Source organism: Ovis canadensis, chromosome 6 (assembly GCF_042477335.2).
Source record: "Ovis canadensis isolate MfBH-ARS-UI-01 breed Bighorn chromosome 6, ARS-UI_OviCan_v2, whole genome shotgun sequence".
Classification (NCBI taxonomy): domain Eukaryota; kingdom Metazoa; phylum Chordata; class Mammalia; order Artiodactyla; family Bovidae; genus Ovis; species Ovis canadensis.
In genome coordinates this window covers 40415569-40559747 of record NC_091250.1, presented here as the reverse complement: position 1 = coordinate 40559747, position 144179 = coordinate 40415569, and the positions used below count along the sequence as shown (strand labels likewise).

The 144179-nt window shown below is 39.7% G+C and overlaps 1 protein-coding gene, 1 long non-coding RNA gene and 1 other non-coding gene across 4 annotated transcripts; 1 reads left to right on the top strand and 2 right to left on the bottom strand.

The window, feature by feature from the left end:
* Positions 1 to 10619: 10619 nt before the first annotated feature.
* On the bottom strand, positions 10620 to 10691 carry TRNAC-GCA (transfer RNA cysteine (anticodon GCA)). The gene has a single exon. It is a non-coding gene; the product is annotated as a tRNA-Cys (tRNA).
* A 17990-nt stretch (positions 10692 to 28681) lies between these two features.
* On the bottom strand, positions 28682 to 33928 carry DDIT4L (DNA damage inducible transcript 4 like). Its single transcript, XM_069593627.1, has 3 exons — positions 33619 to 33928; positions 33181 to 33320; positions 28682 to 31293 (listed from the first exon to the last, which is right to left on the bottom strand). The coding sequence occupies exons 2-3, from the start codon at positions 33269 to 33271 to the stop codon at positions 30803 to 30805; spliced, it is 582 nt and encodes a 193-aa protein (XP_069449728.1). The 5' UTR covers positions 33272 to 33320; positions 33619 to 33928; the 3' UTR covers positions 28682 to 30802.
* A 19-nt stretch (positions 33929 to 33947) lies between these two features.
* Positions 33948 to 109168, top strand: LOC138442371 (uncharacterized). 2 transcript variants are annotated; one of them, XR_011257670.1, is made up of 4 exons: positions 33954 to 34139; positions 82742 to 82783; positions 83677 to 83808; positions 107527 to 109168. It is a non-coding gene; the product is annotated as an uncharacterized lncRNA (long non-coding RNA). The 2 variants fall into 2 exon arrangements; XR_011257669.1 differs by lacking the exon at positions 107527 to 109168 and having other exon boundaries at positions 33948 to 34139; positions 83677 to 85227.
* Positions 109169 to 144179: the final 35011 nt, after the last annotated feature.

Genomic DNA, 144179 nt, shown 5'->3' with positions numbered 1-144179 from the left:
TTAACAGCCTGGCTTTCAGGTCCACTTTCTCCCTTAAACAGTTCAAAGACCCCCCTCCGAGAATCAAAGGTGAGCAATACTGTCTTTGTTCCAGGCTTCTTCCTTCCCCATAGCAATAAATCCTTGGCTCAAATTCATTGAGAAAAGCTGAAAGGACCTAGAGGGGGAAGTTAAGAACATTGTTTTAATAATCGCAATGTAAGGCTACGGTTTTTCCAGTGGTCATGTATGGATGTGAGAGTTGGACTGTGAAGAAGGCTGAACGCCGAATAATTGATCTTTTTGAATTGTGGTGTTGGAGAATACTCTCGTGAGTCCCTTGGGCTGCAAGGAGATCCAACCAGTCCATTCTAAAGGAGATCAGCCCTGGGATTTCTTTGGAAGGAATGATGCTAAAGCTGAAACTCCAGTACTTTGGCCACCTGATGCAAAGAGTTGACTCACTGGAAAAGTCCCTGATGCTGGGAGGGATTGGGGGCAGGAGGAAAAGGGGATGACAGAGGATGAGATGGCTGGATGGCATCACCAACTCGATGGATGTGAGTATGAGTGAACTCTGGGAGATGGTGATGGACAGGGAGGCCTGGCGTGCTGCAATTCATGGGGTGGCAAAGAGTCAGACACGACTGAGCGACTGAACTGAACTGAAGATCCTCTGTTACATTAGTTTACCAATGTTTGTCTAAATACAAAACCCATGCTTTTTCTAATGTGCAGTATCTGGCACTGGGTAAGCCCATGGTCTTTCAGGGCAAGAAGAAAATCAGAAATCAGACAACATAAACAGACTTGAAGTAGTTGGCATTTGGAAAGAAGCAGTGAGGAAGGAGAGAGACAGACATTAAAGATTCTCTGAGAGTGCTCATGCCAAATATTATTGCCAGAGGAATGGATGTACTCCTGATCATTTCATCATATTGCCTTCAAAACTTTTACATATCCCTATATTAAAGGGTTATTAGTGAAATGATTGTTTGGAGTAAAACACAGACTGGTCTCATCCAATTGTATATCCAAAATATTTAGGTTGTAATCTAAAATATTATTTTTTGGTGGCATTTCTTTAGCACTTGAGATCACTTAAAGTGAATTAAGACACTGGAGTCAGTTTATCTGGATTTGAGTCCTGGACCACACTCACAGGGCATGTGAGAATTTCAGTTTTCTCATCTATAAAATGAGGATTATTATAGACAACATTTATTGTTGTCTGTACACCAGGCACTTTTCTAAGCACTTGTGTATTAACTTATGGAATCAATAAATAACCTCAGGATGTATTACTGTAATGGGCTTGGAGATAACACAATTATGTCTCTGAGAAATTAAATTATTTGTTCATAATTAAATAGTTAAAGGCAAAAGTAGGGTTAGAACCCCAGCAGTATGTCTCTAGTTCTGAATGATATTTATAACAGCTAACACTTTTTTCATTGGAGTATAATTGCTTTACCTGTTGTTAGTTTCTACTGTACAACAAAGCGAATCAGCGATATGTATACATATATCCTTCCCTCTACAACTTACCATCCCACCCCTCTAGGTCGTCACAGAGCACTGAGCTGAGCTCTCTGTGCTATACAGCAGGTTCCCGCTAGCTATCTATTTCACACATGGTGGGGAGCCTGGTGGGCTGCCGTCTGCGAGGTCACATAGTCAGACATGACTGAAGTGACTTAGCAGCAGCAGCAGCAATGTATATATGTCAATCCTACTCTCCCAATTTTTCCCACCTTCCCCTCCCCACCCTGTGGCCACGTGTCCATTCTCTGGGTCTCTATTTCCGCCCTGAAAATAAGTTCATCTGTACCGTTTTTCTAGTTCCATAAATACTGCATTACTATGTGATATTTGTTCTTCTCTTTCTGACTTATTTCACTCTGTGTGATAGACTCTAGCACTCTTTATCCTATGAGATAGAAACAATTTTTATTTCATTTCATAGGTCAGAAAACTGAGCATGGTGAGGTTGAGTATCTCGCTCAAGCTGACACTACTGATGTATGGAACCAGGTCCGTGTAGCCTGGTTTCAGAGTTTGTACTGTCAGCCTGCATGCTGAACTGTCTCAGAGTAATTTCGTGAGCACTACTTGAGAAAATCCATGTGAAATACTTAGCACAGAGAAAATGGTAGATAAATACTAAGTAATTATTAGTAACCAGGAAACCCTATAAATTGGCAAACATGATGGAGATCTGTTAAGCATGGAGTGTTCTGTATAGATAAACCTTTTGTTGTATGTATCATCCTTGTACCTGTCCCCATTATTTGGTTTTATATAATGTTATGCATTCATCCATTCAATCAGTCAAACTTGCCTCACGTTACTTTTAATGTGCTGCTGCTGCTGCTGCTAAGTCACTTCAGTCGGGTCCGACTCTGTGTGACCCCATAGACGGCAGCCCATCGGGCTCCTCCATCCCTGGGATTCTCCAGGCAAGAACACTGGAGTGGGTTGCCATTGCCTTCTCCAATGTATGAAAGGAAAAGTGAAAGTGAAGTCACACAGTCGTGTCTGACTCTGTGCGACCCCGTGGACTGCAGCCCACCAGGCTCCCCCGTCCGTGGAATTTTCCAGGCAAGAGTTCTGGAGTGGGGTGCCATTGCCTTACCACCGTGCAAAGTTCTGGTATGTGATGGGCAGATACCTCTGATAAACGGCTCATGCACTTGTTGCACTCAAGTTAAAGATGCCTTAAACAGCTTCTGTAAAAACTCCATTACCAGCAGTAGAGCTTCTCTGTTGCTGCTGCTGCTGCTGCTAAGTCTCTTCAGTCGTGTCCAACTCTGCGCGACCCCAGAGATGGCAGCCCGCCAGGCTCCCCTGTCCCTGGGATTCTCCAGGCAAGAACACTGGAGTGGGTGGCCATTTCCTTCTCCAACGCATAAAAGTAAAAAGTGAAAGTGAAGTCGCTCAGTCATATCCGACTCTTAGCAACCCCATGGATTGCAGCCTACCAGGCTCCTCCATCCATGGGATTTTCCAGGTGAGAGTACTGGAGTGGGGTGCCATTGCCTCCTCCAAGAGCTTCTCTAGCTAATTTCAATTGTTTGGAGGAAATGTGTTCTGGATTTACCAACACTATGCCATTTAAGTGTTTTGTGCCAAGCTAAGTTTTTGCACCTGTCTTGTAACATCTTCACATGCATAGCTTTGTTGTGCTTTATCTCTTAATCTGGAAGCTGTGGGCCAAAACTTTAAAGCTTTTCACTTAATTTCTTGCTTGTAATTTTTACCTTTTATAGGAAAGTCCTTCAAATATTCAAAGAAAGTGCTTCCTTCAAATCAAACAACCTCTTCTCTTAATTGTTCTCTACTGATTGCCAATGTTTTCCCCAGAATATAGAGCATAGAATAGATGTGATTCTTTTGTATGATATTTTCATACAAATTCTTGTTAAGCCAGATCTATTGCCTACTGCTGCGTGGATTATTTTTTTCAACTGAAAGAAGATTTTACTAATACCTGAATCAGGATTTAAACTGAGATGCAAATGGTTTCAAAGGCATGCTTTTACTAGCACCATATTATTCTACTGTAACCTACATTCAAGGCACAGAAAACTGATTTCCTCCGAATACCCACATTCTTCCCATTACTGCAATTCTCCACCAACTGTCATTCCGCCTGTAATGGTTCTACTCATTTCAGTCCTTGTGAATTGTCACTCAGCTGTCCATAATTAGAACAACTCTATGTTATCCTCCTTAGGCTTGAACCTGCCACCCAAGACAGACGGTCTATGTTGAAAAGAAAATAGAGGCAAGGATCCAGGTTGCCTGGATCTTGAAATAAGCTTGATTTGAAAATTTTTTGTTTTTAATTTTTATTGAAATATAGTTATTCATAATTTACAATGTTGTGTTAGTTTCAAGCGTACAGCAAAGTGATTCAGTTATTGTTTTTTTAGATTCTTTTCAATTATAGGTCATTACAAGATACTGAATATCATTCCCTGTGCTTTACAGTAGGTCTTTGTTGGTTACTATTTTATATACAGCTGTGTATATATTATATACTATTTTATATACAGCTGTGTTATTCCTAAACTCCTAATTTATCCCTTTTCCCCTTTCACCTTCAGTAGCTGTGAGTTTGTTTTCTATGTTTGTGGGTCCATTTCTGCTTTATAGATAAGTTCATTTATGTAATTTTTTAGATTATACATATTAGCAATATTATATGATACTTGTCTTTGTATGACTGACTTCACTCAATATGATAATCTCCAGGTCCACTCACATTGCTGCAGATGGCATTAGTTCATTCTTTTAAATGACCGAGTAATATTCCACTGTGTATATAGACTATATTTTCTTTATCCATTCATCTATTAATGGACACTTAGATTCCATGTCTTGGCTACTCTGAATAGTATTGCTATGAAATTCAGAGTGTGTGTATCTTTTGGAATTACAGTTTTCTCTGACTGTATTCCCAGGAGTGGGATCTCTGGATCATATGGTTGTGTTGTCGTTATTTAGTCTCTAAGTCTTGTCTCTTATGCCACTCATGGACTGTAGCCCTCCAGGCTTCTCCATCCACAGGACTTACCAAGCGAGAACACTGGATTGGGTCACCATTTCCGTCAGGGGTCTTCCTGACCAAGGGATCGAACTCACATCTTCTGCACTGCAGTTGGATTCTTTATCACTGAGCCAACAGAAAAGCCCAGATTATTTGGTAAGGCTAGTTTTTTAAGGAACCTCTGTACTGTTCTCCATAGTGGCTGCACCAATTTACATTCCTACTAACAAACAGTGTAGGGGGATTCCTTTTTAGCCACACCCTTGTTGCAAACTTTTTAAGATGGCCATTCTGACTGAACTTGATTTTATTCAAAATAATATAAACTCATAGAGGATTAACCATGTCTACAATGTCTTTGAACTAAAAATTTGGATCAGATACTTTTTCAGAATTTGCTTTTTTAAAATGGAGCTAGAAAAATTTCAGGAACAAGTGTTTAGAGGTCTTCAATCAGAAAACCCCATAAATCTCTCAAAATATTTTAGTTTTCTAAAAGTTTTCAGTAGAAATAAAATATATTATTTATTTATTTTTTTTAAGATTCAGCTGATGAAAAAAATTTTATTTTTTATTTTTAATATAAATTTATTTATTTTAATTGGAGGCTAATTACTTTACAATATTGTATTGGTTTTGCCATACTTCAACATGAATCCGCCACAGGTATACATGTGTTCCCCATCCTGAACCTCCCTCCCTCCTCCCTCCCCGTACCACCTCTCTGGGTCGTCCCAGTACACCAACTCCAAGCATCCAGTATCATGCATCAAACCTGGACTGGTGATTCGTTTCATATATGATATTATACAGAAACAAATAAAATAGGTTGCTTTCAGTGTTAAATGCTTCTGAACATTTTTAAGCAACAGAATATTTTAGCAGTGGATTTTTCACTTTTTAAAAAGCAAGGTAGCTTGCTTTCCATCAAGTAATATTTTATTTTATATTTTCTTATTGTATATTAATCACAGAAATGAGTATTTTACTTGCTAATGTTTAGCAGACACATTTGTAAAAGCTAAGTAATATCTTATTTCTTCTGAGAATTTCCCTGAGGATTTTCCTGTTTCTGAGTTTTAAGGACAGTAAGACTGCTTGATACCTAGTAACCAAGAGGATCAATTTACATTATATTTAGAACTAACCTCCCACATGTTACTACATCTAACTGCTAGTCAACAGTTTTAGCTTTTGCTAAAACAGCTTTATTGTCTTTACCTAATACCCACAGACCCTGCCTAGGTTTTGTATTTTTGTTTTTAATCACCATTTTATTTTGAACTACGCTACTGTGAATCTATTGTTTTCTTATTTATGAAAACTGCGTATCTGCCTTAACACTTTAATTATATTCCATTCCTTTTGTAATTTTTTTTTTCTTTCTGAAGAGTATAAATCAACCAAGTCTGCAGAGTTCTAGGAGGAGGTCTTGATGTAGCAGAATATTAAGAAATTCAATACATTTAATCACAGCATGTATTGAAGTCATGGGACAGAAGTCATTTAAAAATAGATAGCTGTTATGGTAATTGACTCTTCAGCATGCATTTATTGGTTGCAGGAAAGAATGAAAGAGTTCTTTTGAAGCACTTAAATTTCCAGTCCTTATTCTTAAAGTTGCTTTGAAATTTGAGAGACAGAAGCATTGCAGCTGCTGGTCAAAGAGCTACCAAATAGGACTTATGTTTAAAGCAGAGTGGCGCTAGATTCTAATTGAAAAGGACACACAGGGCCTGATAGTGTTATAACTAACTGATTAGCAACAACACATGGAGATTGTTGAGTGCCTTTTAGACTCAGAAAGTTAGAGAATCAGAGAATCTTATCAACGAGGGGAATCTTATCAATGACGAAGAGGAACTTTCTTCGCCTTTATTAAGAAGATTATCTGAGATCTTAAATGCTTTTCAGACAGGTGGTATAAAGTAGTGTCTGAGTCAGGTGGGGACAGTGGCCTCCTGGAATGCAGACCCCTAGTCACAGAAGAGACTTCTACTTGGTGCTGGTTTCTTGTTACGCTGCAGGAATGCAGGTCTTACACACGTCGTGGGATTTCTTAAGAGAAGACAGAAATCTGGATGCTAATGTGAAAGTTTCTGGGCCACTTTGCACAACTGCACAAATTGTGAATGTTCAGCATACGCAGTGTATGTAGTATGTCTATTTGTGAACAAAACAGAAGACTGCACACAGATAAATTGGTAGGCAGTTTGCAGCCTCTTGTTCAGACTGATAGAAAAGTCTTTTTTATGAACTGAGATCTATTTTTCAGTAGCTTTGATTCCTTGGATCTTAGGGTCCTATGAACAAATGTAATCTTTATACACGCACACAACGGTATTTCAAATATTTGAAGCAAATACATAAATTTAGGGGCTGGTAAGCCAAAGAAATAAATTCTTAGTCTGTTATGAATGTATGATGGTGAGTGTAGGCTGGTCTCTTTCCTCTTCTCCCTCTTCTGAATGATAACAACCACACGAATAACATGCCTGGAATCTTGCCTTAAACCAATCAGCGTGACTCAGTTGTTTGGAGGCTGTCCATCTCTGGTCTGCCCAGTGAAGATCCTAAGGTTTGCCACCTGTGGGGCCCTTTCTGCCAAGTCCCTGAGCCCATGAGAGCATGGCTGGCAGGGGATTTGGTGAGTGAGATCCCAACATAGTTTGTTGTGTCCACACCTGGTGTTGAGGGAATTTGGCCCCTTGGTGACTTTTTGAGCTTTATAGACAATATCCTCTCTCCCTAACTCCCTCTGTGTGTGTGGCTGGTCTCTTTTAGACTATAAAGGTCATGCCTAAAATCCAGTGGTACAGACTACATACTGAGTTCGCACCGTGCAGAGTTCCAAGCACTGCTTTAGGTGTATTGTCATTAAATACTCTCAATAACTCTGTAAAGTACTAGCCTTCTTTATTAGAGACAAAGAAACTGAACACAAGAAACCCAACCATGAACACACATTTAACTGGTAATAAAATAGAGATTCAGACCTAGGGGGTTAGCTTCAGGATATGTACATCTTCCTTCCTATGGCTCAGCCTACGTCCCTGGGGTCTTCACAACCAATTAATATTCCTTCACAGACTGGAACTGGACTGTGAAAAATGCCCATTTTAGTAGAGACCGTGATCTACTCTCTGCCCCTGTCTGGCCTGCAGCCAGCCTTCTCTCCCCTCCGCTTCACACCATCTCTTTATCAGCTCACAAAGACAGCGGCCAGTTCTCCTGAGTGTCCATGCAGTGGCCAAGGAATTCTTACTGCTTGTTTCTGACCTGCCTTGCTCTCCTCCTCTTTTCATCCCATGTTACTTCTAGGCTCTAAAATCACCATCTACTCTGATTGTACAATTTGGTGTTTGTACTTGGTCCCCTCTACATTTGAACCTTGACCTGATTTGACTTGACTTTCCAGCATTTAATGCCTCATGTCGGCCTGGCCCTGCTAAACTTCAAACTCACATGGTTTGCATTTGGATTCTACAACTTTATGGTTGTGAGACTTTGAACAAATTATTTACCTATTTGAGGTTTATTGGAGAAGGAAATGGCAACCCACTCCAGTATTCTTGCCTGGAAAATCCCATGGACAGAGGACATAGGCTATAGTCCATGGGGTCACAAAGAGTCGGACACGACTGAGTGACTTCACTTTGAAGTTTATGCTTAGCAAAATGGAGAAATTGTTCCTTGCTTATTGAATTGTGAGGATTAACAAACAACATATATAAAGTATCTAGTGCAGTAGATCACACAAAAGAAGTGTTCAAATGACACTTCTTATCATGACAGTCATCGTTGGGAAGCAGGAACTGAGTAATTCCCAGCCAGGCCTTAAAAATCTCAGCTAAGCCTTTACACTAAGCCTCAGATGGCTGTGCAGGATAAGATGAAAGTACTTGTTGCGATCTTTAAATAGTTGGCAACTCTAAGTTTAAAAAATCAGGCCCTAAGTTGTCCTTATCTTTGAGAGCAATTGATAAGAGGTGAATTTATCAAGAATGATCAATGGCAATGATCATTTACAGTATATGCAATGAAAGAAATATGTAATAATTTAATTATGCATGTATTTGTTACTATTTTATTAAAAAATACTGACAAGATTATGTTTATGATTATTTTATTCTTTTTTTTAAGCTTTGTTTTACAACCTAGCCTCTGTTAAATATTGTTTGTTGGAGGTTCAGACAAATTCCACTTAAAAAATGCATTTATTGATTTTCAATCATTAAGAATTATTTGGAAAATAAAAATTACCTATAATTTCATAAGCTAGAGAGTAAATACAGATAACACAATTTACTGTGTATCCTTCTAGTCTTTTTTATTTGTAAATATGTGCATGCTCAGTTGCTCAGTCATGTCCAACTCTTTGCGACCCCATGGACTGTAGGCCCCTAGGCTCCTCTCTCCATGAAATTTTCCAGGCAAGAATATCGGAGTGGGTTGCCATTTCCTTCTCTAGGGGATCTTCCTGACCCAGGGAGTGAACCTGTATCTCCTGTATTGGCAGACAGATTCTTTACTACTTGAGCTATCTGGGAAACTCTTTGTAAATATACAGTAAATAGAGATATAATAACAGGAAATAGAAATAAGAATTTCCCAAGTCACTAAATCATCCTTTCAAAACCGTGCTGGTATATAAATCTTTTGAGTATTTAGCTGTATGATAACTTAATTGCCAAGTTATCTGATAAAATTGCAATTTTTACTGCTATAAAATTAATATCTTTAAAGGATATGGCTTTCTATTTTTCCTTTCAGCATCTGAATCCTCTTTCTATCCTCTCCACCCGCAACTATAGAAGCTGAAAGAGATGCCAGATGTTAGATTTCCCAGCCTCCCTTGCAGATAGTGTGTGGGCTTTCTCAGACCTTGAATAGAAGTGTAGAGGGTTGAAGACGGTATTGTTAAATATGAGCTTCCCAGGTGGCCCTAATGGTAAAGAATGCACAGGTAATGCCGGAGACTCAAGAGATGATGCAGGTTATTCTAACACACGGAGAGGCAGCGAGCAACAGAAGAGTGTAATGCTGTGTGTTGGACCCCTTTCCCTCTTGGGCTTCCTCTAGAATTTATTTCACCACATGCTCTTTCTTCAAAGTACAAGTTGCTTGGTCCTCTGATATTGTGTTCTAGTTTTCATCCTCATGGCCATGATTTGACAGTCTAATCCTTCTTTCCATACTTTTCATTAAGCTAGCTCTTGCATTTTTAAAATGAGAGAATCTTGTATTTACTGTAGTTTTCCTTTAGTGTTGTAGTGTTTTCTTTGTTTAATTAGGATTGTTACTTTTTTTGTTAGTGCCCTGGATACAACATCACACAGGTTTTGCATGGCCTTCCTTAAGTCTTTTTTTTTCTGTAAACTGTTATTTTTAGAGTGCTGTCCAGCAAAAAAGGAAGTTTCTTAGGAATACTATGTTGGGCTAGAGAAGAAGCAAGGGTAATTCCTTCTCTTGCTCAGTCATATCAAATCCCAGAGAGTCTTGTTAAATATGCAGTTTTCAGAATCCACCTCAGATCTGATTCAGAATCTCCAGCGGGGGATGGTTCTGGCAATCTGTTAACATGTGAGTCAGGTAGTTCTTATGTTATACAAGTTAAGGAAGCTTTGTGCCCTAAGGGGGCACAGAGTAGTCATGCTTTCTCCTCCCCCCAACATTAACACAGCATTGCCTTCAATTAAAGACCCCTTTAAAAATAACTAATTGCAACTATATCACCTTCATGATTTAAATTGTCCTGGTCCATGGGACCCTTCACTGTGTCTGGTTTTATTTGCCGGGTTCCTTTAAAGGCAAGTCTTCTCAAACTTCATTTTAGCCACTCGCACCGATCATGAACCCAAGCAGCCTGCCCAAAGGACTTGCTCTATTTCTAATACATGAATTATCAAATATGAGATAATAACAAAAGCTTTCTCTTTAAATGATGCAGGCAGGCTAAACGTGAGGTTGCTCAGTCGTGTCCGACTCTTTGCGACCCTTGGACTATAGCCCACCGGGCTCCTCTGTCCATGGGATTCTCCAGGCAAGAATAGTGGAGTGGGTTGCCATTTCCTTCTCCAGGGGAATCTTCCCAACCCAGGGATCGAACCTGGGTCTCCTGCATTGCAGGCAGACGCTTTAACCTCTGAGCTACCAGGGAAGCAGGCTAAGTGAATTTTTATACTGCTTTACAAATGTTTTGTGCAAATCTTGTGAAGATGGAGGCTCAGATGAAGGACGGGATATAGATGGTGGGGAAAAGGATACTTGTCAATAGAAGCTTTATATGATTTTAAGCAGAAAAGTACCTTACATTTAGAGGCTGTTGTTGTTTATTTGTTTGTGCTAGTTTTGGCTTGCTTTCCTGGTCTAATCCTGAATATTTTAAAGTGGGAATTTTATTTTGTTTACTTTTCCTGCTTGAGCTAAAGTACAGAAAAGACACATTATAAGACCTTCAGAAAAGATTTGTTGTAAACTGTGTAATTTGTGTAATATTCTGTAAACTCAGAGTAATAAAGATAAACCAACCCATAATGGCAATGCTTAACGTCCAGCAATTTTCCTCCATAAAAGCCTTGTTCATTATTCTTCTAGTTACACCTCTGAAACCAGAAACCCTCTAGTTTATATTAACATTCAGCTGGACTCATTGTTAGCTTCTCTGCTTATTAAAGAGAAACCCAATATATACCAGTCAATCAGTAATAAGAAATAGTGGTTCTATATTAATAACACTCTACTCCTTCCAATTATTTACATGTGGATCGATGGGAGGATTTGAATGCACGGCAGTCAGTTTGGGTTAATTATCATGAAGAACTGAAGCAATACTTTGCAGGGCTTTGCATCAAGAGCAGCCTTGAACTTGGGCTCCTGTGCTTAGTCACTCAGTCATGTCTGACTCTTTGTGACCCCATGGACTATAGCTTGCCAGGCTCTTCTGTCCCTGAAATTCTCTAGGCAAGAATAATGGAGTGGGTAGCCATTCCCTTCTCCAGGGGATCTTCCCGACCCAGGGATCGAATCCAGGTCTCCCACATTACAGGTGGATTCTTTACCATTTGAACCACCAGGGAAGCCCAGGTCTCTTGTAGTGCACACCAACATGTTGGTAACTCCAGCAATAAAGTGCTTATTGTTCCCACATAAACTGGAAGAGGCCATCTGGGATGGCTGTATACAATACTATTCGGGGCCTCTACTTCACACTGGAGAATTTCTTATAGTTCGGTTGTTTTTCAGCATATCTAAGATCCCAAGTGCAGAAGCTTGGGGCATTCAAAAGTTCTGAGAGCTAACACTGCCACTTAGGGAGTTTTTCTTCTGCCATTTTCAGTGAGTCAGGTCAGAACTTTGCAGCTGTTCTGTCCACCTACTACAGATACACAAGACTCCAGCAAAGACTTTTTCACTGGTAAACACTTCCTTAGTTTAATTATAGATGCATAATGTATTAGCTCCACTTGTGTTTGGTATATCAGAATTATTCGACCTGAGTGTGATAACAGGATATGTGAGTAACTCTCAGAGACTGACACAGAATTAAGTTCAACAGGAAGTTTGATAATTTAGAGTTTAAAAAAGTTTTACATTTCTCTTTTTTCCATCATTTCAACTGAAATTTTTTTTCTTAATTCCTCCTTTCAACATACACTCTAAAAGAACTGGTTGTTGTAGTGGATTCCATACCCTATTGCAGCATCCAGGTTTGGGATGCTCACTCCACTGGCTGCTCAGAGTGTTAGTGGCTGACAACTTTCAGCCAGCCCCTCTCCTTACATTGCCCTCACCCAAAGCCATTCTTGGAGGCAGCCATTCCAATAAAAAGTCATGGTCCTTCATTCAGTTTTCAAAACTAAGCCAGTTTCTAATCTAGAAGCCATTTACTGAAGGAGAGTTCAAAATTCCTGGAGAAAAGTTGCTGGTAAACCCATGCCAAGTGTATACACAATTGGTGATCTCCCTGCACCCTTAGTCTTTCCCCCAAAGTGACCTATAGCCATTTATTTGGGTATTTTTACAACGGAAAAGTACTTTGGCCACCTCCTGCGAAGAGTTGACTCATTGGAAAAGACTCTGATGCTGGGAGGGATTGGGGGCAGGAGGAGAAGGGGACGACAGAGGATGAGATGGCTGGATGGCATCATGGACTCAATAGACGTGAGTCTGAGTGAACTCCAGGGTTGGTGATGGACAGGGAGGCCTGGCGTGCTGCGATTCATGGGGTCGTAAAGAGTCAGACATGACTGAGCGACTGAACTGAACTGAACAACAGAAAATGGAGAATACATCATTTCAAGGTGTGTCAAACATGAGGTCTGAGTTGACATTGATGACCTGGAATTCAAGCATCATCATAACCTCCAAGTAATAAATTGAGTCCTGGTCCAGCTCCAGCTCACTGTGTGTCTGCTGGACTCATGGGTATAACCTTTGGTCATTTCCTTGGTCCCCACATGTGTAATTCCAGTGGACACATTTGGTAGTTGGCAGAGTATATTGGCAATTTGATATATAGAGTGAAAACCACTCTCTCAACCATGGGGGTCTGAGTCACTCCTTTAGCAAGTCAGCTGACCCGCAGAGGTGATGAAGAGGAAGTGGAGAGTCTAGAATGGTGGCAGACAAGGGAATGATGCTCCACTGTGGCTTTGAGAGCCTGGTGGGCTGAAGTCCATGGGGTTGCGAAGAGTCAGACGCGACTGAGTGACTTCACTTTCACTTTTCACTTTCATGCATTGGAGAAGGCAATGGCAACCCACTCCAGTGTTCTTGCCTGGAGAATCCCAGGGATGGGGGAGCCTGGTGGGCTGCCGTCTATGGGGTCGCACAGAGTCGGACACGACTGAAGCAGCTTAGCAGCAGCAGCAGCAGCAGCAGCAGTGGCAGCGCTGTTGTTTATCCCACTCACCTTTGTCAGTTTCCATAGGAAAAGAGGCCAAATGGAATCATGTGAGAGCTGGACGCAGAATTTATTATATTCACACAAATGAATCTGAGTGGCATGAGTGATAGACTAGGGTAGATGCTGCAGCGTGACCCCAGATATCCTCTTAACATCTGAGGCCAGCATCTCCCCAACTGTTGGGAATGTCAAACTTCAGGAATTGCCTCAACTGATGAGCGCTGCCTGGCCCAGAATCACACGTACACCTGTCCTTGGCAGCTTGTTCCTAAAGCCTGGTCAGTGAGGGTGAGGATAAAGGCAGACCCTGATTCCCCAGGGGAAATAACTCAGAAGGGCATCTAACTCTGGGAGATCAGGGGAGGCCTTTTTGTGAAACCGTGTTAACGGTTCAAGTATCTCCTTTGCTCAGTCAGTTTTGCTTCCTTCTCTCCGCTAGGTTGTTGATCACAGGGCATAAGCCTTCTGCTTGCGAATCTCCATCTCAGAGTCTATTCTGGGGAACCCCACCTAAAGTAGTTATTAAAGCAGAAATGATGCCAGATGTGTGGTCAGGTGTGTGGTCATCTTATCTCATGGAAGCTGCTGTAAGTTCCCTCATAACTATCTGGATGAACTTCTGCATTAAACAAGCAGCGTACAATCCAGAATATTGGAAGTTTACCAATGCCCTCCTTTTTCTCTTCCTTATCTTTGTCATTCAGTCACTCAGTTGTATTTGACTCCTTGCGACCCCACAGACTGCAAAATGCCAGGCTTTCTTGTCCTTCACTATCTCCTGGAGTTTGCTCAAACTCATGTTCATTATTGAGTCAATGATGCCAACCAGCCGTCTCATCCTCTATCATCCCCTTCTCTTCATGCCTTCAATCTTTCCTAGCATCAGAATCTTTTCCAATGAGTTGGCTGTTTGCATCAGGTGGCCAAATTATTGGAACTTCAGCTTTAGCATCAGTCCTTCCAATGAATATTCAGGGCTGATTTCCTTTGGGATTGACTAGCTTGATCTCCTTGCTATCCAAGGGACTCTCAAGAGTCTTCTCCAGCACCACAGTTCTCTTCCTTATACACAGCCACCAAAACCCGATCACTTCTCTTTGCAATGACTCTTGAGCTAATTACCATCACTGTCATTATTATATTTAATATACATCAGTTGTTTCTTGTCTAGTTTAGACTCTTCTTGCCTCCCACCTTGGCTATTTCAGTTCTTCACTGATCTCCTTCCTCCTGCCTCTTTATCACTCCTAAACTCTTTATTATATGCAATGTTTTCTGATTGATTTCCCCCAAGTCATACATTATAATAGTACCTCACTGCTTATAAACATGAAATAGCTCAACTGTGTAGAAACTGCCTTTCTTAGTGTGACATCCGAAAGGCCTCTGCATTCTGGGCCATATATTTTTTTCTAATTCATTCTAGTCTAATTTATAATCTATTTTATAAATAGTTATTTATAAAACTATTTTATAAATAGTTAATCTATAAAATAGTTTTTATAAATAGTTACTAATCTATTTTATAAGGAGTTATTGAATGTGCAAGTCTGCCTTAAAGCTGCTCAGAATGATTCAAAATTCCTGTTGCTGCTTCATTCTTTCTATGTGCAATGCTCTCCCTTGAATAAATTCTCTTACAAATATTGATCCTTTTAAGAATACATAAAGTATTAAAGCACAATGAAAAATATAGAGAATTATTAAAAAAAAACCTGTGTACTAGGTTTTAGCAGCTTTCAAACCTATTTATTTATCTTTAGGTTTTTGATCAATAATTCATTTGAAATGCTCCTGTATAAATTTCTCATTTCCAAAAACATTTTTCATTTTGTTCTTTTCTTATATAAATATTTAAGGCTATGCATTTCTTTTTATGTCTATACATTTCTATGTCTTAACTGCATCCTAGGTGTTTTGCTATGTAACAACTTCATTATCATTAAATTCTAAGTTTATAAAATTATCTTGACCTAAGTGTTTGTATTTGTATTTAAATTTCCAAATGTATGGAAGTGTTATGGTTGTTTTCATGCTTTTATTATTTATTTTACACAATAGTCTTTGTTAATTTAATGTTTGCTAGTGTGGTAAATTTGAGGATATATTTCCTGTAATCTGTACTTATAAGTTGAGAATTTATAGTTCTATGCATGGTTACTAAATATAGTATGTATGATGTCATTCCATCTTTCACTTCTTTAATTCTCTTTGGGATTGATCTCAATTGTTGTATGTGTATATGTGTGTGTGTGTTAGTTGCTTAGTTGTGTCCGACTCTTTGCAACCCCACGGACTGCAGCCCACCAGGACCCTCCATCCACAGGATTCTCCAGGCAAGAACACTGGAGTGGGTTGCCATTTCCTTCTCCAAAAAGAACTATAGAAAGAAAGAAAGTGATGTCGTTCAGTCGTGTCTGACTCTTTGCGACCCCATGGACGGTAGCCTACCAGGCTCCTCCATCCATGGAATCTTCCAGGCAAGAGTACTGGAGTGAGTTGCCATTTCCTTCTTCACTCAGTTGTTAACAGAAGTATATTAACATTATTCACTATACTTATAAGCTCCTCAACTTTCTAATTTTATGAATATGTACTTATTATGTTTTTGGGTACATATGTTATAATCAGGGAAGAAAAGTCATTTGTTTATTGTGCTGGACTTTTCTTCTTCTTCTTTTTAAGATGGTGTTTTCAGGGATTTTAAATTATTTTTATTTATTTACTTTTGGCTGCCCTGGGTCTTTGTTGCTGCCCTCTCTGGTTGCGGGTGTGCAGGCTTCTCACTGTGGTGGCTTCTTACTGTGACTCGCAGTCAGTAGCTGTCGTACACAGGCTTTAGGTGGAATCTTACTGGACTAGGGGTCGAATTCATATCTCCATCATTGGCAGGTAGATTCTTATCCACTGGACAACCAGGGAAGTCCCGTTGTGCTTGATTTTTAGCAACAAATGGCAAGTATTAACACAGGCTGTTGGGAGACAATTCTCTGTGGGTTGTTTATGTCTCTTCATCTCTTATAAGTGAGGTAGTGATTGCCCTCTGGTTGCCTTGAAACTATCTTTTCAAGGATGTTTGTATAGTGATCAACAGTGGGAAATAGGTAGTATATTCTTCTGGAGCAAAGGGCAGGCCTATCCATTATAAAAGATTTGGGTTCCCTAAGCTCAGGATTCCACTCCTGTAACACCATGAATAGGCATCCTTTGGTTTCAGCACCATTGATACTGTGGGCCTTGGCAGGGATGAGAGGACTGATGCAAATATGCTGATTCTCATGCTGCATGAGGAGTCCTTTTCCCTGAAGTCTTGTACAAGCAACCATGAAATTGTCACAGGCTACATTCTGAAGGAGATCAGCCCTGGGATTTCTTTGGAAGGAATGATGCTAAAGCTGAAACTCCAATACTTTGTCCACCTCATGCAAAGAGTTGACTCGTTGGAAAAGACTCTGATGCTGGGAGGGATTGGGGGCAGGAGGAGAAGGGGATGACCGAGGATGAGATGGCTGGGTGGCATTACTGACTCGATGGATGTGAGTCTGAGTGAACTCCAGGAGTTGGTGATGGACAGGGAGGCCTGGTGTGCTGCGATTCATGGGGTCACAAAGAGTCGGACACAACTTAGTGACTGAACTGAACTGAGCTGAGTACGACAAAATCCTTTGTCTCTATCCCGGGAGTCTTGTGTCTTCTACAAGTGGCCATGAAACTATGGCAGGCGAATACGTTACCTCTAAAGTAGGGTTCTTCTTAGGCCCTTTAGAGCTCTTCCAATACAACTTGTCTGCATTGCTGCTGCTACTACCTGATCCATACTCCACAGTGCCTATTATAGCAAGTTCTGTTTGATTTATGTGGTAGTTAGCTAGAGAATTATCTGAAACACAGTAAGAGTTGACCGATTATCTTTATTCTATTGCTGACAGAACATTGCAAAGTTGTGTTTTATACACCCTCCAAGTGGTTTTAGTCTGAATTTTAGCCTTGAAACAAGTTTATAAAATGTCTCTCATTTTTTTCCCAGCAAAGTCAAATGAGCTATAATATGGTTTTTGATTTGAGATTTGATCTGTCTGCCTTTCCATTTTCTTTAGCGTTTTTTGAATGGATTTATTAAGTTTAAAAAAATATATATTTGAAAATCATTAACTAATATTATTATGTAGATAACTTGGCCTAAATATCAGTTCTAGAAATAAGGTCAGAATTTAGTTGTCTAGATGGTCAAGTTCCTCAGCAGCCTCTTCCAAATAGTCTGCATTCTTCAGCATGCTCCATCATATTTTTTCACATATTGTGTGTTCAGGCAATAAACATCATTTTATATTATTCTCTGCAAAAGTAAATGTATCACAAGACTAATAATATGTAATCCATAGTCAAATAGTAATGACTTTTGCATTTTATACTGTTTTCATCATTTATTTCATGGTTGCCCCCTATGGAGAGAATAATTGAATGCTGCCTATAATAATTGTTGCAGTTTGCTCAAAGTATTTATACTAGGAAAAATTAGTGGTCCAAATAAATTCTCAGATTTTCATATCTCTTAGAGCTGGTTCCGTGAAAGTATACTTGTTGGAAGTATGGAAAATTCTAAAATAGATATATAGTTTGAATTTTGCTTAAATTTTAAATTGCCCATAGCCTTTTAAAATTTTTAAAAGTTTTATTTATTATTAAGTACAGAAAGAGATGTATAAAGTACATATAAAGCATAAAGAGTCAGGATTCAACTATATATACATGCCTAAGATGTTTAGAGATACTGATATCTGTGGTTTACCTATTTAAGAAACCCAGGGATTCATGAGCACAAATTTCAGGAGAGTGGATATATCTGGAGTGACAAGAAAGTAAATGGAAATAATGAGGAGCTCACAGAAAAAATTAAAGGTGATGGTAGAGATCTTTCTATAAAAGTTGGAGGTAGGCATGCATTTATTGTGAATCCTGACTCCTTATGCTTTATATATATTTTATATAACTTTTGTACTATCTCTACTAGCACTGTTGATGTTCTCTGTGAGCCCCTCATTATTTCCGCTTACAGCATTATTCCTTCAGATAAATCTACTCTCCTGAAATTTATGCTTATGAAACCCTGGGTTTTTAAAATAGATGATCCACATGTATTGGAAAACTAAACATTTTAGTTTTCTGTTTTTACATCATTAAGTAAGCAAAAATAGCCTATTTATTCTTTTCTGATTTCTTATTGCATTCGGTATTATATCCTAAAGATTCATCCAGATCCTTTATAATTTCAGTTCCATTCGTTTTCACTATTATAGCTTGCAGTTTATGAGTACAGCACAATTCATGTATCCATTCTATAACTGATGGATGTTTGTGTTGTTTCCACATTATTCTTCTAAACAGTGTGATGATAAACTGCCAGTCTCTTGGCACATGGGTGAGACAGTTGAAAGTGGTAGTCTTACAACTGGGAAATGAGTACAGGGATAAATAAAACACTTTCCCTGAGGTGTGTGAAACACAGTTTTAGGGTGACCAATTTCCAAAGCCTTTGCTTCTATGTACGCACCTTCCTAAAATTAATCTCCCTGATAACTTGCCTGAAATGCAGGTCTGACTTGCTCACTTCCCCTGTAACAAGCCTCTTACCTCGCTTCACAAAAGACATGCTGCTCACTGTTGGCCCATCTTACTGTAATGCTTTATTCAGGGGTATAATAACCTCTAGGGTACCAAACCGGAGAAGGCACTGGCACCCCACTCCAGTACTCCTGCCTGGAAAATCCCATGGACGGAGGAGCCTGGTGGGTGAAACCATTGCTCTAGGACAGTACTGAGAAAGCTAATTATTTGAACGTCTGTATAATGAGTGAATTTGTGTACCCGCCAAATCCATAGGTTGCCGTCCTAATGCCTTGTACATTAGTACTGCGACTATATTTGGAGACAGAGTTTATAAAGAGATAATCAAGTTAAAACAAGGTCTTTAAGGTGAGTCCTAATCCAATATGACGGTTGTCCTTATGAGAAGAGGAGATTACACAAACAGTACAGAGGGAAATATATGAAGCAAAACAGAGAACGCTGCCATCCATAAGCCAAGGAGAGAAGCTTCAAGGAAAAAGCAACACTGCCAGCACATTGGTCTCACACTTCAAGCCTCCAGAGCTGTGAGGAGGTAGGCTTCTGTTGCTCAGGCCACCCAGCCTGTGGTATTTATTATGACAACTATTACTTCTAGGTAAGAAGTTCTGCAAATCTGGTGGTCTTTAGTCCTTTGATTTCAGTTAATTCAGTCACTCAGTCGTGTCCGATTCTGTGACCCCATGGACTCTTTAATTTTCTTGAAGACATCTAGTCTTTCCCATCCTATTGTTTTCTTCTATTTCTTTCAATTGATCACTTAGGAGCGGTTTCTTAATTTTGATTTCAACAATTAGGAAATAAAGTCTTGAACTGTCTTTGTCTAAATCATCTGAAATATTTTTTTGGAAATATATATTCATATGACTTTGGCATATATCTTGAAAGTAGCTCAAATATTGATTACAATTATGTATTGTAATTGGCAAATTTTTTGTACTTCCATCTACTTATTGGTACTAATAAATTTTCTCAGAGCTTATATCTGTAAAAACAAAACATAGGAAATGGTGCTTGATTCTCTAATTCTAGCAAAAACAATATCAATAAATTAATTCACTAATTTAAAAGGATCATTTCACTTGCAAATCAAAACCACAATGAGATGCCATCTCACAGCTATCAGAATGGCTATTGTCAAAAAGAGCACAAATAATGTTGGTGTGGTGACAAGTGTTCCCACTTTGTACATTGTTGGTGGGAATGTAAACTGGTGTAGCCACTGAGGGAAACAGTATGGAAATTTCTCAAAAAACTAAAAATAAAGTAAAAACTAAGCTACAATTACTACTAAAGTAATAAACTACTAAGGTGAAAACTAAACTACTATTACTACTAAAGCAATAAACTAAAAACTAACTACCATTTGAGCTGGTAGTTCCACTCCTGGGTATGAAAGTGAAAGTGTTAGTCACTCTGCTGTGGCTGCTGCTAAGTGGCTTCAGTCGTGTCCGACTCTGTGCAACCCCATAGACGACAGCCCACCAGGCTCCGCCGTCCCTGGGATTCTCCAGGCAAGAATACTGGAGTGGGGAGCCTCTCCCTTCTCCAGGGGATATTTCTGACCCAGGGATCAAATCAGGGTCTCCTTCATTGCAAGCAGATTCTTTACCTCACTCCTGGGTATATATCTAAATAAAACAAGAAAAGTGATTCAAAAAGATACATGCACCCCAATGTTCCTAATGGAATTATCTATAATTGCCCAGATATGGAAGCAGGGTTTGTCAGGCGGTGCTAATGGTAAAGAATCCACCTGTCAATGCAGGAGATGTAAGAGATGTGGGTTCTATCCCTGGGTTGGGAAGATCCCCTGGAGGAGAGCATGGCAACTCACTACAGTATTCTTGCCTGGAGAAACCCCACTGAGAGAGGAGCCTGGCAGGCTGCAGTCCACAGGGTCACAAAGAGCTGGACAGGAATGAAGCGACTTAACATTCATGCCTGCACATGGAAACAACCTATAGATGTCCATCCACAGATGAATGGATAATGAAGATGCGGTGTAGATAGTTAGATAGAAACACACAATGGAATACTACTCAGCCACAAAAAAGAATGACATTACTTTTGCAACAACATGGATGGACTTGGAGGATGTTATGATAAGTGAAATAAGTTAGAAAAAAGCGAGTACTATATGGTATCACTTATATGTGAAATATAAAAAAATATAACAAACTAGTGAATATAACAAAAAAGAAACAGACTCACAAATATAGAGAACAAACTACTTAGTAGTTCCCAGTGGAGACAGATAAGGAGGAGGGGCAATATAGGGGTAGGAGATTAAAAATTATAAACTAATATATATAAAGCAAGCCACAAAGGTATGTTGTAGAGCACTGGGAATACAGCCAATATTTAAAAATAACTATAAATGAAGTATAAACTTTAAAATTGTGATTATATTGTACATCTGTAATATATAATATGTCAATTATACTTAAATAAAAAAATGTAAGAAAAGGAAAAATTTAGAAATCCAACAATTGTAAACTATTAGGCTAATTATGGTAACTCAGTTAGACAGAATTTGAGTCTGAATTTGGTAATTTGAGTCTGAATTGGGTAATAAGGAGTTCATGATCTGAGCCACAGTCAACTCCTAGTCTTGTTTTCATCGACTGTATAGAACTTTTCCATCTTTGGCTGCAAAGTATATAATCAATCTGATTTCGGTGTTGACCATCTGGTGATGTCCATGTGTAGAGTCTTCTCTTGTGTTGTTGGAAGAGGGTGTTTGCTATGACCAGTGCATTTTCTTGGCAAAACTCTATCAGCCTTTGCCCTGCTTCATTCTGCATTCCAAGGCCAAATTTGACTGTTACTCCAGGTGTTTCTTGACTTCCTGCTTTTGCATTCCAGTCCCCTATAATGAAAAGGACATCTTTTTTGGGTGTTAGTTCTAAAAGGTCTTATAGGTCTTAATAAAACCATTCAACTTCAGTTTTTTCAGCATTACTGATTGGGGCATAGACTTGGAATAACTGTGATATTGAATGGTTTGCCTTGGAGATGAACAAAGATCATTCTGTCGTTTTTGAGATTGCATCCAAGTACTGCATTTCGGACTCTTTTGTTGACCATGATGGCTACTCCATTTCTTCTGAGGGATTCCTGCCTGCAGTAGTAGATATAATAGTCATCTGAGTTAAATTCACCCATTCCAGTCAATTTTAGTTTGCTGATTCCTAGAATGTCCACGTTCACCCTTGCCATCTCTTGTTTGACTGCTTCCAATTTGCCTTGATTGATGGACCTGACATTCCAGGTTTGTATGCAATATTGCTCTTTACAGCATTGGATCTTGCTTCTATCACCAGTCACATCCACAACTGGGTATTGTTTTTGCTTTGGCACCATCCATTCATTCTTTCTGGAGTTATTTCTCCACTGATCTCCAGTAGCATATTGGGCACCTAATGACCTGGGGAGTTCCTCTTTCGGTATCCTATCATTTTGCCTTTTCATACTGTTCACGGGGTTCTCAAGGCAAGAATACTGAAGTGAGTGGCTTGCCATTCCCTTCTCCAGTGGACACATTCTGTCAAATTCAGACTCAAATTGAAGAAAGTAGGGAAAACCAATAGACCATTCAGGTATGACCTCAATTAAATCCCTTATGACTATACAGTGGAAGTGAGAAATGGATTTAAGGGCCTAGATCTGATAGATAGAGTGCCTGATGAACTATGGAATGAGGTTTGTGACACTGTACAGGAGACAGGGATCAAGACCATCCCCATGGAAAAGAAATGCAAAAAAGCACAATGGCTGTCTGGGAAAGCCTTACAAATAGCTGTGAAAAGAAGATAAGTGAAAAGCAAAGGAGAAAAGGAAAGATATAAGCATTTGAATGCAGAGTTCCAAAGAATAGCAAGAAGAGATAAGAAAGCCTTCTTCAGTGATCAATGCAAAGAAATAGAGGAAAAGAACAGAATGGGAAAGACTAGAGATCTCTTCAAGAAAATTAGACATACCAAGGGAACATTTCATGCAAAGATGGGCTCGATGAAGGACAGAAATGGTCTGGACCTAACAGAAGCAGAAGATATTAAGAAGAGGTGGCAAGAATACACAGAAAAACAGTACAAAAAAGGTCTTCATGACCCAGATAATCATGATGGTGTGATCACTCACCTAGAGCCAGACATCCTGGAATGCGAAGTCAAGTGGGCCTTAGAAAGCATCACTACGAACAAAGCTAGTGGAGGTGATGGAATTCCAGTTGAGCTATTTCAAATCCTGAAAGATGATGCTATGAAAGTGCTGCACTCAATATGCCAGCAAATTTGGAAAACTCAGCCGTGGCCACAGGACTGGAAAAGATATGTTTTCATTCCAATTCCAAAGAAAGGCAATGCCAAAGAATGCTCAAACGACCGCATAATTGCACTCATCTCACACGCTAGTAAAGTAATGTTCAAAATTCTCCAAGCCAGCCTTCAGCAATACATGAACCGTGAACTTCTTAATGTTCAAGCTGGTTTTAGAAAAGGCAAAGGAACCAGAGATCAAATTGCCAACATCCGTTGGATCATGGAAAAATCAAGAGAGTTCCAGAAAAACATCTACTTCTGCTTTATTGACTATGCCAAAGCCTCTGACTGTGTGGATCACAATAAACTGTGGAAAATTCTGACAGAGATGGGAATACCAGACCACCTGACCTGCCTCTTGAGAAATCTGTATGCAGGTCAGGAAGCAACAGTTAGAACTGGACATGGGACAACAGACTGGTTCCAAACAGGAAAAGGAGTATGTCAAGGCTGTATATTGTCACCCTGCTTATTTAACTTCTATGCTGAGTACATCATGAGATACGCTGGACTGGAAGAAACACAAGCTGGAATCAAGATTGCCGGGAGAAATAGCAATAACCTCAGATATGCAGATGACACCACCCTTATGGCAGAAAGTGAAGAGGAGCTAAAAAGCCTCTTGATGAAAGTGAAAGAGGAGAGCGAAAAAGTTGGCTTAAGCTCAACATTAAGAAAATGAGGATCATGGCATCCGGTACCATTACTTCATGGGAAATAGATGGGGAAACAGTAGAAACAGTGTCAGACTTTATTTTTTTGGGGTCGAAAGTCACTGCAGATGGTGATTGCAGCCATGAAATTAAAAGACGCTTACTCTTTGGAAGAAAAATTATGACCAACCTAGATAGTGTATTCAAAAGCAGAGACATTACTTTGCCAACAAAGGTCCGTCTAGTCAAGGCTATGATTTTTCCAGTAGTCATGTAAGGATGTGAGAGTTGGACTGTGAAGAAGGCTGAGCGCCGAAGAATTGATGCTTTTAAACTATGGTATTGGAGAAGACTCTTGAGAGTCCCTTGGACTGCAAGGAGATCCAACCAGCCCATTCTGAAGGAGATCAACCCTGGGATTTCTTTGGAAGGAATGATGCTAAAGCTGAAACTCCAGAACTTTGGCCACCTCATGCGAAGAGTTGACTCATGGGAAAAGACTCTGATGCTGGGAGGGTTTGGGGGCAGGAGGAGACGGGGACGACAGAGGATGAGATGGCTGGATGGCATCACTGACTCAATGGACGTGAGTCTGAGAGAACTCCGGGAGTTGGTGATGGACAGGGAGACCTGGTGTGCTGCGATTCATAGGGTTGCAAACAGTCGGACATGACTGAGCGACTGAACTGAACTGAACTGAAACTTAGAATAAAAATTTTGGATGGCAATTAGAAAAATATAGCAGAAAGTATACTTTTCCAAAATTCTCTTAGATGTATCACAAGCAAAAAATGTTTGAAGAACACTGATCTAGGTTTGATAACTAAAAATAGAATTGCTAACTCAAAGCATGTTTATCTTCAGCTTTACAAAATAGTGCCAGGCTGCATAGATACACATGTTGGCATGTTGAAATAGGTTTTTTCTTTTGTATCTTCACCCAGATTTGGAATTTTCAGAATTTCAGTTCAGTTCAGTCGCTCAGTCGTGTCCAACTCTTTACGACCCCATGAATCGCAGCATGCCAGGTCTCCCCGTCCATCACTATCTCCCAGAGTTCACTTAGACTCATGTCCATTGAGTCAGTGATGCCATCCAGCCATCTCATCCTCGGTCGTCCCCTTCTCCTCCTGCCCTCAATCCCTCCCAGCATCAGAGTCTTTTCCAATGAGTCAGCTCTTCGCATGAGGTGGCCAAAGTACTGGAGTTTCAGCTTTAGCATCATTCCTTCCAAAGAAATCCCAGGGCTGATCTCCTTCACAATGGACTGGTTGGATCTCCTTGCAGTCCAAGGGACTCTCAAGAGTCTTCTCCAACACCACAGTTTAAAAGCATCAATTCTTCGGCGCTCAGCCTTCTTCACAGTCCAACTCTCACATCCATACATGACCACTGGAAAAACCATAGCCTTGACTAGATGGACCTCTGTTGACAAAGTATTGTCTCTGCTTTTGAATATGCTGTCTAGGTTGGTCATGACTTTTCTTTCAAGGAGTAAGCGTCTTTTAATTTCATGGCTGCAATCACCATCTGCAGTGATTTTGGAGCCCCCCAAAAGTAAAGTCTGACACTGTTTCCACTGTTTCCCCATCTATTTCCCATGGAGTGATGGGACTGGATGCCATGATCTTCATTTTCTGAACGTTGAGCTTTAAGCCAACTTTTTAACTCTCCTCTTTCACTTTCATCAAGAGGCTTTTTAGCTCCTCTTCACTTTCTACCATAAGGGTGGTGTCATCTGCATATCTGAGGTTATTGATATTTCTCCCGGCAATCTTGATTCCAGCTTGTGTTTCTTCCAGTCCAGCGTTTCTCATGATGTATTCTATATGGATGTGTATACATTGGTGTCTTGTGCTTTCTCTCTTATTGTGCTTTTAAGTTGGATTTCCCTATTTACTAATTAGGGTAAGCATCTTTTCATATGTTTATTGCCATATAGGTTTCCTTTTATATAGAGTGCCATTCAAGCTTTTGCAGATACTTTTTCTTTTTTTTTGAGTAGTTTGTGTTTTTCTAATTTCTTTGAAATAATTCTTAACCTTCTGGCTACTACCTCTTTTCAGTTACATGTATAGTATCAGGATACTTTCAATCCATGACTTATGATATTTTTATTCTTTTTGAGTATTATGTGATAGACAAAAGGTTTGAAGGATTTCTTTGAATCTTAAATCTTTTTCTACATCAAAATCATAAAAATATATTGTCATCTAAAAGTTTCCTTTCACATTTAATTATTTAATCAACCTGGGATTGATTTTCATGCTTGCCATGTATGCATTCAATTTCATTTTTTTTCACATAGATAATTATTATAGTGCCCCTTATTGGAATACACCATCATTTATTTGCTCATTGATCTAAAGTGCCAGCTCTGTTACCAATCAGCTTTGCAAATACGTATGTGTAGGTCTGTGTCTGGGCTCTCTATTGTTTTATAGACTAACTCATCACTTTCTGTGTAGCAGAAATTCTGTTTTCAGTTCAAGCCTATTTGCTTCCGGGCATACTGTGCCACCACACTTCCCGGTCCCCCTTGCAGGTGAATGAGGCCATTTAGGAGTGAGTTCTCTAGGGCATGTAGACAGAGGTTAAATACATGACCTCCACACCTGGCCCCAGGTTTCTCACAGGACCCTTCATAGTCTCGTTTCGAGTTTGTGCCAGGTGTGGAGGACCCAGTAGAGCACTGCAAGTCCATAATCAATGGCAGAGTCTAGCCAGGAGTCTGGGATTTTAAACATCCCATGATCCTCCTCCCAGTTCATCTTCGTGTATCTCTCCCTCCTCATCTGCTACTAGTGTGCCTTGGACGTTAGTTTTTATTATCACTTGTTTAAACCGACACAGACGATTGAGAGCCAAGTGCATGAAGGTACGTGAGAAAGTAACCAGGTCAACTGCAAAAAACAGGTGTAACGGTGCCAGGATTGAAACGCATGTCTTTCAAATATTCAGGATTTTTATTCTAGGCACAGTTCTGTTCTAATGAATGGTGAATACTGTCAGGAGTTTCCTCATTCTTTTCTACCTGAAAAGAAATCACATTAGGAATTCTTTGAACTTAAGGGCAAATGTTTCTGATGTTGTTTTTACAGTCCTTCACTGATACAGATAAGATGTCTATGCTCCCTAGAGCAGTTGGAAGCAGCATTGTGAGCACAGCTTGAAACCAGCTTTTTTTTTTTGGTCTGTAATTCATCTTAATTGTGGCACACAGAATCATCTCTAGTTATAGCCTGAGAGGATCTTTCAGTTGGGACTTTCAAACTCTTAGCTGTGACACATGGGATCCAACTCCCTGACCAGGCACTGGACCACCAGAGAAGACCCCGCAGAGCAGCTTGGTTTTATACCTTGGCTCTCTTGCATAACTTGGTGTGTTGGGCAAGTTACTTAACCTCTCTGTGTCTGCTCATTTAGCCATAAGATGGAGATGATAATGATCTCATTGCACAGGGCTGATATGAGGAGTAAATGAGATGGTTTATGTAAAGCACCTCGAACAGTTAGGCAGCCTAGATGTAGTAAGTCTTATTAAATGTGGGTTATATAGTGTGAGAAATCCGAACTAATGACATATATTTGAGGAGACAGAAAAGATAGGTGGACAAGATTAAAAATTCAAATTGATGAATAATTGTGGAATTAGAGATATGTTGCTCTAATAGGATATTCTGGTAAAAATTAAAATATATCCTGGTCTTACCATCTGATGTATTTGTATCCGGGTATTAGGAAAACTACAGAAGAAGCCTATGCACAGCGAGGTTTCTTTTAAGACAGTAGACCAAGGAGCTTAAATAACTAATGTCTTCCGTGAGAAGTGTTGTTGTATTTGAAAACCTTGACGTGAATGACTCTCACACTAGCCAGTTCAGTTCAGTCGCTCAGTCGTGTCCGACTCTTTGCGACCCCATGAATCACAGCACGCCAGGCCTCCCTGTCCATCACCAACTCCCAGAGTTCACTCAGATTCATGTCCATCAAGTCGATGATGCCATCCAGCCATCTCATCCTCTTTCATCCCCTTCTCCTCCTGCCCCCAATCCCTCCCAGCATCAGAGTCTTTTCCAATGAGTCAACTCTTCACATCAGGTGGCCAAAGTACTGGAGTTTCAGCTTAGCATCAGTCTTTCCAATGAACATCCAGGACTGATCTCCTTTAGGATGGACTGTTTGGATCTCCTTGCAGTCCAGGTACTCTCAAGAGTCTTCTCCAACACCACAGCTCAAAAGCATCAATTCTTTGGTGCTCAGCTTTCTTCACAGTCCAACTCTCACATCCATACAGACTACTGGAAAAACCACAGCCTTGACCAGACGGACCTTTGTTGGCAAAGTAATATCTCTGCTTTTGAATATGCTATCTAGGCTGGTCATAACTTTTCTTCCAAGGAGTAAGCGTCTTTTAATTTCATGGCAGCAATCACCATCTGCAGTGATTTTGGAGCCCCCCAAAATAAAGTCTGACACATAAGCACATGCAATTTACAACTAGAATGTTATAATGAAGGGTACAAATAGCCTTTGTCAAAATGGAGATGAATACTTGTTCTAAAAGCTTCCCTCAAATACTGTCAAATATATTTTAAGGTGATCATTGCATAACTCAGAAAAGACAAAGTGGACAAGAGAATTAAAAATATATGCTACTTTATTGTCAAAATTGACAAACTTAATTTCCTTTAACAGGAATATTAATTTAAGGGTCTCTATAAAGCCATCACTATTTTGTGAGTATAAAAGACAAGAGGGTCAAAGACAACTGTTAGTGGGGAAAGGACAACAATTCTACATGCAGGCCAGATTCCTCACCCACAGAATCACAATGACCTTCAGAGCCCTAGGCAATAACAGACATGCAATACCAACTCAACTGATCTTGGCCCAGTCTGGTAAGATTCGCTTTGCACTATCTTTCCAAGCACTTGAAGAGTTCCGTTTGTTGGAACACTGGCTGATTTGAATAGTGAAATTTTACATTATTTATGGGATTAGAAACAGGATCACACCTTCTTTGAATTACACTAGGAGGAAGCTGGAGAAGGCAATGGCAACCCACTCCAGTGTTTTTGCCTGGAGGATGCCAAGGACGGGGGAACCTTGTGGGCTGCTGTCTATGGGGTTGCACAGAGTCGGACAAGACTGAGGCAACTTAGCAGCAGCAGCAGGATGAAGCCATGGTCCCTACAATGCTGGCCTCAGGTATGTAAAGTCCTGCCAATAGCTTGGGCAGGAGACTGAAATAAGCTCCTTATCCATGACCGACAGCAAGGATGTGAAGGCCTTCCTGAATGAACATTATAATGTGGGCTATGCTCTCTCCTTAGCATCAAAAGATAAGGATCTAGCTAGTTGGAACAAGAGAAAAAAATAAAGGCCTTTATTGTTCCCTTGAGACAGGTGTCCAAGGATGAAGAAAGCTGGGTGTGCATGCACTGGTTATCCAGATCACAATTTTCATTCTCTGTACTATAAACCAGATGTGTGTGTGCACCAAGTTGCTTCAGTAATGTCCAATTCTGTGTGACCCCATGGACTGTAGGCTTCCAGGCTCTTCTGTCCATGGGATTCTCCAGGCAAGAATACTAGAGTGGGTTGCCATGCCCTCCTCCAGGAGAGCTTCCCAATCCAGGGATTAAACTCAAGTCTTTTATGTCTTAAGCATTGGCAGGTGGGTTCTTTACCACTAGTGCCACCTGGGAAGCCCATAGACCAGATATATATATAGCCAAAGGAGACCTTGTAAATAGGTCCATCTTAAAAATTAAAACTAATGGTGTGCAGCTATCTTTGAAGTTTCAGGTTAAGGAAGTTTCCTTCAGTTCCCAGGAAAGGCCAAGGATGAGACAACACTGATATGTTGAGATGGTGATATCTGAGATTAAGTATATGTAAAAGTAAAATGAAGCTAAATTATCAAGTGAATGAGAAAGGAACCTGAACTCACTTATCCTTGTATACACTCACCATTCACTCAATAGAAGAGGAATCACTACATGCAAAAAAAAATCAGCATTTTCCATTTTTCTAGTTTAAAGATAAATACTTATGAACTAGAAAAACTGAGCAGGTATTGTACCATATTATTTAAAACAATACTGTGGTTACTGAAATGGTAGCTCAAGTTTTTGCCATCTCTTTGAAACAGAAGAGTGGAGAGGATGCAGAGAAACAGCAGTTTGTAACTCTGTTCTCAATGCAAGATTCCTTATTCACTTTTGCATGAGGTTAGAATCTAATTAAGCTCACCCACTTGATTAATTCTATCCTCCTGTATAAGAACTCTTCAAATTTGAGTAGGGGCAGGAAATGGGTAGTATGGGCTTTTGGAAATTTCGATGGGCTAAAAAGCATTCATATAAGATTCTGTGATTGAGAGGATCACACTGAAAACTTACAGAAAAAAAGCCATATGAAAATCAAACTAGGCAAAGTGGGTTTCTACAGTCTATTAGCAAGACTACCTGGAAAACTTGTGGAGTGAAATAAAAAACTAAAGTGTATTGCTTCTTTTCTTATTCTATTCCATTCCATTTTATAAAAACTGTGGTAAATGCAGACAATGTACTGGTCATTTCTCAATAGCCCCAAATAAGCCCTTCAGCTGGGGTGGCTGTGAATATGAACCACAAGGAAGATGATTTCAGTTTGGTGTGCCTTGCGGAGAGCAGGCAAGGCATGCTACAATGACTTTGGGCGGCTGTGAAGTTTTTATTACCCAATCATAAAAAGGACTCTTTCAAGTGCTTCCCTTTTAGCACTCTTCAATGACTGTTGTGCCAATCAAGGAGTAAAGCTTTTTCTTAACAAGTCGGAATCCTGAGCTCAGGATCAGAGTTCGCCTGAGGCCAGAGGAGAAGCGACCTCGACTAAAGAAAAAATCCCTGAAGCTCGTCCATGAGCAGTTCTCCTGCTTAAACACCAGGGTGAGCTCAAAGGTGGGCACCACGCTAGAATCACACACAATCCTATCCAGCTTTTTACATACATTTTCAATTTCCAAGTTCACGTGCATAACACAGCCCCGCAGACCACAGGGCTCCGTGGAGGAAAGTCTCAGGACGTCTTGAGCAATCCTCTGGGTCAGTTTCTCAGGAACAAGGACTCTGGAGCAGCCAAGTTTGGTGTGCTTAGATTTGGACAGACAGTTCTCCAGCATTTTTACCAAACTCTGGCAAGTTGTCTCCTCAAATACCACCTCATTGAGGTTGGGCTCAGGAACAACATAATCCCAGTAGTCAAAATCTGTGGAAAATGGACGTTTAAGATGAAAACAAACAAACAAACCCAGGAGCATGAAAAACACACCCAGGTTTGGCAACACTGTTTATTTCTATCTGTCAGATCTACTCTTCTAATATTTGTTTGGAAGTCATTTGACCTCACTTTGCTGTTAACTTTCTGAGTAACAAAGCAAATCAACTGACCTGACACTGAAAGTTCATCTATGAAATAAAGGTATTGATAAATAGGTAGGTAGCCTATCACCATTTTTCAATAAACTTAATGTGAGTACACACACAATCTTAAAGACTACGTAACCAAATCTATTCAGGGCTATTTTAGAATACTAGTGATTTTCTTTTCTATCTTGCTTCCTGATTTGCTTATGGGGCATTTCAAGTTTCCTTTTATAGAGACTATGCATTAGGTTTGGACTAAAAATGTTAATAATATTTTTGGACTAAGGATTGTTACTTTCTAAGAATTCATTCATTTATTCTTATAAAACAGTGGGTTTTTTTGCTATTATTCTTTAGTGATGAACTTAAAATGACTTTGATGATGAGCTATATTAAACATCAATTAAATTTGTGTTTTCTTTAAAAGTCTTTACTGGAATAACCTGTAGATCCCAATTTTAGCTTCAACCTCTTCGATTAAAAATTGCCCACAGAGAAGACTTCTGAGGTTCACAAGGATATTTATAACTGGCTGGGTGGGTTTTTTTTTTTTTTTTTTTTGAGCCAAGCAAAACAAAATAGTCCTAGGAACACAAAATTAGATTTGCTCAAAGGAAAAGAGATAGCTCTGCATTTGGTCACCTACCTTCCAAATTAATCCTACCCCTTGGCAGGATGCCACACCACACAGTCAACTGAGCAGGTCACAGGCAGATGCCCTGTGGGCTCCCTGCCTGAAGCCTTCTGCATCTTTGTTGGCTGCTACATCACTTATATACTTAGATCACTGTGTGTGTGTGTGTGTGTGTGTGTGTGTGTGTGTTTTAATAAATAAAACAAATGCACTCCAAATTATAAGGCTCTTTTTAAAAAAAAAATCTACGTTGAAGACAGAGAATTTTAGAGCTTTGGCTTATAAAATTAGATCATCAACCACTTCACCTTCTAAATGAGGAAGGCCCAATGATCTTAAGCAATTGATCTACATCCACACAGATTCTGCGTGGCAGCACAGCATGTTAATTTAGACACTGTTGTTTAAAATTACAAGACAATATGTCCAGCATCACTGCAGTTTTAAAGCTTCCCTTTGGCATTAAAAAATGAAATAATGGGTATATCCACAAATAGAATACTATTCAGCAAACCAAAATGAACACATACTGATAGAATCAACAGCATGGAATGGATCTCAAAATCATTAGGCGGTGGGAAAGAAACCAGATACAGAGAGTACATATTACATGCTCCATTTGCATGTAGTTCTAGAGGTAAAAGTAATCTATAGTGACAAAAAGGAGATCAGTGTTTCCCTGGAGACATGGGAGAGGTAGAGTGGGTACAGCAAATGGGTCTGTGGGGCTTTGGGGGCAGAAGGTGATGGTACTGGTTACACAGGTGAATACATTTGTCAAAATACACATAACTGTATACTTAAAATTCACCATAACTTCACAACCATGTAGGGTAGGGGCCTGTATAGTTTTTAATCCCAAGGAGTCTATCAGCCACAGACTAGACCAGGTAGCCCTTGGGATTTTATTTTTTGCTTCTTTTGATTCTCACTATCATAGACAGAAGATGCTGTTTTTAAAGAATCTCTTTAAGATGGATTTTATAGCATCTCCAAAATTCAAGGAGAGGGTCCACACGGCATGCCTGCCAATCTCAATCCATCCAGGGAATGAGGCCTTTGGAGGGAAGAGAGGTAGGCGGTTGGGAAACTCACCATTTAGCAGGCTCCCCGGGTGGAAGCCATGGTCCACCAACTCTGAAATGCTGGCCGGGTTCTTACTGCTCAAGCTGCCAGTTGCAACCATGGTCAACGGCTCTGTTTCCCTCGCGGGGCGGAACGGCCTTTCCGGGGAGCTAGAAAAAAGAGGCAAGAAGGACAGATTTGCAAAAGCAAGCAAGACGTGCAGGAGTTCCTAAAATGCCCAGCGTCCCCGGAGCGAACAAGGCGAGGCATTCATTTTCCAAAGGGGTGGAATCGGCCTCTTCAACTCAGGTTCACAAAACCCTGGGAGCAAAGACGCCAACTAACAGCCACAATCTTCAACTAACTCAAAGTTGGCAAAACTCGGAACCGATTTGCCCCGCGGAGCTCACCCCTGAGCCCAGAGGAGCGGAGCCCCATTCCTCCCACCCAGGCAGCCCCCGGCCTCACTTGCTGGGGGTGCGCCGGGGCCGACGTGCTCGCTGGTCCAGCAGCGGGTAAATCGAGGCCGGCCCGGTCTTCAGGAACCCCCTCCCTCGGGGGCTCAGTGACCTGCGGGCCCAAGCAGCCACCGGCACCTTGCTCGTTCCCCGCCCCGCAGGTTCAGGCTCCACTAAGCTGCATCGCCGCGGGGGCTTTGAGCACTTTATATGCCCAGCCTCCTCTCCCGGTCCCGGCCCGCCCACCTGAACCGCCCCGCCCCGGGCCCGCGCCCCGCCTCCCCGGGGTCGGGTTGCATCTCCACCCGCACACTTCCAGCAGCCCCAGGCGAGCCGCTGGGAGTTAAGGAAAAGTTTGCGGTAGGGTTGACACCTGTTGTTTTTTGCGGTGGGCCACGGGTCACCACGAGTGCAATCCTGGGTGCACGACTCGCCCCAAACTGATCGCTCGCCTCCGCCACCAACCTGGATTCTTGGGTGCGACCCCTCTCCCCAGCGTGTGCACACACACTCACGCTCCTGATGGCCTTGGTGAGGTTCTGTCCCGGAGAAGCGGGAATCTTTCTGACTTTGTCTATGACCGTGACCCGAGTCTTTGCTCTGACATGCCGAACACTGTGCTTAAATGTTTATCTGTTCAACGGGCACCATTTATGCACTTAGTGCTGGCCTCTGACGGAATTAATTCTAATCCGCTTCGCGTCCCAAGGTTTCTGTACTCCTTTCCCGCACGCGGTCGGCTCTAGCTTGCCTTCCCGCATCCGAGGCTCCCCAGCCTGGGGTCTTCTCGGCACCTTCCTAGCGTTTCATCTATGACTAACGCGTTTTCTCCGGGAGAAGGGTGAGCCTGTTACTCTTCCAATTAGACCTGGCTCCAGAGAGCCAGCAGCTTGAATGAAGTTTGCCAAGAAACTAAACAAAACCTTTAGTTGGTAGTTTTATTCCTAGTTTTTTTTTTTTTTTTTAAACAGAATCTCTATAGTGGCGGTATCAATTTACATTTCCTCCAACAATGCAAGAGGGTTTCCTTTTCTTCACACCCTCTCTGGCACTATTGTTTGTATATATTTTTGATGGTGACCATTCAAACCAGTGTGAGGTGATACTCCATTGTAGTTTTGATTTGCATTTCTCTAATAATGAATGTTGTTGAGCACACTTTTCATGTGTTTATTAGCCATCTGTATGTCTTCTAAAGAAGAATGTCTGTTTAGGTCTTCTGCCCTTCCTGCAATTAAAAAAAAAAAATTGGGGTTTTAGCTGCTTCCACGACCCGTCTAGGTTTCTGGGAGCAGTTGTGGTTCTCAGAGACAGAAGCTCCTGGCCAGCCCCATTAGGGGAAGGAACTTGGGCATGGGCAGTCTTGAGGGGCTTGAGGGAATGAAGATACAGTGTTTTATATCCCTGTGAAGCTTGATGTCCTGTTCTGAACCTGAGCGCACAGTGGAACAGAGGAGTGCGGCAGGGTCAACACCCTGGCACAAGCCATCAGCAAGAAGCTACACATTCTGTGTTCTTCCACAGTGCCTAAGCCTGCCTGTTCACTCCCTGGTGTGCCAGTAGGAGATGATCTGGTCAGAGGGAGCTTTCCCAATGACAGTGGTGGGTCAGGAGAGGAAACGGAGGGGATGCTTCAGGGAGAAGACTCTCTATAAGTAGGAGGTGCTACCCTTGGCTCTCAATCCTATAATCTACAAGGATCTGTGTAGGGTTAGGGCCTTGAGAAGCAGTTTCAGCTGGCCAGACTGAAAACTCTTCTGAAGTAAAACAACAGCGGAAGGGGTAAGGAAGGCGTGATAAACAGATCAGTAGAAGGACACTGGGAGGCAGAGCAGCAGAAAGCCAGCTTGACAGTCCATTTTTAACTCGGCTTAGGCAGCTGCGTGCTGCCTGAAGGTCAGGGAGCCAAGGGAGGAGATGCTGATAGGCAGATTTCCACTTCTACTTCAGCAGTAGAAAAGGGCCAAATAGACAAGCCACTTTAAGCCAAACACTTGCAGTGGCAAGTGTGGTCAGGACCAATGGATGGTCAAGTTGGGGAGGGCAGCTGCCTGGCAGCTGGGGGTAGGGTTAGGACACTACTCTCCTTATCTGGGTGCCAGGGCTAATGAGGCTCACCTGCTTCTAAGGAGAGTAATTCGGATTGATATAAAAAGTGATGTGAACCTATACTAGTGAAGTAAAGAAATGACCCGTTTCAGTTTCCTTAGGGTGTTTAGGCATAGGGCTTCTCAAGTGGCTCAGTGGTAAAGAATCTGCCCGCCAAGCAAGAGATGCTGGTTAGAGATCCCTGGGTGGGGAAGATCCCCTGGAGGAGGAAATAGCAACTCACTCCAGTATTCTTGTCTGGAGAATTCCATGGACAGAGGAGCCTGGAGGGTTATAGTACATGGGTTTGCAAAGAATCAAGACACTGAGTCACTGAGCACGCACCCGTAAATTAAGTACTCCCAAAGGGCCAGAAAGATTATTGAACCTTATAGCAGCTACTCTCAGCTCACCTGAGTAACTGAAATTTTGCCAAGTCCTTGGGGATTTTACCACAGAAAATAATTTACTTATGTATGAAAGATGAATAATGTAATTTTTTAGCTGAAAGGGCCTTGCTTTCAGAAATTATAGAACATAAGAAATTACTGATATAGAACACAGTTCCTGGGGTAATGAATGGAAATTGTCTTTAAAAAATCTACTTAAAAAGGTAAAAAATTCATTCTGTCTCTGGTTTGCATGTTTTTCAGGGTTAAATGAACAGAGCTGATTTTTCCAAAGGAACTATAGAATAGAATTAGGAAAAACTGTTAGTAAGTGCCACAATAGTCTTGTCACAAGATAGCGTGTTAGAGTTTGTACTGTTGTGAATACGCTTAATTGCTTATAACTGAAAGTTGATCACATTGGCGTACCTCAGGTGTTTACCAGATACAGTGATGAAGTTTATTTCATTGCTGGTTTGTTATATCCTTTCTAATTAACATTATAAAGATAGTGAGGGTGTTTGCTGGAAATAACCATTGTATATGAAGAGAAAATATAATTGTTAAATAATTGATTAACTTTCATACACCAATGTACTATAACAAGCTACCAAAATCATAGGCAAGGACTTTAACTTAAGCATGCTTGCTTTTTTATTATTACTATAATTTACTTATCTGTCTCCCACAAAAAAGAGAAATAGCAGCAATGAATGGCAACAGTATATTCATCTGATGCATACACAAATATTTAAGTTCCATGCTTCCTCGTGTATAAATATAGTATTTATAATATCACTGCTTACATAAAGTGCAAATTTAAACTACCAGCGATTTTGTAAAAAAGACAGACAATATGATGTTTTAATGTATTGTTATAGGAAATATTGGTATCTTGTGCATTTGTGATTTAGAGTGTTGAATATTTATTACTTGTTTTGCCAGCCTGTTTTCTCTTTTTATCCAATGTGTACCATTGTTCCTGAGCTCTTATTAATACATTTACATTCAGTGCATTGCTTATTTCATTTCATAAACTATGACACTGGAGGGGAAAATGACTGTGTTTCTTAATCTGTACAATAGGTTCAGGGAGGATTTACAGAATATGAAAGTTGATCTGTGCAATATCCAAAGCCCCTTATCAAACTCATAAAGTTGTTGTGAGGATTAAAAGAGAAACCCTTATAATCAATTTAAAATATTATCCCTTTTTTAATAAAATAAATCTGAGATCTTTGATTTCACACTGTCTCTAGCTTTCCTTAGTTGTGCTAAATTCTAACCCTCATGTGAGGTCTTAGAACAGAGCCTGTTACACAGCAAGTACTTAATAAGTGATAGTTATTGTTGTTGATTTTATTGTTATCTTGAAATTGTAGTTTTCTGGTTCAATGAAGTCAATGCTAGAGGGGCTACATGGGGTTAGAGAAGTATTGCTAAGGTAGAACACAATTTATGGTCTTTAATGTTTTTAGGAAATCTAGAAAATATTTGCCACTGATTAGGAAGAACTTTTTTATTAGAATATGTGCATAACTGTTTTGGGGAGTGGTGAAGGATATCTCCCAATGATATGTAAGAAAATATTGTGGATAAAAAGTTACCTGATTAATGCTTCATAATCTAGAAAATGGTTTCCTGGAAAAAAATAAAATTTATAGACATTTAGAATCATTGACTGTAAAACCATCCAGTTGTATCAAGATAAGTATGACATTCTGGATGAGATAGTTCATCATTATTTTTATTTGTCTTTGAGGATGTTCCACCCAATAAAATTTCCATTTCATCATTAAATATGCAATATGAGTTATTCTATGATATATTGAAAGATTTTCCATTAAGTAACATGGAGACTTAATTATTAAGTATAAGGCAAAAAAAAGGTCCAATATAAAATAATATAATATCTACTGCTGCTAAAAGCTGAGAGAATTTTCCAGTAGCAGAAGGCTTCACTTCTCTAAATTCAAGCAGAGAAATGGTTCCCATAGTGACTTATCTCTTAAAATAGTTGTATGACTTTTTTCTCCTAATAAACAATGGTGTGTATTATCTCCTTTTAAATAAAGCAAGCTGATATGTTTAAAAGCACACAGTCTCTACTTTTCCTTAATTATGCAAAAGTTTCGAATTCAGGTGCCTACATAAGGGAATGTCAGCCAAGAATGTGGAGGATGTCCTTGACTTTTTTCTAGGGATGCAACTTAAAACCTTGGCAAGCCCCAAATTTGAGAATACCAGAATGTCATACCTTTTCTTTGGAATTCTTATAAATAAAGCTATGCATTCATGTAGGTGCTGGTCCTTCATTGTTCCCCCTTCCTTTGCCAGCCTAGTGTCCTATTCTGGTGGACGAGCTTTGTACAGCTTTTGTTGTTTACATTTGTTTCCCAGAAAAGTTATAATTTGCTTTATGGCATAAATTTGGGAGATAGTATGAGAAGAGAATTAAATCCCAAGAATGCCCAATGGACTAGATGGGGTTTCTGCAGAGTAGCCTTTAGAATATATCTGATCCCAATTTTGCAGATGTCAAGTATATTAAAATGAAAAAGCTTGACAAAGTCACAGAGAGGTTCCAGTTTTTGATATTTATGGTGTAGTAGTTAAACACATGGACTGTGGAGCCTGACTATTTAGGTGCATATCCCAGCAATGACACAGACTAGCAGTATAGACATCAGCAAGGTCTTTAACGTTTCTGTGACTCCATTTCTGTGACTCCATTTCTGTGTTTAAAATGGGAATTGTAATAACTTGACCTTATGAAGGGCCTTTGTGGGGATTAAATGAGTTAATACACAATGGGCTCAATAAACATCAGCCATGATTAGAACTGTGTATTTTGCTCTGATCTTGAAAATCCCAATGCCCCAGTGATCTTGTTATGAAAAGGTAGCTTGAGGAGTGTGATGTCTGTTTAAGGTGTGTATAAAAGTGTATCTTTGTTACACATTCATTCATTGGTTGGTTGACATTCAGAAGTATTTATTGAATATTGATTCTCTGCCAGGCACAGAGAATGCAAGAGTCTCTATATCCTAGAGATTGTAGTTTAGAAAGATGTGCAGACAAATTAATATAAGATTACAATTAATGAGCCAAGTTAGGAGAGCTACAGTGCACTGTGGCAGTGCAATGATATAAGCACTAATATGTTCTGAAGGAGGTTTTATAGCGTTGCTAGTCACCTTGTTTCATGGACCAGTAGCATGAACATTACTTAGGAGCTCCTAAGAAATGCAGAACCTCAGTCCTCAATCCAACTCAAGCAGAATCTGCTTTTTAAAAAGACTCCTAGGTGATTCATATGGTATGCAATTAAATTCTGGGAAGCTCTGCTTTTTTAAAAAAGTATTTATTTATTTGGCTGTATCAAGTCTTAGTTGCAACATGTGAAATCTTTAATTGCAGCATACGAACTCTTAACTGTGGCATAGGGGATCTAGTTTCCTGACCAGGGATGGAACATGGGCTCCCTGCTTTGGGAGCATGGAGTCTTAGCCACTGGACTATCAGGAAAGTCTCGGGAAGCTGTGCTTTTAATTATAGAGAATAAACAAAACAATAAGATGATCTAAGTATTTGTAAAACTTTTTCTGGGCCAATTAATAAAAAGTATTTATTGAGTTCCTACTCTATAATAAGGCCTGGCCTTGATGAAAGGTGGTTCCCAGCTGGGCAAATGTTTGTGGAGTCTCCATAGCTCCTACTGGCCATCAAGACCTTGGGCTTGGCTCAAGAAATCATGCACAGCTATGAATAATATTATAGAAAAATAAAATCCTATTTAATAAACTTGACACACTATCAAACTCTAAATTGTTTTTAATCTTGATGAAATGGAAGCCAGTTATATAAAAAAAGAAATGGGCTTAAATTGTAAAATGTATTTAAAATGATTGATTGGGGGAATGTTGAATTTGGAAACAACAAATTTGGAAGGAAGGGAGTAGTATAGAAAGATATATGTCTTATTACCTCCAAATTTACTGGAGACGGTAAGTACAGTTATGCAAGTTTTCATCTCTTCTTCTGAAATCATATCATAAAATATACTTTAAAACATTGACTTGATGTTTTGAAATATTGTGCTGTGGTTAAGAACTATTTTAATAAATGATACACAGTAACAGAGGTTCTAAATCATAAATTGCTGAAGCAGCCTTTTGGGAGATGTCAATATACCTGGACGCACACTGAAGTTGTGTGACATTATTGATGCATTGTATCAAGTTGAGCAATAAGTGGTACTTAGAAAATTATTTGTAGCAATGCATAATTACTTTGGCAGTAGATTTAGACCTCCATATGCTAAAAGCAAGACAGTGCTCACCTCCATATGTGGAGGGGAACAGCACACCCCAGTGATTTGACTAAAGGCTGTGACTCAGTCAGGCTAGGCTTCAAATCCTGGATCTGCCACAGATAGGCATCCTGAAATTAACTGAAATCCTTTGAATGTCAGCCTCCTCATCTGTAATGTAGAACATTCAATGAAACAACATGTTACGTTTCTGGCAACATAATTTGTACATATGAAGAACTCAGTCAAAGGTGGCCATCTAAACACACATAGCTTATGTGAATTTGCACACGTAAGTAAAAGCACATTCTATTTAAGCAACTAATTTGTCATGTGCTGTGTTGGGCTTTTGAGGTTGTAGTAAATTTTACTTTGCAGATAATGGATAATAAAGGGTATACTGGTGGGAGAATTAGAAGACCTGGCCCCACATATAGCTTTCACACGGACTTGGTCTCTGACCTGGGCACAGGATAAGGTAGCAGAATCACCCAGAAGTATTGAAAAACTAAAAAAGAGATTCACCCAGCTGGGAGGAGGAGAGAGTTATTTATGGATTCCAGAGCAATAGAGACAAAGGTCTGACTTTTTGGCAGTGTCTAGCAGGCGGCAGATACTACAGAGGAACTGGGCAGACTTCCCATATTTGAAAAAGATTCTCGCTGCACGCTGAGGACCATTCAGAAGCAGGAAATGGCCAGAGCAGATGGATGCTGATGGCACAAGTGATGGATATGTTGTGGGCAAACAATGACTAGAGGGAGGCTGTCTTCATCCCCACCCCACTCCTGGAATCTCAACATTGCACAGAATTCACCATCTTTGACATAAGCATTGGGTCTATGGAGTGGGAGGATGAGTATGGTGAGGGGAAGTGGGACTGAAATGAAAGTAACCTACTTCTTGGTGGAATAAAGCATAAATATCACATACTAAGCTAAACAGTAAACAAAAAAGCAGTAATATTGCTTAGTTATACTTCTAAAAATATGTTAATTTTTTGTTTCATTCAATTTACACATCATAATGTGGTTTTCTTGGACACCCTATTTTAGCATTTATATCTAATGTAAGAGTTCCATTTCCAGTGCACAGTTACTATGAAAACTCCATAAATAAGAAATGTATTTATATTTTCTAAATCAGTAATCTATTTTAAATACACATTACAAAGATATAAGCCTTGTAAGAAATTATGTAGGTAGAATCTTACAAGTTTAATTGTAAAAATTAGTTTTAAAATAATGATCTTTACACTTTTATCTTACTCTTAAGTAACCTAGGGGAAGTATTACTGAGGCAGGTCCAGAAAACTCAAAATGCATTAATAAAGTATAATTGACTTTGACTTTACAAACAATTTAAAAGCTGCAAAGTGAAAAATCAAATTCCTGTTGCTACTTCTCATTCATATCATTCTTTGTACCCCCTGCCTGGAAGTAACCACTTTTATTAGTTTTTATGCTTTCTTCTAGAATTTCTTTATGGAAATAATACTAATATATATTCTCATTTTCACTTTTTTCACTCTAAAGGAAAAAACTGTGTGTTCTTCTCATTGCCTTTTTGCACTGAATATAAAACTTAAGAGTTCTTTGTGTATGAACTTATAATTATTCTCTCTAGCCTATAAAGTACTAGTGTTCTGCCTTATAGATTTTCATCTCACCTGTACATTACAAGGGATATTTTGATTATTGATAGATATTTTATAGTTACATACAATTCTTTAATGAATAATCTTATTCAGAAGTCACTTTGAATGTGGGAAAAATTAAGATAAATTCTAGAGGAGGGGCTTTTGAAACCAAAGACAACTATGCAAAATATAGTTTTGAAAGATCTTGATCAATTATCTTTTTCAGAGGTTGTACAGTTTTGGGGACCCACCAATAAAGTATGAGAATTTCTCTTCTCACAGGCTCTCCAACATTTGTTCACTTCATAACTATTTTAAGCATTTTCTATGCCTTTTTATATAGTTTTAACATGCTCTGAAAACCTATTGGCTGGAGTTGCAATTTCATTCATTCATGGTAGGAAATGTATTGTCCTATTTTGAAAAGGGAGAAACTGTAAGTGGAATGTATTAATCACAATTCTCAGGAAAAACTAGAAATATATCAAAGTTTTCCTAATTCCCAGTTTTGGAAAAGTATCAGGGCTGTATCTACAATGATTATTATAACTTCAGATTGGTCGGTTAAGGCAGCAAAAGTTTTTTTTTTTTTTTTCTTTCTACAGTTCCATTTGTACTGAATTTTCAATCAAATGTTATGGTTATGGTTATGTACTCTGGTTATGTAAGGACATTGCTGTGTTTATTGAGGCCAAAGTTCCTTTGGTTTCTTTTAAGGAGAAAATCTTCATTTAAAAAGAGAAAGACATCTTTTTAAACATAAAATTTACAAATTGCCTATATTTTTACTTGAGTGTTCAAATAATTCAATAACATTTCCCTCTTTTAACCACTGCAAAATTATAACTCATGGTAGAATATTCAGTTAAATGAAATTTGGTACATCAGAAAATTTGGTACTCATATTGAGTACGGAAGAGATCATGGGTTCAAGTGCAGGTTTGAGAGTGTTCTAGGTCTGCTCTAATTGATAGCCACTATACACATGTTGCATTGAACACTTTAAAATGTGACTAATCCAAAGTGAGCTGTGTAAAATACACACCAGATTTCAAAGATTTAATCAAATATAAAGAATGCAAAACATCTCATTAATAATTACATTATGTCTGTTACATGTTGAAGTAGTAAGATTTTTATATATTGGATTACAGAAAATATCAGAATTAATTTCACTTCTTTTTAGAATTTTTTTAATATAACTACTAGAAAATTAAAATACTATATGTGGTTTGCAGTCATTGTTCACTTTAAGAAATACAAGGCAGTACTATTCTACATCTTCGCCACTTCACCTTAAAAAAGGAAGCATAGCAGTTTCTTTGCATATAAATGAGGATTTGAAAATTCTTTTTTTTAATTTGAAGTATAGTTGTTTTATAATATTGTGTTAGTCTCAGGTATACAGCAAAGTGATTTGGTTATAGATATGCTTATATTCTGTTTTCTTGAGGGTTTGAAAATTCTTAAAAGTATACTCTGTAAATGGTAACTATTAAGTTGGGGGATCAGGTTTACTGTACTTTAAATATATTAAAATCTACTCTATTTAGTGTAGCATTCTCAAATTTTAAACAACTCTTACAGTCATGTACCCACCATTACCACCACAATCAATACAAATAGTTCCGTCACCACAAAATATTATTACCTTGTGAGTATTTGTAATCAACCTCTTGCCTGAAGCCCAGCCCTGGGCAAACATGTTACATATATGGATTCACAGTCTGTAGACTTTTGACTCTTGTTTCTTTTGCTTAGCATAATTCATTTGAGATTCGTCCAAGTTGTTGTATTAGTAGTTCTTTCCATTTCTGAGTACTATTCAATTGCATATATGTACCACGCTTTGTCTATCCATTTGGAGTTGAAGGACATTTGGGTTTTTTCCAGTTTTTGAGGATTATGAGCAAACTCAGTGTATATATTTGCTTACAGATTTGTATATTAATATACATTATCATTTCTCTTAGGTAAGTACCAAGAGACTGGAATTGCTGAGTCATATGGTGTTTGTTTAATTTTATAAGAAGTTGCCAAAATGTTTCCCCAAGTGGTTCCAGTTTTGTACTTCCCCCCAGCAATGTATTAATATGAGTATTCCCAGGTGTGCCATACCTTTGCCAGAATATGATACTGTCATTCCTCTGCCTTTTTTCTTTTTAATTTTAGTCCTTCTAATAGGAAGGTAATAGTATCTCATTATGGTATTAATTTTTATTTTATTCATGACTCATTTTGTTCAACATCTTTTCATGAGCTTGTCATATGTATGTATTATTTGATGAAATATATGTTGAATTTTTTTGCCCTTGGCTTTTTAATGGATTTTTTGAGGCTTGAGAGTTCTTTATTATTATTGAGAATTTGAGAGTTCTTATTATTGAGACTTGAGGGTTCTTTATGAATTTGAGATGTAAGTCCCCTATTACATAGATGCTTTGCAAACATTTTTTACCAGTGTGTAGCTTTTTAATTCTTTTAGCAGTGTATTTTGAAAAAAGTTTTAAGTTATGATAATGTCCAATTTGTCAGTACTTTCATGAGTCATATTTTTGTGTCATCCAACAGTTTCTATATAACTCAAGATTACAACTATTTTCCCCATGTTTTCTTCTAGAAATTTTATAGTTTTACATTTATGTGTATGATCTACTTTGAGCTCCTTTTTATATATGATAGATGGCGTGGGCTGAAATTATTATTTTTTACCTATAGATGCCCAGTTGCTCTAGCATCATTTGTTGGAAAACAATATCCTTAATGGAATTGCCGTTGCATCTTTATGAAAAGTCAATTGACTATATACATGCCACTTTATTTTTGGTATTTATTGTACTCTATTAATCTATATGCCTGCCTTTTACCAATATCACAAGTCTTGAAAGCAGGTAATGTGAGTCTTCTAATTTTGTTCTTCTCTTTGAAAATTATTTTGGCTTTCTAGTTCCTTTGTGTCTTCATATGAATTTAGAATCAGCTTGTTAATTTCAAAAGAAAATGTCTTCTGGGATTTGATTAGAAATACATTGAATACAGATATGTTTAGAAAAATTTTTTCAACTTTGAGTTTTCCAATAATAAACATGATACAAGTTCTCCATTTATTTAAGTCTTTGATTTCTTTTTTAAACATCTGTAGTTTTCAGCTTACAGAAACTGCATATATTTTTTTATTTATACATATTACATTTTATGCTATTTTAAAATTTCAAGTTCCAGTTGTTCATTGCTAGCATATAGAGTGGAGAAGGCAATGGCACCCCACTCCAGTACTCTTGCCTGGAAAATCCCATGGACGGAGGAGCCTGGTGGGCTGCAGTCCATGGGGTCGCTAAGAGTCAGACACGACTGAGCAACTTTGCTTTTACTTTTCACTTTCATGCATTGGAGAAGGAAATGGCAACCCACTCCAGTGTTCTTGCCTGGACAATCTCAGGGAAGGGGGAGCCTGGTGGGCTGCCGTCTCTGGGGTTGCACAGAGTCGGACACGACTGAAGCGGCTTAGCAGCAGTGGCAGCAGCATATAGAAATGCAATAGAAATACAGAAATACTATAAAAATGCAGAAATATAAGATATAAGAAAATTGACCTGTTCTTTAACTCTTGCTAAAATGACTTAGTAGTCCTACTAACTTTTAAATAAATTCTTTGGGATTTTCTCCACAGGAATCATGCTATCCCTAAATAGATAGTTTTATTCCATTCATTCCAATCTGCTTTTGTTTCATTTTTTAATTTTCCCTTTATCGCACTGAGCAGATCCTCAGGCGGGATGTTGAATGTGAGTAGTGAGAAAGGATATCCTTGTCTTGTTCTCACTCTTGGGGAAGCATGCAGTTCACATTATTGTAAACTGTAATGTTAGCTGGAGACATTTTGGAGATTCTCTCCATCACACTGAGGAAACTCTCTACTAATCCTTGTTTGCTAAAAGGATTTTTATTATGAATGGACGTTAAATTTTGTCACATACATTCTTCTACATCTTTTGTGATGATTATGAGATCTTCTGCTTTACTCTGTTGATATAGTGAATTACATCTATTGATTTCAGAATGTTGAATCAGCCTTACCTTTCCTCGTGATGTATTATTGCTTTCATATACTTGGGTTCAATTTACTAGTATTTTGCTAAGCTATGACAAACATAGACAGTATATTAAAAAGCAGAGACATTACTTTGATGGCAAAGTTCCATCTGCTCAAAGATATGGTTTTTCTAGTAGTCATGTGTGCATATGAGAGTTGGCCAACAAAGAAGGCAGAGTGCCAAAGAATTGATGGTTTTGAACCGTGGTGTTGGAGAAGACCCTTGAGAGTCCCTTGGAGAGCAAGGAGTTCAAACCAGTCTATCCTAAAGGAAATCAATCCTGAATATTCTTTGTAAGGACTGATGCTGAAGCTGAAGCTCCAATACTTTGGCCACCTGAAGGGAAGAGCTGACTCATTGGAAAAGACCCTGATGCTGTGAAAGATTAAAGGGAGGAGGAAAAGGGGATGAGAGAGGATGAGATGGTTGGATGGCATCGCTGACTCAATGAGTTTGAGCAAGCTCTGGGAGATGGTGCAGGACAGGGAAGCCTGGCGCTGCAGTCCATGAGGTAGCAAAGAGTTGGACACGAATGAGCGACTGAATAACAACATTTTGTTAACAGATTTTGCTTCTATTTCATAAGGGATGTTTTCTAGAGTTTTCTTTCTTATACTATCTTTGTCTGATTTGGGTACCAGGGAAATATTGGTCTTATTAAATAATTCATGTAGTACTTTCTCCTCTTGTATTTTCTGAGAAAGTTTGTGTTGAATTGATGTTAATTCTTTCTTAGTTTTATTTTAAATACTGCATCCTTGGAGAAGACTTTCCTAACACTTGAATCTAAATTAGGTCCCCTCAGTTATTAACTCTGCTGGTATCCTTTTAATTTATAGATTTTACCATAAATATAATTTACATTTTTTGGAGGTTTATTTCTTTAATGCCAGCATTCTCTTCCAAGAGGCCAAGTCCATGTCTGTGCTGTTATATGCCTATTGCTTAGCACAATGTCTAACACCTTCTTGATGTTTAATAAATATTGGCTGAATAAATACATGAATCCCTAGGGTTTAATGATTGTCATTATTCATTATTCATCATGCAATTGTGAGCATTTCACCTATAATTGCCGCTGTTGCTGCTAAGTCACTTCAGTCGTGTCCGACTCTGAGCGACCCCAAAGACAGCAGCCCACCAGGCTCCCCCGTCCCTGGGATTCTCCAGGCAAGAACACTGGAGTGGGGTGCCATTGCCTTCTCTGTACCTATAATTACTTACTAGATATTTGTGCTAACTTCCTACCATGAACAGGAAAACATTTCAGACACATTTAATAGTTATTAAAAAAACATTATTTTGAATTAAATAATTGCAAACATAATAACTTTCACTGTGGGCTTAGCATTTCCATACATAACCTTATAATGTGAATTGAACAACCTAAAATTTTGAGGAAAACTAGTTCAGTGGCACCCCACTCCAGTACTCTTGCCTAGAAAATCCTTGAACGGAGGAGCCTGGTAAGCTGCAGTCCATGGGGTCGCGAAGAGTCAGACAAGACTGCGCTACTTCACTTTCACTTTTTACTTTCATGCACTGGAGAAGGAAATGGCAACCCACTCCAGTGTTCTTGCCTAGAGAATCCCAGGGACGGGGAAGCCTGGTGGGCTGCCATCCATGGGGTTGCACAGAGTCGGACACAACTGAAGCGACTTAGCAGCAGCAGCAGCAGCAGCAGCAGCAGCAGAACTTAAGTTTAGCCTTAGCATGAAACAGAGATTTTAGTAAAAATAAAATGATGTTTTACTTAGCTTTTACAGATTAAATATAATAAATTTAAATAAAGAATTCAATGTTATATATTTTCCTTTTTTAAAAAGTAAAATCAGCTAAATATACTTTGGTAAAGCAAATAGCAAGTTAGAGCAGTTAGCAACATACAGACCATATGGTCCAGATACTAGGGTCTAGAAGCAGCCTTCTGTGTTGAGGTTTACAAAGGAAAAAGTTCAAGGAAGGATTTGCAATTTTCATGGCTTCCATTTTAAATAATTTTTCAACTTGTTTTCATTGAGCAACTGCCATAATTCTGTTTCTTTCAGTAGCAACAGAAATTTTGGGGAGTGGAGGAGAAGTGATGCCTATGAGTAGGCAATTACGCATGTAGAAGAAATCATAACCATGTTTGAAATAAAATTAAAACACAATTAAAATTCAAGCAAATGTGAGTTTCTCTTGCCAGTCAACTTTCATTCATTAATTCTTTCATTCTTTTGACAAATTATTTTGAGGGCTTGGTTTGTGCAAATGGGCTTTCCAGGTGGCCCTAGCAGTAAGGAGTCCACCTGCCAATGCAGGAGATGTAAGAGACATGGGTTTGATCCCTGGGTCAGGAAGATCCCCTGGAGGAGGGCATGACAACCTCCTCCAGTATTTTTGCTTGAAGAACCCATGGACAGAGGAGCCTGGTGGGCTGTACAGTCAGTGAGGTTGCAAACAGTCAAACGTGACGGAAGCAACTGAGGTCACATGTGCTAAGTGTTGGTGAAGGGTGAGAGTAAAATGGACAACAGTGTAGATATGGGATTTATCTTCATGGAGCTAACAGTTTAGTGGGAGAAAGCAATATGTTGAAACCAGCAGCAGGGGACATGAAGTCCTATGATAATGGACATAGTATAAACAAAAAGAATATTGACCTAGTCAAGGATATGGTTATTTGATTTCCTCTTTAAAATGTTATTTGAAAGATGCAAAGGAACTGAGTATACAAAAAGGGGTGAGGAGTGGAATAAATGTTATAGACAGAGAAATTAATACTATTGAAAGCCAGTATCCAGTGGGCACTTCCCAAGTGTTCCACATGAATAATTTCTTGTCATCTTCATAATGACCCTATTAATTGAGTGGTGTCGCTCCTAATTTAGGGCTGAGGATGAGGAATGAGGAACACAGAGATTTAGAAACTTGCCTTAGGTTACACAGGCAGTAAGTGGTAGAGCTAGGATTTGAACAGTGTAACTCTGTGAGTGACTGTTTGTAGGAAAGATACGGAATAGTGGAGTGTGTAATGATGATGGAGGGAGGTTGCAGGTAGGGGGAAGTGGGAGAATAAGCGGTGTCAGGAATGAGATTGGGAAGGATGGGGATACAGATCGAGTGCTGAGGAAGCCATGTAAAGGAGCAAATTGAATATCACTTAAATGTGAGTCATATTCTCTCACAATTTAAATTCCTACCTTGAGCTCCTTCATCTTACCTGGTGTAGTTAAAGAATATGGTCTTAACTCAGTTGACATGACTTAAACATGACAAAAACTATATTCTCGTGGAAAATTGTTTTGCTTGAAGAGAGTTTTTCTAACCCTGAGCCAAATAATCAGGGAAAGCTTCCTTTTGTGAATTACAGCTTCCTGGTGAACTATCCATTGTGTATAGTTTTGTTTTGTTGTTGTTTTTTTTTCAACTGAAATATATTCATTTTATCTTTGTCCTTTTGTCAGAATAATTTATTAATAATTATTACTTTATATGCTACTATCACACAGTGAAGTATCCTACTTTATAGTAAGGCTATATCACAAATGATTTGTTATGAAATATAAGGTATTACATTTTATGAACATTTTGATTAAAACAATTAACTCAAATTCAAAATTTTTCTGGCATATAGCCATTACATTGCAATTCTTTTTTATGAGTGGGAGCAGAAAGGGTTATTTTTAGCATGTGTTCATTGTGTAAGGAGGGGTTTTGTGCATGTAAATGACATCTGTTGAGTATATCAATGTGGATAATCAACTGGCATGAAGTGTGTTCTTGGGAGGTTTTCCTGTAACTCAGGAGATTATGTTCTTCACCCTAGCAAAGGAGCCAGAGAAGGCGGCAGAGTTCTTCAACATCAGTATATGACTGCTGTGGGCAAAACAGAGCAAGCACATGTCTCTTCAATGGTGGGTCGGTTGTGAACTCTTTGAAAACGTTAGAAAGGCATTGTAGACAAAGACTTAGAACTCCTTATTAGGAGAGTCTTGCTCAGAATTGATTTCTACATCCACATATTTTCAGAACATGGGACTCATAGCTCAACATTTTTTGAGTGGAATCGGGAATGTTTATTGACCAGCAGAATGGTCTAAGCTCCAGTCCTTTTCCAGAGGCAGATCAGAAATTTTATGGCTCTTCAGGATTATTAGATTTATGTGATTCTACTTCCTTTCATTAGTAACATTTTAAGTTATGCATTGCTTATAAAATGTGTCTCAGAAGATGACTTTGTATATCTACCTTTTTAAAAATAAATGTGTTTCAGATGGAGGTTTTTCATGGGATGAAAACTTCTTTAGACTACTTCAAAGAATTATTGCAGTAGGCCCCTCTGGAAGGAAAAGGAATTCTTGTCTTTGTGTTGGCTTGAGTCCTTGCTCTGGTGTCCTGACCTCTGTACTAGGAATGCAATAAATTCTAATTTTTGGTTTGCTGATTCAGAGTTGAGAAAAAAATCTCCTACAGTCCCATTTTATTGTCAACCCTCTTAAATCTGGAAAAAAGGAGAAATTGTACTTTATGGAATTCTATAAAGTGGCTTCACTCTGGTCAAGGAGAAAAAGAAGGGAGCCTCCTTTTATGCATTAGACTTTTATTGAGTTCCAGGGTTGGTGAAGGGCCACAAAGGTCAAGGCAGCATGATGCCAATTGAGCTGACACATGCATCCCCTCATACATGACTGTTGCCACTTAAAAACGTTAAAAGCAAAAAGCAAAAAAAAAAAAAAAAAGAAAATCAGTGATTGACAGTCTGACAGGACGAGTTGACTCAGCAACCAAGTCACAATTTTCCTAATTTCTGGAGGACATCCAGTGCTTGATAATTAGAGATTTTCTAGAAATTAAATTGGTAAAAGTAGGTAGTCCCCTTAGACTTTGACTCTTCTAGCTGGGGAGCTTTGGTCTGGCGTGGGAGGATTGGTCTCCTCACACGTACCTTGAAGTCGCAAGATTGAAGTCGCCAGAAGCGGACGACATGGCCAATACTCTTACCGTGTACCTGTTCATTTGGGGATAGAGAGAACCTGCCCAATCGTCTCTTTGCATGTAGCAACATTCTTAAATACTTTGTACCTGGACAAGGCGCTGTGCTGTGTTCAGTTGTGTCTGACTCTTGAGACACAACGGATTGTAACACACCAGGCTTCTCTGTCCACGGGATTTTCCAGGCAAGAATACTGGAGTGGGTGGCCATTTCCTTCTCCACTGGACAACAAGAGCCTTGGTAAAACCACGAAGCAGGGAATTTTACTTTCAGTGACCAGCCTCCCTTCCTCACCCTCCAACCTGACCATTTTTACTCAGTTCCACCCAGCTCCTACAGCACAGTTGGACTTTCCCAGATACTTAGCTGAAAGCCCTGGCTTCTTCATTGCAGGTAAGTTTTGCCCTCCTCTGCCATGCCTCATACTCCAGGCTTTTCCCCTGTCCCTTAATCCCCCTTCAAAAACTACTTGGCTCAGTTCCAATCACTAAGTGCTCTTATTTTTAGGCAATAATGGATGGCTACCACCCATGGGATATTCTGTCATTCCTTTCAATGCATTAGCTTGCTTATATTTTTCTCTCTCTTGGATAATATAATTCTCAGTCTAGTTAGAAAGGTAAACAGTTAGAACAGATGACTGGGAAGGGCCTTTACAGGCCATTTATTCCACATTCTTTCAGGAACTGCCTATTCCACAAATACCTAGAAATCATTTTATGGGTATGTTGATGTTCCTTGTTCTTAAAGAGAGTTCTGAGCAACTTAAGGCAGTTTGGGAGTTTTCAAAATAAAGAGCAAAGGAAAAAAAATGTATTACCTTTACATTATTTCCAGATAAGTCTTCAGGGCTAAAAGAATCCCAGAAACTACACAAATTTTGTCTATTCACTTCAGTAGTCTTTAAGACATAATCTGGGGTCTTCCCAGGTGGCTCCAATGCAGAAGACACAAGAGACGTGGGTTTGATCCCTGGGTTGGGAAGATCCCCTGGAGGAGGGCATGGCAACCCACTCCAGTATTCTTGCCTGGAGAATCCCATGCACAGAGAAGACTAGTGGGCTATAGTCCATAGGGTTGCAAAGAGTCGGACGCGGCTGAAGTGACTAAGCACGCACACATTCAAGACATAATCTAGTCTAATTGTCTGACTTAAAAAGCCGGGAAACAGAGATAAAAAGAAGGGAAGTATACATAAGGTCACAGAGATTGATTATCGACAGAATGGGAACCAGAACCCAACTTTTAATATAATTGATATGACATATTTCAGTGCAATAAAGATGAGTAATAGCTTTAAATATTTATTATAAACATTGGGACTTTAGATGTCCTATTATAAAGATAATTTTTTAAACATCATTCTCTTGCATTCTTCCGTATAAGCTCTATTTCTAATTTTCTTTTAAATCTAACACAAATTCACCTTCCTGGAATAAAATGCATGAGATTATCTTACTCCAAACTTATTGTACTTCACATTAAGTTCACTTCAGTTTAGTCACTCAGTTGTGTCCGACTCTTCGCGACCCCATGGACTACAGCACACCCGGCCTCCCTGTCCATGACCAACACCCAGCGTTTACTCAAACTCATGTCCATTGAGTCGGTAATGCCATCCAACCGTCTCATCCTCTGTCTTCCCCCTTTCCTCCCACCTTCAGTCTCTCCCAGCATCAGGGACTTTTCCAATGAGTCAGTTCTTCACATCAGGTGACCAAAGTATTGGATATTTAGCTTCAATATCAGTCCTTCCAATGAATATTCAGAATAGATTTCCTTTAGGATGGACTGGTTGGAAATTCCTGAAGTCCAAGGGACTCTCAAGAGTCTTCTCCAACACCACAGTTCAAAAGCATCAATTCTTCAACCCTCAGCTTTCTTTATAGGCCAACTCTCAAATCCATACATGACTACTGGAAAAACCATAGCCTTGACTAGATGGACCTTTGTTGGTAAAATAATGTCTCTGCTTTTTAATATGCTGTCTAGGTTGGTCATACATTTCCTTCCAATAAGTAAGCATCTTTTAATTTTATGGCTGCAGTCACCATCTGCAGTGATTTTGGAGCCCCAAAGAATAAAGTCTGCCACTGTTTCCCATCTATTTGCCATGAAGTGATGGGACTGGATGCCATAATCTTAGTTTTCTGAATGTTGAGCTTTAAGCCAACTTTCTCACTCTCCTCTTTCACTTTCATCAAGAGGCACTTAAGTTCTTCTTTGCTTTCTGCCATAAGGGTGGTGTCATCTGCATATCTGAGGCTATTGATATTTCTCCTGGCAATCCTGATTCCAGCTTGTGCTTCATCCAGCCCAGCGTTTCTCATGATGTACTCTGCATATAAGTTAAATAAGCAGGGTGACAATATACAGCCTTGACATACTCCTTTTCCTATTTGGAACCAGTCTGTTGTTCCATGTCCAGTTCTAACTGTTGCTTCAATCTACATGTAGGTTTTGCAAGAGGCAGGTCGGGTGGTCTGGTATTCCCATCTCTTTCAGAATTTTCCACAGTTTGTTGTGATCCACACAGTCTAAGGCTTTGGAATAGTCAATAGGGCAGAAATAGATGTTTTTCTGGAGCTCTCTTGCTATTTTGATGATCCAGTGATTTTGGCAATTTGATTTCTGGTTCCTCTGCCTTTTCTAAAACCAGCTTGAACATCTCAAAGTTCATGGTTCACATATTGCTGAAGCCTGGTTGGAGAATTTTGAGCATTAGTTTACTAGCATGTGAAATGAGTGCAATTGTGCAGTAGTATGAACATTCTTTGGCATTGCCTTTCTTTGGGATTGGAATGACAAGTGACCTTTTCCAGTCCTGTAGCCACTGCTGAGTTTTCCAAATTTGCTGGCATATTGAGTGCAGTACTTTCACAGCATCATCTTTTAGGATTTGAAATAGCTCAGCTGGAATTCCATCACCTCCACTAGCTTTGTTCGTAGAGATGCTTCCTAAGGCCTACTTGACTTCACACTCCAGGATGTCTGGCTCTAGGTGAGTGATCACACCATCATGATTATCTGGGTCATGAAGATCTTTTTTGTACAATTCTGGGTATTCTTGCCACCTCTTCTTAATATCTTCTGCTTCTGTTAGATTGGTACCATTTCTGTTGTTTATTCTGCCCATCTTTGCATGAAATGTTCCCTTGGTATCTCTAATTTTCTTGAAGAGATCTCTAGTCTTTCCCATTCTGTTGTTTGCCTGTATTTCTTTGCATTGATCACTGAGGAAGGCTTTCTTATCTCTTCTTGCTATTCTTTGGAACTCTGCATTCAGATGCTTATATCTTTCTTTTTCTCCTTTGCTTTTCACCTCTCCTCTTTTCACAGCTATTTGTAAGGCCTCCCCAGACAGCCATTTTGCTTTTTTGCATTTCTTTTTCATGGGGATGGTCTTGATCCCTCTCTCTTGTACAATGTCATGAACCTCCATCCATAGTTCATCAGACACTCTGTCTATCAGATCTAGTCCCTTAAATCTATTTCTCACTTCCACTGTATAATCATAAGGGATTTGATTTAGGTCATACCTGAATGGTCTAGTGGTTTTCCCTACTTTCTTCAATTTAAGTCTGCATTTGGCAATAAGGAGTTCATGATCTGAGCCAGTCAGCTCCTGGTCTTGTTTTTGCTGACTGTATAGATCTTCTCCATCTTTGGCTGCAAAGAATATAATCAATCTGATTTCGGTGTTGGCCATCTGGTGATGTCCATGTGTAGAGTCTTCTCTTGTGTTGTTGGAAGAGGGTGTTTGCTATGACCAGTGCCTTCTCTTGGCAAAACTCTATTAGCCTTTGCCCTGCTTCATTCTGTACTCCAAGGCCAAATTTGCCTGTTACTCCAGGTGTTCCTTGACTTTCTACTTCTGCTATCCAGTCCCGATAATGAAAAGGACATCTTTTTTTTGGTGTTTGTTCTAGAAGGTCTTGTCGGTCTTCATAGAACCGTTCAACTTCAGCTTCTTACATTGCATCAGCTTTTAGGAAAATGTTTTCAGTATGCTTAACTATATAGTCCATTAATTTATTTAAAAAGAAAGCTACTGTGTCTAGTTTGTTTGTCTGATTTCCCCCCAAAATAATTATTCTCTTTTCACTTCACAGCACCCAAAGGATGCTCTGCAGTGCTTTTGATGTCTTCCCTTTTCCCATCCTGTTTCCTCGGCCTTCCTTCTTCTGGGCCACTGAAGTTTGAAAGCAGAAGCTGTAGTGGAGATTAAGCCAAACATTCTCAGGGCTGATTGCAATTGAAAGCACCTTCAGCTGGTCTTTCGGAGGATGTGGCCTAAGGGAGACTTGTATCTTTTTAGTTATAGCACATTCAAAGCTAAAAATCTGTAAGCAGATAGGCTGGAGGTATGGAAAGCTGGTTGTAAGAGAAAAAAAAATGTGCAAGGTTTCTAAAGGTTTGGAGGAAACAGTATCTAATTTAGATCAACCTTCTGTCTCTGCTTTTTATATCCTTGCTGTGAATTCAGGAAAATGAGCTCCCAGTTTAATTGTAATGTTGGTGTGTGTTGTGTAGCTGTGTGTTTAGAGATCTCATAAATTTTTGTACTTTAAATGATCCCTATAATGCCCTGAAAGAATCAAGGCTTCCTGGAAAATCTCAAACTTGCTCCTGAGGAGTTTATTTCTCCCAGTGGAATCTGATTCACCATGATATTTATAGTGGATGTTTTGATTCTGTGCTGGTGCCTTGGGCTCACAGTGCATTTTTTCTAGACAGTGTTGTCATGAAATGTGACTTGCAAAACTATTTAAAGGCTAAAGCAGCCTTTTAGAAAACATTCTTTTAGGCACAAATCAAGACTGAAGGCTAAACTATTTCTAAATACCTCTCTCTACCCTTCCTGGCTTCTGCTGGACTCTGAAGTGGATTTTGCTGCTTAAGAACTAATTGGAAAAAATATCAGAACTAATGGAATAAAAAATCTTACTCCCATATCACTAGTTCAATTCAGTTCAGTTCAGTTGCTGACTCTTTGCGACGCCATGAATCACAGCACGCCAGGCCTCCCTGTCCATCACCAACTCCCGGAGTTCACTCAAACTCATGTGCATCAAGTCGGTGATGCCATAAAGCCATCTTATCTTCTGTCATCCCCTTCTCCTGCCCCCAATCCCTCCCAGCATCAGAGTCTTTTCCAATGAGTCAACTCTTCGCATGAGGTGGCCAAAGTATTGGAGTTTCAGCTTTAGCATCATTCCTTCCAAAGAACACCCAGGACTGATTTTTAGAATGGACTGGTTGGATCTCCTTGCAGTCCAAGGAACTCTCAAGTGTCTTCTCCAACATCACAATTCAAAAGCATCAATTCTTCGGCACCCAGCTTTCTTCACAGTCCAACTCTCACATTCATACATGACCACTGGAAAAACCATACCTTGACTAGATGGACCTTTGTTGGCAAAGTAATATCTCTGCTTTTGAATGTGCTATCTAGGTTGGTCATAACTTTCCTTCCAAGGAGTGTCTTTTAATTTCATGGCTGCAATTACCATTTGCAGTGATTTTGGAGCCCAAAAAACTGGGGGAGGGTATAAATTTTAGCTTCTGTCTTAGTTACCAGAAGTGAAAGTCAGTCTGACTTAAATCTATTATTGAAAATATTGTAGGTTTTGTGCGCTCATCATTGTGGTACATCTTTACCCTCATTTCTGAGATAAACAGGATGTGAGAATAGTTGTGTAGCAAAGAAGGTTCTCTCTTCCTCCTCTTTCCTCTAGTGGAGGTATAATAATGCTTTTTCTAACAGTCCTCATGAAATTAAAAGACACTTACTCCTTGGAAGAAAAGTTTTGACCAACCTAGATAGCATATTCAAAAGCAGAGACATTACTTTGCTGACTAAGGTCCGTCTAGTCAAGGCTATGGTTTTTCCAGTGGTCATGTATGGATATGAGAGTTGGACTGTGAGGAAGGCTGAGCACTGAAGAATTGATGCTTTTGAACTGTGGTTTTGGAGAAGACTCTTGAGAGTCCCTTGGACTGCAAGGAGATCCAACCAGTCCATTCTGAAGGAGATCAGCCCTGGGATTTCTTTGGAAAGAATGATGCTAAAGCTGAAACTCCAGAACTTGGCCACCTCATGCGAAGAGTTGACTCATTGGAAAAGACTTTGATGCTGGGAGGGATTGGGGGCAGGAGGAGAAGGGGACGACAGAGGATGAGATGGCTGGATGGCATCACTGACTTGATGGACGTGAATCTGAGTGAACTCCAGGAGTTGGTGATGGGCTGGGAGGCTTGGCGTGCTGCGATTCATGGGGTTGCAAAGAGTCGGGCACGACTGAGTGACTAAACTGAACTGAACTGAACAGTGCTCAGAAATTATGTTCTGAAAGGTGATTGCTATTAGCAAGGTGAATTTGCTTCCTTTCCGTATGTTTGCTTTTTGTAGATGCTGGTTGTGAAGAATGATGATGTAAACTTCTGCAATGGCCAGGAAGGATCACCAGGTTTTCAGAACAAATTCAGGAATGGTGGCCAGTCTGAATTTGAAAAGCCTCCAGGATGGAGCTGTGGCCTTGGGGAGAGATCAGAGGGGTTGAAAATGCTGATGTGGGAGATGGAGGGAGGAGAGAGGAGGAAAATAGACCAGAAAGGAAAGGACTGTAAGACTCATCCCAGACAGATTCTTAACTAGTGCTTTTCAGCAAGGTAAGTTGCCCCACTTTCATCTGGCAAGCATTTGGCCCTTTCTAGAGTCATATTTGGCTACTTGAAACTTGGGGTGACTAGTGAGTAAGGCCAGGTGCTGCTAACTACCCTGTGATTATGGGACAGCCCCCCGACAGAGACTCAGCCAGCCCCAGATGTCAACAGTGCTGAAAACCTTGCTCGAAACCATCTGAGGAGGGACTCAGCAGGAAAGAGTAATATTTTGAGCACCCTCTGCACACTCACACAAACCAGCCGATGGCACGTTGTCTTCTTCCTGGTAACTACAGTTTTCACTCTCCTAGACACTGCAGGTCAGCTGGTGAAGAATCTGCCTGCAAGGCAGGAGACCCGAGTCCAATCCATAGGTCAGGAAGATCCCTGGAGGAGGGCATAGCAATCCACTCCAGTATTCTTGCCTGGAGAATTCCAGGGACAGAGGAGTCTGGCTTGCTACAGTCCATGGGGTTGCAGAGAGTTGGACACAACTGGAAGAGTGACTAACACTTTCACTTTTCAGACATTGTGCGCAGTTAAGGTTTCAGCATTTGGTTTTTCTCCCCACATTCTTTACCTGAGACTCTGTCTATAATCACAGACACACACACACACACACACTCTCATATATATTCCCTTTTCCTTGGCATATTAAATCTCTTCAATCTTCCTATGTCTTCAGCACTTCCACCCCTGATCCTTTGCCTATCTTATCAGCAAAGCAATACTTGTTAGGAGGTAGTCTGTTATTCACTTATTTAACCATTTCTGCAATTAATTTATTGAGGGCTTGCTGTGTGCAAAACATTGCTAGATACTCTTTGGATCCATCAGTACATCAGTGAACAAAACAATGACTGCTATGGAGATTACATTCTAGTGAGGAAGATAGACAATAAACAATCAGTATGTAATAGATAAAAGATAATATTTTTAGAAGTGTTAAGCACTTTGTTAAAAAAAAAAAAAGAGGAAGAAGGTAAGGGAGGCAAGGAGGAAATGGTCATATATGTTCTTATTGTCCCTCCAAATGCTAACCTTTGGTAAAAGAAGCTCCAAATACAGTGATGAGTCCAATAATCCTGAGTCCACCCAGGCAATTCTCTTCCAAGAAAGGCTGAATCCCAGGAGCATGTTTGTAAAAGTTTTGCCAGTTCAATTTATGAAATGGTTCACTGGCCTTAAGCTTAAAATGTAGGTCATCTGGAAGCCCAGGCATTGGATTATAGTTCAATAATTTCTTGAGGCCCCTGTGATGTTACTGATAGTGAATGAAGGCGGTTTTCCAGAAAAAGATGGCTTTTTGGCCAGCACAGTATCTGCTGTTACTCTTGCTATGAAGTCATAAATAGTGCACTTTGTAACTTTAAGCCGTGTATTCTTTGTTTTGTCAATTAGCTCAGAGAGATTTTCAAATAACTTAGGCTATAGATATTTGCACTGTGTACAAAGATGTGGAAGTCAGAGTCCTGACGCTTAAAGAGTTCACATCAAAAGTATGACTTGGGTCATACCTTTCCCTAGTGTGTAATTAACGTGTGATCAAGACAAAAATCGAGCTTCCCTGGTGGCTCAGATGGTAAAGCGTCTGCCTGCAATACGGGAGACCTGGAGTCAATCCCTGGGTTGGGAAGATCTCCCGGAGAAGGAAATGGCAACCCATTCCAGTATTCTTGTCTGGAGAATCCGAGGGACGGAGGAGCCTGGTAGGCTACAGTCCATGGGGTCGCAAAGAGTCGGACACGACTGAGTAACTTCACTTCAAGACAAAAGTCAAATGTCATACAAGTACAGAGGACCAAGAAAAAAAAATCACAACCAAAGATGCTGAGGGGACCCTGGAAAAGATGGCCTTTGAATAAGTCTTACTTATTGAATATGGTTGAAACAGGCAGAAAGGGGAGAATAAGAGCTAAGCAGTAGGGATGGAAGGCTGACAAAAAGTGTTTCGGAAGCTGCAGGTTAAATGTGCATTCTGTGAGCACAAGCAGCTTTTTGCAAAAGGATTGCTTAAAGCTCTTAAGAGCCAGATGTGTTCAGATCATACATCTGAACAACTAAGTTCCCTCACCCTCTTCTCAGTTCTGAAGTTAGGGCAGCCCGTTGGAAAGGTTACGGCACTGCTTTGGAAGGCTAGGTTTTCTTCATAATATTTTTTTAATTTGTGCTTAAGTTTTCCACATGAAAATCTTTGTCCAGTTGAAAGACTTCACCAGCGTGAAACCTCCATTTGAGGCACTCAGGCTTCTGAAGCCAGTAAAGATACATTTCAGTGAACCTTCCCCATTGAAAAACTTTCTGCTCAAATTTTCTCCTCCCATTCCTTCTGGATATCATGCATTGCCAATGTCATCATTTTTCTGTCCTACAGGTGTGCAAGTCTTTTCAGTGTTGAGCTTTATAATAACTGTTATAGAGAAAATTATGTATTAACTCAAAAGACTGAAAACTATGCTGCAACAAAGCAATTACATTTAAAAACCTAATGTTGGCAATGTAGCTTCAAGACAATGTACACAGAGCAAAATATATTCCCCAGATCCAAGTGAAATTCATTATGCTGCCTGCCCCGTAGCTGTGAAAAGCCTTTTGGGAACTCATGCATATATAATAGGCAGCATCTTCAGGAGCTGATTTATTTAATCAGAGTGACTACTTATTGAGCATTAATTAAAGAATTCAGGCACTTTACTCACCCACTCCCTTCCCCACAACACACACTTTTTTTTTTTTTTAGCATTGCTACCTTATTTAATTCTGGCAGCAACTGTGTAAGGAAGGATTATAATTCTGCCCATGTTACAGATGGAGAAACTGAGGCTCAGAGAGGTTAAGTCACCTGTCTGTGGCCCTAGTGATGGAATCGATACAGGCTCTTTGAAGACCCATTTCTTGGAAAAGACACTTTGCAAGAATATGACCTTCTTGCTCACCCTGTGGGAAGCTGAAACAATGCTAGCAAAGACTCATATTCTTACATCCCAACTTAGGAGTGGGGTGCTCTGACTTGCTTCTTTCTTTTAAATGAAAAGATTTGCTTTTCATGTTAGTTGATATTTTTCACAGTACCCAGGATTACATTTAGGTCGCCCTTGAAGGGTGGTGGGTGAGAGAAGAATTTTAAGGGTTTTGATTTAAGGAGGAGGAAAAAGTAGCAGAATTAGGTTTTCTGACATCTAGATCTTACTAGTGCTTACTCCATACTTTTAAAAATAGCACTTGCCATATTGTATTTTAATTTTTCTATTTATATCTGGTCTCCTTCCCCTCACCTTTAGGTAGTGAGTTTCTTAAGGATAGATGCTGTGAAAGTACTGCACTCAATATGCCAGCAAATTTGGAAAACTCAGCAGTGGCCACAGGACTGGAAAAGGTCAGTTTTCATTCTGATCCCAAAGAAAGGCAATGCCAAAGAAAGTTCAAACTACCACACAGTTGTGCTCATCTCACACTCTAGCAAAGTAATTCTCAAAATTCTCCAAGCCAGGCTTCAACAGTATGTGAACTGTGACCTTCCAGATGTTCAAGCTGGATTTAGAAAAGGCAGAGGAACTAGAAGTCAAATTGCCAACATCCGATGGATCATTGATAAAGCAAGAGAGTTCCAGAAAAACATCTATTTCTGTTTTATTGACTTCACTAAAGCCTTTGACTGTGTGGATCACAACAAACTGTGGAAAATTCTTCAAGAGATGAGAATACCAGACCACCTTACCTGCCTCCTGAGAAATCTGTATGCAGGTCAGGAAGCAACAGTTAGAACTGGACATGGAACAACAGACTGTTTCCAAAGAGGAAAAGGAGTATGTCAAGGCTGTATATTGTCACCCTGCTTATTTAACTTATATGCAGAGTACATCATGAGAAACGCTGGGCTGGATGAAGCACAAGCTGGAAACAAGGTTGCCAGGAGAAATATCAATAGCCTCAGATATGCAGATGACATCACCCTTATGGCAGAAAGCAAAGAACTAAAGAGCCTCTTGATGAAAATGAAAGAGGAGAGTGAGAAAGTTGGCTTAAAGCTCAACATTCAGAAATCTAAGATCCTGGCACCTGGTCCCATCACTTCATGGCAAATAGATGGGGAAACAGTGAAAACAGTGGCAGACTTTAATTTTGGGGGCTCCAAAATCACTGCAGATGGTGACTGTGGCCATGAAATTAAAAGATGCTTGCTCCTTGGAAGAAAAGTTATGACCAATCTAGACAGCATATTAAAAACCAGAGACATTACTTTGCCAACAATTGTCTGTCTAGTCAAAGCTATGGTTTTTCCAGTGGTCATATATGGATGTGAGAGTTGGACTATAAAGAAAGCTGTGCACTGAAGACTGATGCTTTTGAACTGTGGTGTTGGAGAAGACTCTTGAGAGTCCCTTGGACTGCAAGGAGATCCAACCAGTCATCCTAAAGGAAATCAGTCCTGAATATTCATTGGAAGGACTGATGCTGAAGCTGAAACTCCAATACTCTAATACTTTGGTCACCTGATGTGAAGAAGTGACTCATTGGAAAAGACCCTGATGCTGGGAAAGATTGAAGACAGGAGGAGAAGGGAATGACAGAAGATGAGATGGTTGGATGGCATCACCGACTCAATGGACATGAGTTTGAGTAAACTCTGGGTGTTGGTGATGGACAAGGAGGTCTGGCGTGCTGCAGTCCATGGGGTAGCAAGGAGTCAGATACGACTTAGCGACTGAACTGAACTAAGGATAGAGACTGTATCTTCCTCAATTTTGTTTCACTAAACTATGTGGTTATACAATGTCTGGGAAGTAGTAAGTGTTCAGTAATCCTGAGTTTTCGGTAACACCTAGGACATGAGAGAAGAAAACCTGGATGGTGCAGAGAAGTTCAGACAACATGAAAAGAAGAAGCAAGACTAGAGAAGACAGATAAGCCCAATAATCCAAACACCCCAAGAATTGATGGTTGACCTGATTGGTTGTGTCAATCGAAACAATTGATTATTTTGTCTTTAAAACAGATTTCCCAGCCTTTCCAAATTTGCGATTTTTGGCAGTTGAATTATTAGCAAACTTTACTACCATCACCTAAAATCACAAGGATTCCTTCTTCTTCTGTGTTCCATGCTGACCTGTGTTCTTTTAAGTTAGGATGTAGGATTAATGGTTAGAGCACTTTTTAATCAGTCATTAGTTTTTCTAAAGGCAGGTGGAGTTGTGGGCTTTTTAAATTGGCATCATTTTGGTAAAATGTTCATTTTCTTAGTCTCTACTTAGATTGTCTGTATAGTGATTTTGTATTTGACTAAGCACCTTTATAGAAAATAAGATAGGTGTTTTCCTTCAGGGTGTAAATTTGCTGAAGTATGATAAGCTGTTACTTCATCTTTTCCCTTAAAAATCTCTTTTTTTTCTTGTTTCTAGTCAAGCATTTATTAAATCATTAGGAGAAAAATTTAGGTCATCTTTTTAATGTGCATTGACCTAGTTACATTTTCTTTCTAAGCAGCTGTTTAAACTAGATTTATTGAGGAAAATGGCTGGTTCAGTCTTGCATTAAGTCAGATAACACAGAAAAATAAGGAAGATTTGCAAAGTCCAAGTAAGCTATGTGGCCCCTTTCTCCCCTTTGCTGTCTTTGATTCTGCCCCTTTCCCTTAGATACCAAGGTCTTATTGGCTGTATATGATTAACTGTTTCATGTAGATGGTCCCATCAAGCAGTGTCTTCCTTTGAAAGCCTCTTAATTCATATTAAATGGTGATGATTCTAGAATCATCATGTTGCTTGGATCCTTCCCCAAATTAAAGGACACATTCACAAAGAGCTGTTTTATGAATAATGAACATAAACAACAGCCACACACATTGCTCACTGGACAGTTTGAAATTGCATGTTTAATGCCCTCAGTTGTTTCTTTGAGAGTTGTGTCTTCAGAAACAGAAAATAGGATTGTAGAGTGAGTTCATTCTTAATAAATGAAAATTCTGTATTCCCTTTATTTGACAGAAGATTTCCTTTTGCTTTCACATTAATCACAGACTTCTAGATGATTATGTATGGAATTCTCCAAATTTTTTAGAATAATCCTGTTAGAAGTCTAATGGGTCACAGAATGTCTCTGTTCTAGATGGAGTAGTTTTGATGGAATATAAGCAAATGGTCCCCTATTCTAGTGCCAGCCTTACTGCAAAATTATGCCTGAAATATACAGAGATCTTAGGAAAATTTGACTTCATTAACTGTCTTCCACTGTTTTTGTTTTTATCCAGTTAATTTGAATTTCAGGGAAAACTCAGCTGAATAAAACATTTCATGTAAATTTTGTTTGATCTGGTTTACATTTTTACTTCTAATGAGGCACCGATTCTTAAAGCAGCCAACTGGAACTAATAATCCAGCAGAAAGGCGATGCTCCCTAATACAGTCAACCCTCCCTGTTCTAGGGGATTATGCACTCCAATAGCCTACTTTACTGTTTGTTAAATAAACCTATCTCCCTCAGTTATGCAGTCTTTGAAAATGGTTCTGATTTTCTGTCAGTGCCTTGGGAGTGTAGAGCGGGGCTTGGAGGAAAGGCTTAAGAATCTCCTGCCTTTCCTCTTTTATGAAACAAATTTGCTTTCTTCTCTCAGTGGCTGTGCTTTCCTCTGTCATCCTGGTCCTATTTCACCTCTCTGCCATGAATAGACCTGTGGTTTCTCTCTCTCTACGTTTTAATCTTGCCGCTCTACCCCTGGAAAAGCCACAGTCCTCATGCCTACCCTGGGAAATCGTACTCATGAACTTCAAGGCTCAGCTTGAGTGCCATCTTCTGCTTGAGCCCTTTCCCAAACACCTCAGTCTCTTTCTCCCTCTGCACTTCTTCAGCATCCTGGTTGGTACTGTGCCTGTTATAGCCATTACTCTCTTGCTGATTACTAGGATCATTTGTGTATATCTTATCTCCCCTACTAGGCTATGAACTCCTGGAAAGTGGAAACTGTGTCCTTATTTACTCTAGAAAACACAGTTCAATGCCTGGTAGAAAATAGGAGCTCAGTGATTTTTGGAGTGCATGCCTACAGATAATATCTTAGGGAATATGCTCTCACATTAGCCAATTGCATCCCCTCCATTTTGCATTGCTTTCTTTCACCCCAGTTTCCAGAAGTAGCAGGTCCCACATGGAGGGGCAAGTCTTGGGCTCTCTCTCTCTCCTGTGTCTATGTTAAGCTGGCCAGAGGCCTGCCAATAAGGGTCCTGTTAAAAGGAAGCCACGTCTAGGACATGAGACAAGAAAACACAGTTCATTTTGATCTCCTCAATATGCTGCTTGTTGGTTTCAGTGCCCATCTCATGGAAATGAAATATTTATTTTCCTATTTTCCATTTAATACCTGGATTTTAAAAATGTGTTTATATATGAGCAGAACAGAAAAGAAGATGCTCCTTCTATTTTTTTAATGACAATTTGACTGCATTAGAGAGAGCTCATCATTTGATTTCACAGAGGAATACATATTTTAATTACTAGACTGTGGAATGTCCCCAAGCAAAATTTTCTTACAATCTCATTAAATATAACTTCTTTAAGTTCTAAACTCTAGTTTGACTAACCAAAGGCAATGTACTCATGTAACTATAAAAGTTTAAGACATTCAGAAGAGCAGTAAAAAAAAAAAAAAAAAAAAACCAACTGAAAATTCAAGCAATTCATCCAAAGCAGCAAGTGATAAATGCAAAAACTACTGCTGCCAAAAATGTAACTGTAAGCATAAATCCAGAGGAAAATGTGCAGGAACGATGAAATGTTTAAGATACCTTTTAATGGGAAAGTCTATACACTATATACTACTGAGTCTGGGGTGATTAATGATGTTGCAGAGAAATTCTCATAGCATCCTTGGGCTTGACTCTGACGAAAACCATTTTCAATAACTCTTGAAGATGTTTTTCATGCCCAGTTCACTCATGCAGAGGCTAGGACAGAGAGCATTACTGCTAGAAAGAGAACTTCCAGGGCTTGGCAAGGGACTCAAGGCAAACTCAGGATTATAAAGCAGGAAGGCACAGTGTGTTGGTTCATGTGTGAAGCAGAAAACCTTGGTAGAGATTCGTTAGTAGAGATCATTCTACCAAGATTTAATGAATAGAGTGTACTCGTGAGGGTACTTGGGGGGCGTGGGGCTTCCCTGGTGAAGACTCTGCCTGCAATACTGGAGACCTAGATTCGATACCTGGGTCAGGAAGATCCTCTGCAGAAGGGAATGGCTACACAGTCCAGTATCCTTGCCTGGAAGATTTCATGGACAGTGGAGTCCAGAGGGCTATAGTATATGGGATCACAAAGAGTCGGACATGACTAACACTTTCACTTTCACATGGGGTACTTAGAGCAAGTATGTTAGAGAAACAATAAAAAAAGGTCCTGAAAAAGCAAAACCTAGGACAAGAGACAAGACAGCCTGGATGGTGCAGAGGAGAAGCTCAGGCGACATAAAAAGAAGAAGTGAGACTAGAGAAGAGAGATAAGCCCAAGACCCATAGCTAGAGGTTTTTCCCTGCTTCCTTTGGAGGAGAAAAGAAAGTGTGAGAACTTAATTCTGTATCCTCTGTAGATGTTTTTATACATTTATACCTAAGGCAATTCTGCTGTTATTTTTGCAGTGCATAGAATTACTCTTTTTTCAGCACTTCTTAGGTTGTTTCCACAAAATCCCAATATAAAGAACCCACTGTGGGGATGGAACTTGCTGACGATTTGAATTAAGATTTTCATGAGTGGGCAGAACTGGAGGTAGCAGATTCACAAATCTAATTCACCTCACAATTGAAATGTACAGTGTGAATGTAATTTGTTTATTATAGTCATAACTAATTGGCCTTCCTCCAAAATCCCTATTTACTAATTACCAAGAAAAACTTTCAAATGTTCTATGTGATTTAAAGCTGCATTGGATCTGGGAATTTAAATAGTCCATTTAGAAAACAGTCTTGGATAAAAATGCCTGTTAACGACAGAAGCATCCCTCACCCCTTTTATTCTGCTTTGTTTCTAAGGTGCATGGAAGGGTCATGGCTTCTATGGTTTTGGGGAGGTGGGGAAGATTCAGGAACCTCATACTAGGTGTTCCTGGGTGACCCGCTGTCCCACACAACTGACCAGTGTAACTGGTGGCCAGTGTAACTCTCACATGGCTTGGGTTCCTGCAGCCTTGAAGATGAGGCTGGCTTGTTATCAATCACCTAGCTCTCAGATCTGATGACAAGTCGCATTTGGCCTTGAATTTGGGTGTCTGCTCTATAGTTCTTTCTATGGAATCCTTTGTGAGGAGTCTTCTGTCAAGCACCTACCATTCCCCTCTCCCCAGACTCTCAACAGCTGAATGTGCCCTGTGGTCACCAAGGATGATTTGGAAAAGGAGAATTTCCAGCTCTCCATTCCCACTGTCTACACTTTCCTCACAATTTGAAGTGGCCACACACCCATTAGATGCTGCAACAGGTCATCTCTAACCCAGATCCTCAGAGGGAATGGGGATAGCCTGTCTTTGACCTTGGTTTGCCTCAGTGTTAGAAAGCCCTTCCCCCATCTGGGGCAAATTCCACAGGACTGGACAAGGTCAGTTTTCATTCCAATCCCTAAGACAGGCAATGCCAAAGAAAGTTCAAACTACCACACAATTGAACTCATCTTACATGCTAGCAAAGTATTGCTCAAAATTCTCCAAGCCAGGCTTCAACAGTACATGAACTGTGACCTTCCAGATGTTCAAGCTGGATTTAGAAAAGGCAAAGGAACCAGAAGTCAAATTGCCAACGTCTGTTGGATCATCAAAAAAGCAAGAGAGTTCCAGAAAAATATCTGTTTCTGCGTTATTGACTACACCAAAGCCTTTGACTATGTGGATCACAATAAACTGTGGAAAATTCTGAAAGAGATGGGAATACCGGACCACCTGACCTGCCTGTTGAGAAATCTGTATGCAGGTCAGGAAGCAACAGTTAGAACTGGACATGGAACAACAGACTGGTTCCAAATCAGGAAAGGAGTATGTCAAGGCTGTATATTGTCACCCTGCTTATTTAACTTATATGCAGAGTGCATCATGAGAAATGGTGGGCTGGATGAAGCACAAGCTGGAATCAAGATTGCCAGGAGAAATATCAATAGCCTCAGATATGCAGATGAAACCACCCCTATGGCAGAAAGCAAAGAACTAAAGAGCCTCTTGATGAAAGTGAAAGAGGAGAGTGAAAAAGTTGGCTTAAAGCTCAACATTCAGCAAACAGATCATGGCATCTGGTCCCATCATTTCATGGCAAACAGATGGGGAAACAGTGGCAGACTTCATTTTTTTGGGCTCCAAAATCACTGCAGATGGTGACTGCAGCCATGAAATTAAAAGACACCTACTCCTTGGAAGAAAAGTTATGACCAACCTAGAGAGCCCAACAAAGGTCCATCTAGTTAAGGCTATGGTTTTTCCAGTAGTCATGTATAGACATGAGAGTTGGACTATGAAGAAAGCTGAGTGCCAAAGAATTGATGTTTTTGAATTGTGATATTGGAGAAGACTCTTAAGAGTCCCTTGGAATGCAGGAGGTCCAACCAGTCATCATAAAGGAAATCAGTCCTGAATATTCATTGGAAGGACTGATGCTGAAACTCCAATACTTTGGCCACCTGATGCAGAGAACTGACTCATTAGAAAAGACCCTGATGCTGGAAAAGATTGAAGGCAGGAGGAGAAGGGGATGACAGAGGATAAGATGGTTGGATGGCATCACCGACTCAATGGACATGAGTTTGAGCAAGCTCTGGGAGCTGGTGATGGACAGGGAGGCCTGGCATGCTGCAGTCCATGGGGTTGCAGAGAGTTGGACATGACTGAGCGACTGAACTGCACTGATAAATGGGCACACCCATATATTTAGTTTTTAATTATTTATTTTAAAAGGATTTTTTATTGTTTGTTCTTTACTTGATTGATGCAAAGAACATGAATGTCATATTTCATTTACAGCTCTGAGAATTGTATAAGAAATAGCCAATTAAGCAACTTGGTGGGAGGAGGGTTCAGGGTTGGGAACTCATGTATACCTGTGGTGGACTCATGTCAATGTATGGCAAAACCAATACAGTATTGTAAAGTAAAAAAAAAAAAATTTAAATTAAAAAAGAAAATAAAGGCAACTTCATGAAGCCATGAATACAGCCATTAACATATTGTTTGAATGGTGTAAGCTGTTTCCCCGTGATGTGAGTTAAATTATCTTTACACTTATTTTGGTGTCCTTCACAAATTCAATGTTTATTTCTCATCTGCTTCTAGGGAAAGAGTAAGGGAGTGATCATAGCGTGTTGACTTATATGGAAAATCATGGATAATATTTTGAGTGGAAAAGAAATTTAACTTACCCTTCTGACTGCAACTCAGAACATAATCTGAGTGCAACTCAAAACATTATCTGAATTTCTTTACTTTTATGTTAATATTCTGAAAAATGAAATCAGTGATATGTATTTAAACAATCTGATTTTAGAAGTCTGAGAAACCAGAATGACTGCTGTTGAAATGCTTTTAAGGGTTATGCTCCTTAATATTAGCCTTCCAAATGTAAGGTTTTGTTTTCAGCTGTAGGTAGCCCTGTAATTCTTTGCATATGTGTGTCATATTATAGGTACACATATCCATATTCCTAATATAATGTTTTCAATCTTTTGATATCAAAGAGATTTTTCTGCGAAAAGCTGACTCTTAGTTATGAAACTTACAGAGGATTTTTTGGATCTGAAATCATACGTCTGGTGGTATTTACCCAAAACTCCAGCAACCTGCTAAAAAGTGAAACATCCCTAAAACACTTTTGTTCAGGTTAGAAGGGACTTGAGGGATCATCTGCACTTTCTAATATAAACAGCATTCTCTTCTCCTTGGGGGAAAAAGATTGTAAAAGGAAGCCTTCTGTCTTCATTCAAGCATCTGTTAACATAACACCATCTTCTATAATCAGGGATGTTTATCTTCCTGATTTTATCTGCTTTAAATCTAACTTACAAGGTCCCTTTTATTTTAGTTCTTTTGACTTTAGAATTTTAGCTTTTCTAACATTATTTTGCTTCTATTATTATCTTTTTTTTATTGCAATAAAAATCACATATGTGGCACAGTGGTGAAAGAATCTGTCTGCCAATGCGGGAGATTGGAGATGTGGGTTTGATCCCTGGGTTGGGAAGATCCCCTGAAGAAGGAAATGGCAACCCACTCCAGTATTCCTGCCTGGAAAACTCCATGGACAGAGGAGTCCGGCGGGCTACAGTCCATTGGGTGCAAAGAGTCAGACACGACTGAGGAATGGAGAACACACAAACTGTACAGTTCAGTGGTACAGTTATCAAATAACAGTCACAGTGTTATTTGATCCTCACCATCATCCATTTCCAGAAATTTTCTCTTTTCTAAACTGAAACTCTGTCCCCATTAAACACTAAGTCCCCCTGTCCTCCCTTCTTGCACCCCCCACCCCATCTGCTAATGTACTTTCTGACTCTATGAATTTAACTATTCTAGATACCTTGTATAAGTGGAATCAAACAGTATTTGTCTGCATCTATTGTATGTTGAAATCCATTGTTTTTTCTTTGTATTTTTCTTTGGGTACACATTTATCTTTTCATCATTTTAAAAACTTGAAAGTGAAAGTTGCTTGGTCATGTGCGACTCTTTGTGACCCCATGGGCTATACAGTCCATGGAATTCTCCAGGCCAGAATGCTGGAGTGGATAGCTGTTCCCTTCTCCAGGGGATCTTCCCAACCCAGGGACTGAACCCAGGTCTCCCGTATTGTATGCAGATTCTTTACCAGCTAAGCCACAGGGAAGCTCAAGAATACTGGAGTGGGTAGCCTATCCCTTCTCCAGTGAATCTTCCTGACCCAGGAATCAAACCAGGTTCTTCTACATTGCAAGTGGATTCTTTACCAACTGAGCTAGCAGGGAAACCCCTTTAAAACTTGAGTTTACCAGAAAGCTTCTTTTGCAAGAAACTGGTTTCACTGGGCACTTCCTTTCCGCCTTTCTCCAGAACCATTCCACTATTCAATAATTTGAATTTCACTCTCAGGTTAATCTCATGACTCTTCTATTAAAACACAAAGGGAAGACTAAAATAGGTTTGCCTGATTTCTATAAAGCTATGCTTATTATAGTTGTGTCTGGAAATATCCTGACAAAATTTGTTCTTTTTTTCTGGATCATTGACGTTATGCAATTATTGTTGTTGTCCAGTCACTAAGTTGTGTTCAGCTCTTTGCTACCCCATGAACTGCAGCATTCCAGTCTTCCCCTACCTCCTGGAACTTGCTCAAATTCATGTCTGTTGAGTTGGTGAGCTATCTAACCATCTCATCCTCTGCCGCCCTCTTCTCCTTTTGCCTTCAATATTTCCCAACATCAGGATCTTCTCCAATAAGTCCGTGTTTAGTGCTCTAGCTACCAGATTCTAGAGGTGACTTTTCTGCTGTCTCTATACTTCCTCAGTGATGATCAGAAAGAGGCTAGCCTTAGTAGATTCAATTTTTCAAAATGTTCCCTTTTGAAAATGGTATAAAAATGCTTTGAATACACAGAGTTTTAAAATATTAAGTATCTCAGAAGGGAGAAGTATCTCACTCCAGTGTTCTTGGGTTTCCCTTATGGCTCAGCTGGTAAAGAATATGCATGCAATATGGGATACCTGGGTTCGATCCCTGGGTTGGGAAGATCCCCTGGAGAAGGGAAAGGCTACCCACTCCAGTATTTTGGCCTGAAGAACTCCATGGACAGTCTATGAGGTTGCAAAGAGTCGGACACAACTGAGGAACTTTCATTTTCATTTTCACTGGTATAGCATTATGGGAGATTTTTTCATCTTTTTAATTTTTAGTTTTTATTTTTGCCTCTGTGTTTTCTGATTGTTCTGCAAAAGAAAAAATAAAAAAGTCAACAGTCTCTGTTTTACAAAAACAATGCATATGCATGTCACACAATTTATACATCACTAATGTTTGTCCTTATCAAACAATCATGCTTTTAGCCCTGCTCTCTTCTACTGTGGTTTCTTCCTTCCTAAACTCAAGAACCTCATGAATTTCTCTTCCCTGAGAGCTATTTCCATAGAATGCAAAAAGAACCCATGGACATATTCATTGATTTATTTGTTTGGTCTCATGTAGTTATTGAAACTTTTTTCCTAAAATTGAATGGAACTCAATTCAAACTGTTTATTTTTCCAAGATAGCCAGGAATCCTTTTTACAGATTTCCTCTGACGTCCAGTTGTCATTATCACTGCTGTCTAATCTATAACTGCTCCATCTTGGATATCCAGAGTTTTATTTTCAGGGTTATTTTGGCATCCTAAATTGCTAGAATTGGACCGCAAAAGGGATTCTAACAGTTTTTATTATTCCCTTTCCCTTCTACCTTCTTGCACTGCCATTTTTCCCTTTGTACTTTAAGGAGAGATCCTTTAGAATGGAAAACACACATACTCCAGCATTTCCTTTATATTGTTCAGTGCCAGACATGGAGAGTTGCAGAGGATGAGGTTGCTCTGTGGTCTTAGTTGAAATTAATATCTTTTTAAAGATGCAGCGGTGAGTAAATAAGTGACAGCAACCTGTCAATCATGAAAGCAGTGCCCAGTGGTCCAAGATTATGACACTGCTCAAGGCTGGCTGAATCCTGCTCAGAATAATCTATTGAGACATGAGCATGTCCCTTTACAGAGGATGGACAGATCACAACACTTGCACACTGGACCAAACAATGCTAATGTAGCATTTTCTTGAAATCTACTGTGTTTCAGCAACTTGATGAAACTTTACCTATATTATGTCATTAAGAGATAAGTATTATTCTTGCCACTTTTTTACGGATTAAGAGACTGAGGTTTAGATACCTTACTTGGTCCAAGTCCTGTACATACAGGGTAGATGAAAGATTATTGTCATTGAGTTGCTAAGTAATGACTGACTCTTTTGCAATGCAAGATTAAAACCCTAGTTTTTCTGAGTCTGATGCCCCTGCTCAAAGCCCCACGTGACACTGCTCTACAGAGTACCCTGCTCATTGAAAGGAATTGGGGCTGTGGTACATGAGATAAGGCTATAGAAGCTGTTGGGCAGATGTGGCAGAAAGAGTAGAGGAAGAAGAAAACTTGTGCTGCCATCAAACATTTTAAGGGTTATAACGTGGAAAAGAGCTTCCATTTGTTCCTTGTTTTATGACTCCAGAGGAATAAAAGGCTTTTGGAGTGGCAGTCACTGAGCCATAGAACAAAGAAAGATCTCCTTAGCTCCTTAGCTCTCAGTGGTTCACAGAGGAGACTTGCTTCTGGAAGAAGCAAGATCCTGCCTCTAGAGGTGTTGCATAATTGGCAGAGATTGAGTGGGAAATATGCATTAGGTACACGACGGGCTATCTTTAAAAATTCTGTTCAGCAGTGAAATATGTATATAAACACACTCTGTAGACTAGAGAAAATTGATCTGGAAACTCATCCATTTTAATAGAATTTACACTGGAAGCCGTTTTCCTAATAACAATGAGAGCAAACCACAGACATTGTCTTCTCAGTTTCCTGAGTGTTCAGAGGTGTGAAATTTTGAGATGTTTGCCATGGTGGTTGAGGGTCTGTGGTTGGAGAAACCTAAGTGATATCTCCTACAAGAAAGTCTGTTACTCTAATTTCATGTGTTACATGCCCAAGTCCATTTTCTATTGCAGTTGCTGGATGGACAGAGTGGGCAAAATCTGTGTTCATACTAAGTGACCCACTGTGAATGCTTGCTCTTCATTATCCTTTCTGGAGTGGAACTCTTCATCAAGATGGCAAAGGTGAAAGAAGAAATTGTTGGCACATCTGCAGTGTTTTCAAACCCTGAGTAGGCAGTAGTGACTCAGGACATTTCCTTTTAGCAATCAAATACCCTGGGGATACTCCACATTTTCTATGCATCTCCAGGCAGGATTTCAAGACTGGTATGCCATTTTGCTTTTCGTTTAGAGTGCATAAATTCAGAAGTTGTGTGAATTGTTCACCAGGTAACATACCAGTATCACAAGAGGTAATGGCTTTTGAAACTGACCACATGGAACTTGAGAAGGTAAAAGCAGGGCTTCCCACAGCTGATCTTGATCAGCAACATTGCAGTAACATTGCTCTGAATCATTTACTCAAAATGACCCCTAAAATACAATGATATTATCTTTTCACCAGAAACTTCCATGTTACTTCTTAATCACAACTAAAAAGAAATAAGAAGATCTTGAAGCTGTTTAAGTTTCAGTACTGTCTGGAATGTACTATGGGATTGAGAAAAAGGTTATGTAAAGATGACTTTGGGTGGGGGCGGTGCTTCCTCAGAATTCCAAGGGAAGAGCAGGGGCAGCATTTAACTCCTTTCAGATCAACGCAGGTTTCTGCTGTAGTTCAGTCACTAAGTAGTGTCCACCTCTTGCGACCCCGTGGACTGCAGCATGCCAGGCTTTCCTATCGTTCACCATCTCCCAGAGTTTGCTCAACTCATGTCCATTGAGTTGGTGATGCCATCCAACCATCTCATCCTCTGTTCCCTCCTTTTTTTCCACCTGCCCTCAATCTTTTCCAGCATCAGGGTCTGTTCCAATGAGTCGGCTCTTCCCATCAGGTGGCCAAAGTATTGGAGCTTCAGCTTCAGCATCAGTCCTTCCAATGAATATTCAGGGTTGATTTCCTATAGGATTGACGAATTTGATCTCCTTGCTGTCCAAGGGACTCTCAAGAGTCTTCTCCAACACCACAGTTCAAAAGCATCAATTCTTTGACATTCATCCTTCTTTGTGGTCCAACTCTCACATCCATACATGACTACTGGAAAAACCATAGCATTGATAATATGGACCTTTGTCACCAAAGTGATGTGACTTTAGTCTATTGTATAGTCTCCTCTAGTATCTTGTTAATGTTTAATTTTTATTTATATTGAGGTATTTATTGTAGACAGTCTTTAAAGTCAAATAATATTAAAGTTTGTTTTCCTTCTCACCATCTCATTTTCCACTCTTTGGGTCTGATCATTCTCAACTTGTTCAGCTATTGTGTCCAATAATCACCCATGTATCTTCAGTGGCATGATTCCATTACTAGTCTATCATACTTAATGTTTTAGATGTTAGGAAAGGCAGAGGAACCAGAGATCAAATTGCCAACATCTGCTGGATCATCGAAAAAGCAAGAGAGTTCCAGAAGAACATCTACTTCTGCTTTATTGACGATGCCAAAGCCTTTGACTGTGTGGATCACAATCAACTGTGGAAAATTCTGAAAGAGATGGGAATACCAGACCACCTGACCTACCTTTTGAGAAACCTGTATGCAGGTCAGGAAGCAACAGTTACAACTGGATGTGGAACAACAGACTGATTCCAAATAGGAAAAGGAGTACGTCAAGGCTGTATATTGTCACCCTGCTTATTTAACTTCTATGCAGAGTACATCATGAGAAATGCTGGGCTGGAAGAAACACAAGCTGGAATCACAATTGTTGGGAGAAATATCAATAACCTCAGATATGCAGATAACACCACCCTTATGGCAGAAAGCGAAGAATAACTAAAGAGCCTCTTGATGAAAGTGAAAGAGGAGAGTGTGAAAGTTGGCTTAAAGGTCAACTTTCAGAAAACGGAGATCATGGCATCCTGTCCCATCACTTCATGGCAAATAGATGGGGAAACAGTGGAAACAGTGTCAGACTTTATCTTTTTGGGCTCCAAAGTCACTGCAGATTGTGACTGCAGCCAATGAAATTAAAAGATGCTTACTCCTTGGAAGGAGAGTTATGCCCAACCTAGACAGCATATTGAAAAGCCAAGACATTACTTTGCCAACAAAGGTTCATCTTGTCAAGGTTTTTCCAGTGGTCACGTATGGATGTGAGAGTTGGACTGTGAAGAAGGCTGAGCGCTGAAGAATTGATGCTTTTGAAGTGTGGTGTTGGAGAAGACTCTTGAGAGTCCCTTGGACTGCAAGGAGATCCAACAAGTCCATTCTGAAGGTGATCAGCCCTGGATGTTCATTGGAAGGACTGATACGAAAGCTGAAACTCCAGTACTTTGGCCACCTCATGCGAAGAGTTGACTCATTGGAATAGAGTCTGATGCTGGGAGGGATTGGGGGCAGGAGGAGAAGGGGATGAAAGAGGATGAGATGGCTGGATGGCATCACTGACTGGATGGACATGAGTTTGAGTGAACTCCAGGAGTTGGTGATGGACAGGGAGGCCTGGCGTGCTGCAATTCATGGGATCGCAGAGTCGGACATGACTGAGCGATTGAGCAGAACTGAACTATTGACTATAGAAGATGAAAATTTTTCTTATACCCCTCTTCATGCAGACATATTTATTCTTCTTGGAAACCTGCAGAATAGCTTTATGGTTAAGTCCATATTCAGGGTTTTCATTATTTTGTATTTGTAAATGTTCACTGCTAAGTATACTTCTGCAAACTTTTATTTTTGCTGTGAATTAGTTGATTTTTTTTCTTTTACTCAGCTTTCTTCAAGTTTATGATTAAGATCCCCTACATCCTTTAACAGAAGCTCCAAAAAATAGCTATCAATTCTCTTTCTACACATTCTCCTTCCTGCTTAGCTACAGTCCTGGCACTTGTCTTTGCTGTCATGCAAGGAGATCTCATGTGGTACAGCTTCCATTTTTTGGATATCATGCCTTGATCTTTTTGGTTTAATTCTTTGTTCCAATGGAGCATAATATCTATCAATCTCCTTTAAAAGACAAAAAGGGTGTATAGAAGCAAGATTTTTGGAAAACTTGGATATCTGAAAATGTGCTTACTTACTCCGTTCTAATGTTTGTTGAGTATTGAATTGGATCTGAAAAAATTATAGTCTCTATAAAGGAGGATTCAAATGGTAAGAATCCATGATCCTTGATAAAACTGTGCAATCTAGTGTGCATTTAGGAAGAAAGTGGCCCGAGGACAAACCCAGGGCCTATTGGCAGCAGCTTCTCTGAATGTCACCAGGACAAAGTGAATTCATTTTTATTTCTTAGAGTCATTGGCTTTATTTTTAAAGATGCCAGAGTACTATTATCTCACTGGGTAATAGTGTTGCATATCCACTGGTAGGTAACTGTCCATCTGAGGTAACTATCCATCTCTTATTAGAAGGAAAGGGGCCATATCAGGCCAAGGTTTTGAGTGTTACCCAAATAAAATATGGGCCTTTCATTTAAGAAGAGAATGCTCAGGTACAAGGACCGTGCTTCCTTGGTGGCTCAGATGCTAAAGAATCTGCCTCCAATGCAGGAGACCTGGGTTCAGTCCCTGGGTTGGGAAAACTCCCTGGAGAATATGCTCTAATTCTGAGACTTTTAACCTAAAGTCTTCTGTAGATCATTTACGTGGGTCCTTGAATTCCCTAGACTTAGATGCAGGTGTTATTTGTGTCATTTCGGTACTCTAAGCTTCAGTGACCTAATGATAAGGCGAAGATAATATTAATACCACCTCATATGATGGTTGTGATTTTTGGAATTAAAATATTAAAATATATAAAAATATTTAGAGAGATGCATGACACAAAAGAGTGAAGAACAACTTAACTCTAATCCCCCTCTTTCCTCCATTTAATTGAAGGATAAATTACACAGAGGTTATGTGTCATGTTGATGTGACATTTGCTTTTAGCAGAGCTGAGTTCAGCACACCAGTCTGCTGACTCCTTGTCTAAAATTTTCCCACCTTAGCTTTAGCCAAGTTTATATTTGAGCCTTAACTATCATGATTTCTCACATATTTTACAAGGGAAGGTGAGGTAAAAGTTCTTTGTTCTGAGATTCATTGCCTGCAATTAAATGTGGCCTGAAAGATGCTTCCAAAACAGAAAGTGTGAAGGAAGCAGCATTTAATTTTTCATTATTTATTCTTCTTACCTGGCCATGAGAAATGTGCAAATATAGATAAATTAATGTAGAGGCACTGTTTCCAGTGGTCATGTATGGATGTGAGAGTTGGACTGTGAGGAAAGCTGAGTGCTGAAGAATGGATGCTTTTGAACTGTGGTGTTGGAGAAGACTCTTGAGAGTCCCTTGGACTGCAAGGAGATCCAATCAGTCCATTCTGAAGGAGATCAGCCCTGGGTGTTCATTGGAAGGACTGATGCTAAAGCTGAAACTCCAATACTTTGGCCACCTCATGCGAAGAGTTGACTCTTTGGAAAAGACTCTGATGCTGGGAGAGATTGAGGGCAGGAGGAGAAGGGGACGACAGAGGATGAGATGGCTGGATGGCATCACCGACTGGATGGACATGAGTTTGAGTGAACTCTGGGAGTTGGTGATGGACAGAGAGGCCTGGCGTGCTGCAATTCATGGGGTCACAAAGAGTCAGACACGACTGAGCGACTGAACTGAACTAATACATGTAATTTTTTGCATGTATAATGTTTACAAAATGTTTCCACATGTTATTTACAAACAACTTGATATAGTAAAGTATCACTGCCCATGTTTACGAAGGAGAAACTGAGGACAGAGATTTAAAAAGATTTGCCGTAGGTCACCCAGTTAGTAAGGGTTAGCACTGAAACAGGAGCAGTTGCCTTCTGATTCCAAGCTCAGTTCTTTTTCCATCATACCATGTGTCCTCCTAATCACCATTAGTCATGCTGCACTCATTCTCCAGTGATGGATACATTTCAGAGGTAAGGCTGAAACTGGAGTGGGTTTTGCTGTCCTTGAGGGTTTATAGCTATGCCCTGTGCAGAAGAAATATGTTCTGTTAGCCTGCCGGGTATGACTACACTGAGGGCATGTGGCCTCAAGAACTGGCCAGATACAGGATCCCAGGGAATTTGGGCCAATGCAGTCATTTACCAAGAGATCAACTTTACTCCTTCTATTTCAGGTAGGTGTTAATAGTAGATGAGTGTACAAAATACAAGGGACATGAGGCAAATGTGGCAGCAGAGGTTTATGAAGTTACTCTACTCCTCGAAAGACCCAGCATAATGTGCTATAATTCACGTCCAGTTTTTTGTCAGCTATATGAATCAATAACAATTTTATTTAAAATGATGTTGTGTCAAGGATTTTATCCCTTGGTTTAACCTAAGAGGTAAATACATAAAAATGTTGCTTATATTAAAAATTCCCCTTTATTAATCTTATCTATTTTATTTGAATATTTTTATAAAAAAGAAAAAAATGTCAAAATTTTCCATTGTGAATAAATCTGCCACATACAGGACATGAAGTGATTAGCAATATGTAGTAATATGCAGTGAGCATTTCTGGCTTGCTTGAGATGGGGAAGAAAGTGTTAAATCTTTTCCTTGTTCTTGATTTAACACAGGTGGAACCTCAAAAGGTCTTCAACATGATTAGTGTTATTTTTTTTAAGTGTGAATTGCAGCCTCAGAGGGAAGGCTGAAGCAGATCCTGATGGACAAAAGGTTTGAATTTCATTCCCAATTGTTCACGGTCACGGCCCGGACTACAGAAGTCAACACTGCTCTGGATAATTAGAGACCTTGACTTCACCAGACATGGTCTCATTTTCTCATAAATACAGAAAAGCCTCTTTAGTAAAGAGCTTGTAATTAAAATTATCCATTTTGGATAGTATTTTTGCTGGAGCCCCTGGATAATTTATCTCCTTTCCTTTTCCATAGCTGTAATTGTTTTGAACACTGTATACATCTAGATTGAAGAAACTGTTTCAAGGAAATATCTTAGGAAACACTTAAAAATAATACTCAGCCTCATGTCCTGCATTTTTTACTTTAAATATTTAACAACTAAATTTTACCCAACCCCTAATTTCTCTCACTCCATTTTTTTCATGATTTTCTTAACAAATAAAAACCTCTTGAACTTTAAAATTTTCTATCTATGCTTAAGTACAGGTTTCTCTACCATTGCTTACATTGCTCTATGTGGCTTTAATAAACTGAAGAAGGCTTCTTAGGGAGCACCTCCAAACTCCATCTGGTTCTTGGTTTTATGCTGCCTCTGCTCACCAACCAATCTTTGTGATCTCTTAGAAAGAGCCCAGGCATGTGGCGGGGGTCATGAAGAGGATATTATAAACCATAAGAATTACAAGCCCCAATTATTTGAGCAATTTAAAATTAACTTTGATTTAACTGCTACTTCATCTGTATTGAATGAATGTCTGTCTGTGCTCAGTCGCGTCGAGCTCTTTGTAACCTCATGGACTGTAGCCCGGCAGGCTCTTCTGTCCATGAAATTTTCCCAGGAAAGAATACTGGAGTGGATTGCTATTTCCTGCTCTGGGGGATCTTCCTTACCCAGGTATCCAACTCTCGTCTCTTGCGTCTCCTGCATTGCAAGTGGATTTTTTTTTTTTTTTTACCACTGCACCACATCTGTGTTGGTGTTTTCCAGTTGCCTTTATCTGAAAATTCCAGGTATATTTCTTCAGCGTTCCACTTGCTGGAGAGATGAGAGGAGGGCTGGCAGTGTTGGCGAACAGCTAAGCAACTGCTAGACTATCTGGATGGATATGCTGTCAATCTGCTTTGCTATTTCCCCCTAGTTCTGATTGTGGTTCTGAATTCTTTGAAGACTGAAAAGAAATCCCTGTACTTCACAATCGAGCTAACAGCTCAACTAGGGGAAAAATACTGCTGAAATCTGTCAATGAATGTTGCTAACTTATGTTGCATTTATAGACAGGGAAAAACTAAGCCTAGCAAATCCTTGGGAAGATGTGCAAGCTGGCTGACAGGTGTGACATCTCAGCACAGTAAGTTAAAGCAACACTGAGCAGTGAGTGTTGTCCAATGAGACTTGATTGGTCACAGATGACAATTCCAGCTCCCTGAGGTGTTTCTCCAATGTCTGTGATTAATATCAAATGTCAAGTAAGGCTCACTTCCAACAATAAGGTCTAAAACATACTCAGCTAAAACAACATAGGATTTTCATTTCCCATAACCCAGTGAAGCTATCCAGACATTTCCTGGGGGATTATCCCCAGGATGAATTACATAAAAAGGGCACTACAAGGGCTTTCTTCCTTAAGCAAAACCTCAAGCAGTGCACAACAGAAGCAGATCCTTATCACTTGCATGAGGAATGGTAGGACAGGCCTTTTTATTTTTTTGCCAAAGTTGTTGTGTAGTTCAAGATAGAAGATTCTGAGACAGACTTAGATAGAAGCTGAATAATACATAATCACGGAACAATGACTTCAGTCAAAGCCTGAGTTTGGTTACACATATTCAGAGTGGGAAAAGAAGACGGGTTCTTTGGCTTTTTAGTTATTGACGCAGTATGCTGCTAAGTCACTTCAGTCGTGTCTGACTCTGTGTGATCCCATAGATGACAGCCCCCCATCCCTGGGATTCTCCAGGCAAGAACACTGGAGTGGGTTGCCATTCCCGTCCCTGGGATTCTCCAGGCAAGAACACTGGAGTGGGTTGCCATTTCCCTCTCCAATGCATGAAAATGAAAGCAAAGTTGCTCAGTCGTATCCGACTCTTAGCGACCCCATGGACAGCAGCCCACCAGGCTCCTCCGTCCATAGGATTTTCCAGGCAAGAGTACCGGAGTGGGGTGCCATTGCCTTCTCCTTGATGCAGTATAATTGATTATAAATATGTGTGTGTATAGATGTATATACATTTTCTTGCTTTTGATGCCTACAATAGCCAAAAGTCTTAGCATCAACATCAATAAAATGTATGTATTTATTTTGTAAAAAATATTTTTATAGGAGATGCTTCAAGTCAAAAGTATTAACTTAGCATAATTTGTATAGAAGATATAGATGGTTTTCCATCTTTTGACTCCAGAAAGTGGTTATTTTTAAGCCCTAAATTGTGGATGTGTTCCTGATTCACATGAGCACACTTTTGGAAAGAGGTCATAAGTTGATAATAAAATTGTTTTTATCATTTAATATTTAATTCCTTAGGTTAGTATCTCAGAAGAAATCAAGAAAGTTTGATTTAAACATCCATTTTCTTTGTTGTCCCCTGTCTTCTACTTATCACCTCTATTTCTATGCCTCTCTCTGTATTCATCAATTCCACAGGGATTTGAAGCTGATTAAAGCAGGAGTAGAAATAGTAAAATAGAAATACGCAGTCAAGAATGAATAAATCCCTATTATACATAAAGGAAAAATGGGTTTTAGGAAAGTTTAACAAGCATACATGACTGGGGTCTGAATATGAGAGCCAGGCAGAAGGATCTATACTGTTCTCACTTTAGTCAGGACTGCATTATAATCTGTCTGTGAAATGACAATTGTATGGGATCATTTGTGGTTGGAGGATGAGCAAATAAAGGCTCTGTGGTTAGAAGTGACATTGAGAGTTAGGTTGGCTTGAAACCAAGCTTACACAACACCAATATTAGCAATTAAAAAAAATTTTTTTTAAATGAGAGGGTTGAAGATGGAGGAAGGTCCTAAACTCACCTCTTTCCACAAGCACAATAAGTCTACAGTAGCACAGGGAATAACTCCCTTGGAAAGGGATCTGAAAATGGGACAAACACAGCTTCTGCAATTTCACGTTTTGCCTATTTGATAGGTAAACATTGTTGTATTGTTTTAATTTTCATGTCTTGTGCATTTACTAGTAAGTTTGAGAATTTTTATTTCTAGAAAATTATGTTTACGTTCTTTACTTTTGTTTTTTCCATATTGATTTGAAGAAACTCTGTATATATTAGAGATATTAGCTTTTGTCAATTTCAGTTTTAAAATATTTTCATCAGTTTGATTTTTTTAAACTATATTTTTGACAACTTTGGCATAGAGAATTAAGGATTATATAGTCTTGTTTGCAATTTTTTCATTAATGGCTTTCCTTGTATTCCTTTTATTGTCTTGTTTGGAAACCCATTTTACTTGGAAAGTCCTCTAGCTGTAATTTTTTTCCTGTATCTATTTCTAATGTTCTTCTTCTTCTTTTTTTTAACACTTAGAACTTTAAGCAATATGAAGTTTATGTGACTATTTGGAGTGAGGTGAGTATATAGTTTTATTTTCTTCCATTTAGATATTTTTCCTATTGCCATTAAATATCATTGAATAGTCCATTCTTTTCCCACTAATTTGAAATTCTGCTTTTATTATATACTAAATATCCATGTATTTAGGGATAAGTTTCAAGACTGTATTTTCTTGTTAATTTCTGCATCAGAATTGTGCATCAATAAGTACTGTAACATGTATGTATCTTTTGTTACTCTAGGGAAGAATAATAAAATTATATTTTTATTATTAATAAAATATTTTTTATATAACTGATAAAAATAATTTTTATTCTTATTTTTTTTAACATTCAAGTGTTTTCTATGGTGATTATTTTTCAAGTAAGGGGCATTTATTTAGAACATCTGTTTAAGTCATCTTTTACAGTTGTTAAAGTTGTGTCTTTTCTTATAAATTTGACTTATAAGAAATCAAATTTCTTATTTATTAAGTCCTATTTCTTTATTTCTTTATTATTTACTTAATACTCCTGGAGTTTGCTTATTTATTTTAAAAGATTTTTTGATGGGGACCATTTTTAAAGATTTTACTGAATTTGTTGCAATATTGCTTCGGTTTTGTGTTTTGGTTTTTTGGCCCTTACGCATGTGGCATCTTAGCTTCCTGACTAGGGATCAAATCTGAACCCTCTACATTGGATAGTGAAGTTTTAACCACTGGACCACCAAGGAAGTTCCCTTCTTATTTATTTTTATGTGTTTTTAAATCCATTTTGTTCCTCTTATTACTGAGGGTTTTTTTTTCCTAATTAGGTATTCTTGGTAATAAAGGAAAGCTTTGGTTTTGTGATATTTTAGCTTAATTTAGCTTCTTAATAAACTCTATTAGATCCAATTGCTTCTAATTTATCCATACTCTTTTGAAGATTTCTTCTAGCTCGTGGTAGTATATGACTGCCTCAAGTTCCGATTCAGCCCGCAAGACTCGGCTCAGTTGTCTGCAAAACTCCTTCCCTGTGCAAGGGAGCAGCTGTGTTATAACAAAATGAGCACCGAAGGTACACTGAGCACACAGGAACTGGACTCTGCTTTGTACGCCGTATCAGCTAGGACTGGGCTCAGGTCCACATATCAGAAAACGTGGAGTCGTTTAAACATTGCAAGATGACTTTTTCATTGAAATATAGTTGATTTACAACATTGTGCTAGTTTCAGACGTACACAGCAAAGTGATTCTGATTTATACCTGAAAAGAATCTTTTTTAGATTCTTTTCCCTTTTAGATTATTGCAAAATAATGAGTATAATGTGCTGTGCTGTGCAGTAGGTCCTTATTGGTTGTCTACTTTATATATTGCAGTGTGTTAATCCCAAACTCCAAATTTTATTCTTGCTATGAAATCTGAAGGTGGGAGTCAAGGGCTGGTTGCGTGGTTTATGAAGTCAATCTGTGACATTAAGAAAATTGTTCCTACATTCTAAGAAAATGTGCATCAGAAATTACGTCTGATTTCAGGCTGGCAGGAAGAAGAAGAGCTGAAGTCCATGATCCCCCTTCTTTTAAGGCCACTTCTTTAGAATCATCCCAACTTCTTTCATGTACAACCCATAAGGTAAACCTGCCCATATGGCCACGGCTAGCCAGAGAAAAGTCTGGGGAAAATGGTTGTGGCTAAACTAGCTGTTAATGAGCCCTGAAATCAGAATGTTTATTACTTAGAAAAAGTGGGTAGACATGGGTTTAACTATCTCTTTTAAGTCTCTAAATTCAAGAGTGAATGTCGGTCAATTCAATTTTTTTTTCCCCTGATGACAGAATAATATACTTCTATTGGAAACCACTCGCACAAATCAGAAAATTTAAAGACAAGTAACTGACACTCTACCACTCAGATAAATTTCCATTGCTATCTCTGAACATTTTTTCATATATCTCCTTGGATATACACCACATAATTTTACAGAAATGGCATTATTTCATGCATTCCTTGCTTTCACTAAATCTGCTGAGTGGCTTGTATTTCCTTAAGGTATTTACACGTACCTTACAATTGTCTGCAATGACCTTTCTTCAGAGCTAAGTAAGGCCGTCTTCCTCCCCTTCTCAGCGTAGCCAGTTCTTTGCTCCATTGGTGTGGTTAACTTCCTTCCTTCCTGCTTCTCACTATGGCTTGCTACCTCACTTTCTTTAGGGTTTTGCTCAAATGTGTTTTTCTCAGTGAAGCCTCTTGAAATCCACTCCATTTATAACTATATTCATCACCATCCATTTCATATTTTATTTTAATTTTCTCCGTAGAACTTATCACCTTTTAAAATGTTATATATATTTAGTGATTTTTCTATTTTCTGTTTCTTCCCAAGACAATGGAAACTCCATGAAAGTAGGGATTTTTGTCTTGTTCCCTGTTATCCAGTGCATAGAATAGTGCTCAGTCCAAAGTAAGTACTCAATAAATCCTTGTTGAGTGAATAAATCCATAGTGCCTCATAACACCTGATCACATCATTAGTTGTGAGGATTGAATGAGATAACATGGATGACAACACAGCACTGGGACAGAAGGCGGAGGCTCAGAAGAGGGATGCTGAAGCTGCTTTTATTTCCATGTTTCTCTCAGAATACCTGCCATCCTATCTTTAAATTTTTATTTAAATGTTTATTTCACCCTTAAGCTCCATGGACTCCTTAAACCATTTTCATTTGTTTTGGCATCACTGGCATTGATCATGGCCTAGTATAAAGTAGGTGGTCTTTAAGTCAGAACTGACATGAATCATTTGTGGCTATTCCTAAATCTGCACACTCTGCCATGCTTTCTAATTTCTAAATGCTTTCCCCTGCTCTCTGTACTGAAATATTTATGAAGCTATTTGGTACTCAGAGGAAATCAAGTTTTAGCACAGCTGAGGCTATCTTCTCTCTCTAGCCAATGGTTTTGTTGAAAGCTCATTTTAATAAATGCACTAGAGAGGCATTTTTGAATAGGGAAGCGTCATTCAGCTTTGTGAAATGTCCAGGTGGAATAAGCATTAGATGCTTTTGTTATTTCTGCCACTTTGGTTAATGAAGCTGTCCCATTTATAATATAATTAGAGCCAGTGCAATCCTCTCACCAAATATAAAGTGACACACACAGGGTCTTGTTATTAAAGTGTTTCCTCTGAAGAGTCACAGGAAACCATTCAAACACAGGACTTGACATCCTAGGGTAAATACATCCAATTAAGAAAATGGTAAGTAATTTCATGAGAGAAATTCTAATTCTTACTAAAGATGTTCAGTATCAAATCACCTTTAATTTTTTAAAATCCAGAGGAAGCTATTGTATAAACAAGTTTTTGTTTTCCCTGGATGGGACATTTTTATAAGGCTGTGGTAAAAATTCTACCTCTAAATACAAATTCAGAATTCAAGGAGAGGAAAAAAAGTGAGTCTATAGTGAGCTCCTAGAGACTGAAGACAAAATTAGTCTTTGAAATTCGGTAGTCTCACTCCTAAGAGTGCAAGATGAGTCAACAAAAAACATAGAGCTCTGCGGAGAAAAAATTCAGCTCCTCTTCACGGTCTGTTAGGCCAGATACTTTTCTATCAGTCAGGACTTTCTTGTCTCTGTTTCAGATATCAGTGTTATACATAAAGTGGCAACTCCTCTGAGTTAACTTGCTTTACACACTGATTGCCTGACTCTTCCTTCCATCCATCCAGCTCATCCCTCAAACGACCCTATACACATTTTCCAGAGCAAGTGTTGCTTTTCTCCAGGGCTTGATAAATGTGTACATCTTTCTTAGCCAAAAACGTCTACATACAGTCAAGAAAATGGACTCTGTAGAATTGAAACATCTTGGGCTTTAACTGAGTCACATTTATTTCATCTACCAGACTGAATACCCTGAGTTCTGTATCGATCATTTATAGCTACTGTAGTTGAAGTATGATAACTTTTTTAAATCCATGCAACACATATTTTAGGGTTTGGCAGAGATGCACACTAAATCTTTACACAGCAAATTTCTAAAGCAGTATGAACAGGTAGGTTAAATCGTACTTGGATTTGTAAACTTTCAGGATTTCAGGACTCTGATGTAGGATTTAATGCTACTTATAAGAAAGAGGCTGGAGAAGGCAATGGTGACCCACTCCAGTAATCTTGCCTGGAAAATCCTACGGGTGGAGGACCCTGGTGGGCTGCAGTCCATGGGGTTGCTAAGAGTCAGACACGACTGAGCGACTTCACTTTCACTCTTCACTTTCGTGCATTGGAGAAGGACATGGCAACCCACTCCGATGTTCTTGCCTGGAGAATCCCAGGGACGGAGAAGCCTGGTGGGCTGCCTACTATGAGGTCGCACAGAGTCAGACATGACTGAAGCGACTTAGCAGCAGCAGCATAAGGAAGAGGCAGATATCCTAAGGGCTTCACTGGTGGCTCAGCGGCAGAAAAATCCACCTACAATGCAGGAGACCCCTGTTCGATCCTGGGTTGGGAAAATCCCCTGGAGAAGGAAATGGTAACCCACTCCAGTATTCTTGCCTGGAGAATCCCATGGACAGAGGAACCTGGTGGGCTACAGACCGTGGGGTCACAAAAAGTCTGACATGACTGAGTGATTAAGCACATACCAATATCTCAATGTCATTTCTCCTTTAAAACTTCCTCTTCTTCTGTTTGAAGATGCCAGGCACCCTTGAGAAGTAGTAAGCTTAGTTAAAAAACCTGAACTTAACATCTGAGAGAACCAGATTCATGTCTCCATCTTGTCATTTACTAGCTTTGTGACCTTTGGTGACATCTTTATCTGAGTCATACAAAATACAGCCAATAACCCCTGTTTTATTGGATGAATGTAAGGAAAAAAATGAGTTTATGTTGCTTGGATTTTATATACAGCAGGAGGAAAGTAAATGGTAGTTGTTTATTTACCACATTTTTGGGTAAAATTTTAGTATTTCACATGGGGGATTCTCTATAGTAGATGATGTTTTAGTTGACCAAACCAAAAAAAAGCTTATTGTAATTTATAGCAGGCTTTGTAAATAAAAGGGCTTCCCTGGTGGCTCAGCTGGTAAAGAATCCACCTGCAATGTGGGAGACCTGGGCTCGATCACTGGGTTGGGAAGATCCACTGGAGAAGGGAACAGCTACCCACTCCAGTATTCTGGCCTGGAGAATTCCATGGACTGTATAGTCCACAGGGTCACAAAGAGTCAGACATGACTGTGTGACTTTGGGCTTCCCTCATAGCTCAGTTGGTAAAGAATCTGCCTGCAATGCAGGAGACCCTGGTTTGCTTCCTGGGTCAAGAAGATCTGCTGAAGAAGGGATAGGCTACCCACTTCAGTATTCTTGGGCTTCCCTTGTGGCTCAGCTGGTAAAGAATCTGCATGCAATGAGGGAGATCTGGGTGCGATTCCCAGGTTGGGAAGACCCCTGGAGAGGGGAACAGCTACCCATTCTCCATTCTGGCCTGGAGAATTTCATGGACTGTATAGTCCTTGGGGTTGCAAAGAGTCGGACATGATTGAGCAACTTTCACTTTCATAAATAAAACATTTTAGAGCCATTTTAGTTGTTCTTAAAGCATTGTTATTAGTAATATTTACCCTAGTCACTAAATAAAGGCTATTTAACACAACACATTATGATCCTGTGTTCTATATCTGTAGATGAACATGGCTGTTCTTTCTAGAGCCTTTCAGAGTGGTTGTCACATTTAGTAAGAGCATTTGTGTATATTTTGTAATAACTTGAGTTTTTAGTTTGGGGAAGGAGGAATATGAGAGCAAAGTGTTTGGGAATCACTTGGAAATGAACAAAGTGTGAATAACTTAGGGTGCCTAAAGGACAGAATGACTGAGTTGCTTTAAAGGTTGGTATGTAGGCTGTTGAGGGACATTTGTCAAGACAAGAACCAACGTGAGGTTCATTGCACAGAGGAGGAAAATGGTAGGGGTGGTTTTGACTTCAGTTGGTCAGGCTGTGGCAGGGTGAACAGATTGAAAACCCAATTTTCTCATTGACAGAAAAGCTGAAGGAAATTACATGAAAATGAGAAAAGACACTTCAGGTCATTCTGCTCTGTTTGAAGTGGAAACTTTAGGGACAGAATGCAGACAAAGCATGAACTTTAATTAAGCCTGGATTGTTCGTGTGAGTGTGTGAGTGTGAGTGTGTGTGTGTGTGTGTGTGTGTGTGTATGTGCGCGCGCGCGTGCGAGTTATTTTTCCCCTGAGGCATTCCTCTTTAGAGGCATGACAGTCCATCTGGGTTATTTTTTTTTATTAGATTTTGTGTAATTGCCCCGCTCACTTCAGCCGTGGTGTTATTGATGCACCGGTCCTTTCTGGCCTCTATCATGACCTCACTGGCATTTCATTCACGCACAGGAAGCCCGAAGAGAACTGCTGTGTTATACGCAAAATGTCTGCAAAGTCGAGGGCACTCAGCTTAGAGCACAATGGCTGATAATTTCAATTTTCTGGTATGAAAACATGAAACGTATCCAGTATTTTTGTCAAAACTGTGTGGTAAAACTAAAGCCGCATATCTGGCTATGTTCAGTTACAAGTATTTTAACGAGAAGCAGAGAGGAGCAAGATGAAGCGGGGGCAGGGGGTCACAGTCCTTCTGGAACAGAGCCCCGTTGGGAATTTGGAAGTATGGGGGTGGCTCTGACACACCACCACAGTGTGTGTGGTGGGCCAGAGGGAGCAAAAGAGAACAATCACGTCCTGGAAAAGATGCAAAGGCCCCGATGAAAGAACATTCTTAGGAAACAGATGGGGGAAGGAAAAGTTAGGTTAAGGAAGCGGGGGGGAACTAGCCAGCCGAACTGGTCTGGAAGGATTTGGAGATGAAGAACTAATTCCTCTGGTGGTTCCTATGCTTTCAACACACTGGGGAGGAAAAACTGCTTTTTGAAAGAACTGGGAGGAATGATCAAAATCACTTAAGTGAGCCCCAACTCTGGTTTTGGATATGTCACCAACAAACTCCCTATATGACTTGGGGCTTATAGTTCACCTCTGAGAGGAGGGAGTCTGAAAGAATGATCACTGAGGACCTCAGGCATTTTGGTTGTCAATATTTATTTGAACTAGTGGATGACACAGACCTGGTGACTTGAAAGAAAAATTAGGAACTTGGTTAGAAAATTCTCAAAGGCAAACTTTGCATATACAATCCTCAAATATTCAGATTTAGAATGTGAAGGAGAACACCAGTCAGAAGCCTTCCTCTGTTTTCAAAATTAATTTTTATTGGAGTATCATTGCTTTTTAATGTTGTGTTACTTTCTACTGTGCAGAAAAATGAATCAGCTATACATATATCCCCTCTCTCTTTTGGACTTCCTCCCCATTCAGGTTGCCACAGTCCATTAAGTAGAGTTCCCTATGCTATACAGTAAGTTCTTATTATCTATAATATTATTATTATATTATAATATTATCTTATTATCTATAAGATATCTAGTTTTCTATTGTATGCATATTGTCAATAGTACTTGTGTGTTAATCCCAGTTTCCCAGCTCCTTCCGTCCCCCTGCCCTTTGGGCTTCCCCTGTGGCTCAGCAGTAAGGAATTCCCCTACGGTGCAGGAGATATGGGTTCTATCCCTGGGTCGGGAAGGTACCCTGGAGGAGGGCATGGCCACCCACTTCAGTATTGCCTGGAGAATCCCATGGACAGAGAAGCCTGGCAAGGCTACAGTCCATAGGGTGGCAAAGAGTTGGACACTACTGAAGGGACTTAGCACACAGCACCCCTGTCCTGTCCCAGAAAGTGAAAGTTGCTCAGTCATGCCCAGCTCTTTGCCACCCCATGGACTGTAGAGTCCTTGGAATTCTCCAGGCCAGAATACCGGAGCGGGTAGCTTTCCCTTCTCCAGGGAATCTTCCCAAACCAGGGATCAAACCCAGGTTTCCCGCATTGCAGGCAGATTCTTTACCAGCTGAACCACAAGGGAAGCCTTCCTCTTTACCCCGAAGTCCTCCTTGTTTAGGAGCTCCTTTGATAGGATGTCCACAGCTTGACTGTTTTCCCAGTTCCACCATTCACTTTGGAAAATTCAGTTTAGGGAAGGTCAGAATTTGTACTAATAATGCAAGAGAGATAAGAAGTCCATGTATCTTTCTTCTTAAGAGTTGGGATCATGGGGAGTATGACATCCTTCCCTTTTGAAAGTAGCAAGCTATCTTGGCAGTAGAGAGTCTTAATTCTGGCCCAGAAAGGCCTTCCATTTAGGAGGTTACACTGAGCCAGTGAACTCTGAATTCCTTGCAACTAGCTTGCTGTTTGTAGAAAGATAAATGCTAGTTTAAAAAAACCACAACTTTGGATATTTATTTACTGAGAGAATCTTTCTGTTGGAGAAAATATGGCCTTAGGAGCAATTATCTGGCATTTATTGCTGTAGATAGTATACCTTGCTTTTTAATCTTGATTTACAGGGAAATGTGGAGGAACTTTCTGCTAAGCCAGAAATTTTCTTCTTGACTATTCAATTTCTCATCTTTATTTTCAGGTATTTATTTTCAGGTTCTAAAATATTTTTAATATTTAAAACATTTTCCTTTAGGTTTATTTTCATCTATGAAATTATTATAGAATATAATATAAATTAATAATTAATATAATATAGAATATAAAATAAATTAATATAATACAAATTAGAATAATTTAAAATTAATTAAGGATTTAAACCCAAATTCCAAGCATGGTTTGTTACTATTTTCACCTCTGAATAGCCATGTTGCCTTAGATAATTATTTCACTGAATGCAGCCGTAAGATGTGTTTTTACAACTCCAGATTCACTGTCTGTTAATGAAAAATGCAGTCAAATAGCTGGTTGGTTGTTCTGCAAAATTGCAAATCAGCAGAATACTTACTCTTAATTAACTGAATACAGAGAAGACCATGTGGTCATTTCTTCAGTGTGTTCATTGTTAAGATTCAGATTATTGAAAAGGCAAATGATACCTTATTTGCTGCAGTCTGCATATGGGTGTAGGGGAAAGGAGAGAATAGGAATGAAATTAAATGATTTGAACCTTTAAAAGCAGTCTTGCCTTTTCTTGCACGAAGTGTTTTTTCCCCCCTCTGTTTTAAGATCTCCTTTGGACTCTCACTGGGAATGAAAGAGCCTTCTAAACACTGTCTAGTCTGAGCTTACCTAGTCCTTAAAGCACCAAGTAACTTCATATAGTTCTTATAACTGGGTTCATCCATTATTATTCTGGGTGGCTCACCATGGATGCTTTACCAGATTGCAAAGGTCTTCATTTTTCATTTACTTTTATTCAAGTTGAAAGTTTAGAGAAATGTGATGTATATTAACCTTCAACCCACCCTAGGCCTTAATTGACTTGAAAATGCATGAGCCAAGATTTTATTTGGTGGTATTTAAGCCAAGAAATTTCTTTGGAGGGAATGATGCTGAAGCTGAAACTCCAGTACTTTGGCCACCTCATGCGAAGAAGTTGACTCATTGGAAAAGACTCTGATGCTGGGAAGGACTGGGGGCAGGAGGAGAAGGGGATGACAGAGGATGAGATGGCTGGATGGCATCACCGACTTGATGGACGCGAGTCTGAGTGAACTCCGGGAGTTGGTGATGGACAGGGAGGCCTGGCGTGCTGCGATTCTTGGGGTCGCAAAGAGTCGGGCACGACTGAGCAACTGAACTGAACTGAACTGAGGCCAAGAACATTTTTTGAAGATTGAAAATTATTCAGAAGTTAAGACATACAGACACTGACACCTAATCATGTTTTCATTTTAAATAGGATCAGAGGAACAAGGTGATATGAAATCATTCAATATTACCTGAGAGGAGAGGGATTTCACTCAAAGGTGGAGTGAACTCCAGATGTGTTCATATTGCTGTGCCTGAGGGGTTTGGCTAACTAGAACATCCTGAGGCCAAAGTCAAGATAGCCAATCACAGTAATGGGGAAAAGCCAGAGGAACCAAAGACCAAATTGCCAACATTCTTTGGATCATAGAGAAAGCAAGGGAGTTCCAGAAAAACATCAATGTCTGCTTCACTGACTGTGTTAAAGCCTTTGAGATCACAACAAACTATGGAAAATGCTTGAACAGATGGGAATCACCAGACCTGTCTCCTGAGAAACTTGCATGCGGGTCAAGAAGCAAGTTAGAACCGGACATGGAACAATGAATGAACTGGTTCAAATTGGGAAAGGAGTATGTCAAGACTGTATACTGTCACCCTGCTTATTTAACTTATATGCATAGTACATCATGTGAAATGTTAGGCTGGATGAATCACAAGCTGGAATCAAGGTTGCCAGAAGAAATATCAACCACCTCAGATATGCAGATAATATCACTCTAGTGGAGAAAGTAAAGAGGAACTAAAGAGCCTCTTGATGGGGGTGAAAGGGAGAGAGAAAAAGCTGGCTTAAAACTCAACATTCAAAAACCTACAATCATAGCATCTGGTCTTATCACTTCATGGAAAATAGATGGGGGGAAAAGTGGAAGCAGTGACAGATTTTATTTTCTTGGACTCCAGAATCACTGCAGATGGTAACTGCAGCCATGAAATTAAAGACACTTGCTCCTTGGAAGGAAAGGTATGACAGACCTAGACAGCATGTTTAAAAACAGAAACATTACTTTGCTGACAAAGAACTGTATAGTTAAAGCTATGGTTTTTCCAGTAGTCATGTACAAATGTAAGAGTTGGACCATAAAGAAAGCTGAGTGCCAAAGAATTGATGGTTTCAAACTGTGGTGTTGGAGAAATCCTTGGACGCCATGGAGATCAACCAATCAATCCTAAAGGGAATCAATCCTGAATATTCATTGGAAGGGCTGATGCTAAAGTTGAAACTCTAATACTTTGACCACCTGATGTGAAGAGCCAACTCACTGGAAAAGACCCTGATACTGGGAAAGAGTGAAGGCATAAGGAGAAAGGGGTGGCAGAAGATGAGATGGTTAGATAGCATCACTGACTCAATAGACATGAATTTGAATAAACTCTGGGAGACAGTGGAGGACGGAAGAGCCTGGTGTGCTATAGTCCATGGTGTCACAAAGAGTCAGGCATGACTTAGGCAAACAACAGAAATCCCAGTTTGCCACAGTAATGCTCTAGTGTCCTCTTAGCATCACGCCACACACGTATCTATGCAGCACAAACATAATTGTGTGTGTGTGTGTGTGTGTGTGTGCTCAGTTGTGTACAACTCTTTGTAATCCTATGGAATGGAGCCCACCAGGCTCTTCTGTCCATGGACTTTCCCCAGGCAAGAATGCTGGAGTGGGTTGTCATTTCCATCTCCAGGGGATATTCCTGACCCAGGGATTGAACTGGAATCTCCCGGTGGTTTAGACATTAAGTTGTGTCCAGTTCTTGGGACCCCATGTACTATAGTCTGCCAGGCTCCTCTGTCCATGGGATTCTCCAGGCAAGAATACTGGAGTGGGTTACCATTTCCTTCTCCAGACGATCTTCCCAACCCAGGGATTGAACCTGGGTCTCTGGCACTGCAGGCAGATTCTTTACTGATACAAGAGAAGCCCTGTATATTTTTGGCTGTGCCATAGGCATGTGGGATCTTAGTTCCAAAACTAGGGATTGGACCCAGGCCCCTTGCATTGGAAGCACAGAGTGCTAACCACTGGACAAACAGGGAGGCCCCATCTCTTTAAATTGGCAGGCAGATTCTTTACCACTGAGCCACCTGGGAAGCATAAACATAATTACTTCACTTCTTAAGATGATTTAATGGATTCCTATGGCAGTTAAGGAGAAGGGCATGGCAACTCATTCCAGTATGCTTGCCTGGAGAATACTATGGACAGAAGAGCCTGGTGGGCTACAGTTAATAGGGTCTGCACAGAGTTGGACACAACTGAAGTGACTTAGCGCATATGCAGGGCAGTTAAGATGGAAATTTAATTTTTTCTATGGCCTTCAAGTCCCTGCTAGTGCCCTCTGCTTGCTTCTCAGCCCCATTTAGAATCGCTTGCCCTCTGTCCTCACTCCAGCCACACAGGCATTCTAGTCTGTGGGAGCTGCTATGCTGCTTCCTGCCTCAGGGCCCTTGAACATGCTACTCCCACATTAGATAGCTCACATCTCTTCCTCCCTTTCTGGGACACCTTTCATTTGTACCTCCAAATGAATGTTCTATTCACATAAAATTGGTTTTATTACTGTTGTTATTCCAGGATCTCATGGTACCTTCAGGATACTTAATTCAGTTTATAATTATATAATCATAAATATGGTAGTTTGATTAATGGCCTCTTTCCTATTTTGCTATGGAGTAAAGGCCATGGCAGCTCTGCTTATCACAGCAACTGCACACTCGTATTGCTCATATATGAGGCACTTAGTAAATGTTAATTGAACGAGTATTCTCCCTGTATTGCTGATGTTGTGGGTGACTTGGTTCTTTTTTCTCTTCTCAGAGAGTCTTCAGTCTTCATCTTCGGTAGACTGTCATCTATCTAGAACAAGTGGCAAATGGAGCTTTAGGATTGTAAAGAAAGTTTGATCTCAGACTACACACGCACACACACATGAACACACGCACACACACACACTCACACACACACAGACACACACACACGCACACGCACACTCACACACACACACACTCACACACACACACAGACTCTACAGGAGGAAAGCACATATGGGGAAGACAGATGTTTTCATAGTTCCTCAAGTTTTAATTAAATTTGGGATTTTCTCACAGAAGGAAACCTGTTTCCTGTACCATACTTAGTTCTGAGGCATTAACTATCCACACTCCCTCTCTATGCCAAGAGGGAAAAATTCCGTTCTTTTATTCACTTGTTGATATTTTCACCCTAAAAAGCATTTTCTAAGGAAAAAGTAAGAACTGAGATAAATACATACTGAAGTTCAGAAGGAACAGCCAGGTTGCTGAGCCCAGGTTCACTTCAGCGTGAGGACGGCAGGTTGGTCTCTGATCACATCTCTGATCCGTTGGTCGTGGCTGCCTGGAGACATGTGTGAGAGGCATTCTGAGGGCACGGCTGGCATCAGAGGGAAAGTGCGCCATGACTAATTCATTCAACACATACTTACTGAGTGCTGTGCTAGGTAATTAGCAGGCTGCCAGGAGCGTGGGAGGACAGTCAGCAACCCTGCTGGCCTTTCTCTACACAAGAAGGGCAGATGCAATCTTGTAAGCATCGTGATTAGTCTCCCTCATCTCAAAGCTTATCCTTCTGCCACATGGTTCTCCATCATCATTTTGACTTCCTCACCCTGGAACCAGGTCTACTAATGATTTCGTTTTGCTGCTGGACAGGAATCAAACACCCTTTCTTGTTAAACCCTCAAATTTTCATGACTCGAGCCACCCAAAACCATCATTCCTCTTTTTTTTTTTTCCTGCTTTCTCTTTTGAGATACATGCTTTAATCCCAATATAATTGTACTGACAGAATCATGATGCCTATTGAGGGGCAGTGAATAATCTGACCCTCAGTTCTTGAGCTGTGGTACCTTAGTTATTTATGCAACACCCATTTCCCTTTCTTTCTTATCAGGGGTCGCCAGTAAGTGGCTATTGGATGGGGATTTTCACACATTTTTCCCTTTCACGCCTTCTTGCTAGAAAGTGGATGCAATGGCTGGAATTTCAGGAATCATCTTGTGACTTTGAGGCTGGAAGTCATGATGGCAAAGCAGAAAGATAGATGGAACCTGGGTCCCTGTTGAACCTAGTGGAGCTACCCTTTGAGCCCTGGATTGCCTACTTTTGGGCATCATCCTATGTGAAAGAATAAAACCCTAAAATGTCTAAGCTACTGTAGTCTGGTTTCTATGGTTTGCAGCTGAATGCAATTCCTAGCAAAATATGGGTTCTTCAGCTCTAATTTCTCCTGGATTCTTTTCTGATATGCTTATCCAGGTGAGACCTCACTCTTCATCCAGAAAGGACTCTTATATTCATGCAACTCTCAGACTGAAAGTTCCATAAGGACAGGTGATGTGAGGACTGGAGCTCACCAGTGGCTCCTCAGTGTCTAGAACATTGCCTGACACTTAGCTGTTCAATCAAAAAATACGATGTGTGAATGAATGAATAATGACACAAACTTTGTTCAACTATAAGGCATAAAATATTAAAAAGAATTTGGTGTGTGCGTGCTCAGTTGTGTCCAACTTTTTGTGACCCCATGGACTGCAGCCCACCAGGTTCCTCTGTCCATGGGATTTTTCAGACAAGAATACTGGAGTGGGTTGCCACTTCCTCCTCCAAGGGATCCTCCCCACCCAGGGATTGAACCTGAGTCTCCTGCAGCTAGCTCCTGCATTGGTAGGCAGATTCTTTACCACTGAGCTACTGAGGAAGCCAAGCAATGATACAATTACCAGAGAGCCATTATCTCAATGATTAATTGAATATTCTTCTTACCTGAGGGCCAATAAAACTATAGGGGTTATAGGTTTTGTAAAATAAGAAAATAATAATACTTGACAGTAAAACACAATGTACTTTGACATCTAATAATTTGTAAGAAATTTGATGCTGATATTTGTATATCATAGTTATAATAATAATGCTTCTTTAATGTATTACAGTTTAAGAACATTTCACACTCACCCTGGCTTAGAGGATAGAAAGTATATTTAAAGTTTTCCACAATGTACTCCTGCACTTTGTAACTTTAATATTTGCTGAGTGCTTCCTACATGATCAGCTGAGTTATCATTGTTTCATATGCACTAACAAATTTAATCTAACTGATGGATGAAAACCCTGTTACTCCTGTTATATAGCTGGAGAAACTGAGTTACAGAAAACTTAAGTAGCTTACTAGTCATAAAGCTAAACAAGCTATATCGTGTTTTATTTGATGTTTTTTGGTGATGAGTACATTTACTAAGGGGCTTACCTGGTGGCTCAGTAGTAAAGAATCTGCCTTCCAGTTTAGGAAAAGCAGGTTTGATCCCTGAGTCAGGAAGATACCCTGGAGAAGGAAATGGCAACTCCAGTATTCTTGCCTGGGGAATCCCATGGACAGAGGAGCTTAGCAGGCCAATGGATAAACAAAAATAGTAAACAAAAATTACTGTTTGTTGATTGCTTACTTGAGTGATTGAATAGTTACTCAGTGTCAGGCAGTAGGCTAAGTTCTGGGAAAGAAAAAATATTCAGTTCCCCACATTAAGGTGCATAACGATCCATGTAGCATGAAGAGTGCTTTGATACAGAGGTGCATCTGGGCTCTTCATCCAGACAAGGTTGGATGGAGAGGAAAGGGGATATTTCACAGGCTTCCAGGAGAAAATGGCACCTTTCTAGACAGAGTTGGCCAGATAAATGGGAAGAATGGTGTTCAAGAGAAGAATATCCAGAGAAAGACAAATATATGCTATTACTTATTTGTGGAATCTAAAAAAAATGATACATGTGAACTTGTTTACAAAACAGAAACAGACTTACAGACATAGAAAACAATCTTATGGTTACCAAAGAGGAAGAGTAGGGGGAGGGATAAGTTAGGAGTTTGGTATTAACATAGACATACTATATATATATATATATATATATATATATATATCTGTAAAATAGATAACCAACAAGGACCTATCGTATAGTACAAGGAACTATACTCAATATCTTTATTAATCTGTAATGGAAAAGAATCTGAAAAACAATATATATATATATATATAACTGAGTCACTGCTGTACACTTGAAACTAGCACAACATGGGTAATTATACTTCAATTAAAAACATTTTCTTTTAAAGAGAGAGGGACATGTGCAAAAGCAAAAGGGTGAGGAAGTGTTGACTTATTCAGGAAATGGGGCATCCTTAATGTGGCAGAGGCCCAATCTGGAATGAGCAGGACAGGGGGATGTGACTCTCGACTGTGACCCACTGCCGCCAGATCATCAAGGGTTTCTGTTTTCACCCTAGGGAGCTCAGACACTATTCTGTAAGCAGCAAGGGCCCCAAAAGACAGCAACGTAGTTACCTTTGTATTTTCGTAGAATAAATTGACCATAGTGTGGAGGATAGCACAGAGCAGAGGAACATCTGAAGACTTGGGTTAAGATGAATGAATTAGGTTTCTACCATACTGTTTGAATTCCAATTTAATTGGAATGCGATCCACTACAAAATTTGAATGCCTGTCATTATGGAATGCTGGAAAGCTGCATACCTATGAGGCATCTACATGTGGTCAAACATTGCAGATAGGGTCAAATCCCTCTTTTCCACCCTAGTGAGTGACCAGAGTGAAGGAACCTAGTGAAGGAGCAGAGAAATGTATAATACAAAGTGGTAAATAATGTCAGTTAGTTAATTCTACAGGCTTCCCTGGTGGCTCAGCAATAAAGAATCTGCCTGCAATGCAGGAGACATGAGTTTGATCCCTGGGTTGGGAAGATCCCCTGGAGGAGGGCATGGCCACTCACTCCAGTATTCTTGCCTGGAGAATTCCATGGACAGAGGAGACTGGTGGGCCGCAGTCCATTGGGTTACAAATAGTCAGACACGACTGAAGTGACGAAGCAGCAGCAGCAACAGTTAATTCTACATGTATGTGTACTGATTCTACATATGCTATTTTTGAATTTAGAAACTTCTAAAGTCTTGAAAATTCATCACCAAACAGATGACAAAATGGTGCTAAGGTGATACCCTAGGACAGGTTCAGGAATGTTCTATTCCAGGCTGATCTTGCCTTTCCCACATAGCTCCATCCCTCATATTCAATTCTGGGAATGGCTGACTGCCTTCTCAAAAGGATACAACAAAATAGCTTTTTCTCAAACCTTGTGTGATTGAAGTATTATATTAAAATTTTCAATCCCCCCGATTCTTCTCTACAGAATATGAAATAAGGAAGGGAAACAGGGCATAAAAAATAGACCAGTCAGTGGTATCCATCATTGCCTTTCTCCATGAGACCAGAGTGGGACTTGCAGTTATAATTCTTTATCTGTAGCTCCAAATCCAAAAAGCTCTGAAGAACCAAAGTGTTTTCATGGCTGATTTGGCAGCAATACCTGACCAAACTCATGTGGTCATAAAACCTGACCCCAGCTGACTGAAGTCTATTTATAACCTGCATTTCACTTGGTGTGAATAGTCACATGCTTTTCTGCAGAAATATTCATGTGTTTGACATTGTTTGGAGTGTTACCTAATATTCTGAATATGTATTTTATTGCTTTCTTAATGTTTCTTTAATTTTTTTTAAAAAAATTTGAGACTTGTATATCTGTTTGCAGTTGTAAGAAAGAATACATGTAGTATACTCTTCACTTAATTTCCCCCATGGTCATATTTGTAACTGTGGTACAACATCACAACCAGGAGACTGACTTTGATACAATCCATGAACTTTATTGGGCTTCCCAGGTGGCTTTGGTTGTAAAGAATCCGCCTACCAATCAGGAGATGCAAGAGACACGAGTTCGACCCCTAAGTGGGGAAGATCCCCTGGAGTAGGAAATGGCGCCTCACTGCAGTATTCTTGCTTGGAAAATTCTGTGGACAGAGGAGCTTGGCAGGCTCAGTTGGGGCTGCAAAGAATCAGACACGACTGAGCGACTGAGCACATATGGGCTTTATATAGATTTCATCAGTTTTGCATACACTCCCTTTAGTTCCTTGCGATTCTATTATGTACAGATTTGTGTGGCTACCACCACAGTCAGATGCAATACAGCTCATCCTAAGGATCTCTTGCGCTCCCCTATTATAGACACAGATACCTCCCTCACCAGCCCTCTCCCTAGCCCCTGGCAACCAACCACTTGTATGTTTTCTACCTCTACAAGTTTGTCATTTCTAAAATGCTAGATAAATAGAATTGTACATTATGTGGTCTTTGGTGACTGGCTTTGTTCACTCAGCATAATTCCTTTGGCGATCCATACGAGTTGTTTCATGCTTTCTAATATCTGAAAAATTCTAAACTGCAAAACACATATAGCCCCGAGGTTTTAGATAGGAGGCTGTGGGGCTGCACTGAGAGTCTGCTGCAGCAGTTAAACTCCTGCCTGCTGTTTGAACCATTGATGAGCTGGACTGGCAGGACCCCAGGGGCTGTGTTCTCATCAGTGAGTGGGGTCTGGAAATAGTTTGAAACAGACATTTCTGGTGTTCGGTTTGAATGCAGCTCCTGCTGCCCGTGGGACATTTGCCTCCTGTTGCAGCCTAATTATCCAGTGTTCACCGTGTCGGCCTCATTTGCGTTTGCCTGGGTTTCTCATTCTCATTACATTTCCCTTCTAGGCCTGAATTTTAACCCTACTTTGCAATCGGCTTTCCTGAGTTTTGTTTCTATCAGCCCCTTTCCCCCGGACTGCACCTGGCTTCCTATATCACTTACATCGACTCTGCTCAGTGTGCAGATCTGTGACTCAGGGCTCAGGTTTCAGCCCTGGCCTGTCTCAGGCCTGTGTTGTGTTCTCTCTGACACTCAGATTCTGAGAGTTGAATACAGGGTCTTCCGTGGAGAGCTTCTCAGTGTGGATGCTCATCATCATTAGAGTGAGTTTTGATGTCAATCAAATTAAACCTTGAAAGGAGAGTTATTGTTTGTATTCTAAAGCAAAAGTTGCCCTATTTAAGCCAATATACAGTTCAAAAGATAGTTTGGTAAATTCTATAGTGGAAATTGTCACTAAATAAAATAAGACAACGTTCTGTTCTTGACAAGTGACTTAAATCTTTGAGGGGTGTGTGTGTGTGTGTGTGTGTGTGTGTGTGTGTCAGTGAGTCTAAAATGGCTAATGATATTTGGAGAAGAGGAAACATGGTAGAATGGCCCAGAAACGGGACTTGATCACGTTTGTTCTTGGATCCCACTTCTCTTTCAAGCCTACCACAGTGGAAAACATCAAGATAGTCCATGCTATGATGTCATTGTCTCAGTCAACTGTAATGAATTTATGTCTTCCTTTTGGAGAAAGCTAAACTCAAGAAGTCTTTGTAAGATCATCAAAATTTTATTTCTAGCCCTACAACTGTTATAAAAGCACACCTTCAGGTTAAAAGTGAAAAGTTCATATCTAATAATTCATAGAATTTGTTCATGTGAAACAATTATTTGGGAAATTTTCAGAAGCTTGAATGTTTTGCGTTTCCACCTGGTGTCTGCCATTGTGCAGAACAGCCTAGCGTTATTCTGTGATACTTTTGGTTAGCACTGACTGGTCAAAAATTTGCTTTGAGAATATCAATAGGGTCCACTAATTTTCTGAGGAAATCAATTAGGAATGAAGAAAGAAGAAAAAAAGGTAATATCTAATTCTGACTTACTTTCTCAGCAAAAATGTTGTTAGTCCTCTTCCCAAAAAGAACAAGCAACATGGATCTGCAAAGAAAGAAAATAAGGGAAAATTAAAAACATATAGGGTAATTTGAACAGTATTTTAAACATTTTTACAAAAGCAATGGAAAACTGAATAATAAAGTTCTGTATTTTTTTTTAGGGTGGATGGAAGAAAGGAGAAAAAAAAAAAACAAACCCAGGTTTTCCCTCTTTAAAAATGTTTTCTTTAAGTCTTTTTGTCTCAATGTTCTACTCCCTCCTGTTTTTGACAACTGAAAGTTGTCTCATTCTCCTTCAAAGCCTTCCAGAATAGAACTGCAATGAGTTCCTGTCAGTAATTTTTACTTTCAGTTAAAACCACTTTCCTTATGCAAGTGCATTAGCACTGAAGAAAGAGCCATATTCTTAGGCCTTCACTTTTGCTTTTATGTGAAAACTACTTCCTGAGAAATAACTTTCATTTCCTTTGCAAATCGTCCACAGTCGGAAGAGTCACAAAGTGTATAAAAGCTAAAGCACACTAGGCAATACGTGTGAGTGGCTGGTTACTCATGTTGGAATAGTGAGGTCGAGGTAAATGAACATGAAAAATAAAGGCTGAAATGTTTCTATTTTTAGCCTAAATTATGGAAATAAATGTTTGCTGTGGTTATCATTACTTTATATTTAAATCAGCACTCAGAGGAGACTTTAGAAGTTTATCGCTATTGGGAGCTCAGAACAGTGGCTGGCACAGAGTGGTGTTGAATAAATAAATATTTACCGACTAAATACATGCATGTATGAAGATCTCTGTATTTATTCTTTCTCAATTCTTTAAAAAAATATATCATATGACAGTCCCAGAACGTGGGGGAAAACAAGTATTAATTTCTGAGTTTGGAACTGAATGTTTATTTATTTTGAAAAACGTTTGGGAATGCTTTGCTTGTGGAATGTTAGTTGCACACAATAAAACATCAGCCTGTGTTTCATCCCTACAAAAGTAAAGATTTTTGCTTTCTGGTTTAATTATCTAATTAGAATTCAGTAAGCTATGCAGAGGCTGCCCTTTGGGGCTCATTAAATCATCAAGGTTGAGTGTTGCAAGTGAAGGAAACACAGTTTTGAGTGGAGCCCGTTGTTGCCGAAGTCCTTTGGTTACTACAGCTCTGTTAGAGAGGAGAGAGCAACCTTGGGCCAGAGGGCAGTCTGGTACCCGGGGGCAGAGGAGGAGATGCGGTGGTGGGCGAGGCGGGGAGGGCGGCTAGGATCCACTTACAGCCAGCAGGGACTAGGACGCTGCGACCCCGTGGCCAAGGCAGCGTCGTTCTGAGTGTTGACGTGCAGGGTCAAACAAGCTTAATCTTTGAAGCCGGCTGACCCCAGGTTCACTGAAGAAACAGGCTGAATCACAACAGCCTCTGGATTGAAATCCCAGCTCTGATGGAACAGGAGCTTTCCCTGTTGATGCTGCTACAGCATTTGCTCCTAATGCTGGGAATTCAAGCGTTTAAGTCTCCAAGGCCATCGGTTGAAATCCTACCAGCTTGAAAGTCTCACAATTGTTTAAAAAAAAAAAAACAAACAAAAAAAACAAACAGCTAACACACAAAGCCGCAAACCCTTTACATTTCGTATGGCCAGCCAGGAGACCCTAGTCTTCTGAAAAAAGAACACACAGTCTATCTTTTATAAACTGAGATCTCTTCTATTATTTTCTGTATTTTAAACTTATGTTGATTGCCATGCCATGCGTTCACTTCTTAACCAGAAAACGAGATATTTTTCACTTGATATAAAAATGCCTGTCTTGATAACATCACAATATGTTACTTCATTATAAAAGGCCAGTTCTTCCATGCTGAGTTATACTTACTATGCACAGAACCACTAGTTGTCAACATATCTTGTTCCAAATGGTTGCATTTTTTTCAAAAAATCCAGGATATTTATCATTTTGAAGCTCCTGCCTATATGATAGGTAGCTGCATGAAGGTTCTTTTCATTAGTTGGAATGGTTTTTACTGAAAGGAAACGCATTTCCATGTGAATGTATTGGGGTTTGCAGCCCGACACTGCTGCCTGCCTCCTTGATTTTGGCTCTACTCACAGTTCCTTTTATTGATTTTTGGCAAGTTGCTGAGGGCATATGTTTTGGACTTTTCTTGCCTGATTTGTGAGATTCTGCTGACATCCAGGAAAGTGCTGCAAAAAAACCTGTTGCTCATATCCAAGCTTATGTGTTTCGTGGCAGAGCCACGAGCACTGAGCTCAAGTTTCTTGACAACAAGTCTTATTTATGGAGAAACAAACATAGGTGGTATTTTGTGGGACCATGCTGTTCTCTTTCTGTGAGTAACATTTGGCATTTCTATGCACGAGGGCAGATAGATTTTTGAACATCTCATATTCAAGGGTGTTATGGAGGAAGGGATGCTGTGCTGATGGTGATGATGACGATAGCTGCCATTTACTGAGCAGACACCAAACACCAAGCAATTTGCATCCACTCATCATCACAAAACTGCAAGGGGAATGCTGCTGTGCCCATTTTGAAGATGAAGAAACTGAGGTTAAGCAGCATTCCCAGAATTTTATGGAGTGTTGAAGCCAGAAGCTTTGGCCTTCCTGTCTCTAAAATTTATGTTTTTTTCCCTAAAGAAACCTGAGAGACAAACATTGCTTTTGATTTTTTAATAAAGAAAATCTTGTCCTGAAATTGTAATTCTGTTTTGATGACAATGATTAAACAGGTACCATAGGAGTTAGTGCCAGGATGCTAAGTCACAGCTAAGATACAGTCTATTCCTTAGGGACTCATAGACTAGACCAGTGGTTACTGACTGCTAGTGATTTCACCCCTCCAGGGAACATTTCTGAAGGTCTGGAGCCATTTTTGATTGGCATGGTGGGTGAACATGTTTGGAGCTAGCTTTGGAGTAGGTTGGGTCTTTCCCTTCCCTGGTGGCTCAAATGGTGAAGATTCTGCCAGCAGTGTGGGAAGATGCCCTGGAGAAGGGAATCACTACCCACTCCAGTATTCTTGCCTGGCTAAACCCATGGACAGGAGCCTGGCGGACATGACTGAGCGACTAACACTTTTACTTTTGGAGTAGGTTGAGGCTAGGCATGCTGCTAAACATTCTACAATGATCAGACAAATCCCACAACTAAGAATTATCTGGCCCAAACTGTTAATAGTGGTGCTGTTGAGATACTGTGGTCTAGAAGAAGAAAAACACTGAAAGGATGGTGGGATTTATGTTGTACTTTAATGATGGTATGGTAGATTGTATTATTTTCCAAAATATTTGCTGACACTCTCTGTTGGGACCTTCCATGCAGGAGAATTATAACTCTTGTCCCATTAATACCAGGCACAGCCATTTGACTTGCCTTGACCAATGAAATATGGAGAGAAATTTAAAGAGCCATCCCTCTTTTCCCTCTGTCCTAAGACTGTCAAGTTCCAGGCAGGCCTCCTTTATCTGGAACCTTAAATAAAGACAGAGCTTCCCTGGTGGCTCAGATGGTAAAGAAAAGTGAAAGTGAAAGTCCCGTCTGACTCTATGCAACCCCAAAGATTATACAATCCTTAGAATTCTCCAGGCCAGAATACTGGAGTTGGTAGCCTTTTCCTTCTCCAGGGGATCTTCCCAACCCAGGGATTGAACCCAGGTCTCTTACTTTGCAGGTGGAATCTTACCAGCTGAGCTATAAGGGAAGCCCAAGAATTCAGGAGTGGATATCCTATCCCTTCTCCAGAGGATCTTCCTGACCCAGGAATTGAACCGGGGTTCTCCTGCTCTGCAGGCAGATTCTTTACCAACTAAGCTATGAGGGAAGCCCAGATGGTAAAGAATTTGCCTGCAATGCAGGAGACCTAGATTCTATCCCTGGGTTGGAAAGATCCCCTGGAGAATGGAATGGCAACCCACTCCAGTATTCTTGCCTGGAGAATTCCATGGACAGAGGAGCCTGGCAGGCTACAATTCATGGGATCACAAAGAGTTGGACATGACTGAGTGACTAACACTTACTTAAATAAAGACAGCATGGAGGAAGATGCAGTCTACTTCAAAGACTGGAATCATAAGCAAGACCTAAACCCTTGTTGAAAGCTAGTGAGGTTTTGGGATTGTTACTATAGCATAATTTTGTCCATTCTGGCTAATGCAGATGTAGTTATTATTTCAACAAGTGATAGGGTTGTGGGATTGTGGTAGGAGAATAACCTAGAATAAAAGACTGGAGCCAAGGTATGCTAGATAACAAAGAGTAGATTTTAATTTTATGCATGGGAAGTTTAGTAAGAGTGGGAAAGGAAATTAATTTTGAGATCAGAGGGAAAGGTCATTCAGAAGGGGACACATACAGGGGGGCAGGAAATCAGTTAGACTGTGATTATAGTTGAGAAGCAAGAGTCTGACTATGGGCAGGGTTCATGTACATGAAAAGTTGGAGGATTGTGAAGAATGAGAAGGAAAAAATTAATGGGCATGAAACTGTATTTACCATGGACAACGAGAAGATGATTTAAAGATGATATCAAGATTTTGAGAGAGTATTTTGGAAATAGGTATCACACAAGAACACCTTTTGAGATGGAGAGGATAAATTCCTACCAGAGCTTATTGCGCTTGCGATGGGCTTGTCTAGTGGGAGTAGTTCACAGGCAGTTGGCGGTGAGGGTCTGGACACTAGGAATCCTGGTGTGATTTACATATCTGGGCATCATCCTTGTATAAGGATGCAATTTGGACAATATTATCTAGGGATAGTGGCTAGAACTGAAAGAGGAACTTAGGGAAAAGGGAGTTGGGGGCTTGGGAAAAATAAACCTGATGGGAGGAACGTCAGACATCTAAGTAGAAAATGCTGCCACGGCTGGCTGGTAAGGAGCTGTGTGAGGTGCTTGCAGAGGCAAACAAGAGTGTAAGGAGGCAAATTAGTGCGTACTCCAGCGTAGGTTTCCATGCTCTCCTCCAGGGAATCTTTCCAACCCAGGGACTGAACCTGTGTCTCAATCTCCTGCATTGGCAGGTGGGTTCTTTGCCATTAGTGCCACCTGGGAAGCCCAATTAACTGCAAAGAAGTGGTTAAATGCCTATGCTATTATTCTGAAGCAGTTAAGTTTTGGAGAAAAAAAAAATAGTACACAGTTATAAGGCCAGGAATTTATAAACATTCATAATAAATGTTTGAAGTTTGTAAAATGTGGAAGTTTGACGTTTTCTTCAGTGTAAGGATGAAAACTAGAAATAACAATAGCACTTGCTTGAAAAAAAATTCTTGACTTATATTGGAAATTTTTATTTTTAAACTTTAATTGCTATGTCTTTGCTGTGCCTACCAGTTAGAAATGAGTTTACTATATTCTTTGTTTGGGTATTGGTTGTATTTCTAGGTAAAAATATTCTTCATTTGATTATGACACATTAATCTTCCTTCTCGGTTTTCATGTTTCAGGGCAAACTAACCAGCAGAGGCTCACAGCTGAAAGGCTGAGCTTTTTGAACAAGCCCTTCTCCACTCCCTCCAGAGTTCGCAGGCAATGCATCCTTCGGTTTTGAAGTTTTGCTGGATGGATCAAATAGGTTGTTGTTATGCTACATTTCTTAAGAATAGGTCAGAGCACCATCTATTTCTTTTCCTCTGGCTTCACACTTCAGTATGTTAGGTCCTGGGACATCATGGCAGAGAACTCTCACCCAATGGTCCACCACCAACCTGCTGGTGGCTGCAGGAATTATGGAGAGAGTGCTTGAGAGAATCACGGGGATGGATGAGATTGCCCAGGGAGAAAAAGTGTGAAGCAAGCTGCTGTGAAGATCGAATCTGCCTTCTTCTGAAAGCAGCAACAACCTGAGTGATTTCATCCAGAATAATAAATAATAATTTCCTTTCATTTCTCAGCCTAATCATTCTGTCACTTGGTGTTTACTGTAGATAAAAGTTTAGGGCCTTTCTTAGATATGGAGAGATTAGTACATAGTTCACTTTCAGGCACTTAGCAAGTAATTAAGGCTAGTTTTTTGGGGATTCTGTAGTTTACACCAGAGAAGGTTGTTTGAGATTCTGCTTTCTGTGCTAAAGCTATCTTATCATCATCATCATAACCATCATCAGTGAAACATCCTCTCTCATTGCACAGTGAATTGGAATTATAAGAGTTACGTTTGGGAGCCTCGTGTTTCCAGGTCCTCGAGATACAACCCTTATCAGGAGCCCAGCATCCTCACGTGCCCACTGTACAACCCATATTTTATTTCAAGTTTCTGACCTTTCTTTTCCAACCCTTTGAAAGTTTTGATTTGATTGGTTAATGAAATGGGCTTTATTCCAGGGTTGTGCATTTCCCTGTTAATACAGACCTTCTGGAGGTATGGGCTTCGCTGGTGACTCAGATGATAAAGAGTCTGCCTGCAATACAGGAGGGCAATCCACTCCCATATTCTTGCCTGAAGGGTCCCTATGGACAGAGGAGTCCATGGGGTTGCAAAGAGTCAGACATGACTGAGCAGCTAACACTTTTCTGGAGCTGTAAAGCCTTAACCCATATAGCTCTCATTAACAAAACAATGTTCAGGGAAACAGAGGAGGTATTTTTTGAGAAGCCTTTAGATCTCCTTTTAATCATACTACTTTAGTGATCAGTGACTTTGCTTCTCCACTCTGTATATATAAAGAATACCTGAATACCATTTTGATGTGGGTTGAGCAGAGAGAAAACCAGGACCTGTGATTAACATTCTTGCATTTTAATTATTGATTAGGAGTAATCAGATGATTTAGCTTCTAGCAGATTCAAAATGTTCCATTATAATTCACAGTAGAATAGCATCGAAACATGTATATTACCATATGTGAAACAGATCACCGGTCCAAGTTGGAAGTATGAAACAGGGCACTCAAAGCCAGTGCACTGGGACAACCCAGAAGGATGGGATGGGGAGGGAGGAGGGAGAAGGGTTTCGAGATGGGGGACACATGTATACCCGTGGCTGATTCATGTCAATGTATGGCAAAAACCACCACAATATTGTAAAGCAATTAGCCTCTAATTAAAATAAATTAATTAATTAAAAAAAAACTTTTGGAAGAAAGCAAATAATTCACATGTCTGAATCAAGATGGACAAGGAGAAGCATCAGGGCAGGTGTTGGTGAGGAGAGTGGAATCTGAGAGCTTTGTAATTTGCTTAGTTTTCACTGCTCTGCTTCTCTGCCCTGGCAGCACGGTAGGGACCATACGGCAAGTTTGTGGGTAGTGGTGGAGGGATGTACCACTCTTGTGCTTAAACCAGGGAAACTAAGGGAGATGAGGAAGAGAAAAATGAAGGGGCTTTGGTTCAGATATCAAATGGGTGTGCCCCTCCTGAAACCGTTTAAGAATTGCTCTTGGGCTAGGAAGTAGCTGGAGCCGAGGCCTAGGAAATGGGCCATGGTGAAAACATCCAATATGGAGACTGGATGCAGGAGCCCTGAGTGACTCTGTGTCTGGCTGCTTCACTACTGGAGGAGATCTGCTCTTTGCCGATGATTTGAGACCTCATGAGTTTCCCCCATGAGCATGCATCCTTGCAATAACCAGGCCCTGCGTATCTTTGGACATCTAATGGACTGGAAGAGGAGCTCAAATCTCCACATTTGGGAAGCCAGAATGGACAGAGGGAAGCGTAGACTCCTACTATCCATAGATGAAAAAAGAGTACTGAATAGGTTAATTTAACCAAATTCTCACAGAAAGAAAGGAGAGTTTGAGCAATGTAGTCTTTAACGTCACAGTTGGGGCTTTCCACAGTTAATCTGTTTTGTTATAATTGCAGAAAATAGCAGTGCCGCAAATACTAAAATGCAGCTAGAGATTCTCCTGCTGTGTCCTCTGTTCTTGGCTGTGTGTGTGTTCTGGGTCCCTCTTGTGGTGGCTGGGATGGACTGGGCATGGATGTTGCCCCACACCCAGTGAGGTCTCAAGTTGCAGATGAGCTGCTGAGTGAGGTGTTTTCTTGTGATGCTAACAGCATTCAGGTTGAGAGATTTGTGTCATGGTCAAGGAAAGCAAAGCTGTCTGAGGAAAATTGAAATAATCAAAAGAGAACTTTCTCAGGCTCCCACGACCCATCTAACCATGAAGAGCATCTGTACTGTCATGGGCTGCCTCCCCGCCTCTTCCATAGATACACTTCTGTGCCCGAAATTAAAATTAATTTCTCCACTTTTTTACGAGATCCTGTCAATTATCTAGCAAAGGAAATCATTGCTAATTCTCACTGGGATCAAGTTTTTACTGTCTCCTGATTCCTAGCAGCAATCGCATTTTCTGTTATTGCCCACATCTTTAAAAATAATCCCCCCTTGACTTCACTTCTTATTTTAGCTACCGCCCCTTTGTAGCAAGCATTTTAAATTCCCTTTTTCCTATTCCTTTTTCAACCCACTCCAATCTGGCTTTCCCAGACCACACTACTGAAACTGCTCTTGTCCAGGTCATTAGTGCCTTCATGGGGCTAATGCCCAGGATGGATTCTCATTTTAACCTGTCAGGAACAGTTGATACAGTTGATCACACTCATCTGTCTGAACCATCTTCTTCACTTGGTTTCTAAGGCGCCACACCCTCCTAGTAGTTTTTCTAACATGCTAGACTCTCCCTTCCTGCTTTTTTGCTTTTTTCTCTTGTCCTTGACCTCCCACAATCAGAGAGCCCCAGAGTTCAATCTTGATCCTCTTCTCTGTCTATGCTTACTTCCTTGATGCTCTCACTTAGGCTCATGACCTAAAATGCCTCCTACCTTCCAAAGACTTTTGCATTTATATGTGACATCCATCTCTCCTATATTAAACTTTCTACTTGAAATCTCCATGTGGAGTTCTAATAGACATCGCCACCTTTGTGTATCCAAAAACTGAACTTTTGATCTTTCTCCTGAAAGCTATTCTGCCTGCATCTCTCTCCCACTCTAATTCAGTCCATGGCAGCTTCATCCTTCAAGGTACTCAGGCTGAAAACCCTAATTAGTCTAAACTCCTCTCTTTTGTTCTTCTCACATCTAAACATGCAAGACGTATCATTTGCCCTACCTTCTTGCCCCTTACATTGCCATAATGGTGATGTAACCGAATCATTACTCACCTGGAAGATTGCAGTAGACTTTTAACTGGTATCTCAGCTCCTATGTTTTTCCTCTAGAATCTGTCCTTCACAAGGCAGCTAGAGAAATCCTCTAGAAATACAAGTCAGATCATGGTGCTCCTCTGCTCAAAACCCTCCAATGCATTCCCATTTTAATTAGAGGAAAACTTAAAGTCTTTACCTGCACCATTTCCATCATAGCTTATTTCCTGCTACCCCTCCTTGTCTTATTCCCTTCTAGGCAAACCGTCCTTAGAGCTTTTGCACTGGAACAGCTTTTCCCCCGTGTATCCCTGTGGCTATCTCCCTCACTCCAAGATTTATTCAAACGCCACTTTCTCAATGAGCCCCCAACCCCCTAACAACACCACTTAGCAGTGTAGCTGCTTCCGCCTTATTCTCAGTACCCTTAATCCCTTTACACTGTTCTATTCCTGCTTTTCTTTCCATAGAGTTTATCAACTTTCTGTTTACCTTATAATTTGCTCACTTATGATATCTGTTGTTTATTGTCTGTCACTTTCTAGAACATTAGCGCCACACAGGGCTCAGATTATTGTCTGTTTGGTTCACTGATGCTTGAAATTCTTAGAAAAGTTGCTTGGCATACAGTAGATGATCAAAAATGTTAAATTAGTGAACGCATAAGCAATTTCCTTTTCCAAGGACAAGGGCTCCCATGAGGTCAGAAGCTGGGAAAATTAGAAAGTGGAGGAGGGAAAGTGAACAGCGGGATGAGGACCAAGGCAAGCCTAAGCTGCAGGCTTTGTCTTGAGTTGTAGAGGTGGGTTTGACTGATGAAAGTTACCATGCAGCACTGAAAGCCTAATTTCTTCTCCATTCTCCATGGGCTGTGACTCCCAGAATCTCTACTACTTTTATTTTCTTCTTTGCATGCATTTCAGTCTGTCGGAATCTTTTAAACATACGATGCCCAAAATGAAACACAATATTTCAGATACGCTGAAATCAGCATCCCATTAATATCACGGGTCATTATCTTGTCTGAGCCTACACGTTCAGCAATGTAGTCAAAAAGATCTTTAACTTCCCAGGGTTGAATAACACATGACTCAGAATGAGCCTGCTGTCAACCAAACCCACACATTACTTTTGTTTATTCTTTCACACAAAACATACTTCAAAAAAATCTGCTTAATTCTATTCATTTAACCTATGTGTATGACTTTCATATTTTTTTCTATTAAATTTCTCTTTTCAGTTTAGAGTTGTTATCCTAACCTATCAAGATCGTAATTCAGTATCTTAATGAACGGTCCCAACTTTTCATCTTTGGAAATTTGACAATTAAAGAAAAGTTGTTAAGGTGTTGATAAAATGTCCTGGACAGAGTTCTTGAGAAAATCTATGCCAAACTGTTACAAACCTATATTTCCATAATAACAGGATCTATTTAATACTCTGGATATATAGGTTTAAGCTAGCTATTTCTTAATCTTACCTGAAAAATTGTTACTGAATAATTTTTCAGATGTTTTGCTGAAAATCATATGTACTATGCCTATAGGATTCTGTTGATTTTCCAGTCTAGCATTTTGAACGAAAGAGAAAGTGAGACCAGTTTGGCATAGTTTTGTTAGATAAGCCCATGTAGGCTTTTGGGGAGCCCTTTATATGAACTCACAAATTATCTTTGATTAATTCTGTCTTGCAGTCAGGTTTGCTAGTTCCAATTTGAAGATTTGATCATCTCCATCACAGTGAAATTTTACCTCTGTATTATTTTGTGACTTATATGTGGAAAGAAATGTTCATATAAGTGGTCTTTATCATTTAAATTTTAATATGTTCTTTTCTATAAATGCATATATGAAATCTTATCATACAGATTTTAATGTCATCTTTCTTTTCCTAGTTTGCTTGACTCTTTTCTTTCCTCATCCCTCCTCCTCCATTCACATTGTCCATTCACTTTTGCTCCAGATACTTCATATTAGCACCTAGTATATGTCTTACAAGGAGTCTTCCTAGCTGGCTGAGTGGTAAAGAATCTGCCTGCTAATGCAGGAGACACAGGAGACGTGGGTTCGATCCCTGGTCTGGGAAGGTCCCTTGAAGTAGGAAATGGCAACCCACTCCAGTATTCTTGCTTGGAGAATTTCATGGACAGAGGAGCCCGATGGGCTATGATTCATGGGGTCACAAAGAGTTGGACATGACTTAGCATGCATGCATGTACATCTTACATATTTCTATATAATTGCACATTCATATAATCACAGGTGACTTCCTCAATGAACTCTTAGGCGGCCTATTTCAAAGAGAATCAGCTTATCTATCCTTCCCTGAGAGAGGATATTACCCATAAACTGTCCTAGAAGCATCTATTTTTGTACTTTGAGACCTCAACCTAAAGGTAATAGAATAATTCACTTTCCTTTCACTCAGTAAAATTCATGGAGCTCCTCCTGTGTCCCAGGCACTGTACTCAGTTGTGCAGTAACTCTGGGCCTGGCCAAGGTGCAATCCACCTCTCTATTTTTTCTTTTATCTCTGAGGGGGAAAAAAACTCTTCTGCTTAGAAGGTGTTTCTTACTAACTGAATGTTTGTGTCCACCCCAAGTTCACGTGTTGAAGCCCTAACCCCTCAAAGTTACTCTGTTTGGAGAGAGGGCTTCTAAGGAGGCAAAGTTAATTGATGTCATAGGGTGAGGCCCTGATCTGATAGGATTAGTGTCCTTATAAGAAGAGACATCAGAGAACTTTCACCAGAGGGAGACAGAGTCTGCTAATTGGGAGACACACATTTTAGTGTGTTGGGGGAGGGTGGTGAATAACAGTACACTCTGTGGTATACAAGGGAAATATATTTAATAACATCAATAAAATTATAGTTATTCATTAGATGAATGTTGTTACCTATGTGTCCCACTTTCTTTCAAGACTCAAACATGCAGATTTCTCTGATAATGCTCAGCAATATTAAATATTAGTGTATTATGAGCCAGGGCTTCCCTGATAGCTCAGTTGGTATAGAATCAGCCTGCAATGCAGGAGACTCTGCTTTGATTCCTGGGTTGGGAAGATCCCTTGGAGAAGGGATAGGCTACCCACTCCAGTATTCTTGGGCTTCTCTTGTGGCTCAGCTGGTAAAGAGTCCTCCTGCCATGCAGGAGACCTGGGGTTTATTCCTGGGTTGGGAAGATCCCCTGGGGAAGGGAAAGGCTACTCACTCCAGTATTCTGGCCTGGAGAATTCCATGGACTATATAGTCTATGGGGTCGCAAAGAGTGGAATACGACTGAGCGACTTTCACTCCACTTCATGAGCCAAATTGTGTTCCCCCGCATGACTCTCCCTTACCTTGGAATGTGACTGTACTTGGAGATAAGGCCTTTAAGGGCATGATTAAGTTAAAGTTGGGTTTTCAGAGTGGCCCCAACCCAATCTGATTGGTGTCCTTATAGCAAAAGGAATTCTGATACAAAGAGATACCAGTAATGTGAGTACAGACGAAAGCCTGAGAGAGGGCCCAGGGAGAAGGGGTTCCTCTGCTAGTTAAGGAAAGGAGCCCCAGAAGAAACCAAGCCTTTAGGTGTCTTTATCTTAGACTTTTGGTTTTCACAGTTGTAAGAAAATAGTTTCAGTTGTTTAAGCCACTCAGTGCCTATTGTGCTATGGAAGCCCAAGTAGACTTATACAGACTGGGTATAAGGATTGCATTTATTTTGTTTTCCTAACTGTCCCTTCTCCTAATGTTTTGCAGGCACTGCAGTTACCTTCCAGCCCCTTTGCTGTTTAAGGAGATTATTCAGGTCTGCTCTCAGATACCCTGGGTACAGTATTATTTCTATGAGAATTAAGTACTAGCAAATTCATGTGAAGAACATGATTTTTCTCTCTTGATCAAAAAGCTGGCTATCATGGGGTTAACCAGACATTTTGAAAAGCACGTAGAGTACAACATTCTATCTGTTAAAAATCTGTTCTTCCCAAACAATGCATAACCTTGCCTAGGACACACTCTGAAAGCACTTTTCATTTATTATTATTTATTGTTCTATTTATGTGAATTTTCCTTCCAAGTTCTGCCTGTAACATTCTCCATCTCCTTTTTATGAGGACAAAATTGTAGTGTACCCATCCAGATGGTGGGAGGTTGGTAGAAACAGACCCAGAAGTGGGCCTTAAAATCTTAAATCCACACTCAGTCTTCAAGGCCAAGATGACTCAATGTATCATGTGGAAAGTGAAGCCAGTGTCCAGGATGGGGCTATGCAGTACTTAATAAATAAACGTGTAAAGATGGGACCTAGAGTAGGAAATGGCAACCCACTCTCGTATTCTTGCCTGAAAAATTCCATGACAGAGGAGCCTGGCAGGCTATAGTCTACGGGGTCGAATACAGTCAGTCACGACTGAGCGACTGATCGCATAGAGACGGGAAATAGCTGGACTGACTCAGAACTTATTCTCTGGAGCCCAAATCTCCTCGGGGTTCCTGAGCTAAATTCCCACACTTAGTGTATTCTTTGAGCCAGATTCTAATCTGTTCCCTTCTTTACCCTGGAAGCCTTTGCCCCACAGCTGGGGCTCATTTGGTTTGGATTTTCATCTATAAATTGCTGTCAGCGAGGATCTTGAGGAGCTAATTGGTGAAAGTAACCTAAAAACGGGACCCTAGAAGGGAATGAGAGAAACTGAATTTTCATCATTCCCTTCCTCCAAGAATTGTGTTACCCTTTGCCAAGAAACAACTAGCTTTGAAGCTTGAGTAATCTCTCTTGTTTGAAAGCTAAAAGCCAACTTAGATGAAATGCCATCAAACAAAAGTATGTCTCTTAGTCTTGTTGAGAAGTGTGGAGCGGATAGTGTTTGTGATTCAAAGTCCCACTTGGACACACTTCAAAGAGGGACTCCAGGCAGAACTGCTAAAAGCTCCGCCAGCACCAGGACGCACAGATTTCTAGTCGCTGGGGCCCCAGCTCAGTTCCTGCATCTGAGAAGCATCATAATTGCTGTCCTTTTAATCTTTTTTGCAGCTTATCAAATGGAGGCCACTTCACAGCAGGACACAGGTTCAAAATAATAAAAGCAAAATTTGTAGTGATTTGATTTTCCCTTAAAAAAAAAATCTTTGCAGTGATACTGAAGCTTAACAAAAGTACGGGAATTTAAATTGGCAAAAGCGGGGTCAGGAACAGCTCAGATGATGGAAAAGCACTTCTGGCATCTAAGAACTGGTTGTGAAACAAGCAAAGTAGGTATGAATGTCAGGTCACAAGCTAAGGTATACAACCATAAAGCTTTCCATTTTTTATGCAGCCACTAATTTTAATCTCTAGATTACACTCCATGAAGGTCTTGTAACTTAATCTCAGTCTATTCAGGGTTTCCAGTGTCCAACTGGCTGCTTAAGTCACCTGTATACATCCCTCAATTAGGCAGCTTTGAGATATCCATTGTCCTGTTGGGATGTGGTCATTTGCTCCTGTGACTTGCCATCTTGTCCCTATGCCTGACCCATTGCCTCCAGCAGCTCTGCTTACTCCTTCCACATAGAGTCTGGAGCACAGGGACCATCAAGCCCCTTGACATGGCACACGAGAAGTCCTTCCCTAGGTATATAATCATACTATAGAGATGCACCTGTATCCTGTCCACTTTTGTCCTTTCTTCTAAACACTAAATCCGTTCCATTTTAAATACTGCCTTCATTTCATTTTAGGGTCTTTTTTTTTCTCTTCAAAATATAAGTGTAGAATGAGTAGAGCTACTCTGTGCAAAAGGAAAATGAAACAGAATAAAACATTTTTTAAAAAGAACATAGCTCTATTATAGTGGCCTATATTGTGAGAAGTAAGTAAAATGTGACAACATAAATAATCAGTAAGAGAAAAATGTGATGGATTTTGTGACTTTAAAAAAATGCATCCTGGTCAGGGTGTGATTAGCAGTGGGGGCTGGAAGGATCCCTGGGAGAGAGGAGACTTGGGCTGTACCTTGAATGAGGTATGCATTTCTGTAGGCAGATAAAAAGTGATCGCAAGGGCAATGGACGTTCCAAGAAAACCTAGTGGTTTATTCTGGCTCTAGATCTCCAATTTAGATGACTTCCGAGAAGCACAGGCAGGCTTAGGGTCAACTTACAAGTTGGAAGATAACACATGGGGTTTGAGTTTCTCTGAGGTTTGAGTGTGTCAAGGTCAGTTTAGGTGTACCTCTAAAAGAGCCAAAACCCTAGATTAGTTTCAGAGCTCTCCTGATCTCCTGGAAGTGCTCCTGACCACAAGACCAGTCTGTGGGTCAGAGCAGATGAGATCAGGAAGCCCTCCTCAACAAACCTCCCACCCACTCCAGATGGAGTTCATTAGTGCCTTCAGCCCAGCCTGCCCACCTCTGCAACCTTTGCTTGCCTCCCTCATTGGAGTCATCACTTTGCTCATTTTGTTTACAGGCTCATTTTTCCTGCATGCTCTGGTCCCTGAGAGAAATGCCATGTTTTATTCCCAGTGCCCCTTTGTGTCTTCAGCATCTAGTACTTTCCCAGGACCTAACTTAGGAGGAACTTAGTTGAGTAGAAATGAAAAGACCCACTGCCGAGCCAACTTCCTGCTAGTCTTTATGGAGCTCTGTATTTTTATATTGGAGAAGGCAATGGCAACCTATTCCAGTACTCTTGTCTGGAAAATCCCATGGACGGAGAAGCCTGGTAGGCTGCAGTCCATGCAGTTGCTAAGAGTTGGTTGGGCATGACTGAAGTGACTTAGCAGCAGCAGCAGCAGCAGCAGCAGCAGCAGCAGCAGCAGCAGCAGCAGCAGCAGCAGTATTTTTATGTAGGTTGAATCTCATCCAGCTTTTGTGGTAGAAAAGTGGTTGAGTTAGACATTCTCTGTTTTCCCCATTTATTTATTAAAAATTTTTTAAAAATTAATACAATTTTGGCATGTTACTTCCATTTAGTTATTACAAAATATTGGCTGTATTTCCCATGTTGTACAATGCATCCTTCCACCTAGGTGTTTGTACCTCCCACTCCCTCACCCCTGTGTTGCCCTTCTCCATCCTCCCCACTGGTAACCACCCATTTGTTCTCTATATGTGCAACAACTTCTTTTTTGATATATTCACTAGTTTGCTGTACTTTTAGATTCCAGAAACTATTGTTTTCCTCATTTCATAGATGAAGAAACAGAGGCAAATGTAGATTAAGTAACTTTACAAAGATGACAGAGTTAGTAACTGGCAGAGCCAGTATCCCAATCCAGTTAGCCACCCAATGTCATCAAATACTTATTACGGGTCTATGCCCTCCATTGCTATGTGTTAGGAGATAGAGAAATGGATGAATTGGAAGAGTTTCTGTCTTTATGGAGCTTTTATTCAAGAACTGGATGACAGGCTGTACACCAGTAAATAAATATCATAAATCAGACAATAATAAATGCAAGAAAGCTAACAGCTAGTATAATATAATGAAGTCTGACTGGGTCAAGGGAGGCCTGTGACTACGTCTAGATAACATGGCTGAGAAGTCAGTGACAGTTGAAGTGAGATTTAAAGAATGAGAAAGCACTGCCAGCAGAAGTTCTATGGGGACCCCTGGAGAGTACGTGGAAGCTCTGCCCCCTTTCTCCACACTTTGCCCTACACCTTGCCCTATGTGTCTCTTCAATCTGGCTGTCCCTCAGTTAGATAATATTATAACAAATAATTATAAAATTATTTTTATTTTTTTCTCTTTTTTTTTATTTTTTAAATTTTAAAATCTTTAATTCTTACATGCGTTCCCAAACATGAACCCCCCTCCCACCTCCCTCCCCATAACATCTCTCTGGGCCATCCCCATGCACCAGCCTCAAGCATGCTGCATCCTGCGTCAGACATAGACTGGCGATTCAATTCTTACATGATAGTATACATGTTAGAATGTCATAAAAAAAGGTGGAGGGGGCTTCCCAGGTGGCACAGTCACAAAGAATCCATCTGCCAATGCAGGAGATGCAAGAGACACAGGTTCAATCCCTGGGTCAGGAATATTCCCTGGAGTAGGAAACAGCAATCTACTCCAGTATTCTTGCCTGGAAAATTCCAGAGGAGCATGGTGGGCTACAGCCCATGGGGTTGCAAAGAGCTGGACTTGACTGAGCAGCTGAGCACAGCACACAGTACAGCAAGTTAAAAAAGAAAAACGTTACTTGGGCAGGGAATGGGGAAGAGCTTACTTTTTGTGACTGGAGTTTGGGGAAGAGTTGAACAATTGAAAAAGTGGAAAGGCCACGCTTTACATATAACAGAGTTTGAATTTATTCTAAGAGCAGTGGGAAGAGTTTTTCACAGGGTAGTCAAAGGATTTATGGTTTATAAACATCACTCTATTTTAATAAGAATGATTTGTAGTTGTTGTAGGTGTAGGAGTAGGGAAAACAGGCAGGAGGTCATAGCCCAGTTCTGGTCAGAGGTCACAGCTGCTGGGACCAGGATGGTGGCTCCGTATGGAGAGAAAGGAGTAGGGTGAGAAATATTTTGGAGTTTGAGCCTACAACTCACTGATGGATTGGATGTGGCAAATGGGAAAGAAAGGGAACTGAGATATTCCTGGATTTTTTTTTACTTTAGTCACTGTTTGAACGTTTATGTCATTTTACAGAGATGGAGAAAGGACTGAGGGAGGAACCAGTCTTGATAAATGAGATGAAATTCTAGAACTTTTGTTTGAACTGTGATTCTGAGCTTCTTTAAATATCCATCCGGAGTCTTAAGGAGGCAATTGTACACGGAGTCAGGAGCTCAGGGGTCGCCCATGTTAAACAGAAACTTCTAGACAGTGAGTTTTCACATCATCATAATAAAATTTTTGTGGTTTCATCGTTTCTGCTCCAGAGGAGAATCCATTTTCTCAAAAGCATGCCTTGACATCTAAAGTTTATGTTTTATCAAAACAAGTCAATTCTAATTCCCACCACCACCTCAGGGTAGTAGTAATATTAACCAGGAAGATCACAGGGTAAGCAGACTGGAGGCAGTCAGGAAACGAAATGTGTAGATGTGTGTCCATGTACTGTAATCAAACTATGCCATTCTTGGGAAAGGGAAGTAACAGTGAGCTTTGTATACTGGAAGTCAACAAAACCTCTTACCAAGGAGACTGCTGTTAACATTGGAACTTTGAGCAAATATAGAAACTATGTCGGGAGAAGGAAATGGCAACCCACTCCAATATTCTTGTCTAGAGAATCCCGTGGACAGAGGAGCCTGGTGGGCTGCTGTCCATGGGGTCGCACAGAGTCGGACAGAACTGAAGCAACTTAGCATGCATGCATGCATTGGAGACGGAAATGGCAACATACTCCAGTATTCTTGCCTGGAGAATCCCAGGGATGGATGAGCCTGGTGGGCTGCCGTCTATGGGGTCAAACAGAGTTGGACATGACTGAAGTGACTTAGCAGCAGCAGCAGCAGAGACCATGTCTAGTAATGGTGCTGATGGTGCTAAATGGCTTCATTCATGTCTGACTCTTTGCAACCCTATGGGCTGTAGCCTGCCAGGCTCCTCTGTCCATGGAATTCTCCAAGCAAGCATACTGGAGTGGATTGCCATTTCCTTCTCCAGGGGATCTTCCTAACCCAGGGATCGAACCAAGGTCTCTTGTCTTGGCAAGCAGGTTCTTTACCACTAGCACCACCTGGGAAGCACTGATATCTGAATGCAGCCCTTTCCATGGCAGAGAGGTGTAGAACAGGAGCAGATGGCTTTGGCCAGAGGATTAACAGATTGTGATAATACAAGGTGAAGGTAAATTTAGACCAAATCAGAACAGAACCCATTCTCTCAGCTATATCCAGCAAATAATTGTCATCATATTGTGGTGAGGAGGAACTAGAAATTTACATTAAAACCCCTACTGCACATCCTTTGTAATTTTTAAATTCAGTTATGCCTAAATTAACTGTATAATAAGATACATATATATCTAATTGCAGTTTCTGTTCAATCTTTTTGGACTAATCCATTTTGATTTTCTTACTCACCAAGTCCAACATAAAATTACCAGATCTTATTAATGCCATGCTGGCTGTTAAGATTCTGATGTCTCCAGAGTAGGCAGAACTAGTTGGTGGAACATTTCACATGATGCTGTCTTAGCCAGGTTAATTCCTTCCTGGGTATGCTATAAGATTCAACTAATACCTTAAAGCTAGACACAGATAAATTGGTCACATTTCCTGTCTGAAAGCTAGGAGAGAACAGTCCTAAGCAAATGAACCTGGGTTGGCTGGATTTTGCCCTGAGAAGGGGGGATGTATAAACGTATATAGTACTTCTAAAAAAATGGGCCCAGGAGGACTGTCTCAGCTTCCTGGAGAGGCAATCTCCACCTCTGCTGCTTGACATCAGATCTTCTAATTAGAGAATCCAGTGATTCCCCCTTTAGACCTTACCCAAGTGGCTAAAATGCTCAGGAAGTCAAGCAGAATTATTTATCCTTGTCAGTTAATGTTTATGGCTCACTCACTGTATGCTGGCCATTTTATTGACAAGGCAACTTTCTATGAACCATGGTCCTCAGGATGTCGAGGATTAATGGAGCAAAACAGAAGATTTGGGAATTTGGCACCTAGCAGGCTGGATATTCTTCTGCATTTCCCAGGATATGGAAAACTGCTGGGATAACGACAAGCCCATTGTCCATAGAGTTCTACTTGGTTTGCATTATTTTATATCACTAATTGTGCTCTGCATTTATCTGCTTACTATATATGCTTATCAACACATGTCAGAAAATATATCATAAAGCCCATTCTACAAAGGAACAAAACTGGAACCCATGTCAGAACTTACCAAATGTATTCATGAAAGCATGTGGACAGATTTATGGGACTAGTTTGGATATTATTGAGATCTCTTAAATGATACCAAAGAGTGTTAGGACATAGAAGCCAAAGGTACCTTTTAGGTGATACAGTCAGATGTTTCTCAAATGCTTTTAAACCGTAGCACGTTTTTTTCGATTGAAAGCTGATGCAGAAGCCCAGTATACAGAGGAAAGCTTTCCCATATGAGGGTGAGGGGAAGGCCTTGCCTTCTTAACCTCCCCTGAGTCACTTCATAGAATTGAAGACAGTTAGCAGGATCATTTGCAAATCCATCTGCCTGGCATTAGGAAGCTGAGTCTCAGAGGAGCCCTGGGGTGAGTAGTCCAGGATCACATTGTACATAATTTAAGGAGTTACAGCTAGAACTTGGTTCTATTGACTCCAGGCCCATTAAATCACAACTAGGTATCAGTTCTTCCCACGTCAAATTATGTGGGATCAGTGAAGAAAGAATTGCATGCTTATTGCTGTTGCTTTTGTATAGATCTTTCTGTTTCAAGAAGGAGTTGAATGGCTAGAAGTGACCGCATGCTTTTGCAACTTGGCCTTTTCTTCTGGCTTTGGGTGGAAGTCTACCTTACTTAGCTAAGAACTCAGATTCTTCCAGTCTACTGTTAGGTAAGTCACTTATACCTGTATGTACTGCCATGTTTCAGGGACTTGGAATGTTCAGAACAGTGGTGGATATATTGATAGGAAACTGACATGAATGAAATGTGTCAGGAGGGTTTGAACTCTGAACTTCTGAACATTGTTCCAGAGAATCCCAAGATGAGGGTTAGAAAGTGGATTCTGAATTATGAGATCAGACAAGAAACTGTGTTAAAATTTCTTCAGCCCTACTGATAACTCCACAATTCACCCACCTGTTTCACCAACATCTCAGCATCTGTGCTGGCCTCCTCCCTCTCCCTGAACCTCATGTGTCTTGGCTGGGGCTGACATGTCTATTCCAGATGCCCTCCTCCTATGCCTCCTATGTCTCTTGTCCCTGATATCTTAATATTTCAAATCTCTACTCTTCCTTAAAGCTTTTCAGATGCCCTTCTCAGCTCTCATGTCCCTTCTGCTATTCCTCCAGACCAGCACTTAGAGATTGCCTCTTATTAGAGTTCTTTAGTGTATGTCCATCTTCTGCCTTCTCAGTTATGAAGGGCTAAGAAAGCTCTGGAAATGTGTCATATTCATATCATCAGGCAAAATGCTTGCCCATACCACAGGCTCCCAAATCGTTGTTCAGTTGATAAGTTGTGTCTGACTCTTTGCGACCTGATGGACTGCAGCACACCAGGCTTCCTTGTCCTTCACCGTCTCCTGGAGCTTGCTCAAACTCATGTTCATTGAGTTGGTGATGGCATCCAACTATCACATCCTCCGTTGTCCCCTTCTCCTCCTGTCTTCAATCTTTCCCAGCATCAGAGTCTTTTCTAGTGAGTCAGCTCTTCACATCAGATGGCCAAAGTATTGGAGCTTGAGCTTCAGCATCAGTCCTTCTAGTGAATATTCAGGGTTGATTTCCTCTAGGACTGACTGGTTAGTCAAATATAATTATGCAAAATATATGGAAATAGCCTTTTTGTCTTTTTTTGATTATAAGTGACAATGGGGTTATAAGACAGATAGTAGAGACAATCCTAATTATGGGAATGTTATAAAAATGAGATTTTGAAATTTTATATTTACAAGTAAATAATGAGGATATTCAAGGAATTGAACCTATAAAAAATGTTGCCTGAATTTTGAGTATGTAGAACTTGAGTTGTTCAGCCTGTTTCTGTGGTTCTTTATTGAATTCTCTGTTTTTATAAATTATTTTTGAGCATTGCCTTCTCCAATTAATATATAATTTCTTGATTAGAGAATTTTTTTAATTTTAAAAATTTTATCAAAATTTACTGTTTTACTGTTTTTGACTTTATTTTCCTAGGAATTATGAAGATATCGACAGTTTATTTTATGTATCTAAATATACTCATTATATATTTTATCTATCTATCTATCTATCATCTGTCTTGGAGAAGGAAATGGCAACCCACTTCAGTATTCTTGCCTGAAGAATCTCATGGACAGAAAAGGCTGTAGGATTATAGTCTATGGGGTTGCAAAGAGTCAGAAACAACTAAGTGACTTAGCACAGCATCATCTGTTTGTCTGTCTGTCTACCTGTCAATCATCTATCTTTTTAAAAAATTTTTATTATTATTATTTTTTTTACTTTACAATATTGTATTGGTTTTGCCATACATCAACATGAATCCGCCATGGGTGTACACGTGTTCCCAATCCTGAACCTCCCTCCCACCATACCATCCCTCTGGGTCATTCCAGTGCACCAGCCCCAAGCATCCTGTATCCTGCATTGAACCTAGACTGGCGATTCGTTTCTTATATGATATTATACATGTTTCAATGCCATTCTCCCAAATCATCCCACCCTCTCCCTCTCCCACAGAGTCCAAAAGACTGTTCTATACATCTGTGTCTCTTTTGCTGTCTCGCATACAGGGTTATCATTACCATCTTTCTAAATTCCATATATATGCGTTAGTATACTGTATTGGTGTTTTTCTTTCTGGCTTACTTCACTCTGTATAATGGGCTCCAGTTTCATCCACCTCATTAGAACGGATTCAAATGTATTCTTTTTAATGGCTGAGTGATACTCCATTGTGTATGTGTACCACAGCTTTCTTATCCATTCATTTATATGAGAAATAGTCAGGAGCAGGTTTAAAAAACTGTCATTTTGGTTCTTGCTTGATTGTAGAATTTAGTAGAAGGGTAGTCACCTTGTTGGGCTTTCTGAAATAACTTTTCAAAATAGTATATGTTAATTTGTGACCAAAAAGCATATGACATTATAATTAAGGGCATGAATTTTGGAGTTAGACTGCCTGAGTTTGAATCACAATTCCACTACTTCTCAATTGTGTGAACAAGGGCAAGTTGTTTTAACTCTCTGTTTCCTTGATTGTAAAATGGGGATAACAATAGTACTTACCTCCTAGGGTTGCTGTAAAGACTAAATGAGGTAATATTTTAACTGCTTAAAACAGTACCTGGAACTAGTTATACCATATAAATGCTAGTTGTTATTATTCTAGAACCCTCTTTTGACTCTCTCTTCCTATCTCTCTCCCCATGATATGCTCCTCTTTGGTATGTTCTTGAGTATCAGTTACATGGTTGAGATGAGCATGAGTAAATATAGGCATATGCACCTCAAAGAACACTACATATATACTTCTCAAGAGTAGGTGTTAATGCTGATGAGAAAGTTCTTGTATCAGGAGTATTGTAGAAGTGTTGATGACCCTGCTCATAACTAGGAGTAGAATATACGAAGCAGTGATTAGAAATGCAGTCACTGCATTAAGGAATGTTCTGATAACACAATATGGGCTTTACTGTAGGCAACTTTGGTGTTTTATTAAGGTATAAGCAGAACTGCATATCTCAAACAGCCATTCTAGATTGCAAGGTTTGCTGATGCTAAAGAAGTGCAAATATATACAATTAATGGGTGAATGATGGGGAGCATTGTTTGCTGAATCAGCCTTACACTGAGTTGCATCTGATTGATCATATTTACAGCTCTCTTGAAAACAACAAGCCTCCTGCATGTACTGAGATAGTTTTAGTGATCCCATTGCTTGCCATCAGTCTGCATAATAAGACTCACCTTCATGGATCTTTTCCCTAAGTTTTGAAACTCTGCAGGTGTTTTCCTTATCCTTTTTATATTTCTAAAGTGTGTGTGTTTAGTAGAGAAATGCTCCAAATTGTGCTTGCTGTGCTTGATTGGACATGTGGCTTTTCCACTTTGGGTTTTAAATAGATTTGCAGATTTAGGAGTCTGCAGACTACCTACTGCACTTAACCAGATAATTTAGCGCCCACCGAAAACTTTCCAGTTATGTTTTCTATGCTTACTCATAGATATAAATCCAAATTATATTTTTATTTTTAATATTAATATTTACAGAAACAGAATTATGGATCCTTCATGCATAGGGTCAGTCAAGGCAAGAGAAAAGTAAGAAGAAATGGAATATATATATATATATATATAATATATGTATATATAATTTTTTTTTTGCATCATAAAATCATGCCATGACTAAGGAGCCTGGCAAGTAGTCACGGGGGGAAAATAGGCAAATGCCAAATACCTGAATAAAAAACAAAGACCTCACATAAATATTCAGACATCCTGTCTCCATAATATCAGATAACCAGAGAGGTGAAAATATCTGCATAATGGACTGAGTATTCTAGATTTTATCTGACATGTGACATCATTTAGGGGTAAACTGGACTGTAAATAATTAAACTAGCTCTTGGAAGTCTCTAGTGCTGTCTTCTGTGTGTGAGACCTAAGAAGCTATAGGAGGGTTAGCAGATGACCTAAAAGCATTTAGCACTAGGTGGTCTCTACTTATCCACTCACCTCGATGCTACCACTTTAAAGAATGGGTCTACTAAGTTAATTTCATCTCAAAAGATAAACAAGTGCTCCCAGAAAGTAATTTGCTAACAATTAATAACATGTTATAATAATAATATAAAATTATTATATAATAATATACTTATGAGATTATAATAATATAAAAATGTCTGGTAGAAATTTGGTTTTGTTTCTAGAAGAAATCAAGGCTAATTTTTATTTTGTTACCTGGGCTTTCTATGAAAGCTGACCATGAGTGTTTCTTAGGCAGTCTGAGCCTGGGTTCCTTCCTAAGTCATACAGGTGTAACCATACCAATTTTGGTGTTGTTATGAGGTTAAACAAGAATCTGTGTTCAAGTGAGATAATTTTGACCATTATTATGTGTCTGGATCTGACACATAGTAAGTGTTCAATAATGGTAGCTGCAGGGTACTGTCACATACCTGGGCTATTGACAAAGCTTTGGGCTAGTGTAGTATAACTGCACTCAAACATACACCAGCTGTGGCATGAGCCTTTGATGCTATTCTCACCCACTACTGAGTCAAGTATGTTTTATTTTTAATAACTGGGACTTGAGGGTGCTCCAATCTGCAGAGTCTTCTATTGAGAATGCTCCACTAAAGGGCTCTCTCCTTGAGGGAGCTCAAGTTAATAGTTGATAGCCCTTCTGTTACTCTCTGCTGCCCAAAGGAATTTTCCTCTCTGCTACTAGGAGAGGTAAGAGAGGCAGATGCAATGTTTTATCACAGTGGGAAATGATTATTGAAGGTAATGATCACCACTGCATGATTTAATTTTTCAACTTGCCAAGGACTTAGAGGAATTTAAACTTCTAAGTAGTTTCATACAGTATATATTTTTTCTATTTAAATTAATGATTGGGGGAATGGATGCCATATGTAGGTAGGTCACTGGTACCTGTATGTACTGCCATGTTTCAGGGACTCGGAATGTTCACACCAGTGGTGGATATATTGCTAGGAAACTGACATGAATGACATGTGTTGGAAGGGTTTGAACTATGGACTTCTGAACGTTGTTCTGGAGCATCCCAAAATAAAGTTTAGAATATGGATTCCAAATTGTCTTTCCTGTAAGGAAGGAGTACAGTAAAAGAGGCCTTATTGTCACTGTGGAGACCTACTCTCATCACTCTTTCACTGCGAAGAGCAGAAGAATAGGATCTTAGCTATGCTCCAGTTTTAAGACCAAAACTCAACTGCTTATTTTAACAGAGAAAACTTAATATAAAGAAATTGCTGGGCTTCCCTGGTAGCTCAGCGGTAAAGAATCTGCCTGCCAATGCCAGGGATACAGGTTTGATTCCTGGTTTGGGAAGATCCCACATGCCTCCGAGAAACTTACCCCTTGGGCTTCAATTATTGAGCCTGTGCTCTAGAGCCTGGGAGCTGCAACAAGAGAAGCCACAGCAATGAGGAGGCCTCGTCCTGTAACTAGAGAGTAGCCTTTGCTCCCCACAACTAGAGTAAAGCCCTCTCAGCAACGAAGACCCACACAGCCAAAAATAAATAAGTAAAAATTGCTAATTTGGTATTAATGAACTAAGAATGCACCATACGAACACTAATGCAGTCCCTGTCCATAAGGCTGGTTTCATGTGTGTGTGACCTCTGCATTTCCATGAGGTCTTTCATTTAGAAGGGCATCATGCTTGGTTTGCTACAGTCAATGGGGTTGCAAAGAGCTGGATGTGACTTAGCGACAGAGTATGCATGCTTGGTTTAATGCTCTGCTGTCGCTATCTTGGAATTCTTAATTTTTAAACAAGGGTATAAAATTTTCATTTTTCAGTGGATTCGTAATTCATCCCACCTGGAGGAAGAGGCAACCACCTTTAGTCATGGGAAACAAAGAGAAGAGGCTGAGATTATGAAACAAAAAATTTTTGAGGTGTGGATGCCAATTAGCACTGGTGACTCTGAATTCAGAGAATAGACCCTGAGAGCCTGGAGCAAAACCTCTGAGAATGGGTGCTGACTGCCTCACACAAGAGTCTTGGAAGGAATGCCAAGGTGGGGTCAGAATCTCTGAGGTGCCATCATGAAGCTGGTTGTGTCAACATTAGAACTTCAGACTTCTACTGCTAGAAGGGATTGCTACTGATGGTTTGCAGAAGTATTGCTCAGTGATGCCAATAAAGCCAAAATCCAAGAGGAGAAGGGTTCAAGGAAGAATCCAAGGATTTAGGGAGAAGGAGATTCAGGAAGCAGACAAAACGAGGCAAGCCTCTCTCCCTTCCCCAGTCTTCCCATCTTCCCCTTGGCATCTTCCCCAGTGGCAGATTTTAGCAGGCATCTAGCTGGCAGAGTACCACTGTGGGCTATAGCATCCTCATTCTAGAGTCGTGAATGATGTACAGAAAGGTGCACATGGAGGGAGAGCTTAGTGGCTTTCACAAGCAGAGCAGTCAGAGACTAGGAGAGATGTACAACATGTCTCAAGTCTCTCTGTCCTCCCAGTGGCGTTGGCAGTAGCCAACAGGATCTGTTTAGGCAGGTCTTCTGATGGTCATACGAACCCTCAGAAGACTCAGCTAACATGACCTTTCCAAGTAGACTTAGAATATTTGTAGCTTCATTTTACCCCATGAACTTTATATTTACATGATACATAATTCTGGTTCAGATGTGTGAAATGTTTCGAGGCACACGTGTTAAGAAAGGGGAGAGAATACCTCACTGTGCAGAATATAAACTTTCCCTAAGAGTGCTTCCTGGAAGGAAACTTTTAAGTAAACACCAGACGTCAGACTTCTCTCTCTGTCTTCTCTCTAGTTTGGAGTTGTGTTTGTGCCAGTGATTGGGTAGAATTTGATAAAGTTTACATTTAGTACATTTAGTACAGTTTTAAAATTTGCTCAGTTAAGGTAAGGATTATTATTTCATTTCATTTATTTGTTTGTTTGTTTTTTAAAGATTTTTACATGGGCCAATTTTTAAAGTCTTTATTGAATTTGTTACAATAGTGCTTCTGTTCTGTGTTTTGGTTTTTTGGCCTCGAGGCATGTGGGATCTTTGCTCCCCAACCTGGCATGGAAACCACACCCTCTGCATCAGAAAGTGAAGTCTTAATCACTGGACCACCAGGGAAATTCCTATTACTTCATTTTAAATGAAAAACATTTTGTATGAAATGATTCAAAATTTCCATAAGAAGGTCACCCTGCAAGGAGTGGGTATGTATTTTTTCTTGCCACATTTCATTGAGCTGTTCCATGCCTCCCAAATTACTCTGGCGGCCTAGGCTGTAGCAATAGGAGTTCAGCTCTATAGGTTCGGTGGCAGAAAGGAAATTAGGTTCTGTGATAGCTCTTCACAGGCTTCCCAGGTGGCACTAGTGGTAAAGAACTCATCTGCCAATGCAGGAGAAACAGGAGACATTGGTCTGATCCTGAATCTGGAAGATCCCCTGGAGGAGGGCAGTGCAACCCACCCTAGTATTCATGCCTGGAGAATCCCATGGACAGAGGCACCTGGAGGACTATAGTCCACAGGGTCGCAGAGATGGACATGACAGAAGCGACTTAGCATGCACATAGCTCTCTATAGGAGTGATATCTTCACTGTGCATCCCTTTCCCTGTACACTATTTAAAACACAACATATATATGTTTTAAGGCAAAAGAGTTTCATCATAATGATGATGTCAAGCAAGGTAACTACGAATTTTAGCTTAAGCGTACCTTCATAAGGCTCGTTTCTCCATAAGGCTACCTTCCTAACAGCAGCTTCGAAAACTGGATAAGTCTATGGTTGCTAAAGGGCCAGAGGTACAACTAATGTTTGAGGGATAGAGAGAGTCTGGGATAGAATTGTTTTGTCAGAGTTGTTTGCAAATGAAGAGCAAGGATAGAATTCGTTCCTATATGTGTCATCTATCATCAACCACCATCTTCATCAGAGAGGAGTGGAAGGCACCTTATAATAGGAGTCAAACTGCTGCCTTGAGCAATTTGGCCAGGCCCAGATGACGCGCTCAGCTTAGAGCTGTCATTAAGGGGACAAGCAGGAAGGCTGACAGGTTAACTTGATATGCTTGATTTCAACATCATTGTTGGATCAAGGGCAGACACTGCAAGGGTGCTGAATTCAGAGAAGTTATTGCTTACAAAATGCCAAAGGTAAGGTCTGAACAAAAATATCTAGGAGAAATCCATCTGTGAAATGCATTTTCTTCATAAAGTACACAATCTACCACAAAGCACAGAAGAGTAAAGCCACCCTTCCTGCTGGTTTGCTTGCTTCTCTTTCATTTACCAGCAAGGATCCCCAAATTATATAAACATGTAAAGGTTTTGTTGCTCTTCTGGAGAAGGGAAGAAAGACCCAGCTGAATCAGCCTCCTAAATGACTGCATTATTTTACCCTGATGGCTTTAATTAGAGAAAAATAACTGCATTGAGACCATCTGCATATTCATAATGTAGAACATATGACTGGTTTTCAGGATTTTGAAAAAGAAAATGTGTTAATAACCATGCTTCTTTCCATTCATTTCTCACATTCCAGGCTATTTCTTTGAAAAATAGTGTATTTGAAAAACCTGTTTACTCTTTACATGGGCCAAATGTTCTCATTCCTTCAGGCTTTGTGTGTTGTGTCTGCTACTATTATACATTTCAGCAACAAATGCTAAAACAGAATATGGTTGTTTATGAGAAAGAATGCCCCATAAGTGGGTTCATAATGCTTTGTAGATGTGTATTTATATTAACACGTTGTCTTTTGTTAGGCATAACTTATTGGAGTTGTATTAATGGAAAGTCCTGCTAGAATTTCCTGAGAGTACGATGAGGACTCAAGCCAAGAAGGATGTGTAGTGTGTGTGAATAGGGACATGTATATGTGCTTGTGTGGATGAGGGTGTGTGTACCTTAGGATATGGCAATGTACATCCAGTTTTGACCAAGTGACATAATCAGCAATCATGAAAACTAAAATGATTAAATTTACAGAAATTGTTTCAATGTTATACTAGTAAGAAAATAAGAATTTTTGCATTTTAAATTCTTAAGGAAGTATAAAACAATCTCTAGTAATATCAGAGGAAAATGAAAAAGTGATAAAACTTTTGGGATTTTGTTGTCTGGCTTTTGGGTAGTCACTGGATCAATAAATCCAATTCCTACTATAAGGTAACAAACAAGAGAACAACAAAAGGAATTAACTATTTTTAAAACAAAGCAGAAAAAGGTGTAAATGGGGGGAACGGATTAGAAAAGAAATGAAATTGTACCCCTCTGAGACCAAGATGCCATGTTTGTAAAGCGGCAGTAAAAAGAAACTAGTGAAACGAAAATTAGATGGCAGAGTCATGTATGTTGTGAAGAATTGGAGCAAATCCACCTGTTCCCCGGGAGGTTGCCTCGAAGCACGCGTGTCCTGTGGACATGGAGCATCTTAGTTACTCTTGGTCCTCCGAAGGCTCTTTAAAGCCCCCAAGGGCTTAAAGATCCAATTTCTTTCTTCTATTTTGCCATACTTCTTCGAATTTGGTAAGAGGACTTAGGAGCTTGCTAGCTCGGATGAAATCATTTATAACTTCTTGTCCAGTTTTCAGATAAAAAGCCAATTGTATTTGGATAAGACATTTTTCATTAAAAAGAAAATACTCGAAGGCAGTGATTGACATTAAAATAAACAAACTGCTTATATCACAATTATGCCAGAGTCTCTGTTTTGCAAGAGGAAATAATCTGACATTTCCATTTATTAGTGAGGGCGTTGGAGATTTCCAGTCATTCTCAACATCTACTGTGATGACGATCAAATTGGGAATGGTCTTGCTGTCAAGGACATAGTAAATGAATGACTTCTTTCTCAAGGAATTGACTTAATTAGAATGAATTTTCTCTTTTTTTCCCCTTCTAGTTAGAAAATCACGCTTGTGATTACATGAATATCCTGTTTTGATAGAGACTGTATTAACTTAGTTCAGTTGTCATAGCTCTTTGAACAGTAAAAAGGATGTCTTCTATATTTTTATCTGTCTTCTAATTTCTAGTAAAGATGACACAAAGTTAATCACTTACATATGGTTTTGAAACTTCCTTCATATTTACTGTTCTTATATCTACCTAAAAATTCCCTTTGCTTTCCTTTTTACTGTGAGTATCAAACTTTTTCACAATGACTTCCATCTGGTGTTTCCTGCGCATATAGCAGTATAATATAAGTATTCTTTTTGCTCTGGGCCCCCTATTGCTCTATTCATCCTATTCATGACTTTTCTCTCTATGAATTATCTCTCAATTATAGCTGATAAAATTGTCCCCCTTCTTTTTCAGGGTACAGAGTATACTTAGATACAGCAAAGCCATGTTTTAATAAAATATGGGCAATTCAATCAGTGTGACTCTCTTCCTCTTTCTTTTTAAAATTTGCTTTGGATTCATGCCAATCCAGAAGTGAACATGGAAGATCTCCTAATAACTGTTTTCCTTTACTTACTGATTTGTGATAGAATGCTATATACATCTTTTGGTTCTGTGCTTTTAATAATAACTTAAAAACCTCCATTAAATCAACTATTTAATATGAAATGATGGAAATATTTAAAATAAAATTTCCCTGTTCTTTTATTGTGGTCAAATACTTGCCACAAACTTCACCATTTTAATCATTTTAAGAGTATAGTATTAATTAGTACATTCACATTGCTGCGACATCACTACCACCATTTATCTCCAGAACCTTGCCGTCACCCCAAACTGAAACTGTGGACCTGTTAAACAACTCCCCATCTATCAGCCCTTGTTGTTCAGTCACTAAGTTATGCCAGACTCTTTGTGACCCCATGGACTGCAGCACACTAGGCTTCCCTCTCCTTTACTATCTTCTAGAGTTTGGTCAAACTCATGTCCATTAAATCGGTGATGCCATTCAACCATCTCATCCTCTGTCACCCCCTTCTCCTCCTGCCCTCAATCTTTTCCAGCATCCAGGTCTTTTACAACAAGTCAGCTCTTCACATCAAGTGGCCGAAGTATTGGAGCTTCAACTTCAGCATCAGCTCTTCCAATGAATATTTACGGTTGGTTTCCTTTAGGATTGACTAGTTCGATCTCCTTGCAGTCCAAGGGACTCTCAAGAGTCTTCTCCAACACCACAATTCCAAAGCATCAGTTTCTTGGTGTGAGGCCTTCTTTATGGCCCAACTCTTACATCCATACATGACTACTGGATAAACCATAGCTTTGACTATGCAGACCTTTGTCGGCAAAGTGATGTCTCTACTTTTTAATATACTGTCAGGATTATCATAGCTTTCCTTCAAAGGAGCAAATGTCTTTTAATTTCATGGCTACAGTCACTGTCCACAGTGATTTTGGAGCCCAAGAAAATAAAATCTGTCAGCTACCCTCTCTCCCCCATCTCTTTGCCATGAAGTGATGGGACCAGATGCCATGATCTTAATTTTTTGAATATTGAGTTTCAGTACAGCTTTCTCACTCTCCTTTTTCACCCTCATCAAGAGGCCCTTTAGTTTCTCTCCACCCAACTGTGTACCTATTAAACAACTCCCCATCTGCCCAGCCCTTGTTAACCACTGATTCACTTTCCATCTCTATGAATTTGACTATTTTGGGTGCTTCATATAAGTGGAATCATATGATATATTGTTGTTGTTTTTTTTTTATGTACGTTTTCCCTTTTGAATGGATTTAACAGCATTAAGGTGGAGAAGGCAATGGCACCCTACTCCAGTACTCTTGTCAGGAAAATCCCATGGACTGAGGAGCCTGGTAAGCTGCAGTCTATGGGGTTGCAAAGAGTTGGACACGACTGAGCGACTTCACTTTTACTTTGCACTTTCATGCATTGGAGAAGGAAACGGCAACCCACTCCAGTGTTCCTGCCTGGAGAATCCCAGGGACGGGGGAGCCTGGTGGGCTGCCGTCTATGGGGTCGCACAGAGTCAGACATGACTGAAGTGACTTAGCAGCAGCAGCAGCAGCAACAGCATTAAGGAGATGAGCTGGACTCTCCAAACTGGTCCTGCACTTACCTTCAGTTTCCAACTCTGTCATCACAAGAGAGGTCAAACGTAATGCCATCAAAATTTATTTCTGAAGGCCTTGTAAGTGGATCAGCACTGAAAACATGAGATGGTCTAGACAACCCATCTTGATTTAAATTAGATTCTATTCTGCAGATGCTACCCTGCCAGCCCAACCCTTGACCAACACTGAGTCAAGTTATAGAAGTTAAGGAAATCAAAATATATTGCAGTAATTAATTAACTGAAATTATTCCCTCTGTATCTTGCATGTGTGTGTGTGTACACTCATAAAAGGAAATTATTTTTTGTGGTAACATTAATAACTAATTTCTGAAAGTCATAGTAAGTCATACAAAGACTTTTTCATACTTTCCTAACAAACATGGTTAATGTTTACTAACTAGCTTATTAATGTTTATTCCCACATTTAGATGCTATAATTCAGGCTCAGTGAGATTAACCCCCTCCCATTCACAAGGCAAGTGAGTGGTGCTACTGGGCCCCAGTGCGCCCATTGTGTCAGCTCCATCTCCTCTGTCTTCCTAATTGCCCCCCAGTGGCACAGGAAGCTGTGTCTGGGCTGTGTGCAGTCCCAGTCTGATGCACTAATCAGCAAATGCAGTGCTCTCCTTCTTTTAATTTGATCTTCCAAGAGACTTTTCCCTGTCCAACATTCTTAAGGACCAGACAATTGACCTACACATTGTGACGCTCTGGTGAGGGTCAGACACTTCCCATGTCCAGCAAAGAGTTCCTGGCAGGCTGCAGCAATTAAGGATCAGGAACTCTTTTTCTTTCACCAAAACTGGGTCATATTACAGATAGTGGGGAGAGATAGTGTGGAACTAGTTCCGAGCGGCAGCTGACCAAGTTCTGCTGCTGGCAACAAATGTGGAAAACGGCTTTATGGTAAAGTCCAACGTGAAACTGCAAATGATTAAAATAATAGTGAAAGATGCTGCCAATGGTGTTTATAAAGAAACACTTTCAAATATAGGGAATGTCGTGTAAAACATATCGGGTTACTCTGCGGTCTTTGAACAGTGTCTCTGTGCCTGGTCTGTACAGGAAACACAGCGAAAGGGAAGAAGCAGAAACCTCAGCTCTGTGCTTTCTTGACTTTTGAAGCCTCACATTCCCAAGAGTATTGTCATCGTGGTTTCAAGTTTTTGTTTTTGTTTTTTTTAAACGGAGCTTGGCAGAGCTGTAGAAGCAACCCTTGCTGACAAGGGTTGTCGGCAGAGCTGTGTTCTGCTGGTCGCACAGGGCTGCCAGTCGGGGAGCATGCCCGGCTGTGCAGACACCTCTCTCAGCCCCTCCTCCTTGTCTCCTATTTTCCAGAGCACTTTGATCCTCTCTCATTTCCACTCCAAATTGGTCCCTGTGTATACTGTGTCAATTGGCACACTTTTATTAAAGAAATATTTTGCTAATAATATCCTAGCTGTTTTGAATTCTCCACAGCCTCTTCTGTCCTATCTGTGCATAACGGTGATTGTTCTAAATCCCATCATTTAACCTTGCCAATAGGAGCTCAACTGCTTCATTTTCTGTTCAATTTGTTTATCACCAAACATCGTGAGTCCAAAGAGTTCAAAGGTTTGCAAAAAGCTTTTTATTAAATAGCATTTTCTGTTAACGATTTGAAAGATAATTATTAAAAAATGTTTATAGTGGTTTGCTACTTTGTTAATGTGCTAATTTGCCCAATGTGCTTAGGCAAATTGAAATAGTTTGTAATTTGAAAAAGCAAATCTTATCACAAATACTTTATTTATTTATTTTTATTGGATTGTAGTTGCTTTACAATATTATGTTGGTTACCTTCATGGAATGGCTCAAAATACTCTTTGACTAGCTGTGCTCCACTGGATGAGTTACTAGACATTTCCAGACATCTATTCTGCATCAAAAATAAAGAGTAAAGACTTTCACTTGCTTCTGGGCATTAAAATGCAGCAGTTTTATAAATTTATGAAACAAAAAGCAAACTTGGGCTATTGCCTGAGGACTCCTAGCAGTTACATTTCAGATGCTCTTGGCTGTGTGTTTCTAGAAATCAATTTTCTCTTTTGTCCTCTTTCAACTTATTTTGAAAATCAGTCTCTGGATTTCTTCTGGCTCCTTTCCACTGCAGCCCAGCTCCACTTGTTTATTTCTGGAAGCCAGCAGCTTCTAAATTAGCTTTGAAACAAAACTCTATCAGCTACCAAGATCTGCATGTGAAATTTCAGCAACGGGATTTCATAGAAGAGTAACTTTTAAGGCAGTGAGCTTCTGTCCTTTGTTTTCTATTTTAGACCATTGAACCATTGTCAGACATAAAATTTCTGTGTTTTGTTTGAATTGGGTGACTTGGTTTACATGCAGGTTTTATCATTATACATTAACTTTATCTGGAACATGATTTTGTAAGAGTTCTGTTTGAGTAAGAATGTTTCTATTATGCCTAGGCCTCTTTTTTCCTATGGAGATATGCTTTCAAATGTTATAGTGGAAGTCTCTTAGAAAATAGGATTAAAATGAAAGCATCTCATTCTGAAAGCAACTTTTCAATAATACTATGTGTAAGACTTTGATAAGGTTTTTAGGCTTTTTCTATCTCATAGGATGGTTTATAGTTTGAGAGAAAATTCTATTCCCTGGAGGCAAAATACCTTTATATTTCATAAAGGAGGATATCTAGACTTTAAATTCAGCAGCTTTGAATTTTAATCTTATGCTGCCCTTAGCTGAATGATCTTAGACAAGTCATTTGGTCTTTTTGAGCCTCAGTTTTTTACCTGTAAATTGAGGGCAGTAATAATTTCTTCCCAAGATTAGAGCTAACTGACATCTAACCTACAGGAGGCATTAAAGAAATGGCATTGGGATGAATGCTTTTCTATTAAGAGATGAGAGAGATTTTAGTTCTGCTAGCCTCAGGATATTATTTTTTCTTTTGTACTTGAAGTAAAAATTCACTCAATACAATTGTGTGATTTAACTATCACTTAGTAAATTTGGCTTTAAATGATATCTACTAGTGGTTTTCTTCATTCTTTTTATCACAGCCTTAGCCTTCTTAAAAATTAACTGTCAGCAAACCAAGTCAGTGATATAGCAGATACTTTTTTTTTAATCCCAAACAATACTACCAGTATATAGTCTGCGTTCCCTTTATATGCTCTATTTGCTTCTTTGCTGGTTTTCAGAATCTGAATCAAAAGCATTTCTCTCTTTTTCTCCCCCTCTCACTTCCATGTATTTCATTTTTCCTCTCATTCAACATGTATTTGTTGAATGTTGTTACTGGCCAGACACTGTCCTAGGCCCTGTGGTGAAGCCCTGAACAAACTAGGAGCCCTCCTTTAAGTGAGAAGCTCAGAGAGGGTAGCATTTAGGATAAGCAATCTTGAGAATATTTAATATGACATAAATTTCTACTGAAGGCAATCATTTTTCTGGAATGTAGACCCTGCAATATGATGTAAAGTATGTGCATAAACAGTTATGTAATCTCTTTTTCTCTCTGTCTCTCCAGCTAGATACCTAAACAAACTCTGATTAGTAGGGGCATTTCAGGAGGCCATGGAGAGAACGGAAATTTAGAGATTATACTCTAGACTGATAAGGAAAAAAGAAGGGCAGAAAGTCTCAGAATATGCCTATATTTATGGTGCCAGAGTTGAAATTTAAACCAGGACTTGAGATTCTTATTTTGGTATTATTTCTTACAAACTGCACTGCTTCTGAAACTTTTGGAGGTCTGCCATGTTTGACTGAGTTGACCAAGGAGGTAGAAGTATTTACATATTCTGGGAACCATGCTAAGGGCTGGAAGCAAGAAATGATCCCCGATCTCATGGGGTATCAAGTGGAGAAATCAAACCATTCAGTTAGTCTTGGTGCCTGTTATGTTTCAGGTATTACCTTGGCACAGAATGTGCTTAATAAGATTTAATACTTGAGTCTATAAAAGTCAATGATCTTGCTCATTTATTCATTCTTGAAGGAGGAGGTGATAACATTGCAGGGCACTAAGATATCATTGAACTGATATTCACGGATAACCTATTATGTACCAGGTATTATACTGAAAACTAGGATATAGTGCTGATGATATGGACTTGAGTCCCGCTTTCATGTAGATTACTTCTTGCAGAAATGTAAAGATTAAGTATGTAAATATATAATTATTTGTATAAGGTATATGAAGTACTTGCATTTTATTTACATATGTTACAGCAATCCTGTGAGTAACAGCCCAACACTTAGGATGGTCTCCTTCACCACAGGGTCATAAAGCTTTTACAGCATCATCTTATTCTCCATGAGCATTCCAGCAGGAGTCCAACAAAACAGGCATGGCTGCCATTTTCTGCTGCTCTCCTGACACCTACATGAATGGGGGTGGTTGCTGCCTTCTGACCCCTTTAGCAAGGTTTCTGAAACCTCCAGTCAGATGATCACACTGCTGCCCTTGGTAGCTGCAACTTGGGTCTAAACCAACCTTTTCCCTTCTGGACCAGCTGTTAGGCTGCAGAGAAGGAGACACATAAAATTTATGGACTTCATATTCTTGTAGCACATTTTTATTGAGGAATTCAAGGCACTCTGGATTTTTTATTTCCTTTAATTTAAAAATAGCCCTGAGATTTAATGTGGAAATGGTAGTTTTCTTGTTTACAAAGTGGAGAAGGCTGAGTACAGGGTCCCTTCCTTCATGCTACAGCTCTGTTCCTGCAAAATGGCACCTAAGCAGGTGTTCACAAATCAAGCAGGTGACAATGATGATACAATTGGCAAAGTAAAGAAATCCCATAGTGAAAGTGCTCATGAAATGTACTATTTCTCCTTTTATTTATTTTTATTTTTACTTTATTTTACTTTACAATACTGTATTGGTTTTGCCACACATTGACATGAATCCACCACGGGTGTACATGCGATCCCAAACATGAACCCCCCTCCCACCTCCCTCCCCACAACATCCCTCTGGGTCATCCCCGTGCACCAGCCCCAAGTATGCTGTATCCTGCATTGGACATAGACTTGCGATTCGATTCTTACATGATAGTATACATGTTTCAATGCATTCTCCCAAATCATCCCACCCTCTCCCTCTCCCTCTGAGTCCAAAAGTCCGCTATACACATCTGTGTCTTTTTTGCTGTCTTGCATACAAGGTCATCATTGCCATCTTTCTAAATTCCATATATATGTGTTAGTATACTGTATTGGTGTTTTTCTTTCTGGCTTACTTCACTCTGTATAATTGGCTCCAGTTTCATCCATCTCATCAGAACTGATTCAAATGAATTCTTTCTAATGGCTGAGTAATACTCCGTTGTGTATATGTACCACAGCTTTCTTGTCCATTCATCTGCTGATGGACATCTAGGTTGTTTCCATGTCCTGGCTATTATAACCAGTGCTGTGATGAACATTGGAGTACATGTGTCTCTTTCAATTCTGGTTTCCTCGGTGTGTATGCCCAGCAGTGGGATTGTTGGGTCATACGGTAGTTCTATTTGCAATTTTTTAAGGAATCTCCACACTGTTTTCCATAGTGGCTGTACTAGTTTGCATTCCCACCAACAGTGTAAGAGGGTTCCCTTTTCTCCACACCCTCTCCAGCATTTATTGCTTGCAGATTTTTGGATCGCAGCCATTCTGACTGGTGTGAAGTGGTACCTCATTGTGGTTTTGATTTGCATTTCTCTAATAATGAGTGATGTTGAGCATCTTTTCATGTGTTTGTTAGCCATCCATATGTCTTCTTTGGAGAAATGTCTGTTTAGTTCTTTGGCCCATTTTTTGATTGGGTCATTTATTTTTCTGGAATTGAGTTGCATAAGTTGCTTGTATATTTCTGAGGTTAGTTGTTTGTCAGTTGTTTCATTTGCTATTATTTTCTCCCATTCAGAAGACTGTCTTTTCACCTTGCTTATATTTTCCTTTGTTGTGCAGAAGCTTTTAATTTTAATTAGATCCCATTTGTTTATTTTTGCTTTTATTTCCAGAATTCTGGGGGGTGGATCATAGAGGATCCTGCAGTGATTTATGTCAGAGAATGTTTTGCCTATGTTCTCCTCTAGAAGTTTTATAGTTTCTGGTATTACATTTAGATCTTTAATCCATTTTGAGTTTATTTTCGTGTGCGGTGTTAGAAAGTGATCTAGTTTCATTCTTTACAAGTGGTTGACCAGTTTTCCCAGCACCACTTGTTAAAGAGATTGTCTTTACTCCATTGTATATTCTTGCCTCCTTTGTCAAAGATAACGTGTCCATAGGTGTGTGGATTTATCTCTGGGCTTTCTATTTTGTTCCATATTTTGATCTATATTTCTGTCTTTGTGCCACTACCATACTGTCTTGATGACTGTGGCTTTGTAGTAGAGCCTGAAGTCAGGCAAGTTGATTCCTCCAGTTCCATTCTTCTTTCTCAAGATTGCTTTGGCTATTCGAGGTTTCTTTGTATTTCCATACAAATCTTGAAATGATTTGTTCTAGTTCTGTGAAAAATATCACTGGTAGCTTGATAGGGATTGCATTGAATTTGTAAATTGCTTTGGGTAGTATACTCATTTTCACTATATTGATTCTTCTGATCCATGAACATGGTATATTTCTCCATCTATTAGTGTCCTCTTTGATTTCTTTCATCAGTGTTTTATATATATATATAAAGACCTATATATAGGTCTTTAGTTTCTTTAGGTAGATATATTCCTAAGTATTTTATTCTTTTCATTGCAATGGTGAATGGAATTGTTTCCTTAATTTCTTTTTCTACTTTCTCATTATTAGTGTATAGGAATGCAAGGGATTTCTGTGTGTTGATTTTATATTCTGCAACTTTACTATATTCATTGATTAGCTTTAGTAATTTTCTGGTGGAGTCTTTAGGGTTTTCCATGTAGAGGATCATGTCATCTGCAAACAGTGAGAGTTTTACTTCTTCTTTTCCAATTTGGATTCCTTTTATTTCTTTTTCTGCTCTGATTGCTGTGGCCAAAACTTCCAGAATTATGTTGAATAGTAGTGGTGAAAGTGGACACCCTTGTCTTGTTCCTGACTTTAGGGGAAATGCTTTCAATTTTTCACCATTGAGGATAATGTTTGCTGTGGGTTTGTCATATATAGCTTTTCTTATGTTGAGGTATGTTCCTTCTATTCCTGCTTTCTGGAGGGTTTTTATCATAAATGGACGTTGAATTTTGTCAAAGGCTTTCTCTGCATCTATTGAGATAATTATATGGCTTTTATTTTTCAATTTGTTAATGTGGTGAATTACATTGATTGATTTGCGGATATTGAAGAATCCTTGCATCCCTGGGATAAAGCCCACTTGGTCATGGTGTATGATCTTTTTAATGTGTTGTTGGATTCTGATTGCTAGAATTCTATTGAGGATTTTTGCGTCTATGTTCATCAGTGATATTGGCCTGTAGTTTTCTTTTTTTGTAGTATCTTTGTCAGGTTTTGGTATTAGGGTGATGGTGGCCTCATAGAATGAGTTTGGAAGTTTACCTTCCTCTGCCATTTTCTGGAAGAGTTTGAGGAGGATAGGTGTTAGCTCTCCTCGAAATTTTTGGTAGAATTCAGCTGTGAAGCCGTCTGGACCTGGGCTTTTGTTTGCTGGAAGATTTCTGATTACAGTTTCAATTTCCGTGCTTGTGATGGGTCTGTTAAGATTTTCTATTTCTTCCTGGTTCAGTTTTGGAAAATTGTACTTTTCTAAGAATTTGTCCATTTCTTCCACGTTGTCCATTTTATTGGCATATAATTGCTGATAGTAGTCTCTTATGATCCTTTGTATTTCTGTGTTGTCTGTTGTGATCTCTCCATTTTCATTTCTAATTTTATTGATTTGATTTTTCTCTCTTTGCTTCTTGATGAGTCTGGCTAATGGTTTGTCAATTTTATTTATCCTTTCAAAGAACCAGCTTTTGGCTTTGTTGATTTTTGCTATGGTCTCTTTTGTTTCTTTTGCATTTATTTCTGCCCTAATTTTTAAGATTTCTTTCCTTCTCCTAACTCTGGGGTTCTCCAATTCTTCCTTTTCTAGTTGCTTTAGGTGTAGAGTTAGGTTATTTATTTGACTTTTTTCTTGTTTCTTGAGGTATGCCTGTCGTGCTATGAACTTTCCTCTTAGCACTTCTTTTATAGTGTCCCACAGGTTTTGGGTTGTTGTGTTTTCATTTTCATTAGTTTCTATGCATATTTTGATTTCTTTTTTGATTTCTTCTGTGATTTGTTGGTTATTCAGAAGTGTGTTGTTCAACCTCCATATGTTGGAATTTTTAATAGTTTTTCTCCTGTAATTGAGATCTAATCTTAATGCATTATGATCAGAAAAGATGGTTGGAATGATTTTGATTTTTTAAAATTTATCAAGGTTAGATTTATGGACCAGGATGTGATCTATCCTGGAGAATGTTCCATGAGCACTTGAGAAAAAGGTGAAATTCATTGTTTTGGGGTGAAATGTCCTATAGATATCAATTAGGTCTAACTGGTCTAATGTATCAGTTAAAGTTTGTGTTTATTTGTTAATTTTCTGTTTAGTTGATCTGTCCATAGGTGTGAGTGGGGTATTAAAGTCTCCCACTATTATTGTGTTATTGTTAATTTCCCCTTTCATACTTGTTAGCATTTGTCTTACATATTGCGGTGCTCCTATATTGGGTGCATACATATTTATAATTGTTATATCTTCTTCTTGGATTGATCCTTTGATCATTATGTAGTGGCCTTCTTTATCTCTTTTCACAGCCTTTGTTTTAAAGTCTATTTTATCGGATATGAGTATTGCCACTCCTGCTTTCTTTTGGTCTCTATTTGCGTGGAATATCTTTTTCCAGCCCTTCACTTTCAGTCTGTATGCGTCCCTTGTTTTGAGGTGGGTCTCTTGTACGCAGCATATAGAGGGGTCTTGTTTTTGTATACATTCGGCCAATCTTTGTCTTTTGGTTGGGGCATTCAACCCATTTACGTTTAAGGTAATTATTGATAAGTATGATCCCGTTACCATTTACTTTATTGTTTTGGGTTCGGGTTTATACACCCTTTTTGTGTGTCCTGTCTAGAGAATATCTTTTAGAATTTGTTGGAGAGCTGGTTTGGTGGTGCTGAATTCTCTCAGCTTTTGCTTGTCTGTAAAGCTTTTGATTTCTCCTTCGTATTTGAATGAGATCCTTGCTGGGTACAGTAATCTGGGCTGTAGGTTGTTTTCTTTCATCACTTTAAGTATGTCTTGCCATTCCCTCCTGGCCTGAAGAGTTTCTATTGAAAGATCAGCTGTTATCCTTATGGGAATCCCCTTGTGTGTTATTTGTTGTTTTTCCCTTGCTGCTTTTAATGTTTGTTCCTTGTGTTTGATCTTTGTTAATTTGATTAATATGTGTCTTGGGGTGTTTTGCCTTGGTTTGGAACTCTCTGTGTTTCTTGGACTTGGGTGATTATTTCCTTCCCCATTTTAGGGAAGTTTTCAACTATTATTTCTCATGGTCTTTCTTTTTGTCTTCTTCTTCTTGGATTCCTATAATTCAAATGTTGGAGTGTTTCATGTTGTCCTGGAGGTCTCTGAGATTGTCCTCATTTCTTTTAATTCGTTTTTCTTTTTTCCTCTCTGATTCATTTATTTCTACCATTCTATCTTTTATTTCACTAATCCTATCTTCTGCCT

Excerpts from the sequence above, each read along its gene's own strand:
- DDIT4L (XM_069593627.1), bottom strand. The coding sequence starts at position 33,271 with ATGGTTGCAACTGGCAGCTTGAGCAGTAAGAACCCGGCCAGCATTTCA. Across the intron at positions 31,294-33,180 it reads CCCGGGGAGCCTGCTAAATG|ATTTTGACTACTGGGATTAT; the intron begins GTGAGTTTCCCA and ends CATTTTCCACAG.